The sequence below is a fragment of the Podarcis tiliguerta genome, assembly GCF_965153285.1.
Source record: "Podarcis tiliguerta genome assembly, chromosome: 7".
NCBI classification, from domain to species: domain Eukaryota; kingdom Metazoa; phylum Chordata; class Lepidosauria; order Squamata; family Lacertidae; genus Podarcis; species Podarcis tiliguerta.
Genome location: NC_139540.1, coordinates 27,600,473 through 27,703,262, shown reverse-complemented (window position 1 = coordinate 27,703,262; position 102,790 = coordinate 27,600,473). Strand labels below are relative to the sequence as shown.

Sequence of the window (102,790 nt, the reverse complement as noted above, 5' to 3'; positions counted from 1 at the left end):
CCCACCACCTGTAGAGATGCTTTGTTCCATTGTCCAACTGCTTGTACCTCCCAAGCGGTTTCTCTTAGTCTAGTCCACAATAACTTATATGATTAGCTCTACACTTGTGGTTAGGTAGTAAAGCACAAGCTTTTGCCATCTTCCATGTGAGATGGGTTCAGGTATTTCAAGAGTACTATTATGTGCTACACCACCCTCTCCAGGCTAAACACACATTCCCTTCAACTTCAAAGGACTTTTCCTCCATACTTTTTGTCCTTGCTGAAACCTGTGCCTATTTGTCTATAGCCTTCTTAAAATGTGGTGCCCAGAACTGAACATGTAAGACAAGGTCGGACTATTTTACTTCCTTGTTCAAATACATCCGGGAAGGGGAAACTGTGGCCTCTAGATGGCTTGATTCCAAATTTTGTCAGCCTCGGCGAGTATAGCAACAAGTAAGGGAGATGTTGTAGCTACTTACTTCAGGCACAACACTACTTAGGAAGATTTAGGGGGGTGGGGAAATTGTGATCAGGCCAAGCTTCCTTGTTACACATACAGCACTGATTTCTATGGCAGCAATCCTTGCCGTTTCCCTGCAACAATTAAAATAGGTAGAGCTGGCTTGACAGGTTTACAGAAAGGGTGAGCAGTTTACACTATCTCATGTGTCTTTTTGTAGATGAACGTGTTTCGATAATCTTAACACTGCAGGCAATGGAAGATCATACACTTGTAGAAAGGAAATTTCGCTAAAGTAATTACAGTGGTACCTCGGGTTAAGTACTTAATTCGTTCCGGAGGGCCGTACTTAGCCTGAAACAGTTCTTAACCTGAAGCACCACTTTAGCTAATGGGGCCTCCTGCTGCCCCCGTGCTGCTGGAGCACGATTTCTGTTCTCATCCTGAAGCAAAATTCTTAACCTGAAGCACTATTTCTGGCTTAGTGGAGTGTGTAACCTGAAGCGTATGTAACCAAGGTACCACTGTATACAAAGAGCTCTGGAGTCAGGGCAACCCTCAGCTATCCTCATGGTGGTTTACAATAGACGCACTGAAACCCAGAGACCTTAGTCCTTTGGCGCAGTGTTCCCAACCTATGAGTCAAAAGCATGGCCAGCAGCAGGGGGGGGGGGGCACCTTACCTGACAAGGGACCACATTGCCCTGGGATGGATAATGTGCTGGCACCAGCCCACCACCACTAACTGGTCACCCTCCTCCCCACACAGACATGAGCAGCAAGATAGAATCATAGAATCATAGAGTTGGAAGAGACCACAAGGGTCATCGAGTCCAACCCCCTGCCAAGCAGGAAACACCATCAGAGCACTCCTGACATATGGTTGTCAAGCCTCTGCTTAAAGACCTCCAAAGAAGGAGACTCCACCACACTCCTTGGCAGCAAATTCCACTGTCGAACAGCTCTTACTGTCAGGAAGTTCTTCCTAATGTTTAGGTGGAATCTTCTTTCTTGTAGTTTGTATCCATTGCTCCGTGTCCGCTTCTCTGGAGCAGCAGAAAACAACCTTTCTCCCTCCTCTATGTGACATCCTTTTATATATTTGAACATGGCTATCATATCACCCCTTAACCTCCTCTTCTCCAGGCTAAACATGCCCAGCTCCCTTAGCCGATCCTCATAAGGCATTGTTTCCAGGCCTTTGACCATTTTGGTTGCCCTCCTCTGTACACGTTCTAGTTTGTCAGTGTCCTTCTTGAACTGTGGTGCCCAGAACTGGACACAGTACTCCAGGTGAGGTCTGACCAGAGCAGAATACAGTGGCACTATAACTTCCCTTGATCTAGATGCTATACTCCTATTGATGCAGCCCAGAATTGCATTGGCTTTTTTAGCTGCCGCGTCACACTGTTGGCTCATGTTAAGTTTGTGGTCAACCAAGACTCCTAGATCCTTTTCACATGTACTGCTCTCAAGCCAGGTGTCACCCATCTTGTATTTGTGCCTCTCAATTTTTTTGCCCAAGTGCAATACTTTACATTTCTCTCTGTTAAAATTCATCTTGTTTGTTTTGGCCCAGTTCTCTAATCTGTCAAGGTCGTTTTGAAGTGTGATCCTGTCTTCTGGGGTGTTAGCCACCCCTCCCAGTTTGGTGTCATCTGCAAATTTGATCAGAATGCCCTTGAGTCCATCATCCAAGTCGTTGATAAAGATGTTGAATAAGACCGGGCCCAAGACAGAACCCTGTGGCACCCCACTAGTCACTCTTCTCCAGGATGAAGAGGAACCATTGATGAGCACCCTTTGGGTCCGGTCAGTCAGCCAGTTACAAATCCACTGAGTGGTAGCATAGTCAAGACCGCATTTTACCAGCTTCTTTACAAGAATATCATGGGGCACCTTGTCAAATGCCTTGCTGAAATCAAGGTAGACTACATCCACTGCGTTCCCTTCATCTACCAGGCTTGTAATTCTGTCAAAAAACGAGATCAGGTTAGTCTGACATGACTTATTTTTCAGAAATCCATGCTGACTATTGGTGATCACAGCATTCCTTTCTAGGTGCTCACAGATTGTTTGCTTAATGATCTGCTCCAGATGACGAAGGGAGAAGTGATGGAGCAACAGGGTGGGGCAAGAGAAGAGAGACAGGCCCCTACCTGCAGGTCTTGTCAGCCAGCTGCCCGCTGCTGGCAATGACTTGCTTTGTCCTGCAAAGGGCCTTTCCTGCTTCTCAGTAAAGGAAGTTACAGTACTCCAGTCTTTAGAGTTGTTTCCCACCAGACACATGGGTTTCTCCCAATTGTTTGGCAAGTGGAATGGGGAGTTTAGTAATCAGCTGCTATTGCTACAAACGTTGATCACATCCTCCTTTACCTGCTCCTCCCCTTTAGCTTGCAACTGTTGGGTTGGCCAGTTACAGGCTTTTCAAGGTCCAAAAGTTACAGTAAGGAGGGAGCTATGTTAGTTTCAATGTTTGCAGCCAGTATCTTGCTTTGGACAGCTGGAGTTTCATGCTTTCAAGTCTGCAAGAGAAATCTGTATACAGTGGTACCTCGGGTTAAGTACTCAATTTGTTCTGGAGGTCCGTACTTAACTTGAAACGATTCTTAACCCGAAGCACCACTTTAGCTAATGGGGCCTCCTGCTGCTGCTGCGCCGCCGGAGCACGATTTCTGTTCTCAACCTGAGGCAAAGTTCTTAACCTGAAGCACTATTTCTGGGTTACCGGAGTGTGTAACCTGAAGCGTATGTAATCCAAGTTACCACTGTATCCCAGGCAAATTTCAGCATTTAATCTGGATGTTTCAACTGTCAGCAGCCACCAGACAATTTTGTAAATAGGGATGAGTTGTAAAACAGGCTGGCTTGCTTTATTTGTGGTATTTCTACACCACCCCACTACCAGAGTTTTCTGGATGGCTAACTTGCCCATGGTGATTTCTGTCTTCAAGGGAGAGAAACAGACACCCCACAAAACTGAAAAGAGAAGGGACAATAAGGTGCCCCATACTGCGTTTAATGGCAAGTGTTCCTTAAGCATTTGCTGCATCTTTAGAGCCTGTTGAAAGGCTCTGAAAGGGGTAATGCAAGAGGTCTTTATTATATAGGAAACCACACCAGGAATACACAGATCACACTTTTAGGGAACCAGTTTATTTACTGCATTGATACAATGCCTTCCTGCCAAGGCACCCATGGTGTTTTACAATTTAATACTAAAATAGCTGATAAAAAGTGAAGTTGGTGAAGGGGAAAGGGGAAATCCAACTGGAGCGGGATCTGACGTTATCTCTGCCTGCTTCCCTCATTCTCTTGATTAAGTGACCTCCTCTTCTGACAACAAGGAAGCAGTAGCTCGTTCTGCCAAACACCAAAAGGTTCAACAAGTGTCCTGGAGTCTATAAAAATTAACCCCAGAGAGGGTATACTTACTCCCCAAGGGTAAGCAAATACCCTTAGAAATTGCCATGGGCATGTATTTCTCAACATACATCACTCCAGGAGTTCCTAGTGTTGGACCCATGGGTGCAGTTTCACCCTTGAGGTCTTCCCCAGCACTCATGAAGACTCTGTCCATCTTGCAGCCTCGGTGATGAGGGTGGTTTCCTTTTTTCCCCCCTTTAAGAAAGGAGCAGCAGGAGGAAGGTAGAAGCATGACATTCTTCTACACTTCCTCCTTCAGTTCTGTGTGTTATTAAAGGCTCAGGTCAATTTTACTGGATCTGACACCCACATCCATTGGAAATCATGCTTCCTGTCTCTTTCCAGGGTAGTGAGGGATAGAAGTGATGGGGGGGGGGGGCATCCATGCTACTCACTCAAAAGCCACAATATGTCCATGGGTCTTAAAAGATGGACAGGCCCAACATTATTACTTCTATTAGGATTTTTTAAAGTTGGTGTTGGGGCTCTGAAAAAGATAATGAAAATTAGGCTGTTCTTTCCCCAAGATAATAGCTAGTGAGAGTTCAGCTCCAGCAAGTGAAGAACGGATTTAGAAGCAAAAGATAAACAATGCCTGTAAGAAAATTTTACAACTGCTTTGCTTTGGAACAGCATATTTTATACATATCCCCTCCATCTCTCGCAATATATATTTCACACAATAGTCAAGACATTATAGAATTCCTCCAGTTAAAGATGTGGCCATTTCCATAGCACTAGGCCTGTTTTATGTGTTTGATTAGTAAATAATAATAATAATTTGTACCCCACCCATCTGACAGGGTTGCCCCAGCCCAGTAAGTAGATCATAGCAACACAAAAAATTTCAATGATCTTGTCACAGAGAATTTAGCAATTCCACAGCTTCTTTATGTACCTGAAATGAAAAAAGATGAAAAGTTCAATAGTGTCTTCCCACCAAGACGCAGCCATACCCACAATACTCTCTTGGTTAGAGATGGATTTCATCTGCCCTCTGGGAAGCAGCAAAGCAGGAAAAGGGAGTTGTGGGGCAAGTGTGTGATTGAATCACCTTTCTCAGTAAGGACATCAAAAGAGGGGGAAATGTCTCAGCAGAGGTATACTGAAAAGATTGCCAATGCATTTTCCAACTGCACTCATGCAATTCATAGGGTGCTGTTGCATTTTGAAGCTGGAGGCTTCGAAGGGGCATTTTGTCATTCAGCTGTGCACAGGCATTATTGCATTCTGCTGAAACAGGGATCTTTCTACCTTTTGTAAAGATAAACCCCCCCCCCCTGCTGCAGACATCTTTTTTCACAAAGTCTCTGGAGAAAATGAAAGATAACATCTAAGAGGGGTTACTAAGAATTAAATATATGCACCCCCTCTCTACGACAAATATTTTTTACATGTCTTTGATTGTGAAATCTGCCTGCCCAGCTTTCCACTGGTATAATGCAGGCCTCAGCTCGAAAAAGGGACTTCCATCCCTTCCTTTAGAGCCTAACGTTTGACATTAGTTGGAATTCTGCAGTTCTTGGCTCTGACTTTTATTTTTATCATTGAGCAAATGAATGCCAAATACATCTTGCTGAAGCCCTACAAGTGAAGACCTGCGTTTTGTGTGTATGTGGAAATTGAGTGCAAAAATACCAACAGCTACAATAGTGATCAGTGAGAGCTCCAGATGACACACTTGCCTTCGCTTAGCCTGTGAATCTGTCCCCTTTGCAATGCTATTGTTCTTTTCTTCTTGGGGAAGCTACCCATTTCGGCTTAGTAAGCATATGCAAAATACATTAGATCTCCCACTTTCCTCCAATCACTATTACTCATCAAGGGCACTGGATTGAAGAGCCAGAGTAGTCGAGCAACCGTTTGTCATCTTTATTTCTATGAACAGAAGATCCTGCCTTAATTCATAAGGGAACCACTGAGGTAAAGTAGACTGCACTGGCGGAGGAAGACCTGGGTTTAAATCTCCACTTCTCTATGAAACAGAGCAACCTAGATCAGTAAACATTTTAGTGTAACCTCGCAGAATTGGAAGAAATGAAAGAAATCTTAATCTGTTCTCTCCTGAGCTCCAGGGAGGAATGACTATATACCACTGTGATAAGAATTATAACTAGACTGCAAGATTTATGGCTTTCTAATCAATTCAAGCTCCTTCCCATGAAAAAGGAAATTTCATCCTCATAGTTTTAAATTCAGCTTCTTGGCAGGAACACTTGGAAATTTACTTAAAACTATATGAACATTAGGTCAGTTTAAAAACACTGCTAATACTCCCCATGTATACTCTGATGGATTGTTAGCACACTAGAAGGCAAACAATTTGATGACATGTTTATATAGCTTTTTCATTTTGAACACTTATTTCCAAGCACATTCTGAATATACTGCCCTTTGGGGATATATAATAGGAGGAGGTTCAGAGTATGCTGTAACTCACTCTGCAAAAATAGTTGAAAAATACAAGGAGTTTCTTTAGCCAATAGTGACAATGGCCACAATGCTTACCTGCTTATCCTCCTCTGTGTGTGACAGCCGTTCTTTTGCCTTTGATAACCACAGAAGGGCCATTTTTCTGTTGTTCAACTTCATGTATGTCTTTCCCAAGAAGAGTAAGTTCTTACTATAGAAATTTGGCTCAACTGCACAAAAGTGACAACAGAAAGATTTTTACTATATAATATTGTAGTCAATAACATATTCAGGCAACACTAACATGACCAGTAAGGTTTTTGCTTTGCTGCCTATTGCATATAAGCTGCACCAGATAACCAAAATGTACTAAGAAATTTTGCAGATGGTTGGACCAGATGATCCCCGGGGTCAACTTCCAACTCTAAAATTCTATGATTCTATTATTCTGGGAAAGGAAACATTTTCTTCCTGCTTTACGCCAGAAATAGTCCATTTCTACTTTCTCTCAAAACCAAAAGTAAAAATTATTGACTTGTATTCAATGCAGTACTAAGCAACAGCCCTGTGGGCACAAGGATTTATATTTGATCAATGGAGCTTCCCCCAAATCTGTTCTGGAGGGTTGGGGAAGACCCAGAACAGATTTAAGGTGTATGGGGGTGGGTCAAAGTTGAGAAAGGGACAGGGCCTCCTATCTGTCCATCACCTGACATCATAGTGACATCAGGCCATGTTTCCCAAAGTGGACTTTCAAGCAGCCCTTTGTAAACATCCATTCTTGAGGCTTTCGGACATCCCTCTCACATTTCCATACTCCCACTTACCGCAATGTGATGGGGGAGGGGAGTCATTTGGAAGACTTGAGTAAGGTATGATCCCACCACCCAACAGATGATGGGCGAATGGAAGTGTGCCTCACTCAAATCAAAGAAACAACCAGGACCTGAAAGCTCCCAGTGGTTCTTTTGACACCAGCTGTTCGGCAGATTGGAGTGGCTTTCTGAAACTGGCCTCTTAGGCCAAACAGGCAGGTCTGGAGGGTCCACAGATCCCTACCTCCTTCCATAAGGAATTAAAGATTGCTGTCAGAAAGTTATGTTTGTGTTTCTTCCCTGTACAAGTGGTGTATCTACTTACAGAAAAAGATATATGGCACTTTACAGAGATGTTTTCACACAGAGTTAAAGGCGAGGCCATAATATTTTTAGCAGGCTTTTTACAAATGAGTCTTGGATATGGGGCTGATCCAAGTAATTCATGTAGGATGTTTGCATGTTTATTGCTGTGAAATACTACATGCTATCTTGTTTCCTGCACCATTTGGCAATGGCTAGGAAAACCTACCCCAAGTTTTCCATTTGAGAACTAATTGGATCCTATGATGTGGGAAAAGGGAAGAGAACACGTATAACCTAGATCCTTGTTTCAGCTTCTAGAGAAGGCAAAATGAAGACCTCTATACAGGTTTAATGTCTCAAATATTTTATGAATAGTAGAGCTTTTCACACTTCTTCCTGACAAGGTTCTACTTGTGCTTTGGTTTTCAATTTTAACAGTCCATGCACAAAGACACCACGTATTCTACAGTGCTACGTAACTTACCATCTTCAGCCTTCTGGAAGTAACGTAAAGCCTGCAAAATATTGGTATTAAAGTTAGAGTATGGCTGGAAAATAACCAGAAATAATCAAAATCCCTCTAGCAGTGGGCTAAAATATTCCAGGGAATAGCCCACTGTGCAAGGTAATTGCTATGTTTACGAATCCATTCCGTGAAATGGGTGTGCGCTTCAAGTGTCCCCCCCCCCCCCATTATACATTTTTATAAGAACATATTTATTTACGAAGTACAGTTTTAACCAGATGTGGGGAACCTGTGGCCTCCGCGTGATGCTGGACTCTGGCTCTGACTGGCCCCAGCCAGCATAGCCAGTTGTCAGGGGTGAAGAGAACTGTAGTTCAACAACACATGAAGGACAGCAGATGCCCTCCCAATTTGTTTTGTTAAACAGTTGTCACGAATATAGCTACATTTATTTTTCAAAATCTCTGGTTCTGTCAGATCAGTATGCTCATGTTTACCGCATGACAACCTTACAGTTTAAGATGAGTTCAACCTTCCACGCCCTTTTCGTTCTATGCTTTAATTATTATACAGTAACCAAGAAAAATCCATGCATAGCCTGTTGGGGTACCATACCTCTTCGTAGGTGGAGCTGGGTGGCGTTGAGAATAAAGCTGCAGCTATTTTGCTCTGATACCATGGCATGTCAGCAAACGTATAACACCTACAAGAAATGCAAAAGGACGTTGTATACTTTACACCTTGACATTTTGTATGCATGTTTGGAGAATGTTTTCATTCACTTTTAGGTCAACAGAACTATACAACCAACAAAGAACATCACAACACATTGGTTGACTCAACCTCCTACAATAATAAAAGTTATAAATTATCTCAAATGTCTGTATTGGTTCACTTCAGTAAATCATTCCATAAGCTCAAATGACCAACAGTTCAAAATTTGACTACAACTCTGCCATGAAAATAAGACCCTTGAATAAGACATTATTAGTCATGCAGGACAATCTTAAAGGTGTGAGATACCCTCTATGAAGAAGCTTTAATGAGGTTCCCCTCATTTTAGACAACACCAATTTTAAAGGTAGTTTTCCATAGAGCAATACATTGCTCATTAGCACAAACAAGATGTTCAGTTTCTATCAGATTTATAGATTACTGAAACTATACTTTTATATGACAGGATAACACAAACAATAGTATTTTCAAAAGCGGTGAGAGTTCTACATGACTGAGCAATCACCTCTGGCTTCAGCACAAAGCCCATATTATTGTCTACCTGAAATCACATGAGGCCAAACACTCTACCAGGCTAACTCTCCAAGGTTGCAGCCCAAACAGATTAATTCAGTGTAGCACACCAAGTGCCGCAAACACAGAAAGAACGTAGCAGTCAGCTGCAACCAACTCAGACAAATGAATGCTACCCCACCTATTCTACAAGTGAAATTTTAAAGTCCAGTGTCTGTAAACAGCCTGACTTAAGCGAAAATTGTTTCTCAAACCCCCAAAATAAAAAGAAGGACACAGGCATCCCTCCTCACAGGGCTAACAACTGCTTCAGGGGGATATTTAGAGCAGGAAAACAGTGCAGGAAAACACCTCCAGATTAGAAAGTCAGATTTGGAGAGATGGAGTACTGTTCGGTTAGGAGATGGGAAGTTGGATAGATGTTTTGACTTTTGGGATCTGGTTTCGGGCCGGGGGGGTTTGGAGTTGTGGGGGCCCTTAACCTTGGAGGGACTTTGAAACATGCCCTCAAATATCTTTTGGATTTTAGTGCTGACTATGAAGAATGGGCTGACCTGCCGAGAAGGGTTAAAGATATTGTTAAGCTGGAGTCTCTTCGAGATCTACCCCTCAGTGAGAAAGGAAGGAAATTAAGAATAAGATCAGCAGAAGACAAAGTAAAGTGCAGGCATAAACACGAAGAAGACCTGCAGAAGGGACATGGAAAAGACTTAAGAGCCTCGGATATAAGGTCACCACGTTGATGGACTAGATGGAAAGGATAGAAAGGACTGACAAAACCCAAGACCAGGAAGAAGAGACGATGGATGAAGATTGGCAAAAGTTTAAAAATTTGTTTAGAGAATTACTGTAAAATTAAGGGGGGGGGATGCCTGTAATTCTCGGTCAGGCTGCTTCAAAATGTTTCTGGACACCCATGCCTTCTCAGCAAGCACCAGAAGAAAAAAGAATAAAGACAAAAGCTCCCAATCTTGCCCCCCTTTCAAGGATTTGATCAAAATGGCCTCTTGCCACATGCCCAGATTAATGTCTTTCAGAGCAGCAATAGGCAGAGCTTGTTGAGGACCTAACAGGGAAGTGTATGCTAATGAGTTTTCAATTTCTTATGATAATGAACAGAAATATTGAGCCACTTATGACCATTAAGGAGAGCAGGAAGGAGGTAATTCTCCTAAGAGGATGACCAGGAACTTGGGAAATCGCCAAAAGCAAATTAGGTCTCTCAACAGGATTAGGCAGCGTGTGGCAAAAAAAAAAAGTGAGTGGGGAAAAAGAGTTTTGTATGCAGTCTGACCAAAAAAATCAAAGCAATCAATGTAAGAAGCAGAACACAGCATGTTTCCTGAGACTCCAAAATGGGAATGTTGCTCTTTTGAAAGTGGAAACTGAGATGTGTTTGAAATGGTGCCCAAAACATCTTGGAAAATGTTTCGGTTGCTGTTAATTTTCCCATAGTATTTATCTGTGTATTATTTTGAATACATTATTAAGCATTCTATTTTCATTCTAAACTAGCTACAGAATTCCACAGGGGCCCAAATGGTAATGATGGGTGGAAACAGACTTTTGTTTCCATCTAGAATACTAATAATGCTTTGCAATGCCTTACTGCAAACTTGTCTATATCGGCACGGTTGCCAATACAAACTTGGTTCATTGTAAGAGGGCGTTTTATAATGCTGTTTATAAGCCAGTGCCAAGAGAATCAGGTGGAATTTGCAAAGTTTCTGTCCAAACATTTTGTATTTCATTAACAGCGGTGGCACAAGTATGATTTTGCTTAAAAATCTTACCAAATGCCCATAAGATGAAGTGATGTAGCATCCTTTGGATTCAGTTCTATCGCTTTCTGTCAAGGAAAAGCAACAAATGAAAGCCTATCAGGGGTTTTTTTAAACACTAACCCCACAGCCTCTATTGCTCCCACAATCACCCTTCCAACCTGCAGCAATGCCTAGATGATATTCCCGAACCTTTTGCCTGTCTGAAGAAAACACTGCATTTTACATTTAGGTTTCTGGTGAAAGGAAATATCCTATTTGTTGAATAATATTTAGCCCATTACACCTTTGCGGTAGATCAATTATTAAATACATAAATTATTAAGACTGCTTTGAGTTAGGCCTATTATTATTCCTCCACCAAACACTGCTCTTTAAAGGGGCACTATTCACATTTAAAGGTTAAATTTAAGTCCATTTACTGTAGTAATCCTGAGGAATCTATGGCCTCAAACACATTCACATCTTTCTCAAAAAGTATTCCAGATGCTCAGTCTCTTTCTCACACATTTATTTAAGCTTTAAAGGTCTTTGTTTATACTGAGACCACAAGAAAGTTTAAAATGGCTTGTATGCCTGGTCCTTAAATTCACTTTTGTAAAATGTGTCAAAGTAGTTCCCTGTGTTAGAACAAATAGCAATCTCTCCTTTGTGCTGTGTTTAAGTCTGGAAACATTTCTGATAAATAGTTGGAAGCTTGCGCTACTATCTATCTTTCTATCTATCTAGCTGCCAAACACTAAGCAAACAGACACAAGAGAGGAAACTTAATTTTATATACCTGGAAGTGTTCTTTGATAACAAAAGCATTGGTAATTTTTTTCTTTATTCCTTCATAATCTCCCACATCACTAAGGCAGATTGCATACCACTAAATATAAAGGAGAGGTACATAATTGAACTTAGGAGTACTGAGATTTTAGTGATTTTTAACAGAAAGTACGCAATTGCTATTATTCTGCAAGTTAGGAAATACAAATTCTCTATCAGTTTTTTAAATAATATTTGAAAAGATTTAGTTCAATAATTCTGCTATGATTTAAATCACCAGTCACAGTTATTTTCAAGAGGACGAGTTTTCCCACAGTTACTGCTTTTGGGTTTCTAGACATTTAATCCTAACAAAGGTCAAATTAACTGAAATAGACCCATTTCCATCACTTATAATTTTATTTATTTTGAAAAATCTACAGAAATTGTAATCATTCCCCTTTCTATTACTAAATGGCTGGGAGTAAATGCTTATTAAATTGTTCTGTCTAGTTTACTACCAAGGAAAAATTGGGAGGGATCTCATCTGGGGATGAGTGGGACCTTGGAGAAAACCTCAATATACCTGAAGAGCCATTAAGCAGCCAATTCACCCCACCACATAATTCTAGATCCAGACTTACACATCTACACCCACCCCCCCACCCCCAATGGGAGATACTGAACTGGCAAAGGAGCACTTGTCTGGATGAAAACAAACTTAAGAACCAGAGGTCCATTCAGGAAGAGGGGTCTACTAAAGAGGAAGAACCACTAGATGTATCCTGTAGCCCAGATGATGACCAGTAACAATCAAATTGTCTGTTTTAGCAAAAACAACAAGAAAAAACACACAACCCTCTTAGTCTCTGCCTGGCCTTTGTGAGAAAAACAACTGCCTCTCCAGAGCTGCCCTATTTCCAGTTCTTATCTATGTTTTCTTGGAGTCTATCTGTCTACAATAATAGCTATTGCATTTGATCCTGAGTGGATCCACCTCTGGTCAGGGGTTGCCTTTGCAGGATCTACACTGCCACACCCTCGCTTTAGTCTTGGAGCCCAGTAAATGGAGTGAGCCACACTTACCTTGTGCACGCTGAAACACGATTTCTCTTTCTCAAGTGCTTTTGTGGCATAAGCGAGGGCCTCATAGATCAGCTGCTTCTTCTTCTCTGCCGAAGTTTGACTAAGCTGAGCCACGTCCCGTGATGCTCGTGCCAGGCGCCACAACAGTTGTGCATTCTCGCTAGTTATAAGGAAACACAACAGGATGCACTGATCATTACCAGGCCAGAGTTAATAACCAATGAAGAAACATAACTATAGTTAGATCAGGGATGCTGTGGGCTCATAAGCTATTTCCCCCAGCCCTGAACCACCACTTTTACTTTCAGAGCTGGCCAAGGTGCAATTAATAATTTTCTCCACCAATAATGACACTAAGCACATTTAGTTCCATATGCAACCACAGTTAGACTCTGTTTGTAAACTGCCATTTGAGTGACCCATGGTTAGCAAACGCAGCACTAAGCCTAATGTTGGCTTAGAGAGGCTGAAAATCTACAAGTTCCTAGAAAGGAGCACCCAGCTGCTTTGCTCTTCCCTGGTCCTTTTTGCCATGCTGATGTAGTTTAGCTCTCACTAGGAGCAAGCTGCAGCCAAAAACAAACCTGGACTGCAGCTCATGGTTAGTGAGGAAAGGGCTGAACTACGAGCCTCACTTTGGATGACTTGCAAGGCCAAATCCTGGCTTAGCAAAAAGGATCAAGGACAAACGAAGTGGCTGCTAGATTCTCTCCAGGAGCCCACATGTGTGCATGGTCTTGTTAAGACAAGATTTGGCTTAGTGTGTCATGTGTACCAGGCCACTGATGCACTGCTGTACATCAATCAAACTGCTCATATAGTTTTGGACCATGAATAGCAGCAGTAAAAAAACCTATATGGGCAGTATTCTACTGACATGTCCCATCAGCATAAACATGTTTGCCTGTGCAATGTGGAGGGGAGGACAGGAGAGGGGAAGAATGTTCTGTTGCACTAGCAGAAATTCTTGCGCTGATGGAACAATTACCTTACCACTACATTGGACCCCACTCTATGATCCGAAATAAGGTTTTGATAACACGCCTTGAAGTAGAGTCTTTCAATTAAAACTAAAAGCTATTAAAACAAGCAGCTTCATAATAGCAAACTTCTCCCTGAAAAGAACTGCAATAGTTTCTCAAATGCTTTCATCTGCTGCAAAAGAGGCTTCCATATCTCTCCTTTTTTCTCACAGCACTTTAGAGTTTTGGTGGGGAATTTTTACCTTATTGTTACGAGGTTGCACTCGGTGGGTTTTTCCTTTCTCATGAAACATTTCTCAATTGATCTTCAACCTCTACAACTGCCTACACTTCCTGATATGAAAAAGCCCTGAGCTAAAATCAAAGCATGGGAAATTAGGGAGGCTGGCTACCAAGCACATAAAAACACTGTGAATTGCTGATTTTGTCTTTAAGTGAAGTTCTACCTTAAATAAATAAAAAATAAACACCCCATGCAGATTCTTTTAACAGTAAGAAAAGTCTTCAAAGTAAGCACAAAAAGCAACAGTAAGCACGCCCTCTATGTTTACAGGAAAGTTCAAATGAAGATGTGTGGTTTTCCCCCCAGGAAATGTGGACACCCAGGAAGACTGCAGAGCAGACAACTGAAAGATGATTTGAGAAAGAAAGGACCACCTTGGCTACATTGAAAGTAAGATAAATACAACAGAAACCTTGCATCCCACAATATTATTTTTCTAAAATCTCTTTTCGCAATTTTAATGCAATATATTTTCTCATTAATTGATAAAAGAATGGTTGATACAGCACTACTTTTCTCAGCCCAGTCCTAAATACCACCTGCCACAGGGATGTTCTTGCCCTCAATTACAGAGTTGTTGGAAGAATAACTAAGGATTCGTGCAGCATTTTGAATACTTTTGACATGCTGACTGTTAAGTCTTATCACAACAGCACTAGCTTGGTATTCTTGTCTTCATATAGGAGATGAGACTGCATGTGTTGGGGAGTGGAAATTTCATGTTACAGAGGGGAAGTGGGAGAATTGAATTTCCTCCCGCCAGATGCAGCGATGGTCATCAATTTGGATGGCTTAATGAGATTATTAAGACAAGTTCACAGAAGACAAGGCTATCAATGGCTACTAGCCATGACTGCTGTGTTCTACCTCCACTGTCAGAGGCAATATGCCTCTGAATACCAGTTGTTAGGAATTACAAGTGGAGAAAGTGCTGCTTGTAAACATCCACACACATCTGACTGGCTATTGTGAGAACAGGATGTTGGAGTATGATTAGATTCTTAAACAAAATTATACCCATGGCTGCTTTAAATTTGACCAGTCAAGTATATCCTTTAAGAATTATCTCCCCTGTCCCATTATGTTCTGCCCCACAGAAATGGCTGACCTCATAAAAAGTGGCAGGTGTGACCAGAGTACAGAGGGAGTCTGCTACAATCACTTACCTGTTTTTGTATTGTTCCAACAACTGATAGAGCTTTTCGGTTTCCCCACTCCCATACAGGTAGTCTGCTTGATCTAGGACTTCATTAACTTAAGGTTGGTTAAAAGAGAAAAAAAGTGTGACTATGCTATTCCATCTTGCATGTATAAATAGCTCTAAGAGAAGAACAATTCAGCTAAATAGCACTATGTCTGTTTCTTGCACAGTGAAGAACGATTACTAAGTGCCACACTAACTATGTTATGCAAATAATATTGGTTTCTTTCCAGTAACAAACTGACACGAACAAGATTTGCATATCAACAGGGAGTTGCCTGTTTTATTTACTTGGCTTTTTTGGAGGGGAGAGGGCATTTTGTCTATCTCTTTTTTGAATGGGTGTTCTTTTGGAATACTACCTAGTTTTTTGTATTGCTTGTTTTGTATTATTTGTGTGGGTTTTCTCTCTCTCTCGGTGTGTGTGTGTCTGTGTGCAAAGCGTGCCTACTTCTGTTACTAGTGTTTTGTTTGTTTTGGGTGTGTCTGTGGGTGTTTTGTCTGTTTGGGGCTTATTTCTAAGCAACACCAATTTTTCTTCTTCAAAATTGTCATTTTTAGGGTGCTCACAATAGTACAGGACTACTGCATACTGCTAATCATTATTTGCTGGCACAAAAGCCAGGGGAGTTGGAGAGAACAAAAGCAACTGAGATACTGTTATTATTTAGTCCATTTGTTTGTCACTTTTTATGAAAAAAATACAACAAATACACTTCGAGTGAACAAAGTGTACCAGAAAGGAAGTATGACAGATGTCTAAATATCAAGGTGTTTAATGAAATAAACTGTATTCATAAACGTACAATAATATGGAGCAAACTGTTTGTAAAGACAAAGTCAATTGCTGCCAGCAGCCTTCTGCAGGTCTCTCTCTGGATCATATTCATAGGTTTTTCATTTTTAAAAAATAAAGCATTGCAAGTTATATCACTATTATTACAGAACATCCTGTTATCTAAATATACAAAAAAGCAAGGACTACAGCAGTGGAGATAATTCTGCTAAACAAAACCTTCTGGCTGAGCTTACATATCATCATCATCATCTTGCTAACTAATGCTCCTTTTCCTGACTTCATTTAAGCCTGTTATTACCCGACTTCTTTGGACTGTTAAGTTTCTGAGAGCTTTCAAAGGGTCAAAAAGCACACTGCAACCATAGTGGCATAAATATTTGATAGCTTAATTTCCATTTTGCTAAAGCAACTGATCATAGTCTTCATTATATTTCACTTACAGCTTTGGAAAAAACAAATACAAGACAGGAGTTTAGAAAAAGGATCCTATGGTAACTAGTTTTACAACTGCCCATCACAATGCACAAGCAACGCTAAGCCAAACTATGGCTAAACATGAGCATGTAAGCATGTGTATACCCACAGTAAAAATTGGTACTTCACTCCACTGCTGGCCAGGCTGCTGCTGCACTACCCAGAGCTAACCCATGGTCTGGTATAGCATCATGTTTGAAGCCATGTGATTTGTCTTGCTCCATGAGCTGTAGGCATGGTTTTTTCTTGGCTTACCACTTGCAGTTTGGTGGGGGAGGGGATACAAGTCAGAAGCTCATGCTCAGACATAACATTAAGCCAAACAGGTCTTAGCTCTGGGTAGCATAGCAAACGCAGGACTAGGGAAGGAACACCTTCATATTTAGCAATGACTTGCTTTAGTGCTTTGTAAAAACCAGGCCTCTGAATTCCTCAGCTTACCTTTGACATCAGCATGAACCACACTAGAGTGAGAGATTAGTATGTATGCTTCATAACCCAAGTAGGACAGTGCTGAGAATGCAACTCCTCTTCTGAAAAATCTGGACTGTTCTAGCACCTAACAAGAGAGAGACAAAGGCTACAATCCTAACCATATTTAGTTGCAACTTGAAAAGAAACATTGCATCTACTCGAGTAAACACAAGTTAGACTGGGCTGTATGAATACAAACAAAGTCCTGTAAGTTAGGAAGGCACTCTCATTTTACAAAGCTTTCAGTTATGCTTATTACCCAGTACAGTACTAAAAGATGGCTGTGAAGCTACTTCTGTGAGCCCAAGGATATATGTGCAGTGCAATCTTAGGCATGCTTACTCAGAAGTAAGTACCACTGTGGCTCATTCCCAGGGAAGTGTGAACAGAATTTCATGTTTAGGCTTAGTCTTGATGTAACAAAAAACTAAGATTCTTTGTACGTCTGAATCCAACCAGGCATTAATCATAATCAGAAACATGATTTGAAGTTGGGTTTTGTATCTTGGATTATCCTACTACTTGGTGTCCTTGTTTACTCCTAGCTTGTTGCGTCCCCACTATCACAGCTTACCTGGTTATAGAGACACGAGGGCTGATGCCCCCAAAATTAAACCACTTGGGTGTCTAAGAGACTCTTGTTGGCCCTTTCTCAGACCTCTCCCAATTTTCTGTCTACCTGGCAAGAGGCTCCTTTTCCTGCCCACCTGTTGGCTAACAAGCCCTCCCTCTCTAGTTCAGCCAACTACCTTCACAACAGTATTGCAAGGAGGGAAAATTAAAAGCAGCATGGATACGTTAACTCAACATATAAATGAGTATGTTTAAAGCAAACCTGTGATCTTAGCAGCAACGTGCAATAGGTTTAACAGATTTAACTGGGCAATCTGCCATGCTGCGACCTGCCTGTTTCCTTTTCATATTCAAAAGAACTGTTTTAATGTGAACACATGTTCTTCAGCTTCTTCACCATTAAAGTGAACATTACGAACGCCATACGTCTCTAGTGCTCTTACCCGGAAGAACCCAAACTCAGCTTGCGCTGCCGCTGGAATCGGAGAATTGTAGAGTTGGAAGGGACCCAGAGGGTCAAGCTAATCCAACCCCCCGCAATGCAGGAATCTCAACTAAAACATATGACTTCCCTAGCCAAGGAGCGCTAAACTATAGTTGTCACAGCCCGCCCTCAAAGATATGGGGGGGGGGGAGTAGAAAGGGAGGAAATAAGGCGCGGGGGAGGGGGGTGTTAGAGAGTAAACCTTCACTCTAAAGCAGAGATTTCCACCGACAAGTTTGCGGTTTTTTTTTTGCAAGGCCGCCGTCCCAAAACACACTTTAAAGGAGGCATTGGTGGGAGGGGAGCAGGGAGAGAAAGCTAAGGATGAGCGCACGTCGGAGCGCAACCGCACCTCGCTTCCCCCTCCTCTTCGCCCCGAAGCGACTTGGCGCCGCCAGCTGAGTCTCGCCTTCGGAGCCCCCCAGAGGAGCGGCGTCCTCACCGCGCAGCCTCCTCGGCGCAAAAGCCGCGCTGCAGACGCCATAGCGGAAGCCTCTTCCCGTACTCCCCCCTCCCCCCACCAGACTTCCACCCGCGCCGGAAACGCTCTCTTTCCCAGGCCCCCGACACGCCGGAAGTTGCGCGTGGCCGCCTTCTAGAGCAGCCGGCTTTGCTCCAAAAACTGAGGTTTTCTTAGTTCCCCGCCCCACTCGTGGCGGACCTTCAGCGAGTCGTCTACGGTTTTGGATTTCCCGCGCGCGAGGGGCGTCCTACGTCCGCGCCGACGTCACGAGGTAGCGTCGGCGTCTTCTCACGTGACTCTCGTGGTGCTGGGGGAGGGGCGGGGGTTAGAAGGATTGGTTTTATTTACTATTTCCCCCCTGGGTACTCTGAGGTGGCCGACGCATGCGCACGGCCCGCTTCGCTCGCAGCTCGTTGGGTTACACAAGTTCTGAGGTGAGGCTGGCCGTTGGAGCCACCACCCCAGATTCAAGTATCTGGGAAGGGCTTCGTCGGTCCTATTATTATTATTATTATTATTATTATTATTATTATTATTACGGTCCTTCCCAGGCGCTGCGGAGAAGAGGAGCCGCTGCTCAGGGAGGGGCTGCTGCGCCCTTTCGGACGTTTGTGGGAAGCAGCTTCGGAAGGAAGCCTCTCTGAGGTGTGTGTGAAGGAGCGAGCGAGGGAGCAGCCTGTGCTTGTGGGAATTGCGCCTCGGAGAGGAATGGTGGAAATGGGAACCCAGGTGGGGGAGGGGGGGACTTGGGTCATGCCATTCATTTAAGATGTTTTCTAGCATTTGGATCCTGACCGTTTGCTCCCCATCCCACCCCACCCCCCGAAAAAAATGTCCTTTTTATCGGGCTCAAAAGGTAGGATAAAGGAGTGGGAGGGAGGCGGGCGAAGTTTAACTGAAGCACAAGTTCCTAAACCGAACAGGTAACAGTGAAGCCTGGAAATTTTCCAGAATATATAATGAAAGTCGAATCTCATCTCACTTAGGTTTGCATTTCTCAGGGATACTTCACACACACACGTGTTACTGTAGCCGAGACGATTTTCCAGTTTAAATTAGCAGGGATCCCTAGGCTGATGTTTGTTTTGACCAGTGTTTATTTTCTTGGGGGTTACTGAAGGGTATGCAGTACTAGCACCTTTACACAAACCCCCACCCAAGATGTTAAATGTGTGGCACTCACAGTAGCAACTTAATGGTGAGTGCCTGCACCTTTTTTAATATAAAAAGCACTGACTTTGTCTCTTCTTAAGAAGTCTGAGGAATATACTTGACTTACTTTTTAAAAAATATATATAGATGTGTAATATATATAGCTTGGTTAAAGTGTGAGGGTTTGTTTGAAGGTGGTATACCTGCCTTGAGTTCCGTATCTAGAATGAAAGTCCAAATTGAGGTCTGAAAGGTGTATCCTGTGGGGTAAACTTTGGCAGATGAATGTAGGTTCTGCACTGGGTGTGGCTCCTATGCTAGGATGGCAGTGGAGAACTGAAGGCTATGAGGTCTGTTTCATGTTTTCTTTGCAGAGATCACCAGGTCTCTTTAGGTATTGTTGCTGGTGCTGCACTAGTCTTTCCTGCTGTATCGTGTATATTTAAAAGAATAATATGAGTTATTCCCCATCCTGCACCCCTAGGTCCTAGAGTGGGTAACATTTAAAATACAGCATAAAAAACTTATTTTTAAAAAATTACAATCAAATATGCAAATTGTGAAGGACAGTTAAGTGTCAGACACGTTAGTTGTTGTTTAGTCGTGTCCGACTCTTCGTGACCCCATGGACCAGAGCATGCCAGGCACTCCTGTCTTCCACTGCTTCCCGCAGTTTGGTCAAACTCATGCTGGTAGCTTCAAGAACACTGTCCAATCATCTGTCCTCTGTTGTCCCCTTCTCCTTGTGCCTTCAATCTTTCCCAGCATCAGGGTCTTTTCCAGGTCAGACATGTTAAGCTGTGGCCAAATATCCTGTATTTTTATCTTGTGAACGACCCTGAGAGCTTCAGATGAAGGATGGTATTTACATTTAATTAATAATAATAATAAATAGAACTCCCTAAGTCTTTGGTAATATGTGCCTTCCCTTAATATGCTTTACATTTCAGCTATGAGAAACACATCAGTGTAGCTGTGGCAAACAATTGCCACACAAAGTGATAACTTTATATGATTATCATGTGTAATTCCCTACACATTTGGGGAGCATATGCCCAGGGAAGCCTGAGGATCAGTATAGCAAATCATTCACACCTTGAGCATATGATTGAGTTGAAATGGATGGGCGTGTAGTTATCGTGTGACAACTAGAGCATTGTGGGTGTGACAGTTGTCTATGAATTCAGACATAACAGCAAACCATAGCACAGGCTCTGTTTTCAGTGCCTAGTTTGTTGGCCCTCAAACAGTGGTTTGTAAGCTCTTTTCTCTTGCAGTTCCATTTTCTAGACAAAAGTGTGTGTGTTTACTGCATTTGTTTATTTAGGAAACAATTGCTTGTGCAGAAGTAATAATAGTATTGTTTGGAGTACACTGTACCTTAGCATACACCAGGTCCTGTTTTCTGAGCATTCTTGAGACATCTAGTTGGCTTCAAAGGAATTCTGGTTCAACTCAGCATGGTTGTGTTTATGTTTGTGTTGTAAATAAGGGTGCCATTAGCATCTGGAATGGACTGGAGTCCCAAGTTCTGATTCAGTTGTTCAGGTCTACTAGACTTCTTCTTGACTTTAGAAAATAAATTGTGTGGGTTTGCAGATAATATAACACATAAGTCTTCCAAGCTTTCCTAAAGTTCCATAAACTAGGATGTTGTTTTTTTCTCACCAGATTGCAGATTTACTAAAATGAAATATTACAGAGCCTTTAGCAGGAGCAGTACATGTGTTCTTTCTTATTTCATTATACAGGGAGAAAGAAGAGATCTGAGATAACAAGGTCCCTACTTAAAAACTTTTTAAAAAGCTCAACAAAAATTTAATTTTGAATGAAAGGCCATCTTTAATATGAAATGCAATTTTCTAAGACTTCAACCCCTCCCCTCTTTTACATTTAGCATAAACTGTACTATTTATGTCCTATTTTGCTGAAAGCACATGCTCAACTTTAAATCTGCAGTAAAGGTAAGGGGCACGTTGACATTTGCCAGCAAGTCAGTGGAAACATCAAAGAATCTTGAGCACCTTAAGGACAAATGACTTTATTGTGGCATAAACTTTCATGGGCTGGAGCCTCCACCATTGTGGTTGTTACTGGCACCAAGTCAATGCATATCTGTTTACCCAGGCATTTTAAATTGCTCTGACTACCTCCCTTGCTTTTATAGTTATTGTTGCCTCTCAGTTTTATGATTAGTAACAAAGTGTGATGTTTTATAACATTGTGTTGGTTGTTGTTGTGGATTGCCTTCAATCCATCAAGCTGAAGGGCTGTTTAAATTTTGTTTTTTAAAAAATCATTATCCTGGCAGTCAAAAAATGTTTGTCTCAACTTTAGTTCAGTCCTACCATGTCTAAAAGAGCTTGAATGCATGGTTTAGTGTGGCCCATTATAATGTCTGAGAATCCTTGGAATGACAAACTATTAAAAAAAGAGGCTTTTGGCCTACACCCAGAAGTGTGATTCATCACATCACTCTTCTACAGTGTTGCTGTAAAGTACCAGAGTTTAGGTAACTTTATGTGTCTACAGTATAAGATAAGTGTCTTAAATATATTGATGCTATTGTATATACACTTACCTGGAAATGTCACATTGAAGTCAGTGAGACATACTTCTGACCAGTGCAGACCTGCAGACTGCACTGCTGTGGCATCAACTTTTGTAAACTAGAGCTCATTTCACTGAATGCATGATGTCTTCTCCTTGGTTGGTAGGTGTCTATGCACATGTACAGCTGATTGGTAAACCTATTGAGCAAGTTTAGGTACCCATTTTTGCTGTGTGAGAGTGACTGCAATCCATCTTGCACATGAATGCTTTTTATGTTCATGGTAGTTTATCTGTGAATGATTAAGCTGCTGGTTAGGGATTTATGCTGCTTAGTTCTGCGATTGACTTGCCAGCAGAGAAACCTTTTTCTTTTCTGCTCTGGAAGGTGCATGTCTACCCAAGATACCCATAGTCATGATTTATTGAATGACTGTTGGGCCACAACCCTACTTCAGTGGGCTGTGCTTAAATCTTCGTTAGATTTGGACTGTGAGCTGTTAAAATGACCCCAATGTTAAGTATACTTGTTGCTTGCTTCCCATCCAGCGAGGCAGATGGCAGCGCAATGTGTAACAAAGGTGGAGCTAACCATCTCTTGCAGCAACCTCCTGGATAAAGATGTCGGCTCCAAGTCAGACCCATTGTGTGTGCTGCTTCAGCACACAAGTGGACAACAGTGGTATGAGGTACAGTATGTTGATACTTAATTAAATATTTCTAATAAAGTTTCTTTTCTGGCTATTAGCTCTTTGTTTTAATTTGGTCTTTAGAAACATCAAATTCTGGGATGTAAAAGTGAGCTTTATTTCTTTGAAACATCATGTGATGAACTCTCCCCACCACCATCCAATGTCTTATACGCAGGTTGATCGCACAGAAAGAATCAAGAACTGTTTGGACCCCAGGTTTTCCAAGAGATTCCTAATTGATTACTATTTTGAGCTGGTGCAGAAACTCAAATTTGGGATTTTTGACATTGACAATACAACTGTTGATCTGAGTGATGATGACTTCTTAGGAGAAATTGAATGCACACTGGGGCAGGTAGGTGTAAATAACTCCTGGATATTCTCTCACTTTCAGAGAGTTTTATAGGTTGCTTCATTTACTGTTCATTTGGTTCTGTCCTGAGAAATGTCATTTGACCTGAAACCTCATTCATGCTGGTATTGTTCCTTCACCTAGCAAAACCAAGAAAAGGTCAAAGTGGGAACAATAGCATGTTGCAGGTTCTCATTTTGTAAGTTCTGCTTTTCAATAAGAATTGAAATAGTAAATTGTCTTCCTTTTATAGGCAGTTTATCTAATGTTATGTCAAATGCTATCGTTACAAGAACTAATCTCTCTGGTTTATCATTCCTTGTTGCCTTATTCCTATGGATAAACTGATTCCCTGGACATAAAATCAGATTTGTGTAAACCAGTTTCCTATTGCAGGTAAATTGGGAAACCAGTCAGATTCTGGCTACTTAACCAAGATTAATCCTCCGTTTTCTAGTTACGATGTAACTGGTAACTGGTTTAAACAAACCATGATAGAAGTAACAAGAAGTAACAAAGGGGAGGGGTGACTGTGTGAGCAATTTGGGCTGAAAGTATCTTAAGAGTCCATATGTATAAAATTATTACATGCGCAAAAGCAGTAAACAATGTTTTGTTAAAAATAAACCCTGTTTCCTTATGCTCTGCCTTGATTGCTGAGATCTGTTGATGGAGCACCTTTGGTAGTTCCCTTCCATTCAGCTGGCATTTACCAAGGGCTAAACCTTTAGCTTGACATGCCCTGCCCTGTGAATTCCTTCTTAACCCTTTTTTAACCCTGAGACTCTTCACCAACCAGATCTTAATAATGTGTTTGGTGAATTTATTGAAACACTGTACTTTTAGTTTATACTATGTCTTTTGATATTTTACATGAACTTGTGGTTTATAAAAATTTGTAAAAATAAAAATTAATGCATGGGTTGATGCCAATTCTCAGTTAAATAAACGATAGCATATTACTCAAATAATATTTGGCCTGTTCTGTTACTGTTTTTTCTAGTCATCTGCTAACAGCTTTGACTAAGTCACCATTTATGGAATTCTGTAGACAAGGTAAATTCCTAATCTGTTGAGTTTCTGGATATTTCTGTATTTTTACAGATTGTTTCTAGCAAAACGCTCACCCGGCCACTACTCTTGAAAAATGGCAGACCTGCAGGAAAAGGAAAAATAACGGTATGAAAACACAAATGGTTTTTTCACCTTCTAGTATTTATCTGTGGACAAAGATTTTGATGACCCAGAGAAACATGAATTTAGTCAAAACAAAATTTAAGTGTGCTGAAATTCTGTGGAAATTAATGAGATGCAGGTTGGGATTCTATGTACTTTCTAGGAAATAAGTGAATTAATTAAGATCTGTTTTAATTGTTTTAGATTCCCCCCCCCTACATTTTTCACTTTAAATTTCATTGCCAGAAGGCAGGAGCTAGTTTTAATTTAAAAAGCAATTACATGCCTAGTTCTGCATCTTTCAGATTTTATATCTCAAACAGCAGCCTCAAATGCCAGCTGGAGAAATTGAAAACTGACTGAAATTTTTCAAAGCAGGTTGTTCATGGCATTATGAGTCTGTTGTGGCCAAGCCTTCAATGTTCTAAAATGAGAGGAAGGAGCATCTTCTTATTACTATAAAACTGTATTTTTTTTAATAGCTGTGAACATGTTCTTACTGCTTTTGAAAATAATAGAAATCAAAATTTTACTTCAAATTTTACTACACTCCGATTGTCATACGTTTCATTCTACTACCCATAAAAGAACTCTATGACATACTTTAGAATGCAGTATCTTATCATGGTGAATGTTGTCTTTGTGTGCTTACTTAGATTACTGCTGAAGAAGTAAAGGATAATCGGGTAGTCATGTTTGAAGTTGAAGCAAGGAAACTGGACAACAAGGTACTTCAAGGTTGCAATTCTATACACATTTATCTGGGGTTAAATCATATTGAGCAATGGGCAAAATCCAACTTTGTCCTCCTACCAAATGGAATTGACTTGTTTGTGCAACAGGATTTGCTGTTTCTCTCCTTTTTCCTGCAACCCCTGAGCATCCCCCAAAACCTTGCTCTGGATGGTTTCTTGACCCTGGAGAGTAGATTGGGGGGGGGGGGCTGCAGGGGAAAGGAAAGGGATGTTGGATGTTGCCCCGTGGGATTGAATTGTAAGCAGACAAACATAGGATTGTGCTCAAAGTGTGTGTTTCTTTAATTCACATCTAAGGAAGAACTTTTTAGTTTTATGCTGGAACACATGAGAAATGTATGGAAATATTACAAGATGACCTTTGGATTTCTATTGAGTTGGATACATATGAACAGGGCAATTTTGTAGTGACATGGAATAACTTAAAAAGTTTAATCTGTTGAACAAATGAACCCAGTGGTTCTCTTATGTGCTCTGCTTTGTGAAAACCACTGCACCTTAAATTGGCAAGCTATATGGATGCAACTGGCTTTGTAGGCTTGGTTTTAGTTGGCTTGTGGAAACTGTAACCTGCTGGTTCACAAGTCAGGGCAAACTATGGTTTCAATGCAAACAGAATTAAAATAGAGCGAGGAAGGGAAGAAGGAGCACACATACATGCTACATCATGATTCAGCTCTGCATGTGAACCAACCCAAGGAGGGGATTTCAGTTTGTGCTGTTGTGCTGTGTTATCTGGCTTGAACTTCATAAAAACTGAAATATACTTTCAGATTTGGGGATGAAGCACTTGCAGTTTACGTGGTTCCCTTTGATATTTAAATGAACAACTTTGCATTTTGTCCGTTTTGTCATAAATTGCTGAATTTTCTGATCTTTGGTAGTATGCTAGCAAGATGAAGCCACAAATTTCTAAACTGCGTGTTTCATAGTTTTTTTACATTGAACAAATAGTTTGCAGCACTCGACACCTGAAAAAATGTAACCAAAATATTTGTGCAGTTAATGTAGTTGTACAAACAGCTTTGCTATATGTGCTTCGTTTTGCTCTTCCACACTTATATTTCTTGACTTGCATTACTTAATGCTTTTACTTCTTCCCTTGTTGCCATTTCTGGTGATTATGGCTATTGTTGTTAGAGAAAGAGAGGGATATATATATATATAGAGAGAGAGAGAGAGAGAGAACTTCTACAGAAATACTTAACCACTACCATTGTTCTGACTAGAGTTGCAGAGACTTGCATTCACTGAATTTCCCAAGGAACGATTAATAATCTGAATGCAACCATACATGTATGTGCAGCGCTGGAGGAAAAGAGGAAGTGAACTTCATGTTTGTACTTGGCATATAGGTGGTGTCTGTTTTGAACAGGAAGTATTGTAGTGTAAAGTTCATTTAAAGGACTTTCACCCCATTATTTAGCTGAAAAAACTCCAAAGCAGCTTATGAATATCAGTAATAAAATAGTCCAAGCTCTCAGTTTTACAATCTAAAAGTCATGACACACGAGGAAAAAGGGAGAAAGAAAAAAGAAGTTGAGGCATGAGTTCTTAAAGTTACTGTTCTTATAATGACCAGCCAGGATGGCAGCAATTTAGTTAGCATAATGGAATGGTTTCTGTTAGGTGACAATTGAAGGCAGGGCCAGGGGCAGGTGCACTATCTATAAAACCAATTGAATTAGCCCTGCTTTTCTTCTTTCTGCTCTGCAGCCTGACGTTTGCAAAAAAAACAACAACAACCCCATCCTCTAAAGACAATTTTGAAGCAATAGCCTATATTTTAATTGCAGGATTTCTTTGGAAAATCTGATCCTTATTTGGAGTTCCACAAGCAGACTTCTGAAGGAAACTGGGTGATGGTGCACAGAACAGAAGTAAGGTGGTTCTCATTCTTTTATGAAGTGGGCTGATTTGACTCATTGCCTATTTGAATACTTTTAGTTCTGTTTTTGTGAGGTACTACTGGTTTCTATAACTATAGCAGAAAGAAATTTGAAAGCTACTGTATCAGGCAGCATCCTATCCTACTGTGATAGGATAGGATTAGTGATAGTTGTTGGAACAGCCAAAGTTATAAAAAGATAGTTAATGCAAAAAACCCACAACCTTAATAATATTTTAACCATTATTATTTTGTATTTATTTAGGTTATTAAAAATAACTTGAATCCCGTATGGAGGCCATTTAAAATCTCTCTCAACTCTTTGTGTTACGGAGATATGGATAAAACGATCAAGGTAATGTATAAAGGATGAGGAAGTAGAATGAGTATTTAAAACTAAACGTGAGCCTGGTTCACATGCCATACTAAGCCCAAACATTGTTTATTATTGGCTACAGTCCATGGTTAGTGAGGAGACTGCTTAAACTTAAGTCCTGGTTCAGATAACATGCCAAGTCTAAGCTTGCCTTAGCTCAGTCGCAGCAAAAAAGTTTGGAGAGGAGCAGAGCAGCTATGAGTATTCTTGCTAAGTCAGCATTTGACTTAGCATGTCATGTGAACAGACTCAAAAACTATTTTTTAAAAATCCATTCAGGGCAGGATTCATCTACCCAGTCCTTCTAGTGGAAGATAGCCCAAGGACTTCTGATAGAACAACAGGGCCTTTCCCACCCTCTCTTCTCTCCCTGTGCCCCTGGGCCTCTCCCAAATCTGCCCTGGAGGGTCAGGAAAAAACCCCAGAACAGGATGCAGGGAGAGGAGAGGGAAAACCATTCTGTCAGGCAAGGAGAAATACTTGCGCTGATAGAATGATTCCCTAAGTGCCATGTTGAATTTCACCCTCAATATTTACAATTACATTTGTGTGGGTTATATGGGCTACAAGTGAGCTGTCTGTATGATCCTTTTCTGAAAATGTAGACGTTTGTTGGCAGTAGCAGAAATAGCAGCTACTGGGTGTTTGAATACCGTGATGTGGAGAGAATATACCTGAGCTGTTAAATGGGACTTCCTTCTTTTTTGTTTAAACACATTGCATACACTTAACATGCTTCTCTAAAGATCAAATATCTTACCCGGACTACAGAATTCTATAGAATGGGTGTGGTGCTTGTAAAGTAAATTGTTTAACTAAGCTTTAAGAAGCATTCTTAAAGCTGTGTATTACCCAGCATTCATAGCTTCATTAAATCTAGTGTTAGCACTGTGTTTGTAACCCAAGAGTCGCCTAATAATACTTTAAGCTGTAGTTTGTCCTTGTTTGTTCCCTTTTGCCTTTATTATGATAATCTTTTCCTCTCTTTATCTTGCATTGATGAAGGGTGTTTTCTTCAGCTCATTAATGCTCATTTCATCATGACTTAGTAACTGGCCCCACAGCAATCCTGTAGAGTCACCAGATCTCAAGCCCTGCTGATCTTGTAAAAGGTGTGCATGTCTGGAGTGTAGCTGATGCACTTAGCCCCCTCCCCCACCCCCACCCTCCACTTGCCATCCTGGGTGCATATCAAGGACATAGGAAGACTTTGGATCCCAAGCCACCTACAGAACTCCCTTTTAATTCACCTTATCTGCTGCCATCAGTCTTCTCCACGTCAGCTTGCAAATTTAGGCTTTTGGTCTCTATGCCCATAGAGAGGGTGATCTGCAAAACAAACTGGCCTCCTGGACCTCACCCCCACCCCACCCCACCCCAGCCAAAGGATTGCCCCTTCATTGATATGTTCACCATCTATTCTCATAATGATAAAAACACTGCTAGTTTGTTTCTGTATGTTTCTATATGTAATGATTATGTTTTGTTTTGTATTCTAATTCTAATTCTGTAGCAAAGTAAATTTCAACCCCTGCTGGTTTATTTTTGCCCCTTCATGAGCTAAAATGCAGTTTTCTAATAAACTGTTTTAACTTTTTTGGTGCAAACGGAATACAGAAAAACCTCATATGCATGCGGGTCTGTGCCATTGTAATCAAAATCTGGCCTGCCATGTTACATCTTCCTGAGGAAATAGAAAAAGGTGAAATAGAGTCTTGCAACCTTATGGAAAACAGTTTAAAATGAAACTACTTTGCTGTAATGAATAAGGGAAAACATTTTATTCTATAATGACTGATCAAACAATGCTTTAATACTTTATGCACACAGTGTCTTATGTAACTGGCTATTTCATTATAGTAAGTAAAATCATTTTTCAAGCTCTACCCATCACAAGTGCCTTTCTCTGTGTTAAAACGGCTGTTTGTGTATTCAGTTATAATACACAAACAACTTGCTTTGATATCTCATTACATTTCCTACTGAAGTGTGTGTGTTGAAGTGAGTCATTGAAGGCTTCTCTTACTAGGAGAAGGCATGTAGTCATTCATTAGTTCTGTTGTGGGTGGGAAATGTGAATATCTCACCAAAAGAAGAGCAAGCTTGAGAAGGCTGTATCAACTGTTAGTATATTGGGTTAAACATCAACTTCTTAATAAGATGAAATATAGCTATAGTAATGCAAAATTTGGCAATGTTCTTAAGAGCCCATACTAAAAGATAAGTTTTTGGTCTTATTCCTTACCCTTGAATTCAGCTTTACTCTAATTCTGTGTGCTGTCATTACATGAAAATCTGTTTCACAGATTCTCCTTGGTCATAGCAGTGTCTGCATGCTGTTTGCACTGATGGAGAGTGCATGTGCATGTGTGTTAACCTAATACAGTGATGCTCTTGCCATACTTGAGTAGGAGTGGCAATGGGCCCAAGCAACATCAGTGTGAGGTATAATTAAAAGTAACTAGAATTGTTTAAAATAAATGTGAAATACACATTGTACACATAAGTGGCATTTGAAGTTGGAGCCATAAAACAATTATTACGCATGCTTCGTATTTTCAGTGAAACTACAGTTTTGGCTCTGTAGGTCACTGTTGCTGCGTTTTAGTCTTGCCTGCCTAATTATCTTGGGACTAATACTCAGAAGTGGCAAAAGCCTGAAGCACACAATTTCTTCTCTTTTGCTCTGTTAAATTACATGGTGCCAGTGCTGTAACCACAACATACTAGGTTAACAAATAATGCTTCTTTTTTAGGTTGAGTGCTATGATTATGACAGTGATGGGTCCCATGATCTCATAGGGACCTTTCAGACCACACTATCAAAACTGAAGGAAGCGTCGCGACATTCACCAGTAAGTTATTTTACTTCCCTCCCTACCTCACTGGTAGCCTTAGGCAATCCAGTTTCTCTTCTATACAGGCCCTTCCTTATTTATTAGAGTTTTTATGCATGGCCTTCCTTCAGATCGGAGTATTCGATGGATTACAGCACAACATACAGCTTTAATAATAATACTATAAAATAGAACACAGATTCATACAACTTGTAAAAACAACAACACTAGGTCTCAGCTCCAATCTGTACCATCAGGTTTCACGGTCCCACCTGCTGCACGAGGTGGTGGGACCATGAACAAGGACTCTCTTCAGCTGATCTTAAGGTTTAGGGTGGCAGGTATTGGGAAAGCTGTTCCATAAAGTTTCTGTGCTCCGGGTTTAGTGTTTGATTGTAGTGCCTTCAGAATCAAAGTAACATGATCCTATATGGTTGTATCTGATAACAGGCTGCAGTAGTTGCAGCTTCTGAACAATTTTTAAGGGAAACTGCAAATCCACTTTGCAGGAGTCTATATGGGAGACTAATAGTGTTCATAACCTGAGGTCAGGCTATCTTCTGCATTATTAATGAGAGCACATGAAGTGCTTTGAGGATTTGGCAGATAGCCCTGTACAAAATGAAGAATTAGCTAAGGTTTCTACTACTAATACATATGCGCTGTGTTTACATTTTTTTAAAACAAGTGTGATGCTAAACTGCAGTTACCATTGTTTCTTATGATGAGCAATCTCTCCCAGGGTGTGTTGTCTTCTAACTAACTTTTTTCTTGTGTTTCTGAAGAATTATAAGCCCGTAGATTTCTCTACGCTAACTTGTCTTGCTGACATACTGATTGGGTTTGGTATTTAGTAATATATGCACAGCTCCCTTCCCCTGTCTTTTAGCACAGCCTTAGGGAAGTAAACACAAGTTTTGGTTTGTTTTGAACTAACCACATAGTTGTTATTAATGTCTGAACCTGAACAAACTATAGATCAACTATGTTTTGAAGTTGACTTGTTTTCCTAAAGCATAAAAAAGGTAAAGGACCCCTGACAGTTAAGTCCAGTCACAGACAACTCTGGGGTTGCAGCGTTCATCTCGCTTTACAGGCTGAGGGAGCTGGCATTTGTCTGCAAACAGTTTTTCTGGCCAACATGACTAAGCTGCTTCTGGCGAAACCAGAGCAGCGCACAGAAATGCCGTTTACCTTCCTGCCAGAGCAGCACCTATTTATCTACTTGCACTTTTTGGCGTGCTTTTGAACTGCTAGGTTGGCAGGAGCTGGGACCAAGCCATGGGAGCTCACCCCATCATGTGTCGAACCGCCAACCTTCTGATCGGCAAGCCCAAGAGGCTCAGTGGTTTAGACCACAGCGCCACCCGTGTCCCACTCCTAAAGCATACTTAAGAATAAACATGCAGAGCATCAAACTCTGACTGGTAGACAAAAAACATCTGCTTACTTCCTTGCAGTTGTGCTGGAGAGAAAGTGGGGAGCTCACAAGCTGTTTTTTCATAAGCCATTCCTTGCTGCAAATAGACCAGATCTAGAAGTGGCAGAATGTAACATTGCTAAAAGGTCCCAGACTACCTCAAGTTCTGTAAACTTTGAACTAAGTATGCTTAGGATATCAGTCTTAATATGTGCAATTTTTGCCCTGCTGCTGTTTTGTAGGCTGAATTTGAATGCATCAATGAGAAGAAGAGGCAAAAGAAGAAAAGCTACAGAAATTCAGGCATTGTGAGCGTTAAACATTGTGAGGTCAGCATCAAACTTTTTCTCATTCAATTGTTAAGTTTACAGCAGTAATAATCACATTTGACATTGTGTCATCCCAGCATAAAGGCATTGGCTGCTGTATTGATAAAATGAGGCATCTGTAGATATCCACTGGGATTTAGACAGCTAACTGTACTTAAAATATGTCTCTGGATTGTTCCATTAGTCAGGGCAAGGGTGTTAAACTTCTAAATACTAAATACAATAAACTAGTACTCCTTGCCAATGCTCTTTTTATTTTTAACAAATCTACAATCAGTCAATGTAGAATTACTTTAAATAGCCAAATGTTGATGCATAGTACAGTGGACCCTCGGGTTACGTTACCTTCGGGTAACGTAATCTTTGGGTTGTGAACGCGGCAACCCTGGAAGTGGGTTTGTCGCTCGCACATGAGCAGAAGCAGTCCTCCGGTTATTAAATCTTCAGTATACAGCCAGGCCTCTGGAACGGATCCCGTTCGTAACCGGAGGTACCACTGTAGTACAAATAATAGGTCTTATTGATGCCTGCACAACATAGGAGCAAATACTTTTATTGCATTGTGGTTTGTATTGTGAACAACTGTGGTATCGTTTAGAGGAAGAGTTGTGTATATATTTTTTAAAATGAAACCACTTGAGAAGTGTTTCTCAGCATGCTCATGCAAAAGCACACAGCCACTTCCTTTAGTGTGCTCAGTACTGAGCCAGTATCATATGCCCACCTATTCCCTCCCTCTTCACTCTTTCAAGAAATACAAGCTCTGTGTGCACTGTATGTGTGAGTGTACACTCTCTGTAATGCTCTGTAATGCTAAACCAAGATTCTTTAAAAGCAAAACTAAGCTCTGCAGAACTGGTCTTGGCCGTGCAGTAGGAGAAGGTGAGAGTGGGGAGTTTGTTTTCTCAGTGCTTAATTCAGACTCATTGAAGCTCATCTGCATAGCACTGAATCATGATCTAGAAGTATATGGAAATACAACCTGAGTGTGGGCAGGTGGACAGACCATTATGTCCTGTGTTGTCACGATTTTTTCATACATGATGCTGCATCTGCAGTGGACTTCTATTGAACTGTGGTTTTCTGTCTCAATCTTCTTGCTTGTATATTGTCCATGTCTTCATTAACATTATTGGCACTTCTGCCATCATTGCAAATCTTTTCCTCTCTCTCTCTGCCCCCCTACTCCAAGTTGAAAACCCATGCTGATGGCTAAAGGGCTCAGCATTGACTGTGGGGGTGGCACTGTGTTTTGAAACCAAACCAATTAATTGCCATATCCTAATAGATCTATGTTCCTGAGTGTATCACTGAGCGCTTTGATGATTGATTTTTTTTTTTTTTTTTGCAGATTATAATGGAGTGTACTTTCCTTGACTACATCATGGGAGGGTGCCAGCTGAATTTTACTGTAAGTAAGCTGTAGCTCAGCTCTTTTAAGAGAAGAAAGGGGACCAAATCCACTTGAGAATAATCGTGTGGGGTTGTCACACCAGAACCAAAGACTGGACTATAATAAAGATCCTAACCAGAACTAGCTGGGATTTGAACCGTTGGCCTGAAAGCTACTAAGCACTGTGGGTGAGGAAGCATATAGAACGTGCATGGTGTGAAATATGTTGGTGCTTCCCTCCTAATGGGCGAGGGAAGTTGAGGTATAGGAGGCTTCCAGTCAAGGAGGATATGTACTTTAGAAAAGTAAAAAAAGAATACCTGATTTGTGTGAAAACTGTTGGTTAGGATCAGGAGTTGCTGTAAATCCCCACAGGAGCTAGAGCAGGAGTGGGCAACTCTAGATCCTTATTTAGTATTGCTTTTTAAATTCTGCCATCCTTTAAAAAGCTCAGGACACAGCATACACAGCTCTCATCCCCCCCATTCCGATTTTATCATTGCAACAATTTTGTGAGAAAGGTTAGCCTGATTTTCTAGGAAGGTGCTCCCAGTAATTTTTAGGTTTAGAAGAGTGGCTGGAGGGAAGACTTCTTCAGTCAAATGAGTAATTGGGATTTGTGCCACAATAATCATGTTTCACTCAGCTTGGTGCATTTTATGCTTGTTTTGTTAGTTCAACAGCAAAACTAAAACTAAGTAAATTGCATGCTTCCTCAGCCTTAATGTCTCTTAGGTTCCCCCTGCCCAACCCAGTTTTTAAAGTAGTTGTTGTTAAGATTATGAATATTATTCTGCCCTTCACCCTGAGGTCCCAGGGCAGGTTACAACAGTATAAAATACAGCATTAAATACAATTTAAAACAACTTAGCAGTGCTAGTACAATTCTGAGCAGAAAGTAATATTCACATCAGTGATGTTTGTACCTTTCGACAGGTTGGCATTGACTTTACTGGCTCGAATGGAGATCCTCGCTCTCCAGATTCCCTGCATTACATCAGCCCTAATGGCGTGAATGAATACCTGACTGCCATTTGGTCTGTTGGGATGGTCATTCAGGACTATGATACGTAAGTTTCTCTGCTAGTCTTGTTCTCAATATGCGTTTGTATATTAAAATTAAAGCACACACATTTAGAATTATGACATAACTCAGAACTTGTGAGATATAACAGGCCCCCCCCCAATATCTGCTCATTTTTCTCCCCAACTTGTCTAATCCAGAAAGGTGGAGTTCTGGTTTCTTTTTGTCCTGACTTTGTTGAGCAATGTACATGTGTTAGAACAGAATGTGTCTCACTGGTATATTCTATTGGTGAAGGAAAGTGCAAATTTTGTCTAGACTTAGCAGTTCAGTTCTAGCGTCTTATGAATTAGTATATCATTAGAGTAATTATGTTGACAATATATGCAGATTGTACAGTGGTACCTCGGGTTACATACGCTTCAGGTTACATACGCTTCAGGTTACAGACTCCTACAGAAATAGTACCTCAGGTTAAGAACTTTGCTTCAGAATGAGAACAGAAATCGTGCTCCAGCGGCGTGGCGGCAGCGGGAGGCCCCATTAGCTAAAGTGGTGCTTCAGGTTAAGAACAGTTTCAGGTTAAGAACGGACCTCCAGAATGAATTGAGTACTTAACCTGAGGTACCACTGTACTACAGATCCTGCTCTGAATGGATTGTGTTTTAGTTTGCAGATAGTTAATGTACTGTTTCGTCACGTTTTACAAATCACCAGTGTAGCTGGCTGATTTAATTGGTTTTGTCTTTCGACTCACCTAGAAAGCCTTTCCAGAGGGTCAGGGGATCCCTCCTGGAAAAAGGGGGTCTGCTGGGGAGAGATGGGGATGGGAAATTTTCCCTCAGGGAACTTTGTGTTCATGAAAGTGACTCCAGCATTTAATAGCAGTGCAAGCAAAATATTTATGCTTTTATTTTGTGAAAGAATGTAGAACAGTGACTTATTTATAATGGTTTGCTCTAAATTGCTTTTATAGAGATAAGATGTTCCCAGCTTTTGGGTTTGGAGCTCAGATTCCTCCCTCTTACCAGGTAAGGTGAAACAATTTTGTAAAAGGACAAACAAACAAACCTGTCTGGTTAGAAATGGACCTATAAAATAATTGGAACATCTTCCATATATTTACAGGTGTCACATGAGTTTCCATTAAACTTTAATCCATCAAACCCATTCTGCAGTGGTAAGTTTGAAAAATGTTAAGTTACGGATGTTAAAGAAAGTCCTGGCATTTCTAGGTTTATTGTAGGTCATAGCAAGGTGACAATAGCTCAGTTTGTAGGTTTTTGAACTAGCACCATTATTTTTTAAATTTGCTATATTTATATAAGGCTGTCAGGGGGCACACAATCATTAAATGCTAAAATACAATATTATAAAATGACAATATCCCAAGTAACAACTTGTGGCCTAAAAATTCCCAGCAGAGAGAATAAAATCAGGTAACTAAAAAGTTACACAGTGCATAAACAGTGGTTCTTTAACATTGTATAACTGAAAGAAATGTCAACTGGAAGAAATAAATCTGATCAAAGCTGTCAGGTCTTAACCCAAAATGAAGATAGGGGAAGATATTATTTATTTAAATTGTCACATAAATGAGAGGCCTGGATAGGATACAATTTCTTCCCAAGTTTCTTTCTGTCTAATTAGTACTTGTGGAAGAAAGAATTGAAATGAGAGTGTGTTTACTACCCACTGCAAGAACTTGAAGTTAATAGTAATTCTATTCTCTCTGTGCTGCTATGTTTGAGGCCATACCTGCTAATCTGAAAGGAACCTCCTCTAAGAGAGGTACTGTCAGTTTAGCCTCAAAGACCCCCAAGTCTTAATTAATTACTTAATTAAACCTCAGCATCCCCCACCCCCTGCCCCATCACCACACTATTGGAATCTTAAGTTTTATACGCTGTTCTGCTAGCTAGGCCAATTACCCTTATATGCCTGAGATAAGCAGCAGTATGGGGCTGTGAATCTGACAAATCCTTCCATAAGGATACCCTTTTATTTATGTATCTATATATGCTTACTGAAACTTCAGTGCACTAGAGTGTCATTAAAGCTGTGGAATAGATGCTAATATTGAAATGTAGTGAAGAATGTTTACTTAACTTCCCCAGGAATCCAAGGCATTGTGGATACATACCGGGCCTGCCTTCCTCAAGTAAGATTGTATGGGCCCACCAACTTTTCCCCAATAATAAATCACGTGGCTAGGTTTGCTGCTGCAGCTACACAGCAAAAAACAGCTTCCGTAAGTCCTTTGTAATTTTTAAATGAGCATGCTCTTACTCATCATTTATTGGAGGGCAATCCAGCCCCGCTCCCCGGACATTGATGGTGGGAGAGATACCATGTAGGTGTCTATCTGCTCAGAGAGAGGAGCACTACTGATGTGGAGGTGGGGAGGGCAGCAAGCAGCAAGCCCAGAAAAGGGGTGTTTGGGAGTGGTGCACCAGTGGCTTTGGAGCTAGTGGGTCCAAGCCCTGAGGATTCCCTGAGGGGCCAGACCCTTCATGCAGGGAGGGGAGGCTGTATTGCTGAGCCTGATGCCAAGTGTAGTGTTGGCAGCAAGAATCCACTTTTGCACTCCTGGATGAGAAGTAGGGTTGGTGACAAGCACAAAACGTGAGCATTTAACATGTGTGGACCCCTATGGAGGAAACTTAATTAAATGTTTTGTTGTGGAATCGAAGCTTCAACTTTAAGAGAGCTTCAGTTGTAGGCACTGGTGGGGTCAGATAATTATCTCCTGAGAGCTGATACACCCATAGAATTGGCCTGGGATTGTGTAAGAATTGTTCCCCTGATGAAGACTTTGAGCCTTGAATGAATCTCATTCTGTACCAACCTTTTCCTTTGACAAAAGGGTTCCTCTATATCAGTGCCACCTGCTACTGTATTTCAGGAGTTTATTTCTGTTCTCAGTTTTAACAAGGTGTCCAATTGTTCAACAGCAATATTTTGTGCTCCTGATCATCACTGATGGGGTGATAACAGACCTTGATGAGACCAGATCTGCCATTGTTAACGCAGCCAAGCTTCCCATGTCCATTATAATTGTTGGTGTCGGAGGAGCTGATTTCAGTGCCATGGAATTCCTTGACAGTGACAGTGGGGCTCTGAGGTCTCTTTCAGGAGAGGCTGCTATTAGAGACATCGTTCAATTTGTGCCATTTCGACAGTTCCAGAATGTAAGTACTGTTTCTAATGACACCCTTAATGCTTGTTAGATTATAGCAGAATGATTCAGCCAAAATTTTGAAGTTCTAATGTGAGATCCAATAGCCTTGGCATTTTTGGCTTACAAAGTTAACAAAAGAGCTGTGTGACTGCGGTTCAAGAAGATCTATGGAAATCTCCCAGAAAGTCAGTTGCTGCTGGTCTAAATACATGTGAATTATTTTATATACACACACAAACAAGTATGGTCTGAAGCTTTGTGCATAATGAGATATAATGAGGAACGGGAAAGTAGAGGCTTTTTTAATGACAGTGCTCCAGTAAAAATTGTCTACCACTTATAAACCAGTATAAAGTGCTCTGCTTGAGCATCTTGGACTGTGAGTTGGTTGAGAGGAAAAGAAGATGCTTCATGAACCAGTGTGATGGCAGCTTTAGATGTTCCTTCTTAGGTGGGACTACTGAGAAATTTATCAATGACCATTTCCTCTGGCAGTGTGAAAATGAAGAAACCTGAGGCCAGAGAGCCTCCTGGGATGTGCTGTGACCTTCAGCTGATGATTTGATTGAAATGTTTAGGAGACATCCAACTGCTGTATGTAGCCTGCATATAAACCAGATTGTTGCAGGACTGGCTGTGCAGCCTAACAAGCTTTGCATAAAGACTTGGAACTTTATGTATCTGTTGCCCCTCCTGTGAGCAAAATAATTGAAAAACAAAAACAGGATGAAAGATTGTAATTCTGGTCTCAGTGAATAATTGTTTGGTCTAAACATGATACTCTTAGTAACGGTGGCTGAGAATCTACCCTATTACAGAAGAATTGAGTCATTTGGCTAGTGCATTTCATGGATAAAAGAATATTGTGTCCCAAAAGGAAGGGTATTTTCCTTTTTTAAAATGTAAGAAAGACTCCTATTACAGTCAAATGATATGGAAAGCAAAGCTCATCAGTTACCCCAGAGTGAAATAAAAGGCAGACATTTCCTCTTCCTATTCAGACACACAGTCTATTGTGTAAATATCATTTCACTTATAGCCATTTTATTTGTAGAATAAAATGGGAAAGCAAAAATGCCTTTGCTTTCCAGAGAGCCCTTTTCTGAAGACCTGTTTGTGTGTGAAATCTCATAATAGGTTTTCTGCACATTTTATGCTCCATTTCCACTCCCTGCTGAAAAGCTGAAATTGGGGCATCAATGTTCCTTACTTTTCATTATTTGTTTAGGCAAACTGCCGTAGGGCAAGGGGGGGGGGAATCCCTTACATTCTAATGCGCTGCCACTGTAGGTTGTACTTTAACTTAATAGTTTGCCTTTATCACTCTGCATGGAACAGGATTCACTTACTATAACCAGGCTCTGTTTTTCCTAGTATCTCATGCTTGGAACTTGAAATGCCCTTGGAGGAGAAGTTCAGGTTAAGTAATGCTTCAGGGAAAGGTTAGGGCTATATAGACTGGAAGAAATTACAGTCATTAACCAACCTCAGCAGCTTAATTTTTATGGCATGTTAACTGCCCTGGCTAGTGGCAAGTTTTTATGGGCATTACATAACGGTTATTCTCTCTGGATATTCTAATCTTAAATTGATCTGGTTACCATCTTGTAGATTATCTAAATTACATTAAGCCAGCCAGCCTTTATAGGTACGAACTAGTCAAGTGGCTTAGGGGTTTCATAGTAAATGTTAATGAAATAATAAAATCCAGTGTGTCGCCCCATACAGATTAATGGTGGGACCAAATGGGCAAGTAAACTTTCGGCTGACATTGTGTGGTGTGTGTTCAAGGAAATGGCTTTAAGTTGATCTTTGCAAATCAGCAGGGACTAGATCGTGTGCTTTCTTTGCTTGACTTCCGATATTCACTCTGTTTCTCCTTTGAATAAGGCTCCCAAAGAAGCGCTTGCTCAGAGTGTCCTGGCAGAGGTGCCTCAGCAAGTGGTGAACTACTTCAGCACATTCAAGCTCCAGCCTCCAAACAACCCTGCAGCAAAGCAAGATGGGAGCTGAGCAGCTGACCCTGAGTATCCAGTTCCTTATGTGGGGAATGTCTTGACCACCTTCCTCTGCAGTGTCAACAGGCCAGGGTGGATGACAGAACCTTTTGATACAGCACATAAAATGCATAAACTGTTTCAAATACTCCTTTCTTTCTTTTTTTGTTCTGGGTCGCCAAAGATGCCATTTTGCTTTAACAGTCAATTGCAAGTGAGACTGAAAACTTTATTTAGACTTAACAAAACTCTCAAACTATGTACATCTTCAGGAAGAACATGCAAGTTTGCTTTTTTGCCATGCCACCACCCCTTTGGCTGCTTATAGTGCCCAGGACAGTGTGCCTCCAGCTGCGGTCAGGTACAGGGCTTTAGTGTGCCTTTGAAAGCAGTGCGCTGTACCCATCTTGACTTCCTCCTTTAAGAGAGCCTTGGCAGCTCAAAGCTTGCATAAGCTTAATATAAAATGTTCAACCATTTGCAGAGAAGCATCAAGACCAGGGCAGAGTGTAAAGGTCTGTCTTCATTCTCCCCCCACCCCCAAATGACTAGTATGTCTTGGCCATTTATGAACATTTGTATCATTATGAAACAGTGAAAAGTGAGTATAGAGTGGTACCTTGAAATGAGCTATAGTAAGACTTTCAGATGTAAATCATGTTGGTTGTTTTTCAAATCAAGCATCTCATGTTTATGCAATGTTGCCAACAGTTGCAACGCAGAAGATATAAATTTAACAAGGATTTCTTTGACTGTATATCATACAGTCATATCTTGGGTTACAGACGCTTCAGGTTGCGGTTTTTTTTATTATTATTATTATGGACCGCCAAAACCCGGAAGTACCAGAATGGGTTACTTCCGGGTTTTGGCAGCTGTGCATGTGTAGAAGCGCCAAATTGCAACTCATGCGCTTGCAGATGTGCCGCTGCGGGTTGCGAATGTGCATCCCGCACGGATCACGTTCGCAACCCGAGCATCCACTGGATTACGAAGCTAGTTGACTTTTAGAGAATCTGACTAGAAAGTAATAGCATGTATGTGCCCAGTATGTGCCAATGAGGAAGGACCCTTCCTTGATAGAGCATTTTCCCCAATTTTATAACTGTCTATAGAGAGAGGTGTATATGCTACTGAACCTGTATTCTTTTTCACTTTAATTTTTTACGCTGTCTTGGTTTAGCTAGTTCTAGGATGCCTCTCATTTGTGCTAGAGCACAGTTGGCCCAGAATGATTGAATTTGTGTTGTTGTTTTTCCCTTTTGCACAAGAACCAATTAGATTATTTTGTTCATTCTTCACTGTTGCCTTTGGGGAATCACTTACTTTTTTTATTAACTGCTAGAGGGACATGGATTGTACTGAGGTGTCTGAAAGTGATTGTGAATTGTGTAGTAAGAAAAAGTGTGGGTCAGATCCACATCCTGTAAATGATTGTTCAGGGTCTAGGTGCACATTATTCCTCTGAGGCTGGAACCATATGCCTTCAGTCTCCATGCTTTGCCTTGTGGTCATGTTAAAACTCAAGGGTGTCAGATTGATGTTTATTATGCTCAATCAAATGTATCTACTCTGTGGATAATCAAAAGTAGTGTATTTGGAATTATCAGCTGTTGCTCTGATTGAATGTTTTATTCCTATAGTGGATAGACTACATTGAACTGTTTCTTGTTCTCAGACCATTGATAACTTTTATTTTTTGTTATGTCGCCTTTTGCAAGTTTTTATATACATCATGGTTTCTCATTTACTGGATAGCAAAGCAAAACTGGATTCAGGGTTGTTTTGAATATACTATTTAGTGGATTATAGCCAACCTTGTATTTGCCGTTTTTAAAGTCCAGAAGTTTTGAGGATCACAGAATTAAAATAGTTATTCTTCTTTCTCTGTGTGAATTAAATGCCCACATAACTGCAGCAGTATTCTGTAGCAAAGTCTGAAAAAAAACCATCCCTGTCTGCTTTTGTTAATGGTTCACACATCTCATTTCAAAGTGAATGAGAAAACAGCATCTTATATGGATGCCATTTCCCACATGCATTCCAGCCCATTCAGTGTCTGTTCTGTACTGTGTATTTCTCATCTCATAACAGGCCTTTAATAGCTACAGTGTGGCTTGAATCTGCCAAGTTTATACTGTAATTGACTTCTGGACCTACTGAATTGTTCCTCTTTTAAACAATAAATTGGGGTGGGCCAGAACTCAGTATATATATTAAAAAAAATATTCCAAAAGCAGCATCCCCAGAAATATTAACAGTATTTCCTTAATGTCAAAGCTTATTTTTATCTCCTCCATTTGTCTCTTCAGCATGAGTTATGCATTAGCACCACCTTGTGGTGGAAGTTGATCATTAGCTGCTTTTGTAACAAAAGGAATCTACTTTTCCTGTATATTTTCAAAGCAAAATATAGCTTTATGAAGAAAGTATCTTATGGTGTACGGTATTTCTATGCACAACACTATTCCTTGTGTAATACAGTTTCTTGTATTTGAAGTTAGCTTCAGGTGTAACATTATCTTAATGCCATATAACACAGTATATTAAACTCCACTTATGTCCCTCAGTAGTTCTAATGTCTTTTGTCATCTTTTAAAGCTTTTAATGTGCATTTGCTGATTATTGTGGCTTTCACAGAAAATAGAAATAATGTCCCTGCTTTGTACTTGTATTCTAACTTTCCTTCTGAAACAGAACAAGAGCCTTCCCTCATTCCCTTTCTCTCTGAAGCCTCCTGCCACCCCTTGAAAATCTGCTCCTGGGTGTTGGGGGACCCTTGCAATGGGGCAGAATATGACTCAAGAAGCTTTTGGGGCAGGATTGGGGAACTGGTTAAAAATCTACCATTCTTGAAAGAGGAGCGTCTTGGAATCCAAGCCTTTCAGGGATTTTTAAATAAATAATTACAAATGTTTGTCTGTGAAATAACAAATTACAAATCGGTGGTAGAGAAAACTGGAATGAAGAGAGGGAAACAAGCAGACAAATATGAAGTTTAGCAACATCATTTCATAATGAACAGTCCTATGTTCCTGTAGATCAGTGATTTTCAAACTTGTGGTCTGGCAGTAACGGACAACAACTTTTTTCCCCCGACAAAGATTTTGGGGTCTTTATGCTAACTTTGGTTTCTTCAGAATGAAAGAAGAGGGGTTGACATAGAAGCCCAGTAGGGGGTGGGGCTGTCAGGGTGCGGCCAGCTGGGGCAGGACGCTCCGTGGGGCCTCCAAGGAGTCTGCCTGCATCCTCCCCTCAGCCGCCCTACAGCTGAAGGGGAGGCGGAGCCTGCAGGCGCCCAAGCCACTGCGTCACTCCAAGTCACAAATTTCTTGTGCTAAGAGCAGGGCAAAAATGCCTTAAACAAATAAATCTGCAAGGGGGGGGGGGACTTTGGTCCTGGAGAGCCAGCTTCAGTCAGAACAGATAGAAGACATCTACTTTAATTTAAATCAGGATGAACATATGGAGTGGGTACCCAGATTTCTTTGTCTGGTTAATAGTCCAGTGGGAAGCCTACTCTATGGCTGTTCTCCAACCATGTTTTACTTTCTTCATGCAAAAATTTCATTAGGAGTACAGTAGTACCTCGGGTTACATACGCTTCAGGTTACAGACTCTGCTAACCCAGAAATAGTACCTCGGGTTAAGAACTTTGCTTCAGGATGAGAACAGAAATCACATGCTGGCGGCACAGCAGCAGCAGGAGGCCCCATTAGCTAAAGTGGTGCTTCAGGTTAAGAACAGTTTCAGGTTAAGAACGGATCTCCGGAACGAATTAAGTACTTAACCCGAGGTACCACTGTAGCTGCAAGTTCAGTCGTCCTAAAAATGTTCTTCTTAGCCTAGTTCCAGAAATAATTACCCCCAAAAGGCATGGGTTACTTCTCTCTGGAGAACAGAACCACAGGGTCCCAATGATAAGAGGAGAGAAATCAAAATTTGCTAATATGCTAATATCTCTGCAGCAACCTTTTCTGAATTTTTGATCTGCCACAGATGTTTTAATACTCTGGTGCAAATGTGAAGCACAAGGGTTAACTGATGTCCTCTTGCTGGGCTCCTTTCCCTAATCTGATGACATTAGAACAGAAAAAGGCTCATAAAGCAGCAGATTGGGTTTAAAACAGCTCAGTTAGGTAGGAGCTGACCTTTCTGCCAACAGTGGTTTATTAGCCGAGGAGAGGAAGAAATGGGGCTGTTACTCTGGAGGCTTGCTGCTCTAAATGAAATAGTGAAACAGGATGGAGGGCCATAAGGAAAGAACTCTACTGGGGAGAACCTATTATGAGCTCTCATACCCATCTTGTTGCTCTCCAAGGGCTGTGTATTACTCCACAAAGCAGAGCTGCTTCTTAGGATGTAGGAGACGATTTCAGTAGCAGCAAACCAGCCAGAGAGCTTTTTCCTCTACTGTCAAGCAAACCTGTTCCCCATCAAACTTGTCTCAGCCGGGGTGGGGAGGGGGGTTAATTTGGCCCAAGATGGCAGTCCCAATGAAGAAAGGCCTTCCAAAAGGCCATTTTCTCCAGCTGAGGTGCAGAAGGGAGAGGCCCTATGTTTTTTATACTAAGATAGGTGTGAGGAACCCGTATAGATGCAAACTTGGGGGGGGGGGGCTGACTAATTTCAGTAGAAACATGTATCTAAAAATAAGCAGATTTGGTCCTGTAAAATTGAATTGCGCACCCAGAACTGGGTACAATGCACAGCAAGAGGATCCACCAGTTATACTTGATCCCTCACTTTGACTTCAACAGTAAGAATATCTCCTTCTCCCGGGGTGCTGGAAGGAGTCATGCTAATGATAAGGGACTGGTTAGTGGTTCCTCTGAGCAAACTTGGTTTAGGAGGAGCCGGTGGTGTTGGCTGGCTGCTGGGAGCTGGTTCTTCCTTATGGGCAGGCGGTTCCGCTTGCATCTGTGGCTCTTTGGCCTCTGCAGACTGTGTTGGGTTTATTTCTGTAGGTTTGCTTTCAAGCTTGGCTTTTTCTTTTTTGTCTCTTTCTGCCTTTTGTTCCTTTTCTTTCTTTGCTTGTTCTTCCTTTTCTTTCTTTGCTTGTTCTTCCTTTTCTTTCTTTGCTTGTTCTTCCTTTTCTTTCTTTGCTTGTTCTTCCTTTTCTTTCTTTGCTTGTCCCTCCTTTTCTTTCTTTGCTTGTCCCTCCTTTTCTTTCCTTGCTTGTTCCTCCTTTTCTTTCCTTGCTTGTTCTTCCTTTTCTTTTTCCTCCTGAAACAAAAACAGTTAAATATTAACTTCTCTTTTCCTTTTCCGCCTTTTCTCGTTCTTCTTTTTCTTTCTTTGCTTGTTCTTCCTTTTCTTTTTCCTCCTGTAACAAAAACAATTAAATGTTGTTAAAGAAGGATGCTTGACAGGAAATTAAGATCACACCTAACAGCTCTCTGCATAGTAGGTGAGTACAATCCATCAAGCACAGCTAAAGGGAAACCCACATTGATTTCAGAGCGGCTTGACATTGTCTTTGAAGGTCTATAAATGTTCTACTGAGATTAGTGGAGTCTGCATCAGTCACATGATGCAGCGATGCAAGACAGGGCCTTCTTTGTGATGGCACCTCAACCGTTGAGCTCCCTCCCTTCTGAAATGCAACATGTGCCTACCCTTTTTTCATTTAGATACCAGCTTAGAACCTTGCACTTTTCACCTAGGCATTAGGAAGTGGTTAATGTTCAGCTGGAATTTGTAGTTTTGCTTTTTCAGTGGACTTTTATTTTTTAAACTTTTTTTTTTTACTGTTACTGCCTTGAGAGATTTTTTGATACTATACTGATATTTGAAATAAACTGAAATATTTTAAATAAACAAGCACGCTCAGAACTCCCCGGAGGTAAATTTCCTCCAAAAAATGCCTCCCATGTGAAAAAAGCAGGCATGATCATATGCTGAAAAATATTTCCGAGTGCAATTGGAGGAGAAAGGTCACCAAATGGTAACTTGCCCAGCAAAAAATAGCCACGTGCCTTGGCTCACTGTGAGAATGCAGGCTTTTGTGTGTGTGAGTGATATTATGCTTACATGTCTATATTTTAACTGATGTTATTTTTAATGGTTATCGCTTTACTTGTGGCTGGGCATTTTATTATTGTTTTGTTACAAGCTGTCTTAGGAAAAACTATCTTAAAGTTGGGTTATAAGTGATTAAACTAAACAAACTCTGGTTGAAGTCCTGTTGGGCAGGCTCAGCTCAGACAATAAATCCACATTTCATGGTTTATGAAGCTAGAAATGAAAGCCAGCACCAAGCGCCTCTGCTTTGCTCCCCACCCCTTTATTTTCCTGTTTATGATATAACAGGTAACTCTGGCTTAGCCTTTGTGATGGGAGGGGAGGTTGTTGCCTCCACCAGCGCCTCCTCAATAAGGGTATCCTTTTAAAAGGATCTGGAGTTGTGGATCCTGTCCAAAGGCTGGTCGTGGGCTAAGGCCATGCCATGACCCATCTGGGACACTGCCCCCCCCCATTTGACATATGTTGTAGAGCTCCCCCTACTGGTGATTTACCCTTAGAGTGACTCCCTGCAGACAGGCAGGAGTCGGGATATACTCTGGTTTCACCCAGTGCCTAAACCAAACCGCTCACATCTGTAATCACAATAAAGTTGTGACCTATTTTAGCCCATTAACCTAAAATATCCCTGTCTGTGTGTGTTTATTATATAAGGGAACTACGGGGGTTTGTATAATGTATAAAGAACAGCTTTCTTCTGTCTGCCCCAAATCTGCTGACAATAAACTTTTCCTTCCGCCATAATCTCAAGGATCTTCCCGATTAGCTGCATTTAAACAAATAAATAATTTCATAAGATTCTTCGCAGTATGAAGAAAGTGAATTAGAGACAAACTGTTTCTTCCTCATAATTACTGGCATTTGGAACAACACAATGAAGGAAAAGGGATCTCTCCATCTGTGCTGATCACTGCTATCTGCTTCAGAAAGAAAATCGCTACATTAATGGGGATGAACTGAAACACACCGTCTTTGTTGTCTTCACCAGGATGGGTTTATAAAACTTGCATCCCCTTTTGAAGACGCTGCTCAGCACATTTCCCACTGCTTATAAATCTGGTGGGAGGGTATGTGCCTTCTCAGACATTTCCGAGTGCGATGGCATGGTAATGCTTGCCATCTCCTTGTGCTTGGATGTTTAATGAAGGTTAGATTCCTTGCTCCTGGTAGTTCCTCTAACTAACCTGACCTCCACCCCACCCTGAGTTGGTATTCTCCCTGTTTATCTCTGCCACATTCCAGGCTCCCCATTGAACGTGCAGCATTTGTGAGTACCTGTTCCTCCATCTGTCTCTTCAGCTGGATAACAGCCGCCATGCCACCACCTTTTCCACCCAGCAGCGCTTGGAACATCTTGGGTGGTTCTACTTTCTGTGTTAACAGGGTCAAGCCTTTGGCAGGTGCTGTTGGTCCTCCCACAGGCTTGCCTGCCTTCTTTATGAGCACTCTAGATCATAGGAAAAGGGGGGGGGGGGAGAGAGACAGAGAGAGAGCATGTGAAATAGTATTTGAACAGCCACCTCTCTATTTAGTAGTTTTGCAGTCCCTGTAATATTCCTGATCCTGGATTCCCAGCCAGGCAGCAAAAGACATACAGTTCGTCCATCAGCTTTTATTGGAGAGGGAAGCCTTGTGCGACGCCTAACCTCCAGCTTCCAGTTCCATTATTTGTATTTCATTTGTTTCCTTCAAAGCACTCGGGGCTTTGAATACAGTTCCCTCCTCCCATGTTCCATTAGGAATTCAATAATTCTGCCTTGTTTGTGTACCGATTTGCCTTCCCACCCAAGGCAATCGAGCTGCAACATATAAAAGCACAGACCCGTGCACCAGGGGGACTTTCTTTTAAGTTTCAGTTCTAAGCAACAGCCATCTCACGCCAATCTACATACTGGTGGCTGCTTAAAAATTCAAGGAAATCCAGCAATTCCTTGCAGAAACGGATTAGCCCACTCTGGAAATAATATGGAAAAGCTGAACTGATTTATTTTATATCGGCAAGATACATGAAAAAAATTAATGCAGACTCCTAATTAGGTCTGATCTGTAATTGCCTCCTGGGCAAGGGCAAAAAATAGATAAGAGTGAGCCAGTGTGGTGTAGTGGTTAAGAGCGGTAGTCTTGTAATCTGGTGAACCGGCTTCGATTCCCCGCTCCTCCACATGCAGCTGCTGGGTGACCTTGGGCCAGTCACACTTCCTTGAAGTCTCTCAGCCCCACTCACCTCACAGAGTGTTTGTTGTGGGGGAGGAAGGGAAAGGAGAATGTTAGCCGCTTTGAGATTCCTTAAAGGGAGTGAAAGGCGGGATATCAAATCCAAACTCTTCTTCTTCTTCTTGTCCTAGCCACCCGTAGGCATATGAACATTAAAAGCCCTGCTGGATCTATTTAATCTAGCATCCCATTTCTCATAGTAGCGAAACAAATGTTTCTAGGTAGCCAACAAGCAAGTGCATGAAGGCAACAGTTGTCTCTTCTTGTTGCTCCTCATGAGCTGGTACTCAAAGCATACAACTTTAAAACTTAGTGGTTGTATACAACCATTATGATGAATAGTCACTGGCTGGCTACCCATGATCTCCAATGAAACTACATGGGCAAATATTCTTTTGAGAATATGTATGCATTTCTTACTGAAGGCTAGAACTCAAAAGAGTTACATTAACTTTTGAAAGATAAACACTTAAGGTATTCTCAAGAGGTCAATAGCAGAAAAATCTTACAACAGTAGTGTAATCTCTCTTGATTGTAAAGCTGCATTTTAAAAGAACACATTCCTTTATACATCAGAAACATGGTCATCTAAGTAATGGAATTACATGGAATTAAAAAAAATCACAATAGACTATTGACACACAATAACAACTCTGTTGGCTTTCGCTTGTTTGGGTCTGTAGCTTCTGCAGATGCATTGTTAAAAGATGACCCGGAGATCTCCTGCCATTCACCCCTTCTATTATTTTTAACATATTTGGTTTTTTCTTGCACATAATGCAGAGTACATTATTAGTGATACCTAAACCTCAGAGACTAGGGCTTGCTCATCAGAAGGTCAGCGGTTCGAATCCCCACGATGGTGAGCTCCCATTGCTTTGTCCCTGCTCCTGCCAACCTAGCAGTTCTAAAGCACGTCAAAGTTCAAGTAGATAACTAGGTAAATGGCATTTCCGTGCGCTGCTCTGGTTCACCAGAAGTGGCTTAGTCATGCTGGCCACATGACCTGGAAGCTGTACGCCGGCTCCCTTGGCCAGTAAAGCGAGATGAGCGCCGCAACCCCAGCATTATTCATGACTGGACCGAACAGTCGGGGGTTCCTTTACCTTTAAACACCTACTGCATTTAATTTGTCCATGTGCTACATATGTTAGTGGAAATTTGTGTTGTGGGCCTGTCTGCTGGGTCTTTTAAATAACTTGCAATGTCCCTGATCTTCTGGCATTATTAGCCCCAAGTTATCCTTCCTCCAACATTTGCAGCCATGTCCAGCAAGGACCATATGTCTAAGAAGCAAATGCTCTTCTACACAAACAAAGGGAAAGAGATGCCAGTTCTGCATTTTAAGGCAAATGGTCTATAGATTTGTGTAAAGACTTACTTTCCCTTCTTCCTCAGGAGCTTTTCAGAGTCAGGGTAGTGCACCAAGATTTCATTGAGGGTCTTCTTGTCGAGAATGAAGAGGTTGGCAAATCCATGGGCCACCACATTTGCAGTCCGCCGATTTCCCCCGCTTGCAGCTAATAGGCTGAAATGACAGAGAACATTTATAAAAAATATTTACCACTATATCGTTAATAATATCAAAGCAGCTTACTGTTTTATATATATCATAAGAGACCATCAGCTAACTGTTATGGAAAATATTTTCTTCATTGCCTGCATAATGCTAATGGCATAGAAAAGTTTTCAGCAAGCATTTAAATGTTGAAACAGAAGGTACCTGCTGAGTATTGACAGAACATTCCACCAGACTGTGCTGCTCACACAAAAGACTCTGTTTCGTGCTTCTGTCAAATGAGCCTTGCCTCGCTAACTCCTGGAGATGATCTTGGTGATTGAGCTAGGATAGGAAGGATTTTGGTGGTCCCTAAGGTACCCTTGGGACGTGGGTGGCGCTGTGGGTTAAACCACCGAGCCTAGAACTTGCTGATCAGAAGGTCGGCAGTTCGAATCCCCGTGACGAGGTGAGCTTCCGTTGCTCGGTCCCTGCTCCTGCCAACCTAGCAGTTCAAAAGCACGTCAAAGTGCAAGTAGATAAATAGGTACTGCTCTGGCGGGAAGGTAAATGGCATTTCCGTGCGCTGCTCTGGTTCACCAGAAGCGGCTTAGTCATGCTGGCCACATGACCTGGAAGCTGTGTGCTGGCTCCCTCAGCCAGTAAAGCGAGATGAGCGCCGCAACCCCAGAGTCGGTCACGACTGGACCTAATGGTCAGGGGTCCCTTTACCTTTACCTTTAAGGTACCCTTGGACCTACATTGTTCAGGGCTTTGCAGATGCATACAAGAACCTTGAAGTGGGGAGCCAGTGCAGATATTTCAACAATGCCGTCACATGCTCTCAGCCTGATGCCCCCACCAGCAGTCTGGCCATTGCAATATGAAACTACCTGGAGCTTCCAAGACAAGCCCAAGGGCAGCCCCAAATAGAGCACATTGCAGTAGCCTAGCTTTGAGTTTACTGATGCATAGACTACAGTGGGCAGGCTATCCCTGTCCAGGAATGGCTATAGCTATTGTAGCAGACAAACATAGAAGCAGAACACCTGTATAGGGTTTATCTCCATATGTAAGTACGATATTTTCAGGTGTTTTCAGGTGGCTGAAATCAATGCCACTGCATGCGATAAAAGTGGAGTCTAGTTCTGTTTCAGCTGCCATCCTGCTATTGTTAATTTTCTGCAGACAGCTCTAAACTGCTTTTGGAAAACAGCACCGGGCCAGCTTTAAATTTATCCACTGCTTACAGCACCCCTCGTGGCAGTGAAAATGTGCCAATTGCAATTTAACAAAACGAAAATGGCTCCTGCTAAATCTGCAAAGAGGCAGCTCACAGGCACCTGATTTAAACTTTTCCAGAGACAGAGGGTTCAAATCTCTCAGCCAACCTTTTTGGACTAGTGGGCATGTTTTGAATGAGTGGTGACAGTGTCCATCGCAAAATGACCACCATGGAGGTGGCATGACATAACCTCAATTAGAGAGATAACCACCCCGGCAACCTTCTTGCTTACCATGGGAAGTCAGCTATGACCTGCCGGTCCTGATTATGGAGACACTTTCTCAAACACACATTGGTGCTCCTTCTGCCTAATAACAATTTGTGAGGACACATGGGTATCTCATTATTTTATTTACTTATTGCATTCACACCCCACCTTTCCTCCACAGTGCTCACGGTGCACACACATGGTTTCTCTTCCTCCCCATTTTATCCTCACTACAACCCTGTGAGGTAGGTTGGGCTGAGAGCAAGTGACTGGCTTGAGGTCACCCAGTGAGGTTCAGGACTGAGTGGGGATTTGAATCCTGGTCTCGGAGGTCTTGGTCCAACACTGACTACTAGACCACACTGGCTCTACAGAGTAGTTTAATAGAAGAGACATTATTAGGATAATTTATTGTGGTGATATACATTTGGTCAACCCTATGGAACAGCATATGGAGCTCCCGTTGCTCGGTCCCTGCTCCTGCCAACCTAGCAGTTTGAAACCACGTCAAAGTGCAAGTAGATAAATAGGTACCGTTCCGGCGGGAAGGTAAACGGCGTTTCCGTGTGTTGCTCTGGTACGCCAGAAGCGGCTTAGTCATGCTGGCCACATGACCCAGAAGCTGTACGCCGGCTCCCTCGGCCAATAAAGTAAGATGAGCGCCACAACCCCAGAGTCGGCCACGACTGGACCTAATGGTCAGGGGTCCCTTTACCTTTACCTTTACGGAACAGCAAAAATGTTCCTCTTCAACCAGGCCTTTCAGATATGCTTGGAGGAGGGGAGTTTATTCGTTTGTGGTGTTTTCTTTTTTGTACTTGTTTTTATTATTATTTTGTTTTTCTCTTTTTTTATATGTGGTGAACTGCTCTGAAATCTACAGATGAAGGGTGATATACAAATTTAATAAAAAAACATTACCTGATCTCTCCAAATACAGCTCCTGCTCTCAAGGTGACCAGGACCTTGGTGCCATCAGGACCTCCCAGCACTTGAACCTCTCCTTGTTTGATGATGTACATTTCTCTACCAATTTCTCCCTAGGTATAAAACACGCAGAAGAAAATATTCTCAGTCCATGGTAGCTCAGTGGTGATAATGACACACAACTGCAGAAGGAATATTCTTTAAAGAGTCATGACTTATTTCTGCAGCTGGTGAACTTGCCACAAACTGAATCTCCCTTTGTAACACTGGCATGATGAAGCAGCTTCTTCAACTGTGCAGTAAAATCACTAGGCCCTGTTTTGAAAGGTTTTCCCATTGTAGATACAGTAATGATGAATAATTCGGTATCTCCTCCTTCCTCCAAGGAGGTCAGGGTGGCCAAGATGGGGGTTGCTTCATTTTATCCTCCCAGTGACTTTGCCAGGATCAGTTAGGCTGAGAGAGAGAGATACTGTTCTAGGTAGGCTTTCACTCCTCATGAAGGAACAAGTTCACTGTTTGGGCTCCTATGTGTCACCAGAATCTCATGTAGCTTTGGTGGCTAGGCGTGCTTATGCCCAGCTTAGGCTGATTCACCAGCTATGGGTATTTATGGACCAGGGTAGCCTCGCCTCGGTTGCCCATGCTCTTGTGGCCTCCTACAATGGAGTGAAATGACCTAGAAGACGGCTTGGAGGTTACAGCTAGTGTAGAAGGCAGCTGCTAGGCTGATAAGTGGGGCAACCCAATGAGACCAGGAGTCCTGAAAGCACTGCACTGGCTGCCAATTAAGGTTAGTACTATCATACAAAGCCCTAAGTGCCTAAAAGAATGAATTCCCCAGTATCAGCCACTTCAGACCCTGTGATTGGCTGGTGGCGACACGGTGCTGCCACAGGGGGCTGCCTGGTTGATTCTGACCTGTTACAGGGCCTTCTCAGTGGTGTTCCCTCTTTGTGGAAGGCCCTCCCTAGTGACGCATGCCTGTTTCCCTTGTGACTGACATATCGTCTGGACATGGAACCGAGAGGGGGAAATTCCTCCTCGTCCTTTGACTCAGGTAGCAAAATGCCTTGGGCCAGTCCATGGATATGGAATGATTTTAACCTTCACAGAGTTGAAAAAACTATCCATAGATGTGACTCTAGTTAAAAGTATCTCTCTCTATCTCACCTTGCCTCTCCCATTCTCCAAGACAAGCATAGCAACAGCAGCCCAAACAAATGAAACACTGCACATTCCAAAGCAAATCAGCATTTTAATTATTTTTCCTAATGATCATTTGCATAATTTCAAAGAGGAAATCAAGAATAATCAACCAACCAAAGCATCTGCTGTTTCTTGCATATTTACCAGCTCATTTGTGAGCTGATTAGCATCCAAATGAAGCCAATTATACCTGGACAAACAGGACTGAAATGTCTGCGCTTATGATATATGTACTCCAATCAATGTAATCTAGTATACTATAAAAGAAAAGGTAGCATAAAACTGGGGTGTATCCATCATTCATATAGTCAGTGCGGTCCAGTGTTTTGAGCATTATTTTTGTAAATAATAGATCTGGATTTGAACAAGACCTCAGCCATACATAGGTAAAGATTTAAATCGCTTGTCAACTTCAGGGCCAAAGTAGATGTGACATTAAATGCATGTAAGAATTTAACGTGCTTGATTTATTTCCTTTAAATAGTAGCTACTGTATGTGTGTGAGAGAGAGATCAGGGAGGCAATCAAGACTGAGAATGCAGTATGGGGGGGGGCCTTTAACCCTTTCCCACCATGCTGTGATCTTGAAAAAAAGTTATTCTCGCAAAACTTACTATATGTTCCAGGATGGAAGCTCCTGTAAGTACCAATGGAAGCTTCATTTAAATGCCAGACAACATCTTCCAGATGTGGCAGGGGAGTGGAATTTTCATCAGCACCTTCGTGCAGGAGGAAAAGGCTAAACTGAAGTCTTAGGCTTATGCTGAAGTCCTAATCCTGATTTCTGGGTTCTCCCCAAAAGACACAGCATTAGTTTGGCCCACACTTAGAAAACTGCTGTACTTTATCGTCTAGTCATTACAGCAAGCATTGCTATATCAAAACTGATCATTATTGGCAAAGCGCAGAACATTTAAATGTATGTGTCTCAGATTCTTTTTTCAGATGGCAAATCACAGAATTTTACAGCTCAGTCTCAGGCATCTCTCTTTACACTTATATCTAGTTTTGTGTCTGCAACATTTCAGTTAAATAATGAAGTCTAATAATGTATGCCAATAGATAACTCATATTTAAATTCCAGTTGCTCTTACTTTATTTTAAAAAAACAAACTCGCACACATATATATAAGTAATAAAATCCATATTGTCTGGGCCAAGTTTGAAATTTGAGAGTACATTATTATTATTGCAAATTGCACTCTAATTAGTTTTCTTGCAATGTAATTTGCCCAAGATTAATTTTGTTCAAATTTTATTCTTGACCCATAGCTGAACTCCCTTTTCTAATGCTCTCATTATTCTTGCATTTGTAATATAAATTGTCAAGATCACCTTTTTGCAGACAAAGTCACCAGGTAAATACACAATGGATTTCAGTCTCAGCAGCATGTCACAGATCATTTGGTTATCACATCCCTGTTAAAAAAAAGAGGGGGGGGTGAGAATAATCAGAATCAGAATTGTATGAATCAGTATGTATGAAATGCATACAGGTAATGTTACACAGAACTGGCAGAAGGTCAAAATACAAAAGAAGAAAAAGAAGATCAAATCTAATCTTTACTTGTGGATCATAGAAGTTCATTCTAAGATTAGCTAGGTTGCAGGCAGCATGCATATGCTCACCCGTTTAATGATTTGTTCCAACAAAGAATTCTTGTGCAATTAAAAGTTTGGGGATTGTGGCCCCAAGGTTTGTTACACCAACCATTCATGACTCCATGTGATAAATATTTTTTAATTATTTTCCCCCTACATTTTTAGTGATTCTTGTTTTTATCTGTAAGCTGCCTTGAATCCTATCGGGGGAAAGACAGGGTATAAATAAAAATATAATAATGCAATGCAATGCAATACAATACAATACAATGACCCTTGCTCCAACCATTTAGGTTTAGAATCTGAAGCCATCCTTGTGAATCTGTAAGTGACTGTAAGTGCAACCCCAGTAATCACACAGCAACAGCAGTCTGGCTGTGCCACTGTTGGGAACAAAGACTGGGATGGCTAGGATGCAGCAATGACCCAGAATTCTTGCTGTAAAATTGGAAGCATTGGGTAATTGTCTCCTTTAAGCCAGCAACTTGTATAAGCATCCTTCATGGGTTTGTCAAAGCTTATGAACCTGTGTGGCTCCTGGTGGCTGGTTCAGTCCCACTGTGAGCCACTAGTAACTACATGAACCTCTTTCCCGTGTGCTTTTGCCTTCACAGGGCCACCATGTTGAAGATTCATTTCCTATGCTTGCAGTCATGGGATTGTTGTCTATCACATGACGGTATATGTTTTCATTCCACAGAGTGGGAAGTGACGGAGACAGGATGTTTGTGTTACTGTGTTCCGTGAAGTGGGACTATTGTCCTTTGTTCTTTCTCTTTGCTGTCTGATGAGAAAGAGTCAGAATGCTCCGAGTGTTTTATATGTACTGTAAATAAACGTAGATTAGCCAAATGTTGACCTACTGAGTTCTGTTACACAAACTGTGCAGACTCTGTGGATCCCTGAGTGTGCCGATGTCTGTTGGCATTGGTGGCTGTGATGTTTGGGCAGAAGAAAGCTTCTGCAGCTCCCAAATGAACGTCCAGGAGGGAGAGAACATGCCAGTTGGGCATGTGTCTCTGCCAGGGTCCTACTCGAGAGTAGGATGGCTCCTGACATACCATACTTGGTCCTAGTTGGGGATCATCGGCATTAAAGCAACTGGGTAGCTTTGTTTTTATCTGTTGCACTTAAATTAAAAATTGCTTACTACTGGGATTGTAAGGTAATTAAAATTTTTTGGGAAATGATATACAACGAATTGAAGAAAATGTTCCATTTAACATTTGTTTAAAAACCTGAAGTATTTTTATTAGGGATTGTAGGGAAAGATCTGCCAAAAAAGCTGAAAAACATCTTCATGTATGCGACAATGGCTGTGAGAGTTTTAATAGCACAAGGATGGAAGACTGAAGAAACCCCAACTAAAGAATAATGGCAAGAAAAATTGATGGATTATGCAGAACTGGCAAAACTGACATACAAGCTACGGGACAAGGATAACTGTGACTTTAAAGATGAATGGGAACCCTTTACAAAGTATTTGAAGACACAACAAAGTGAACTGGACTCCTTGGCTGGTTTTGAATAAATATTCACAAACTTTTTATTGAACATAATCAGCTAAATAGTTTGAGGATCTATACAACTGTGTAACATGCAGAAAACAGCATTTCTAGAGAAATCAAAGACTGGAACAGAGGGAAGTCGGGGGTGGGAGAGGAAGGGGAGGGAGGAAAAATGGGGGGGAAATAAGGATGATATGTTTCTGGATAATATGTTTTGTTTTAATTTTGAATACAAAGTTATTTTTTTAAAAAATTGCTTACTGGAATAGTTTTGCTTGTTTGTTTGTCAATCCGGATTACTGCAAGCAAGCAAACATCTTTCCAATCCCGGATGTTAGATTACATGAAAAGCCACTTACTTTGAACAAGTCAACTTTACTGACAATGGCAAAGTTCACATCGATTGCAATGGCTAGCTGCATCTTTCCTGGCATCTGCTCCAGTAATTCAGATTCATCTGCAAGGCAGGATTACAGAACAGGTGAGGGGGAGAAACTTTTTTTTTTAAAAAAAACAAAATTTGTGCTACATTGGATCTCTACCGACCAAAAACAACTACAAAACTAAAATGATTAGAAGGGAAGGGCTGTCAGGAATACTTGATAAAAGCTTGCAAAAGTATTATCCAATTTAGGCAGCCTTTCGGATCAGTTTCAATTTAGGATATGGATTTATTAAAAGAATATATTTTTATAAAGCACAAAATTATTTGATGAAATCAAGTACAGTAGTTAATAACCACTGTTGATTCCCAGTCCATTGTCAAAGAAACTAAATTATATTGATATTCCCAAGGAAAGTGAGTGGGGAGGGTGGGCTGTAAGTGTCTTTTGAATTATTCTGAATTTTACCCAGCATTCCTTGCGAATCCCACGTATACTCATACCAAGTTCGAACACGATTCTGAACAATTCTTGGAATTGTGTTGACGTTCATGTAAGATACAGTGTTATCCATACAGGCACGGTAATAGTTCTGCCCTGCTGTCGCTGCGCCAATGACATCTCGCATCTGCAAATATCAATCAGTATCGTTAGAAGGCTATTATAACAGTCTTTTGACGTTTTAGTCACTTTTAGATGACATCTCCTGCATTTATATTGTTTTGTTTTTATTTGTTGGCTGAGGTTGGCCGTTAATGTTATTGACCTTTCAATATGTCATGAGCTGCTTTGTTGATGTGATAGTGGTAAGGAAGGGTGCACAATTTTATATACTTATGCTATACTATGCAGTTGTTCATCGCTTTTCTTACCCCAAAAGCCCACTTTTGTAAAGAAGTGTTTGATTTGTTGCCCAAGGAGCATCTCCACCCTCATCGTTCGGCCCGGACACTGAGATCCAGCGCCGAGGGCCTTCTGGCGGTTCCCTCATTGTGAGGTTACAGGGAATCAGGCAGAGGGCCTTCTCAGTAGTGGCGCCGCCCTGTGGAACGCCCTCCCATCAGATGTCAAGGAAATAAGCAGCTATCTTCTTTTTAAAAGACATCTGAAGGCAGCCCTGTTTAGGGAAGTTTTTAATATTTAATGCTGTATTGTTTTTAACACTCGATTGGGATCCACCAAGAGTGGCTGGGGAAACTCAGCCAGATGGGTGGGGTAGAAATAAATTATTATTATTATTATTATTATTATTTAGTCATTATTTTAAAAAAATGCAGTCTTCCTCTGTGGTGAATTATCAGTGTGCGCTCTGTTGTGAAAAGGGCATATGCCAACATCTAAACTAAATATTTTTATGAGAAAAAGTATAGCAGACTAGAAGCACCCTGATGTCAAGGACTGGCTGGATGAGGAGGAGTGGTGGGCGCAGCCAGCCCAAGAGCCCCTCAGAGACAGCACAGAGGAAGAAGACTTAGACCCAGAACAGTGGTGGTGGGACACAGGGGTTCAGTCTGTGGAAGGGACGAGCTGGGAGGTGCTAGAAGTGGGAGGTTTGAGTGAATATGGGGGGACAGAAGAAGGAAGCCATTCCAGGACAGGACCGGGTACCGAGAATCTCAGTGTGAGCGCAGACTCCGACAGAGAAGAGGCAGAAGCTGCTTCTACTACTCAGCATCCAGATTTTCCTGTTCCTACTGGCTCTCTTCCTCCACTGACACCCAGAACATGAAGAGTCCTGCACATTGCTGAGCAACAGGCCAGACAGGCCCAGAGAGGAAACTCTCCCTGTTGCTGTGGTCTACAGATGTTTGGGAGGAGTCAAGACGAAGGGGACTAGAGAGGGAAGGAAGGGTCAGACGCCACTTTCCAGCAATGTCTTCAACTAGGGGATACTAGCCCAGATGTGTTTTCACTTTTGTGAATAAAAGCTAACGGCATTTCATGTCTCATGTCCTTTTCCTGACCTGTGGATGACCTGCATTCTCCTGTCAGCCCCCGGACACCTAAGAATCATTGACTTTATTCTGGAATGATACTACTATAAAGAAGCACAGGAGGATTGGGCTGAAATTGTATTTGCCTGATTACACAAGACCAGTTAGTAAGCTCTCCAAATAAACAAGAGCCTCCAGAATCATACCTGTGTGTTTGCAGTCCGTCGTGAAACATAAGACTAGCTGCCAAGCACAGAGTGAAATTGGCAGTGATATTAACAGAGTCTAAAACTATAAGCCCATTTCCACTTACCTGAATTCTATGGGATTTACTTCAGAGTAGACATATATAGGATTACATCGCAAATGGAGTTTGTGCACTGTTCGAAATGCTGACAAGCTGTTTCCTGATTCCCAATAGCAATCAACTCAGCAACTAAGCTAATTTGTAGAAAGATCCATTTGATAAGGAACAAATTAGCCTTTGTAGAGGACAAACCAGGCCTGACTGGTTTTTTTTTATTACTCCAGGTTAATATTTACTTCCCCTTTTCCCAATAAAGAGACTGGGAGCTGGATGGGAGTGATTTTCTAAAATGTTGATTTTAAAATAACATGATTCAAAAAAGCCAAGACAATTTTGGCCCCCAACAAGATAATAAGTAGTAAAGGTGAGGACAATGAGGAAATCAAGAGTTTTATAAATTTGTTATGGGTCATCTAAGTCAGTAACAGCATCAAAACCATCTTCAACAATACATTTTCATTTCTTTTGGCAACATGAAACTCATATCAGATATTACTATGAGAAGAATGGTGTCAACCCTTTCTAAATGTTTTGGTCACATTACAGAGCATCAGTGTTTTCTGGAAGTTAAACAGGATTTTCTCCCTGGTATACCTATATGGAAGACCACCATAGAATGTGTGTTGGATGGTGAATGAATGAATCTTTATTTGTCTCAGCCATCGGTCATAGCAATAAAACAACAATATGATATACAAAAAATAAAAATAAAAAGTGAATTGTATAAAATACATTTTATGTTTTGAATCAATAGTCAAATAGTGGATCTTATTCTAATTGCCCCAGCTAAAAGCCTTGCAACCTTTGCTGTCTCCTGCTCATCTTGATCTGCCAAGAGAAAGGACACTGTGGCAGGGGCTGGGTGACCCAGAATGGACAATAAAAGAGGGGTGATAACCTCATTCCTCAAGTCTTTATAAAGAGTGCAAGCCAAAAGGGCATGTTGGATGGTGTGTTCTGAGATGATCTTGGAGCTTCCGGTGCACATACTTTCCACCTTTGCTTCAGCAATGTCAGAAGTTCCAGGTTATGCAGAGGAGCCAGTGATGCAATATCTTCCCATGCCAGGGAGTGTGTACATGGTTCTCTTCCTTCACATTTCATCCTCACAACAACAGTGAGGTAGGTTTGACTAACAGACCATGACTAGCCCAAGGCCAGTCAGGGAGTTTCATGGCTGAGCCAGGTCCTAGTCCAACACATATGCCAGTGCGCCATACCAGCTGTTGGGTACAAGGGCTGGGAGGGACCTCTGCTTGAGGCCATGGAGAGCAATTTCTAGTGGGCATCAGTCCTGGGCTAGATGGATCAGTGGTCCCATTTGACTCTATATATGGGAGCCTCATAACAATTCCTAAGGAGCCCTGAGTGATTCCCTCAGAAATACAAGGGCATATAAATACTGCTTCCATGAGTATCTTATTTTATTATATTTGAACATCAACATTCAGAGCAGACCATAGAATTTTGCCATTTGTGGTTCTAGAAGTTTATCTATTCAACAGACATCACTGAGGGGGAGATCTATACAGGTGAATATCTAGACAGCTTTGTACCTGTCTCTCTCTAGTAAAAACTCATGTTTTGATGTGAAGACTAAATGTTAATTACACAGATCGCTGGAAACATCTTAAACTTAAGGGTCAGTTTAACCATTAATGCCTTTGCTTACCTGACCAATCAAGCTGGAAAATACGAAGACCCCTGAGAAGAAATTCAGAAGTTGAAAGATGATTTCAAACATGGTTACTGGTTCTGGAAGCCCACCGATAGTGATTAAAGTGCGAACTGCCCAGTAGTAACATCTTAGATACCTGTAGATAGAATACAATTTTTGATATCATTATTCTTCTACATAGGTTTCCAATGCAGAAATACTATTCTGTATTATTCTGAATTTCAGAATCAGGAAAAATGTCTTCCCTCCACCTCCTCACTGCAACTAGTCCTGATAATTAATGAACTAAAAAAAAAGTATTACTTTATGGTTTTATGTAGAACAAGGATGGGAATCCTGTGGTCTTCCAGATGGCCTTGGTCCAGTATGACTGAAGGAATGTCTCCACGCACATCGTTCAGCCTGGACACTGAGGTCCAGAGGCAAGGGCCTTCTGGTGGTTCCCTCGTTGCAAGAAGCGAAGTTACAGGGAACCAGGCAGAGTGCCTTCTCAGTAGTGGCACCCGCTCTGTGGAACGCCCTCCCTGACTTTTAGAAGACAGCTGAAGGCAGCCCTGTTTAGGGAAGCTTTTAATATTTGACGGACTATTGTATTTTAATATTTTGTTGGAAGCTGCCCAGAGTGGCTGGGGAAACCCAGCCAGATGGGCGGGGTATAAATAATAAATTATTTATCATCATCATTATCATCATCATCATCATGTTGCTGAATCCCAACTCCTATTCATTGCAACTAGCATGGACAATGATAAGGAATGATGGGAGTTGTAGTTCAACAACTTCTAGAGGGCCACAGGTTCCCCACAAGGGGTGTGTGTGTGTGTGTGTGTGTGTGCCACTAAACGTGTCATTATTAAGTACAGGTGGTGTCTGTAGAGACACAGTCTTCATAGTTGTGTTGGCTTCATTTAAGTCAGGGGTCAGCAAACTTTTCCAATGGGGGGTGGGCAACAGGCCCTCAGACCTTGTGGAGGGCTGGACTATATTTTGGAGAGAAAAAAAATGAATGAATTCCTATGCCCCACAAATAACCCAGAGATGCATTTTATATAAAATTTAGATTTAGAAGGCGATTGGGCTGGATCCGGCCCCCGGGGGCAGTGAGTCATGTAAAATCAGTGCTTGTTTTACCCCCCCCCCCCAAATTGTAGTGTCTTTTGAAATCAGGCCATGCAGCACACCTGCAAGGTTATTTCTGTACAAGCCGAGTGAGCGCATTGCCTGTCATTTCATGACTCTATAATAATGGAAAGTATGTTGGACCCTCTGGCGGTCATATCTTCAGATTTCCTCACTTGAAATGTGTCAGACATATAAAGCTGTTCCTGAACACATCAGGGGAGATTATTGATCACTCTATTGAATTCCAAAGGAAATAATTCTCGTTCTAAAAAGTTCATTCTCGAGACAGCAGCAGATTGGCTACGTGGCTCTCATTTTAACAGTAGGAAATGTGTGGTGTTTGGTCTGTCTGCTCAGTGACACTTCAATCTGGCAACACCAGGTGTTTCAATGCATTGTTGCTAGGGTGACAACCACAAGGCTGTTGTCTGCTAGTAGGGATGGGAGAAATTTTTTATTCAGTTCACATTTAAATGCAAACCTACCTATTTCACACATTCCAAAACAATACAAGAACCAAAGCACAGCCATCTGTCAAAAGCTATACTTCTCCGATTTTTTTCAGTACAGTTACTCCAAAAAGGTAACGTATACAAAAATGCATAGGATAAAATGTAGATACAAATGCATGTATTAGTGAAAATAACATTCAAAAATGCATTTTGTTACGGGAAATTGCTTTGCAAAAATGTCAATAGTAGGAAAATTACACGTAAAAATGTCTGTATGAGGAGAAATTGGTGGTAAAATGCTGATGAATTTTCATGCATACCTTGCTATTGCTTTGTTTTTAAATCACAAATTGATGTGGAAATGTGGACAACTGATATGCAGAGAACTGCAACAATGAGAAACTGATGTAAACCAAAATTGACGGAGTCACCTGTCCCTATACTAGGCTCCTGGGCAGGCTGCTTCAGGTCAAGCAAACCCTCTAGTATAATCAATTAATCTTTGTTGTTATAACCCTACTAAGTTACAGTCAGACAAATACGATTTGCAATTTGCAATTTACAGGCCAGTAGAATACTACTGACAGCACACCAAAGGCCTAGGATATATGTGTGAGTTCTTGCACATTTACAACCATTCTTAGAATGGATTGCTGAGTGCTAGTATGGTTGGTAAGGATTTTTAATCAGCCAGTCCCCAGCAATAACACACTGATGTAATTTTCCAGTATAAACAACAAAGCATTTCAGCCCTTGGTGGAAGACTTGGCAAGTTGTAACCCAGGGACAGACACTATACCTTTAAAGCTCAATTGTGTGGAATATCCAAGAGCCATGGATTCTCCTGTTTGTCTCCCTGGTCCCTTTGGCCACCACTCCTTGCTTGCTGTGCGAGACACTTGAACAACGTATCAGGTGATCTACCCTTTATAGCAAGTGGCAGGCAAGTGAGGAACCCAATAGCTGCAAATAGTGAGCCTCCTGTTTCATTGGGAAATTTAAATGAGCCTCTCCATGGTTGGCATCCCATGCTAACAGGAGTGATGACTTTCAGTTAATCTAACACAAAGCATAATATAGAACCAGATATGTCTGAGGGACAAATGTGTTCTGTATCAGATTATTTTAACGCTCAGGTACTTTGAACACAATAGAGTGCTGTGTCCTGCTCCATCCTCCGCCTGCCCTGGCTTCTGCCTTGTAGGTGGCACCAAACCCCATAAATCCCTGACCCCTCTCCTGGGTCACTCTCCTCACCCCTGCCTCCACCACAAACTCTAACAAACCCTGCCAGTCCCTGACATGCCAGAGACTGAGTTTAGCCCCACGTTTTAAATCTAGATACTCAGCCGATTCTTTTGCCATTTAGCCCCCTCCACCTGGATCACCTGGATTCATATTTTCCTCCTACATTAACTGCATTGCCATCATGTCTGCAAAAGCTGCACTCAGTACATTTCTGCACGCATTACATGTCTTATAATATATACTGCCTGCTGTTGCCTCCCCATATTTTGCTTTTGTTGAATTAATAGCTATTGACTCGGCAGCTCTTCCCCCAGCTGCATTGCGCAGTGTCAGCTCCCACTGGAGAGTTTCTCTCTTTGCAACATGTTTACATGTATCCTTTGCCATATGAAAGGAAATGACAGAACATGACCCTGTGAAGACTCTTAAGGGAGCAAAATGTTCTGTTGCAATCGCATGTGTTTTAATTGTACTCCATTGAACTTTTCAAGTAGTTGTTTTCTTACGTATGTAATGCTTCTTCTTCTCACACCTAATCGGTAAGTTTAATTTACGACCCTTGTGCTTCCTAAATGTTTAATTAAGTTAGTGATTAGAGCTGACGCATAAACCCGTAAAAACCCCAAACGGTAAACTAATCACTCACTACACCTGCCGTCCATATAATTAGCATTGTTCATTATTTCCAATCAGCAGCAATGCTGCTAAAAAGTTAGCAGGGCACGCAAGTTCTGAAGGTTTTGCTTGCAAGCAAGATGGGAAGGTGGGCAGGCTGGGGAAACGCCATGCAATGCAAAGGAACTTACATGTTTCCTTTGCCATCATATACCCATTTAGTGCTGCCGAGTCCTTCGTAGGTTGAAGCCCAGTAATACAGGCATGCATTAAGATGCAAGATAAACAACAGGTACCCAGTAGTTCGAACGACCCTGTAAAAAACATAAACAACAGTTGATGTCATTCCTGTGGGACACACATTCCTGTGCCTGTTTTCCCTTTGGAGACCTGGGTTTTGATCAATAGCAATACTAACACCTGCTGTGACTTACAACTATGGCCAGTATTGACAGAGTGGAAAAATCAGCTGGTGCTCAACTCTCTTCCCCTTCTGCAATTGCCAAATGAATCACTGCCACTACCAGGGGCACTGGTAAAGTATGCTCCCCATAGGACCCTGCGGCTTGCTAATTCAATAAGCTAGAAATATTTATAGAAAGGTACAACTGTGTTCATGAAAGAGTGTTTGCTAGTTGTTGCTCACAAATGCAGGCACCATTGCATCACGCCAGGAACCTGTGCCTTGGACATTAACATTTTCTGTTCATTTAGATACTAGCCTTCCTCTAAGGCTTCAAGCAGTTAACAACACAGGCCTGCCCTCAGCACCCTCACAGGAATCTGGCGAGTTATATGCCTATGGAATACCCCCATTTTATGTCCCCATTTTACAGACAGTATCTGAGGCTGTACCAAAAAGCTGTGCCATCCAATGGCAGAGACTGGAAATGCTGAAATATGTCAACACTCTACAAATATGCCAACACTGATACTGGAGCATATCTAGCACATACCTGTAAATGTATGCTTTTTCCATGATCGCCTCCAGTCGGTCATTGAATTCAAAGAACGTGAGATGCTGAATGCAAATCAAGAGAGGAAACGCAACTGTATATGGTAACAATATAATCTCACATGGATTTTGCGACATACAACTGCCTGCTTCTGGCAATCTTAAAATTTTGGTTTAAAAATGATCATACTGCTAAACTAGCAAAAAGCAGAAACAACTTGACATTTTAAATATCACTTTTTCCAGGAGCTTGGCTATGGAGGATACTTTTCCATTTAGCAGATCAGTGGTCATGATGAATTATGATGACAGTGATATTTTACCTAGTCAACCGAGGTTTCTTGCTCATAGAGTACATTCTTTTGGGGCTCTCCATTTATTATTTCCTTTCTTCTATATGGCTGGCTTTTTGAAAGAGAGGTGGCAGTCTGGATAATTACCTTTCTAGATTTTACAAATGAAGTGGGCTTGTTTAGATCATTAATTTGAAATTAATTTAGATAAACTGACACGGGAGCCAGAAAAAAGAGAGAAGGATGTGTTTCTAGAAATGGTACCCATTGAAAGGAAACAGTAATTGCCCTTCATCCAAGTTTTTCACATGCTCAAAGGTTGGGCTTTTTAAAAACAGCATTTTGTAACAATTTAGTGACTCTGCATTTTACAGATGTACAGGGCAATCTTATGCATGCTTGCTCAGAAGTTTGTCCTACTCTTCTCAGTGTGACTTACTCCCACACAAGGATTGCATCCTCAGTGTGTGAACTACTAACTCCACCCAGTTATGCTCAGAGGAAATCCAGGTTCAAAGCCCATTAGCTGTGAAGCTCAGTGGTTGACCTTGAGCTGCTCACTATCTCCCAGCCTAATCAATGGTGCTGGGTTGCTGCAAGAAGAAAATATCTGGTGGTGGTGAGATGGGACGTATATGCTACTGCCTTGAGCTCCTTGGAAGAAAAGCAGGACAAAATGTGATTAATTCATGGAGTAACTGGATGGAGGAGTCCACAAATACACCTGGAATTGTATGAAGAACTATGCATGCAAACAGATGTTGTGAGCCCACAGTTCCTGTAGCTCTGCCTTCCCCAACCTGATACCTTCCAGATATTTGGGACTACAACTCCCATCATTCCTGACCATTAGGCACCTTGGGTCAGAGCTGATGGGAGTTGTAGTCCAAAATATCACGAGGTTGGGGAGGGCTGCTTTAACTAAAAAACTGAAATCAGGTGCGACTGTGTATATGTCGCCTTCATCAGATAACGATGGTGATGGCTTTCTATGTTCATACTAGAAAAGCTATAGAAAATAGTAAAATAACACTACACAGACTAACAATCAATATTCTAAACAATATCAGGGAGAGTTGTGTTCCCCGTCTTTATTTCCCAAGCAAAAGACTGGCACCATCACCAACAATCTGAAGGAGGGATGGATTCACCATTAGCCTCATATAAACCAACAGTACAAGGATCCATTTTGCAGTGTTTATAGCTGAACTGAGTAGGTAGGCATCCACACCAGTCCCTCACATGAATCTTTCTTGCTATGTTAAATGAAAACGCCTTAAATTACTCATCTGGTGGTAAATTAATATGGAAAGGCAAGTTCTGTTATCAGTGTTTGTTCATATAATGCCTTCTGGGAACCTGGCTGACATATGGAACCACATGTTTTTCAGCTCAAAAACCACTTATTTAAAATTGGAATGACCCAATAAACTTCAAAACAACCAATTTGTGTTGTGCAGCTGGAAGAAGTTTGATACCATCCTGTGCCGTGTATATTCGGAAATCTCCCCTGACCACTGTGGATGAGCAACAGTATGTATTTACAAGTAGGATTTCTGTCCCTGGACTGAGGGTAACAGTAGATAATCTCATCTTACCTTCACCACCTTGTTTGCTCTAAATATTGCATTAAATCCAAACACAACGTATAAGACGTCAAACGGTATTACGGAAAACACATCAAGCTGTTGAAGAAAAAAGTTCAGTTACAATGTTAAATTAATTCTCATGTAGTTAAAAACTGTAATGGAATGCTCAGGTTCTATCTTTCTAGTACGTGGAACACATTTTCTATATGCAGAAAATTGTTGTTACCTTCTTCTTTTCTCTGAACCACTTTGAGCACTCCAAAAAATGCATGCAGTATATAAATAAACTGAGCCCAGATGATGGTATTGTAAGGCTGGATTTAGCCAATGGATCCCTAGTTTCTGACTGGATTCATCATCTAGGTTATTGGCAAGAGATTGAACAAGGTGCTAAAATGAAATGTCCATCTTTGGGAGATTTCAAGAAAAGCTCAGAACTGCATATGTAGTCAAAAGCCGAATAAGTGGTATTAAAATATTGACAAAGATCAAGCAAAATGTTTTCTGTGAAGTCAGTATATCCCCTTTCAGGGCAAGTGTAGCAGACCATATTGTGTTCTTGTCCACCTCACATTTCTTTGGTCCTTAGCAGACAAATTTTGCCTTGAAATATTGTGAGTTTCAAATATCTAATCCAGATTTCAAGATGAGCATGGCTCATCTGAGCTAAGAAAGGATTCCTTCTCAACACCAAATCTCTCGAGGCATCTTTCCACATTATAGTTTTCATTCACAAGAGCAGTCCCTTGTAATGAATGCAGTAACGTAGGAAGGGCTTCAAGTGCTGCTCAAATACGATACATCACCAACAGGTCCATCAGAAAGTAGGCAAACAATTAAGCAAATATGCCTTTCCAAGGGTGGCTGCAATAGGAGAATCAGGAGCTGAATCTTTGATGCTCCATCAAAGGCAAACCTCTTATTTCTTTCATGCAAGGGTGAGGGGCCTCGGACTACAGTTCCCACCAGTCCTGGCTATTGGTCATGATCATTGGGGCTGGTGGGTGTTTCAGTTCAGCAGTGTCCCAAGGGCCAAAGGTTCACCACCCTTTGGGATAGGACCATAGGTTGTGATGGAATCCATTATCTAATGGGATGGGACCGTAAGTTTTTGATCAGGTATCAATTTCAATTTCAGTTCCAACATCTGAAATGTACATCACTACTGATTTTCTGCCTGATTTCCACCTCGAAGACTACCTTGGTGGGGAGAGGGAAGCTGTAGGACAGTCATGTCCAAGTGGATATATAGTTCGAATAACTGTTTTGTTCCCTTAGCAAGCGTGCCTTATTTACTTACCCGAAATTTTAACGTGCTCCGGTAGTATTTCTTCATTTCTACTTTATCTGACTATAATTAGAAACAGGAAAAACATGCAGTTAGGTAAAGCTCAGTACAAAACAAAGAACCATTTCAGGATAGCATATGACTAAATTAGACATGATTAGCTGAAGTCCATTAGCACTTGTGGACTGAGGTCTCAAAGCACAAACCTTTGTTTCAGGCAAGTTTTCATGCATACATCCAAATTCTTATCCTTGGTCACCCAGCTAATGTGAGTTGTCACTAAGCTTTACTGAAAGCAATGAGACTTCAGTTAGGCACAGCCAACTCATTCAATTGATTTTGGATTTAGTTACAGCTAACTTTTAAAATTTAATGTATAGCCTCTGGAACTCAAGGCAGCATATATCGGAGTCTCAAGCAATCTCTGACACAATCTTGTTTTGCTGAGCTTGAGCAAGGGGTCATATGCACTGACACCAAACCCTGGGATATTAAGTTGGATTGGGATTTGTATGTTTGTAGGGCGATAACCTTTTTCCAAGGCACAGTTTTCTTTTTAGCAACTTTATTTGGGAATGGGCAAATGGCTTAGAAAATCTGGAAATCTAAGCAAACATGTAGATTAACACTTGGTTATTTCTTTCAAATAAACAGTATGCATTAGGAAACAAGACTGAGAAGAAGCCTGTGCAGTTAGGTGGACACCCTTTGTGGAATATTTAGGGGTGATTAAAATTTCATGATTCTGCATGGGGAAAATCTCCAGCCTCTCTTTAAATATCATTTTTGAAAATATTTAAAGGTATAGAGGGAGGATGGAGGGAGATATTGTTAGAATAAAAATCTCAGAACAGTTGGATTATGGGTTTGGGTTCATAGGCTGTAAAATACACACACACAAAGCTGGATGAATGTGCTCTCATTAGCATTAGAACTGTCAACAGTGCATATATTAAGAAAGATTAGATGTTTATTTTTAAGTTACTGTCTGTGGGTAGGTGGACCTTGTTTGTACTTAGGAAATTGCCCTACATTGTGTCACACTATTGGCCTATCTAACCCACTATGGTCTACATTGATTGGCAGCAGCACTCCTGGGTTTCAGACAGGCTTTCTTCCCAACCCTACCTTGAGATTATTATTTATTATTTATTGACTTTATATACCGCCCTAAGTCTCAGTGTGTTTCACATAAAATTAAAATAAAAACAATTACCCAATAATGCCCCCCCCCAAAGAGCCACATTTTAAAAGGGTATGGGATGTTGATCAGAACTGTACACCTGAACATTCTTCTGTACTTCATGTGAAGGAGGTTTCTTTATCATTATTAGTGATGACAAAAACTTTGTGCTGGCCATGATTTTCCCCCTACCTGCCTTGCTCCACCTTCCATTCCTATAGGCATTATGTTTATGTGCTGTTTAAGGAACTGAATAGAGTGGAAGGTTATGAGTCATGGGGGTGAAGTGTGTGTGTGTGTGTGTGTGAATTCTTCAGTGCTTAGTTTGTTTTTTAAATATTGGTGTATAGATTATGAATGCTGTAGTACTTTGTGAAACCTATAATATGCCTTTTGTTGAAATTGTGCTGTTTAGCTTATTTTTCTAGTTGCTTTGTTAATAGTGTTTTATTGATTGTATTTTGTTCATTGTTCATTAAGATTTATGTCGTATATGTGATGTTCTATTATGTTATTTAGGGATGTGGGTGGTGCTGTGGGTTAAACCACAGAGCCTAGGGCTTGCTGATTGGAAGGTCGGCGGTTCGAATCCCCATGACAGGGTGAGCTCCCGTTGCTCGGTCCCAGCTCCTGCCAACCTAGCAGTTCGAAAGCACGTCAAAGTGCAAGTAGATAAATAGGTACTGCTCCAGTGGGAAGGTAAATGGCATTTCCGTGCACTGCTCTGGTTCACCAGAAGCAGCTTAGTTATGCTGGCCCCATGACCCGGAAGCTGTACGCTGGCTCCCTCGGCCAATAAAGCGAGATGGTCGCCGCAACTCCAGAGTCGATCACGACTGGACCTAATGGTCAGGGGTCCCTTTACCTTTACCTATTATCTTATTTATTGTTTGCAAGCCGCTTGGCGATTCAGTTGAATGAAAAGTGGCATAGAAATGTAATAAATCAAATCAAAGGAAAAAATGTCCTCGGCATACAAAATGGATAAAAGTTAATCCCTCTATTTTCCTTAATTCTTATCATACATACCTTTATGGTAACTAGATATCTCCCTATTCAGCTAGCTGAACTACTTTTCCATACTAAAAACTGGAAAAGAATGATGCATCAAGAAAGCAGGAAAATTTGCATTTTAAAAAGTAGCTCTTAAACTCTGTATCATATAGATTTTAAAATCACCTGCTGCAACATATATATTTTTTTTATGTAAAAAAATGCACACTATTAAAGACTCATGTGTTCTACTGCACAGATGGGGAACTCATGGGCCTCCAGACATTGTTGCTAACTCACCTGTCATATCTAGTATGACATATGGCCAGGTATTATAGGAATAGTCACATTAATTTAGACTAGAGAGGCCCATGCTCATGGCTGACTGGGGACTTGAACATAGGTCCCTCTGGTCAAAATCCAACATTACCTGCTACACTACGGGGTCTACTTATTGTGTGATTCTTCTGTGTCTTACCTCCCTGCCCACCTTTACTTACTATTATATCTCCACCTCTCACGAATTGTACTCGGGGTTGAAATATCAGCAGATCACAGACATAGCAGATATCACATAAGATGTCTATCACAATCCAGTATATCATGTTGCTTGGTGTCTGAAACGGGAATACCAATCGCAGTGGGATGAACCAGCAGTTCCAGTTATAAGCAACGGTAACCAAAAACAGCCATCCTATATAGCGACGATCTAGAAAAAACAAAACATCCTTAAAATTACTCTTCCTGTTTTTGGAAGAGTATATATGAGAATACATTGCCTTCAATATATAAATAAATGCCCAAGGATATATCAAGTTTAATTACAACTCAAAAACCCAACCACATCTTACGTGTTGGCTAAGCTGTGTACCAAACATTGACTGAGCAGGCCAGTTTCTTGTAGCCGGTCCTCAAATTAGTAGAGGGTCACAAGTTTCAGGTTAGCTAAAGGTGAGTCCAAGGCTGAAAAAAATGAGATGAACTGGGCTGGGCTTTTGGATTGTATTGGCAAGGCAGAGTCTTAATTTCACCAGGTAATACAATAAGTGACTAGTGCCAACCCACCTACTTGTCTGTGTAACAGAACAGTAGTACTTATGCAGGGTTGCCATACATCTGGAATTTGCCGGACACGCACAGGATTGAAGTGGAGAAAATTGCGGGCTGGGGTCAATTTTGAAAAACTGGGAAAATGTCCAGGTTTTTGCCAGCAGAACCCGGAAGTGTGTGTTTCAGTGTCACTTTTTGCCCATGCTTTTAGGTGATTTCCCTCAAAAAAGCTCAACAACTTCTGTGTCAGGATTTTTTACTTCTTGAAATATGGAAACCCTAACTTATGTCAACAGAGGCCTTTATAATTAGTATGAGCTACCAGTAATTTTATCGTATTTACAGCTGCCAGCACCTCTTTCCTGTAAGAAGGCATTCAGCTTACCTGTGTATGCATCTATACTTTCAGGTAGCTTCATTTTCCTCAAGTATTCTTTCATGGGAGGCCTCTTGAATTTGCAGCACAGCATATCACAATAATGCTCCTCTGGTTTTGCTTCTTCTGGTTTCTTCTCCTCTTCTTTTTTCTCCTCTTTTTTCTCCTCCTTTTTCTCTTCTTTTGGCGGAGGGGGTGGCGCCGTCTTTTTGGGTGCTAGAGAAGTTTCCAAAGATGCAGCATTGCACACAAGTTTCTCAAATGCACAAAGATATCTGAAGCTACAGAGAGTTATACACTAGAATACCCTCCAAATAGGGACATCCCATTCCATGATGATAATTTTACTGCTTATACACCACACATCTTATTACGTTTCCCCCGTCACTCTGGGCAGCTTCCAATATATATAAAAACATAATAAAACATTAAACGTTATAAAAAAACCTTTCCTATGCAGTCATACCTTGTGTTGCGTCTGCTTCATGTTGCATCTTTTCATGTTACATCCCGTGGCAACCCGGAAGTACCGGAATGGGTTACTTCCAGGTTTTGCCACTTGCGCATGCACAGAAACGCTAAATCACGCTTTGCACATGCACAGAAGCGCCAAATCATGCCATGCACCTGCGCAGACACAGCGCTTCGAGTTGTGGGCATTTCACATTACTGACGGGCCTCTGGAACAGATCCTATCTGTAACACGAGGTACCACTGTACAGAACTTCCCTTCAGATGGCTCGGGGGCTCGGGAGTTGGATAACTCCACACCCTCCAATATTTCACCAATGAAAATAGGGACATCCTAAGGAAAAGTGGGACATTCTGGGATCAAATCAGAAACTGGAACAGCTTCTCTAAATCAGGGACACCCCTGGAAAATAGGGACACTTGGAGGGTCTGCACTCTGTGAACAGCTGTCAACAAAATCCACTCTGCCTCAGGAACATGTTTGGCAGGGTGATGATTAAAACTAATATTATTATTAGTGTTAATATTTCCCTATACATCTCCCTACACCATGATGAAATGTGTCCTAGGTATGAAAGATGAAATGCATTTAAATGTATTTTTTAAAATCATTTCCTTTCAGCAAGATGCATGATAACCATACATTAAGTCAGGGCTTCTTTTCAGCCAGAACTCACCAGAACTCAGTTCCGGCACCTCTCAGATGGGCGCCATTGGCATTATAAGAGAACAAGGGAAGTGTTCATGGTGAGTTCCGGCACCTCTTTTCCTAGAAAAAAAACTAGCACTGCATTCTGTACAGGGTTGCCAGTTTGAATAAGACATGAGGCTAGGAAGTAGGATCCCTTCTGGAATTCATTCTTCAAATCAACAGCTTTGTGTTCGTTTATGGTAAAACCAGCTCTGGATATAAAAAGTTACAAAACTTTCGGCATCTGATTGTTAATCGGCATGTGAAGAGTATGCCAGACCTAATCACATGATTGGCTATTGTGTGCTGATTCAAAACATGTTGATGAAAATAAGCCAGCTCCCCCCGCCCCCGAACTGCCTTCCTGCCCAGGAAAAGCATCAAATGAATTGGGCATTAAACTCATCATGTGAATTGTAGGTGTCTAGGGTCCCCCTTGCGGGATGCGGGTGGCGCTGTGGGTTAAAGCCTCAGTGCCTAGGGCTTGCCGATCGAAAGGTCGGCGGTTCGAATCCCCGCGGCGGTGTGCGCTCCCGCTGTTCGGTCCCAGTGCCTGCCAACCTAGCAGTTCGAAAGCACCCCTGGGTGCAAGTAGATAAATAGGGACCGCTTACTAGCGGGAAGGTAAACGGCGTTTCTGTGTGTGGCTCTGGCTCGCCAGAGCAGCGATGTCACGCTGGCCACGTGACCCGGAAGTGTCTTCGGACAGCGCTGGCCCCTGGCCTCTTGAGTGAGATGGGCGCACAACCCTAGAGTCTGTCAAGACTGGCCTGTACGGGCAGGGGTACCTTTAGGGTCCCCCTTAAGACTTTTGTCAAATGTGCAGAGGTCCAAGAGATGGAGTTGGTGGGGATGTTCATATTGGGGGTGGGGCCAGGCCAGCAAGGTGGACACCCTCCTGCTCTATTAACTTAATAAACACAAGGTATCTTAATTTCTGCTGCAGGTGTGCCTGAATGCAACAGAGACAGAAATCCAGTGAGGCAGCATGATGCATGGCTGCTGCTTACTAGGAGGTAGAGGGGGAGGAGAAAGACAACAGGGAGGTTCAAACAATGCAAGTGCACCAGTAGTACTACCTAGTGCACCTGCTGGTGCATTTGCACTGCGCTAACCTTGCTGCTGCCTACCCCTCTACTGACTGGAGGTTAGGTAAGTGCTGGTACCACACAGTCTGCTACTGGCAAAATCTAGGAAAGAAAAGCATGTGTAAGGGTATTGTTGCAGGACCAAAAAGCTGAAATATTGATATTTCATCTCTCTGATTTCTACTTTTCTTGGCAAGCATAAGGAAATAAATAAGCTGCTCTTATCTCAATCACCCCACTGCATTTGTCCAGTTTATTGCATTCAGCTTAAGAGCGGACAGCAATCTCAGTGAACTGCAGAATGTGCCAACTATACACTTCTTTCTGTCTATTGTGCATAGTAAGAAATACAGATTTCTTCTGACAGTTGTTAAATACAGTGGTTAATTGATTTCAGGTGAGATGCATATCCTGCCGTGGCTTAGTATATTACAGTCAATGTCAGTATCTCTTAAAAATAAAATTGCAAGATAATGTTTATGCCCCAAATGTTGTGTAATTTACCCACTCAGCAATCTCCAGTTTTTGATTTCTTCCTGGACTTGCAAAAACAGAGCAAGTGTCAAGCACTGGGTAGTCTTCAAAATATGGGTTTCTGGACTTAATGTTTGGTTTCCTGGTTCACACACTGTCTAGGGCTGACCCATACAGCTTAGGAAGCATAAGCCAGTGTAACGATTTGAATGACAGTGCCAGTTTATTACATTCAAGACTAATTCAAGCACATGTAGGTGTGGTACAGGGCTTATCCACCTTTCATTTTGCCCCATTGCTTTCCCACGGGGAAACACAATCTTTAACACTGAATCGGAACAAATGGCAATTGAGTTTTCTGCGGATTGCTGTTTGTTCCATTTTAGCGCTAAAGAGCAGGTTTTCCAGGGGAAAGTGACGGGCAAAACCATTCAAACCTGTTCCTTCCAGGCAAAGGACAGGTGGAAGTGTTGGCGAGGCTGCAATTTGTTTCCATGAACTTAGAGAGATAAAATCTATATTTGCATCAGCCACAAGCCATAGCAAAGGAACCAAGTACAATCAAATACAGATATAGGTAGATGGTTGACTATACAAAATACGTTCTGAGAGTTTACAACTATACAAATGAACTTACTTGCTGTTGGACTGGGCTCAGGAGAGGAGATGACCGGGTCACTCAGTTTTTCTTTATACGTGGCTGTCCTTTCTCGCATTTGCTTGATGATTTCTTGCAGCTGAGTTTGAGCATATTCATTTATGGGGGTTCCTGGTCGCTTATTCTCTGTCCTGTTTATGTGGGAAGAGAGAGAAGGAGAACAGTGCTTTGAAAAGTAAAAACATCAAAGGCAAGTAATAATAAGACAGATGAACTTCACCCCAACTCAGCTTTGAGTAGTGGAGCCATTGTCTTGACCCACCAGTGGTCTGGTGGGTCAGGCATGCACAACATCCACATATTGTGGCCTACCAGATGCTGGAAAATTCCAATCTCTGCAAATTTGGGGCCAACATTAGATGTGGTGGTGGGGGGTACCATTTGCATGTTCATCCTGTTCACATGTAAGGCACAAATTGTGTGTTAACACTCGATTAGAAGCCGCTGAGAGTGGCGGGGTGGGGGTGGGTGCTCAGCCAGATGGGCGGGGTATAAATAAATTTTATTCTTATTCTTATTCTTATTCTTATTCTTATTCTTATTCTTATTCTTTCTCTGTGTGCCTTGCTTTTACAGTGGTACCTTGGGTTACGAACTTAATACATTCCGGAGGTCTGTTCTTAACCACTTAATCACTTTAGCTAATGGGGCCTCCTGCTGCCGTCGCACCACTGGTGCACGATTTCTGTTCTCATCCTGGGGCAAAGTTCACAACCCGAGGTACTACTTCCGGATTAGTGGAGTTTGTAACCTGAAGTGTTTATAACCCGAAGTGTTTGTAACCTGAGGTACCACTGTAATAATAAAAGGAGCCCCTTCTAGCTATGATCAGACAGCCCCTCTCCTAAATTTTCACAGCTTTTCTCCCTTCCTGACTCTGTAACTAAACATTCAACAAGTGTACAAGTGTCTACATTGATATTCTGGAAAAACTCGCCTACCACTTGAAATCATTAAGTGGAAACACAGAACACTGAGGATTTTGCAGCTGTTTGGTGGACTCTTTATGACATATATGAACAACTGTTCCCATTTGAGCATTGTCTCTGCCAAATATGACTTTATATGGAACTATTCATGACATCTACATATGCTTTTAATGTACACATAGCTTGCAAAGGCCAACCTGGCTTTGGGTCTTCAAGCCAATCATATGGTGACCTCTTTCCACCCCTGTCCAGCTGCCCCATTTTCTCCCCCCTGCTTATTTATTCTTCTTACACCTTCTTCATGTGTCAGTGGAAAAGCTGGTAGTGTGCCATTAATGTTTTCATGTTGAGTGTTAATGTTCATTTTGATTAATTTTTTTAAGCCAAACAAACAAGCACACCATCTTGCGTATCTGTGTGCACAATAAATTAACTGTATAAAGCTACATGTGTAATCTATTTCTACCTGTGTAGAGACAGCTTGTACATGTGTACAGTGTAATGTGTGAACGAGCGTTAAGTGAGATGGAAATGGAGGCAATTACCTGGAGCAACTGAGAGGAGGCAAGGTAAAGGGATGAATTTGAATCCATGAACGTGCAGCACAGAATTAAGATTGATGTAATGCAGGGTGAGCTCCTGTTGTTCGGTCCCAGCTCCTGCCCACCTAGCAGTTCGAAAGCACCCTTAAGTACAAGTAGATAAATAGGTACCGCTTTACAGTGGGAAGGTAAACGGCGTTCCATGTGCTGCTCTGGTGCCGGTTCGCCAGAGCAGCTTCGCCACGCTGGCCACGTGACCCGGAAGTGTCTGCGGACAGCGCTGGCTCCCGGCCTTTAGAGTGAGATGAGCGCACAACCCTAGAGTCTGTCAAGACTGGCCCATCTGGGCAGGGGTACCTTTACCTTTAATGCACAACTTTAACCTGCAAAGATAGCCAACAACTTGTACAACAGTCTTAGGACTCAGGAAACAATACTATGGAGTGGAGAGTTGATGTTTAGAGAGGGCCTCTCAGGGCAGAGTTAGAAGAACCCCGGTGGTCTTTGCAGTTAGAGAATCGGGACCTCTATTGTATTTATTCCCGATTTATAGCATATGACCAAAAATCTTGCCTCCCAACCTACCCCACAATTCACTTTGACCTTTCTGTGTCCCCCACAACTGGCCTGATGCATAAAAGAGACAGGTTGGAGAGGAGGAAATGTGTGTGCTTGCGCGCGTACACACACACACACACACACCTCTTTCACAAATAAACACATATGCTTAGTTTTTCCGACAGTTGAGAGCTGCTGGTTTGATAGTCAAGTTCTGACACTGCCATGATTGTTAGGGGTGTGTCTTGGATGAGGAGAAACACAACCCTTCTGTAAAAACAACAACAACCCAATCCTTTCTCTGTGAAACTGACTTCATAGTCATAGGGAATATTCAGATTGACTGGATATATTAGATTGTGCTCAGCCTGCACTGAAGCTGCACCTCTTCCTAACCCCCATTCTCTAATGATGTGAGAGGAATTCCACTGGGGCAACTGCAAAACAGGGCTGAGACTCAGCTGTGAAAGGCAGCCTGTGTTTAATTTAAATATTTGTAAAGCATGTTAATGTATTTTTAAGAGAAGACAGAAAATACACTTAATATGAAAATGGGTGGATCATAAACACATGATAGATTGGCTTAGATAGATAGTTTGGATGAGTAACCAAATATTTAGAATAGAAAATCTCTAGGGTCCACAGAACTAAACTCAAAAGCAGGGGAAGAGTTTGAGTGATCAGCTGGGGGAAAAAAGTTATTCTGCAGTTTGAAATTCTTATGAAAATATATACTTCCCTACCATAAATGTTGAAATAATGGTGACTGTGTTCATTATTACATGAAAGCTATGGAAGGGCACTAAGCTTAGTCTTCTCTACCAGGTTGTCCTTCCCAGAGCTTATGTTCACCTGGCTATTTCTCTATTTGCTTTTATGGGTCTTGTCTGAAGGGGAAAGATGCCCATAATCAGTGTTTTTTTTTTCTGAGGGTATGCAGGGGTAAGCATTCCCCTAAACATTTTGTGAATCCTTGTACTTTTGTCAATTTATTGTATTTATTTTCCCCGATTTGAACTATAAAATGGTGATTTTCAGGAGTCAAAATGAGAGCACTCCTAAACATTTTAAAAGAAAAAAAGCACTGCCCATAACGCCTACAGAATGCACATCTTCCCACATACAAATTTCCTGAAGGGGAAAACATCCAACCTCCTTCCCTCTCTCCTACATCTTCAGAAGATGCAGACTAGATCTTGACCTCCTGCCACATTAACCACGTAATCCAAACCCAAGATCTGCCTGGATGAGAGAGTTTGGATTTGGTGGATCTTGGGCTTCTATGTCTGGTTACGCTTGCCCTCCCCCAGCTAAGCGGGTGCTCAGTCCAAAAAAGGGGCATTCTGGGGAGTAGCTGGGTAAGGTGGGATCTACAGGTATTACAAACCCCTTTCAGCTTGTTCACGTGACCCAGCAGAACCCAAATGCCAAAAAGGGTGGTATATAAGTCAAATTCCTGCCGAACAGAGTTTGGAACAGGAGTAACTTCTGCTGGCTGTCCTGTTAGGTTTTTCAGTAGTCAGTGGGAAGCGGAATCAAAAAAGCGCAATATTGCACTCTAGCAATGCCCCTTCCCTATGCCAGGTTTCTTCTGTAATGTTTACTCACAAGCAAGTTCTTCCCATCACAGGTCCTTGCAACATTACTTAAAAGCATCCTTACAGCTTTTGTCTCTTTTACTGGTTCCTGTACTGTGTGATTGGGGGATTATTGATGAGTTTCCCCTTAATTTCCCCTTAACTAATCAGCTTGAAAGAAAAGAGTTTAATTACTGTTTTCTTTTCTCATTATTTCCCTTGTCTTTCTTTTATATTGAAATAGCAGAACAAGCTGGCTTCTCTGCCCTTTGTGCCTTGGATGAGTCTGTGTGTACGGTCTTACCGATGGCCAAGTCATGCGATTTGTCTGAAGCTCCTGCTCCTAAAAGATGCACTTATTAATTATATGGTTTAATTAAACAATTATATAAGACTAATGACTTAATTAACAAAGTTTAAATGGGAAACATTAACCTTTTGTGCACAATTCTAGCCTGATCCAAAGGCACTGAAGTTGGCAGCCTGAAAATTGCCATTTTTAGTTGGATATGAACCCTATTAACATCTAATAGGACTTCCTTTAGGACTGCCAGCTGGGATGGTCCTGTCTGTTTGCTTTCAGGCCTGCTGCTGAGAAAACAAGGAGAAAAGTCATCCCTGCCTCTAAACGGGATCCTCATAACAGAGGGTCCTGGTTGTGTGCGGGACCCAAGAGCTCACTTGATAGGGTTAAAATGGGGGGGGGGGGGCTAGGAGTAAGAAGTCCTAGCCATTCCCCTGGGATCACACCAGGCAATTTTAGCCAATAGCCAGTGGGTGGCGTGATCCCAGGGGCTTTAAAAACAGCAGTGTGATGCAAGGAGGGGCACTTGCTTCGCACTGTTGAACACCTGCCCACCCTCCCTAGTTTAGTTAGAGTTGCTTGGCCTTGCTTTGGTTTGGGTCGCCTGTTTTGGAACAGGGGCTGGGTAGGAATTTTTTTCCATTTGGCAGATTGGCTTTTAGCCATTTGGTTTTTACCTACCCCTTAGCAAATCGTCACAACTTGTAAGGTCATGGTTAGGCATTGGCTCAGTTGGATTGTGGGGAGGGGAGGTGCGGCCATCACCTGCCCCTCCAGGAATTGGGTATTCTGTTAAAGGAATCGGGGGGGGGGTCCTGGATCTCGTCCGAAGTCCGCTTGAGGGGCTAGGGCCATGGCAGGACCACAGGAACCCTGGGGTGAGCTTAGGTTGGTCCTCATCGACCTAGCTCCCTCGTTTGGTTTACCCCATTTGACAATCACCCTGAGAGGTGGAGCCAGTTATAGTGGGGAGTCAATGCCTAAGCCAATACCGCTCATGTGATTGTATTTCAATAAAGTTGTGGCCAAAAAGTTTGCCTAAAAACTTAAACTAAGTGTCCGTGTGTATTTATTTGGGGGGTGGCTCTTGGGGCCTTGAGGCGCAAACTATTTCTTCCCTTCAGCATTTCCCAAGTATTCTGTACATTATAGGAGAAGTAACACCTAAAATGGTAAGCTCTCCCTTTTGAATCCACTCATTCCTAGACTTGCTCTGGAGACCAAATACCTGACCTCAGCCATGTACCAGAATTTTTTATTTCAAGAGCTGGCAATGCTGATTTTACTTCCAAATAAATGTGTGCCTTGCAATATGACATTCGGCAAATTTAAATTTTGTTTTGAATTCGCACGTTTCTAAGCACCTTCATTTATTTGAATAATTACTCTCTTGGTCCCTCGAATCACACTAATGGGCTCCGAAAACACAGTTGGGGACCAGCAGGCTTAGTAAGAGCAGCCCCTCCTGACTCACATTTTGAGAACTGCGAGTCTAAAATGGTGGGTCCACTTCCCCCTGCCTTTTCTCAAAGTGAAGGAATCGTATTCTTGTTTAGGCAGTATATCATGATGGATTTTCTGGCTGTTGTTCAAGTGTAAACAAACATAATATTTTCTGTTGTGATTGCTGATTTGTAATAAATTGAGGCTATCCAATATTGAATGCCAAAGGGCCTTCTTAATAAGTCATAGATCAGGATGAGTGTATCCCAATAACATACATTTGTGTAATATTTTTTCTCTAATCCATAATCCTTCCAAAAGAAATGTGAGATTTCTGGGCTCAACCAGTTTTAGCTCGGGCGTGCAGTTCATAACATAAACTCTGTCACTATTTGGCAGAAAAGGTTTCTCAGTCTCGGCCAGGCCGGGGAAGGGTGAGGATAATGTTATTCTATACATGTGTATAGTTACATCATCCCATGCTTATTGGGTTACTGACCTCTATTCTCGCACTTCTGTGTCTTTCCATTGCCTATCCCTCCCTTCTTTTGTCATCTCCTAATCAGATGCATGTGTTAGCATCTTCTGGCACTAAGCAAAATGATGTGCACCTTGCGTGGGGAGCAGCTTGTGAACAAAACTTGGAAATGCATGTTTACATTGCTGGGCCAGTTTCCAATGTTCTTGTATTAATTTACAAGGCTTTTGATGACTTAGGTCCAGGAACAGCTTAAGCACAGCCTGATCCCTTATATCTCTGCTTGATTACGGAGGTCTTTGGGGAAGTCCCTGTTAGTGATTATAAAGGAGGCTAAGCATTGTGCATCTTTCCTACACATGTCAGGCACCATGTCTTACTATATCCACTGAAGTAGACAATCCAAAAGCAGAAGTATTAGAAGTTTCTTTTAATTATGTAGTGGTGAATCCAGGTTTCTGCTACAAGACTTCAACTTTGAACAGTCTGAGTTTGCAGGTTGAACCAGAGTGTGAACAAACTTTTCAAAGTGGGAAGAGGGGAGTACTTTGGAGAACAAATTAAAGGGTGCTAAATGGAGACACAGGATATAGAAACTGTATCAAATATGGCTGTGGGCAGTGCCTGCATGTAATACTATCTGGGGACACTGTGAATGCCACTTTGAGCTACATCATAGAACCAATGTGAGTACTCTCTGCATGCTTGTGGAATAAGACCAGAAATATTTGCACTGGGATGGATCCAGATGGTAGTGAGACAAAAGGTGTGTTCAGGAATTTGCCTGAATGCTCAAAGTGTGGGTGATGAACAGGGCACACATGCAAGCCCCAGCCCCAAGTTCTTCTTGTGTAGAGTCTCTGATCTTCCCTACATTACAAGGGAAAGCTATTCAGGGGGCTTCTACTTATGTTCACTGAAACATGGGTAGACTTCTCTGCACAACCAGGGACCCCACTTTATCAGGTTCGTTGGTTGCACAGAGGGATGTGGTGTGCCGCCTGTGGGGGCATGGTGCCCAGCACGGGTGGGGGGAACCCACGATGGCACCCCACTGGGATTGCGCTGCCGGGGGCAGTGCACTCCCCTCACACTCCTCTTCCTCTGCCACTGCCCCCATCCACACTTAGAGCATGTGTGTGACCATGCCTATAGTTTGTTTGAATACAGGCCCAGAAAGTGGTGGTAGCATGTTCATTTTTCCTTTCTCTCTCTCTCTTTTTGAAGCATCACAAAATTAATACGGTATCTTGAAACTTGTTTCATGCTCCAGCAGGTAGGCTGAATTTAGATGGATGTGACTTTCATTTTACCAGGCAATTCCTCTGAGCTATAATTAATGTAAGCACAGTGATTAATAGCATAATTAATTGCTGGTTTAGTAGCTCCGATTATGAGCCTAAACAACATCATAGATACTCTTGAGCGTAAGTAGATTGCAGGCATGCTAAAGCAGACTATACATCACCATTTAGGTCTTCACATTATTTCCAAGCCATTGTCTAAATCAATAGGAGTCTGCTAATAGAGGTCCGTACAACTCGTGACCACCAAGATGAATGCAGCGAATCAGCAATGTATTATGGTTGTCTTGCTCCCCTCTTTTTGGCAAACAGGTTGGTGGGAAACCCAGAAGGTTTATGAAGTTGCTGGTGGGCTACATCCTTCAAGCTCTGATCACAGATCGTCCATTAACTCAAAGAGGTTAGAGACTGGGCTGGTGGTTGGATGAGTAAAGGTGCCAGACCAAGTCAGCAGTTTCATAGAACCAGGTGGAAGCCTATCAGCCCCTTGTGTCAGCTGATCCCTGCTATGCTAACAGTAGCATTGCCACCTCTCATTCCTCTGTGGTGGTGATGCCACAGAACAGCAGAGATGAGGTTAGACGGTCCCTCCACTAGCAAGCTGAACAAGTAGAACAAGATGACTGGGTTCCACAGCTAGAGTTCCAGGTCTGAGCACCTGGTGCCTTGTGAAGAGAAGTACAGGCAGGATACGAGCATTATCCAAATATAGTATCAGGGAGTCACACATTCCTGAGACTTGGTCAGTTGCCCCAAACAGCGGTGCTTTAAATCTGAACAAACTGATTGTGGTATAAGGCAGCATCACAGCCCCTTTCATCAGATGCATATACCATTAATATCTACAGAGAAGCAAACCCTTTCTTCCACACTGTTTTCTTGATCAAAACTGTCATTAAGCCAACACTGCTATTTACTACATAGCACATAAGAAGTAATAGAACTGGACACGGGTGGCCATGAAACCAAGACACAGCTGATCAGGCATGGGAGCTTAATGTGACAACCCCCCCCCCCCGGAAGCCTCTCTGGAGTAAAGTGAAGGATGTATATGATTTGATTTAATCTTGTAGTAATTGCACAGAAATGCAGCACATCTGCTACCAGTTCCATTATTTAGCTCTTTGACCTGCTTTTTGGAGGGCAGGGGGAAGAACCTATCTGTCTGCTTGCCTTTTGCAATTTATACCTACCTACTATCCACCCCCATTGTTCTGCCCAGACGCTGAGGTCCAGCTCCGAGGGCCTTCTGGCAGTTCCCTCATTGTGAGAAGTGAGGTTACAGGGAACCAGATAGAGGGCCTTCTCGGTGGTGGTGCCCACCATGTGGAACACCCTCCCACCAGATGTCAAGCAAATAAACAACTATCTGACTTTTAGAAGACATCTGAAAGCAGCCTTGTTTAGGGAAGTTTTTAATGTTTGAACTTTTATCGTGTTTTTAATATTCTGTTGGGAGCTGCCCAGAGTGGCTTGGGAAACCCAGCCAGATGGGCAGGGTATAAAATTATTATTATTATTGTTATTATTATTATTATTATTTAGGTGATCAATTGCTTCACACACCAGACAAAGTGGACTTTAGACTATGAAAGCATATGCCACAAATAAATTAAGTGTGATAGTCTTTAAGGTGCTACAAGACTATTGAATGGACTCTGTCAGCTTTTAGCCATAGTTCAAGTCCACTGAATACATGTATTCAGCCAGATATTTTGTTCTGCTACAGCTAAAGGTTTGTCATGGAAATTTCCTTCCTAGTTGTCTTAGTTAGGCTGTCACAACAGGTTGAGAATCCTTTAATCTTCATTATAGAGCTAAGGAATGAAAACAACTCCATGGCTATGCAATGCATACAGTTCTCCAACTCAGGTATCCAATTAAACTCTGAATAATATTTTATTTTAATTACTAGTTTTGTGACATGAACAAGGTATGAGAAAGTGTGAAGAACATATACCCAATCAATTAAACTTTTATTTAACAGAAATTCAGAGGAGCTATGTCACATGGTTTTTCTATTAATGGATGATTAACCTTGTTCAGTCTGAAACACCTTTAATGAGCCTTTCAGGAATAATTAGTAGAGCCAGCTTATTGCTTCACATGCTTGGAAGGTCCTAATAATTCAAAGAGAGATAACGGCAGCTTCCAGACAGAAAATCTTAAACCAAATTGTAGGGTTCTGGGCTGAAAAGAGTTGGTTGTTATTATAACTTCATCTGTGCCCTATGTATTTAAAAAATGTGATGACCTGATTTATTTATTTTTGAAAAAGGGAAGTAAAAAAGCATCCAACAACCGTGCTTCCTGTACTATGAAAAACTGTGCAATACTGAAGGTTTAAAATTTTCAAGGCTGCCCCCAAATCCTCTCACCTCTTCATTTGGAAATTAGGCTTCCGTGGGTGGTATTCATTTTGGCTCAGATATACAGAAAATCTGTGTGGGGTGCAGAATCTGAAATCCTCTATCTCGTTAAGGGTGTAACTCTGTAAAGACAATTATTGTTTTTTCCCCTGAAGAAATGAACATTACCAAAAAAAGAAAAATGTCCACCGATTGTGGAATTTAAAAGCTCTCGGGCCAAAGGCTGTGTTAATAAGAGACAGTACACAGCTGAAAAAGAGAAATAATGAGGCATGTAAAGTTTTTATGCGTGTTCCATTTATGCTATATAATTCCTCTGTGATTGAATAAGTCAGGACATATGGTCAGCCTGTGTAGGCTGTTCAACCCCTTCCTTGCTGAGGTAATAGCTGGCTATGCCATCGCTCTAGCTAATCCCGCAGGTGGATTTTTAAATTACCTCACTGATGTGGTGACTTTCTCCCTCTCCCATGCTTTGTATACTTTGAAACAGATTCAAAAGCTATCTCCTCCTTCTACTCTGATTTCAGCATATTTCGATAGTGGACAGCAAAGGACTAATGGCTCCCACCCCAAAATAACTGCCATTGTTCTTTATCTATGATGTATTTGCCTTCAGCGTTGTTCGCTAAAGTAGTTAGACCACCAACTGGGCATGGTCTTCAATGACACAAGGGGCATCTATATAACAACAACAACAACAACAACACCCCACCCATCTGACTGGGTTGCCCCAGCCACTTTGGGCAGCTACCAACATATATAAAAGCAGGATAAAACTTTTTTTAAAAGTCCCTATGCAGGGTGACCTTCAGATGTCTTCTAAAGGTTGTATAGTTACTTATCTCCTTGGCTCAGGGTTGCATAACTCCATACCCTCCAATGAAAACAGGAACTTCCTAGCATACCCTCCAACATATTTCCAATGGAAATAGGGATGTCCTAAGGAAAAGTAGGGCATTCTGGGATCAAATCAGAAACCGGGACGGCTTCTGTAAATCTGGAACTGTCCCTGGAAAAGGAGGACCCTTGGAGGGTGTGAGCTGGGTGCTGCTCACCAACAGGTCATGTATTATGGTCTGCAGGTTGCCTATGAGCTTCACGGTCCTCACTTCTCACACATATATACACCATAGCTGTCAACTTACAGATTTGAAAATAAGGGACCAGCAGCCTCAAAAATAAGGGCTCAGCAGCCAAAATAAGGGATTTTCTGAACACAGGTATGTTCAACTTCTGAGTCCCTCTGAGCCAAAGGCAGAAAACCCAGCCAGCAGCCAAACGAAGCCTCAAGTGGTGGTTCCCACAGTGCAGCAACCTGGCAAAGGGGATGCAGCAAGGAAAACCACTGTCACCTCTTCGCTGGGAAGCGCTGAGCAAAGGCGAGTCCCCAAGCAACGCGGCCGATTTGATCGACACAAGGCATGCAAGCTCCACCCCCCAGTCGTTCTTAGACTCCTTATCTAAGCAGCCAAGCAACACAGTTGGAGCCTCCCTCCTCCCTGGCTGGCAGGGAGGGAGGGAGAGGAGCTGCTTGCTTTGAAACCCGGGAAATTTAAGGGACATCATCAATAAGGGACAGCAGCAGGACACAGCCCTAGGATAAGGGACTTTCCCGCCAAATAAGGGACAGTTGACAGCTATGATATGCACACAGGCAGCTCCTAGGGCTATGTATCATTGCTTCTCTGCCGTAAACTGCAAGTGGAGTTGCCTATAAAGGGTGCTCCCAGATAGGGGTTAAGCGAGTCATTCAGATAGCACAAATAGGTTGCTGCCAACAGGTTTTAGTTGCTCTGACTTAAAGGGAATAATCCTGAAGTAGGTAAATCTGGATTCAGTATGTTTGTGCGCAAGGGGCGGGGGGAGGCTGGCATTTTACATTTGCTGAAAAAAGTGTGCCGAACTGCCCATGAAATCCTGACATTTTAGAAAGAAGGAAGAGCAGCAGCATGGCTGTCAACACAGGCAGAGATTGTAGCAACCCTCTGTTCTTCTAAAAAAAGAGAGGGAAAAGGTCAGACTTTCTGCAGCCTGAGAAAAGAGAGAAGAAACACAGGGGAAATACAGGAGGACAATGGTTAGATGACAGCGACATATGGATGCCCCACAGAAAGGGAATGAAGGAGGCACAGTAATTCCACACAAAATGCCTGATGTGGAAGCGTCAAGAAACAAAGGCCAGACTGAGCCTCACAGGTTTCTGTCTGACTTTTTTTTCTATATTCACTGTGCAAAATCTACATGTGTAGCAAAGACAAGGAGCTTATTTTAATAGGCTATTTATTTGCTTCATTGCTGGGGCGGGGAGGGTTTTTCGCTCAGTAGTGAGGACTCTGCTTTGCATGCAAATGGTCCCAAGTTCAACCCCTGACATCTCCAGGTAGGGATAGGAATAGCCCCTGTCTGAAACCTTGAGAGCAGCTGCCAGTCAGTGTAGACAGCAGTGGGCTAAATGGGCCAATAGTCCGTCTCAATACAATGCAGCTTCCCGTGTTTCCATGTTCCTACCATCCACTTACATAGCTGATCAATTCTGAGTTTCCTGTATGCATCTATACATTTTCTGGGTGACCTCAAGACCCAGCCTCTCTCAGCCTAACCTGCCTCACAGGGTTATTGGGAGGGTAAAATGGGTTCTGGAGGGCTCTGTGTGCCACCCTGAACTTCTTTGAGGAAGAACAGGATATAAAACAATAACAATAATAAGGTGTTGTTGTTTAGTCGTTTAGTCATGTCCGACTCTTCGTGACCCCATGGACCAGAGCACGCCAGGCCCTCCTGTCTTCCACAGCCTCCCGCAGTTTGGTCAAACTCATGCTGGTAGCTTCAAGAACACTATCCAACCATCTCGTCCTCTGTCGTCCCCTTCTCCTTGTGCCCTCAATCTTTCCCAACATCAGGGTCTTTCCCAGGGAGTCTTCTCTTCTCATGAGGTGGCCAAAGTACTGGAGCCTCAGCTTCATGATCTGTCCTTCCAGTGAGCACTCAGGGCTAATTTCCTTAAGAATGGATGCGTTTGATCTTCTTGGAGTCCATGGGACTCTCAAGAGTCTCCTCCAGCACCATAATTCAAAAGCATCAATTCGGCGATCAGCCTTCTTTATGGTATAAAAATACTATAAAGGGGACGTTCCAAATAAATATATGCAAACATCTTCCTCTATTTTCCCAACAAGGCGATTTGGGTTTACAATATTATTTATTTACAATAAAGAACCAACCACATTTCTGTTTCACAACACTTCTGTGGTCTACTTTCTGCATGCATTAAAGAGAAAACAATACTCTGAGTTGTAAATCTGAGTTCTCTTGCCGTTTCCTTTCAGATATTTACAACATACCGATAAAGTAGCAGAAGACCCATTGCACAGATGGCCACAATCAATAAGTCTACACCAATTGTCGTTAAATGAGAATGTCAGCTCTGAGTTTTGTAGCTTAACATTGGAATCTATTGATGTTTGCTTGTGTGTATTGTATTTTTCTATTCCTTATGTGCTAGTATGAATTAATCTCAGGAAAAGTGAATGAATCATCAAATTAAATTATTAATAAGTGAAGGGTTTTTCCCCCTGAAGCCAGGAAACAAGCAAAATGACAGGGGTTTCCTTGCCCACCAATCATGTAATTCTACACCATGTTTACGTGAATTTCACTTATTTATTTATTTTCCAAAAGCTTATACATTTGTCAGTGAATGCGCCCAATATAGGATTGTAATTCAGTCTACAGTTCAAGTTTATTTGTGTAACCTCAGAGTAATCTTGAAAACCGTTACAATAGAGATGGTTATATTTTTCTTGATCCCTTGCTATTAAGGATTCACATTCCTGTATATGTAGATATGCTGATCTTACTGTTCCTACTCTGAAGAGATTCCATATATGACACCCTCATCTCATCACACACAGGATGCCAAGGACAAAATTATTACTGTCCTGCAAAGCTATTAATCGGAATAGCCATTGCACTGTTATTAAAGGAAGAAGCAGAGATGAGGAACAACATACTAATAGACAGGCGAGTCTCAAAGTGAATCCTGATTCAAATCATTAGGAAGCTGGCATTAAAGGATTTCTGCTGCTCAATCATCATTCAGTTATTCAGCATCATCAGCCATTCATATATGCCCACTGCTTTTAGACATGACAGTTAGATGTGGCCAGACAAACGGGGGCTATGCCTGTCTACCATTGCTAATATCAATCACAATGTATTTTGTATATTTAAACATGAGAAAGTACTGAGATGGAAAGCCCCCCAAAATGGGTAATTTCTCTTGCTAATGGACTGTGAGGAATATTCTGGGGTGAGCACCCTGTCTGTCAGAAGCTAAGTGAGTCATTTGACAGGATAACAAATTGGCTTCTCCATCCAGAGGTGATACACTAGAAAACGAAAAAAGAGCAAATCTCTCCATAATGGACCTTCTGGAAAGTGATGCATTATGAATGGCGAGCAGGGAACCAAAACACATTTGGGTAGCTGTTGGATTTGTGGCAGCAGGAGCAGCAGCAACAGCATCTGAGGCTTGGAGAGCGGACTTTTCAAATCACCCACCCATCCGCTCTCAAACTTCCATTCGTTTGCCAGTGACTTAAAAAAAACAACAACATTGTGTATTCTTGTTTACTGACAGTCACCTTGGAGTGCTGCTATCATGTCAGGCAAAGAGGTGGGATATAAATGAAGCAACTCCCTGGTCCAAACCCATCTTTTATAACTAAGCCTAGGTACATATAACTGGCATAGAGTACAACCAGGGCTCCCCCCCCAGCCAGAATTCATAGAATCATAGAGTTGGAAGGGACCCAAGGGTCATCTAGTCCAACCCCCTGCAATGCAGGCATCTCAGCTGAAGCAGACATGACAGATGGCCATCCAACCTCTGTTTAAAAACCTCCAAGGAAGGAGAGTCCACCACTTCTTGTGGGAGTTTGTGTCAGAAGCTTGTCCTACACTTGAGTAGGACCCTGGCAGAGACACATGTCCAACTGGCAACTTCCCTCCCTCCTGGTCAATCGTTCGGGAGCTTCAAAAGCTTTCTTCAGCCCAAACATCCCAGCGACCGATGCCAACAGACATCGGCACACTTAGGGATCTGCAGAGTTTGCACAGTTCGCGTGACAGACCTCAGCAACTAATCTACTTTATTTACATATAAACACACACGGAGCACTGTAACATGGCTCCCTCTCTCTCGAGCATCAGACAGCAAAGAGAAAAAGGACAAAGGACAATAGTCCCACTTCACGGAACACAGTAACACAAACATCCTGTCTCTGTCACTTCCCACTCTGTGGAGTCAAAACATATACTGTCATGTGAAGGAAACAATCCCATGACTGCAATCATGGAGCAGGAATTCTAACAGTCTGTTTCATGGCTGAACAGCTCTTACTGTCAGAAAGTTTCCCCCCCAAATGTTTAGTCGGAATCTCCTTTCTCATAACTTGATGCCACTAGTTTGAGTCCTACCCTCCAAAGCAGGAGAAAACAAGCATGCTCCTTCTTCCATGTGACAGTCTTTAAGATATTTGAAGGTGGCTATCATGTCTCCTCTTTTCCAGGCTAAACATGCCCAGCTCCTTCAAGCACTCCTTGTAAGGCTTAGTTTCCAGACCCTTGATCATCTTGGTCACCCTTCTCTGCACACATTCCAGCTGCACACATTTGGTGCCCAGAATTGGACACAGTATTCCAGAACTCAGTTCCAGCTCCTCTCAGGTGGACACCATTATAAGAGAATAAGGGAGAACCCTGCTAGATCAGACTAAACATTGATCTATTCCATCATTCTGTTTTCACAGTGGCCACTCAGATGCCTAGGGGAAACCCACAGAATAGCATTCTGAGCAGAATAGCATTCTTTCCCCCCCTTCCTCTCTTGGTTTCCCTTTTGTCTGTCTTTAAGAGTACCTGCCCTCTACATTCTTTGTAAAAGCTGGATAAAGGGACCCCTGACCATTAGGTCCAGTCGTGGCTGACTCTGGGGTTGCGGCGCTCATCTCACTTTATTGGCCAAGGGAGCCAGCGTACAGCTTCTGGGTCATGTGGCCAGCGTGACTAAGCCGCTTCTGGCAAACCAGAGCAGTGCACGGAAACCTATTTATCTACTTGACGTGCTTTCAAACTGCTAGGTTGGCAGGAGCAGGGACCAAGCAATGAGAGCTCACCCCGTCATGGGGATTCGAACCACCGACCTTCTGATCGGCAAGTCCTAGGCTCTGTGGTTTAACCCACAGCGCCACCCGCGTCCCTTATAAAAGCTGGATACAACCCCATAAATATTACAGAAAGGCACGTTTACTGGACAAAGAAATCTGTTGTAGGTCAGGGATGGGGAACCTGTGGCTCACTGGATGTTGTTGGACTTTCAACTCCCATCATTCTCACCATGACCAATGGGCAGGGATGATGGGAATTGTTGTCCCAAAACATCTGGAGGGCCACAGGTTCCCCATCCCTGCTGTAGATGGAAAAGATTGTGCTTATTGCTTATGACATCTTCATTGCACTGCCCAAGATGAACCAATGAATCTGGTGAAAAACTAGTTGTGGGTTGTGTATTTTGTCTCTGTCTCTGTTTCTGTGACTGTACAGATATATTATAAACTTCTCAGTGCAGAATGCCCACCGTGTGGCATAGGTTGATCCTATGGCCAGACGAAGACCTACTGGTATTGCTGGCCTTGTAAAGGACCCAACCAGTCCCCTAATTTTTGCAAAGCAGAACGGGTCTCACTGCAGTCTGGCTCCGGCAATGCATTCAGTGGGAAACAAGAGGAGCAAAAGCAGCAAGACCCTCATTTCTACAAGAATTAATGACATAGTTCATGGACAACCTCTTTCTCAAATGTCTAAACCAACAGTGTTCTTGTGACACTTTCTTTTTTTTAATGGCACTCCCCCACAAAAATAAGTATAGGGTTAAAATATATCCATTATCTCCAGAACGTTTAGCACCTGTTGTCATTTCTTTTGGGAATCAATTCTAGTGAATCCTTGTTTGTGGAGCCGCTTGACCTGATCCTCACATCTTTGCATATCGTTAGTGCCAGTGATTTATTATGAATGACAAGTACCAGTTTCTTAGGACTGTTACTCACGTGGCTGTCTCTTCTTTCTCCTTGACCAGCTGTGCCTCTTCCTGTTGTGTTGCCTCAGCAGGCTTTTCAGCTGGAGGGGGATCGGGTTCTTTTTCTGGAGGCCCTGCTGCATCTAAAACCAGATGGTTGATAATAACCATTAAGGCATTTATTACAGAAAGCTGATGTCAGAAAAGCTTATGATGGTTGTTGGCACACAGGTTGAAGCAAGGCCAGAAATCGAGTACCAGGTAGCTGAAACAAAGTAGGCACTCCAAGAAGGGAGTGATAGGAAAGTGATAGAAAATATCATAGCTGGGACTGTACAGGTACTGAGGAATCAAAGGAGGTATATCAGAGAGGAGCTGGATGCTAGCAGAACTGTTCCAGGTCAGGCCCTTGGAGCAAGACTGTCAGATTGGAAAGTGGCAGAGATCCAGTATGAAAAGGGGGAAGTAGCATTCCATTACTGATCGTGGTACACCTGATTCTATCTGTTTTCCAGAAAGACAATTTATAGATGTAGTGAAGTACCTGCAATTTGCTCGTTGTGAAAGCACAGTGAGTGTAGAGGTTTAGAGCTTAGATCATGGCCACTGGTCCCATCACCTCCTGGCAAATAGAAGGGGAAGAATTGGAGGCAGTGAGAGATTTTACTTTCTTGGGCTCCATGATCACTGCAGATGGTGACAGCAGTCACAAAATTAAAAGACGCCTGCTTCTTGGGAAAAAAGCAATGACAAAGCTAGATAGCATCTAAAAAAGCAGAGACATCACCTTGCCAACAAAGGTCCGTATAGTCAAAGCTATGGTTTTCTCAGTAGTGATGTATGGAAGTGAGAGCTGGACCATCAAGAAGGCTGATCGCCGAAAAATTGATGCTTTTGAATTATGGTGCTGGAGGAGACTCTTGAGAGTCCCAAGGACTGCAAGAAGATCAAACCTATCCATTCTGAAGGAAATCAGCCCTGAGTGCTCACTGGAAGGACAGATCGTGAAGCTGAGACTCTAATACTCTGGCCACCTCATGAGAAGAGAAGACTCCCTGGAAAAGACCCTAATGTTGGGAAAGATGGAGGGCACAAGGAGAAGGGGACAGCAGAGGACGAGATGGTTGGATAGTGTTCTCGAAGCTACCAGCATGAGTTTGACCAAACTGCGGGAGGCAGTGGAAGACAGGAGGGCCTGGCGTGCTCTGGTCCATGGGGTCACGAAGAGTCGGACATGACTAAATGACTAAACAACAACAACAAAAGAATGCTAATACAGTGGTATCTCTGGTTGCGGACGGGATCCGTTCTGGAGGTCTGGTTGGATCCCGAAGTTTCCGCAACCTGAGGACCTCTTCTGCGCATGTGCGTGTGGCGAAACCCAGTAAAATACTTCAAGGTTTGCCGTGCGCGCATCCCGAAGTTTACGTAACCAAAGGGTTACGCAAATGGAGGTTCAACTGTAGAGGGCAGTGCTCTGTTGGAAGGAACCCTCTATTTGAAAGACAACCAAATCCCAAGCCAGGTTTAAAGATAATGAGTGACCAGAAGGTGGAGAGCAAGCAAGATAGTGAGCAGGGGCCTAAAAGTTGGCTTCAGATTGAGAAGGCCACCTAATCACAATCTGTTAAGGGTGCTGAGAATGGCAGCTCTGGGGGATAACTTCAGTTCCTAGGATTCTTCAGAAGAAGTCATGTACTTTAAATGTGTGTTGCATAAGCAGCTATGGTCACTCAGTGAAGCTGATGACTGACTAGGAATTTGACCTTGGCTATATTTGGTCCTAATTAAATATTCTAGCTACTTCGATTACAGGCATAACTGGAAAACCAATAGGATGTGGCCTGTCAACTGCATCAACTCTTATTTTTATTAAAAACTTGGACTCATTCTGATGTATTTATTATTCACTTTATTTTAAATGAAATGGCATTTCTCTAAGAAACCTGGTGTTGGGCTAGTTCTGGAACTTTTGAATTTATAAATAGTTTTAGTTTAAAAGATTGGAGAGATAAGATTGGAAATCGTGTGCTCAAAGAGCCTGGAGACGTCTCCCCTTCCCCGCTTTTCAAATGAATGTTCATAGGAGATGGTGAAATTGAGAATATCACCCACAGGTATATCATGACTTAGTCATACTGACAGAGTGACGTTTATAAGATATGATTATTGTCACACTAATAATTGCTGTTGCATTTCATTGCTTTTCTTGGATTTGTGTTTCCACAAAAAGCATGTAGAGCAGCCTTAAACAAAACAGTTGTTAATATAGGTATGAAATGCAAATTTGAGGGTGTGTGTAAATGAGTCACAGAGAAAGTGTCCTTTAAGATGACATTTAGCTATCTTGAGATGATTAATTTCTATAATTAATTTTCATTCGTATTTTAACTTTAATCTTAAAAATATATAGGTACCATCGTCATTGTGATATCATTGTGATACTTTGCCTAAAGCAGACATAGTCTTAATAAGTGCCATGAGTTTGTCACTGTTAGTCAAAAAGCCTTGATGACCATTACTATTATTCACACCTAAAGAGTTTGCTTGCCAAGTCAAAATAGTTGTTTGAAACAAAAAACACTTGGGGGAAAAAACTTGGTCCATGCTGCATGCCCATAAGTAACAAGTCAATATTGGTTTACAACCTTGAATTCCAGTGATTGAATGATATCTAAAGAAGTATATGACAGGCTTCTCAGCACTTCCCACAATTATTCGCAATGCAGCCTGAGAAACCCCTCCTAAAACTCAAGGAAACTGTGAGAACCACATAATCCAATGCACCCTTTGCTTGGAAGGAAGTCCCATTAAGTTCTTAATCATTTCTGGAAAAGTGGGTGGAGGATTACAGCTTAAGAGGCACATGGATGTTAGTCAAGGTCACTATGGGTGTGCCAGTTTGGGTACAATATGCTTTGTTTGTGGCAAAGTTCTTAGAATAATTCCTGCGGGCTCCTATGAAGGGGATGTGGTACAGTGAGTAGAGAGCCAGATTTCAACATGGCAGATGGTCCATGTATGAAGCTCCTCTTTGCCAAGTCTATTATGTCACAGCCTAGCCTGCTTCATAGGTGGGTTGTGAACCAAAAAATGTTCCTCTGGGTCCCTTGGAAAAAACACAGGATTTAAAAAATAAATCTAGAAGGTATAGTAATTTGTTCATATATCTCAAAATTACACATACTTCTGTTTAGGAATTCAAGCAATCTGAAACTATCAAATGTCTACATTTTACTAATCAGTTCTAATGTTAATTGCTGACATTAACGCTGATGAAATGTATTAAGGAATATTTTATTGTGTTCTTTCCTCTCACAGCAAATGATGAAAATGGTGATTAAATCAGATTGAATTGTCTTTAGAAGAATCTTGAGTATTATGGAAACAATGGAGCGAATCAGCTAAGTGTATACAGTGCAAAGTATCAATATATTAAGTATGCACCTAGTGTTATTTGAAGCAGGGAGCATACCCTCCAACATTTCTCCGATGAAAATAAGGACATCCCATTCCATAATGATAAGTTTATACCCCACGTATCCTACTGGGTTGCCCAGTAAACATTTTTTAAAACTTCCCTATACAGGATGGCTCACTGCTCGGATAACTCCATACCCTCCAACATTTCTCCAATGAGAAAAGGGACATCCTAAGGAAAAGTGGAACATTCCAGGATCAAATCAGAAACCGGGACGGCTTCTCTAAATCAGGGATGTCCCTGGAAAATAGGGACACTTGGAGGGCCTGAAGGATCTGTCATCCTTGAAAAATCACACACATATTTCCAGTTGCTGCTTGTTAACTATAGTAATTGAATCCACTCAATTTGTAAATGCTTCTATGCACTGCAATGTCTTTGAAGTTGATTGGTTGGTAACTGAATTATAGAGAGTGCTCTAGTAGTGCTCATGTGATTGGCTAACATTGGTCACCAGAGATGTATCTAGTGAAGGAGAGACTCCATTTTATGTGAAGCAAGATGACTGTGTTTTAGAATCCACTGTGAACACTGCTAAGTTGAATAGAGAGTTGGAGTGCTTCTTCTCTGCTTGAAAGAAATAGAGCAAAGCTGCAGGAGAAGGTAAAAGTGGAAATCTCTCATTGGAGCTGTAAGGCATGGCCTGACTGAGATACAGAAGGCTGAGCTCTGGAAAGAGAGGAAAATACAGTTGTTTGGAAGCTAGAAGAAAAGACTGTGAACCTGTGCTTGGAGAAGCATGTGACTGCAAATATTATGTTCCTCATTTCTGGTTTATTAAGTCTGACTTCACAGCCATTGCTCTTATGGGAGAAGGAGGAGACAAGGAGCTACCTATTACTATGAGAATGATGTCTTCTACGCTTTCTGCTTTCCTTCGGTCTCTTTGGCTGTGTGTGGAGAATGATAGAATACAAATGCAGCTCTCATAGGTGCTGGAAGCAGGAGAGGATGCAGGATCCATCCTTTTCTCCTTCCATCTGCCGCTGTTTGGATTGTAATCTAATATTCCCTTTCATGGGTTAGAAAGACCAAAGATGATTTATGGACAGCAGGGGAAATCACAAATACATATAGAGCAGAATTTCCATGTCAACAATTAGAAATGAGGATTAGCTTCCCACATTTTAGCCTTTCGAAGCTAAAGAAGATTTATCAAGAAGCAAGTTTATCAAATCAAGCCGAGCTCTGACTAATCTTTAATGACAACGTATATGTTTCTCTGAGACCAGAAGTCTGCATAGTGGCTGGTTGAAAGAATGGAGAGTAAGTGACGAGTGTCCAGGACAAGGTGGTGAGGAATTAAAGTTGATACTCAAAGGACTCTTTTCATTGACTGACGTTGCTCTCTGAGCTGTAACGCTGAAATACTCGCTCTGCTGAGCATTCATTAGACTATCTGCCATCTCTAAAATCCTTCAACTTCCATATTTTTTGAGACTTCTTTGCTTCAGTCATCTCTCTCTCTCTCTCTCCCCCCCCCCAAACCAAGCTGGGTGGAAACCACTTTGCCACAGTCAAAGTCACAGTAGTATCTTTGAATTTTACAACCACGTGGTAGCAATGTAAATTATGTTGACTTTTCTCTTGGTACCCTGAGAAGCAGATTTCACAGTGGATTTTTTCCCCTTTTCTTCCAGGAATATGTTGCAGGCTTTGTCTTGTTCTAGATGCTTACAGGTCTCTAAGTGACCCTGTGCACATAGGGTTGCCATATGTCTTCTTTTTCCAGGACATGTCCTCATTTTTTCATGGGTAGAGTCATCATAGAGACCCATAGTTAAAAGTAAAGGTAAAGGGACCCCTGACCATTAGGTCCAGTCGTGGCCAACTCTGGGGTTGCGGCGCTCATCTCGCTTTATTGGCCGAGGGAGCCGGCATACAGCTTCCGGGTCATGTGGCCAGCATGACTAAGCCACTTCTGGCGAACCAGAGCAGTGCACAGAAACACCGTTTACCTTCCCACCAGAGCGGTACCTATTTATCTACTTGCACTTTGATGTGCTTTCAAACTGCTAGGTTGGCAGGAGCAGGGACCGAGCAACAGGAGCTCACCCCGTTGCGGGGATTCGAACCGCCGACCTTCTGATGGGCAAGTCCTTGGCTCTGTGGTTTAACCCACAGTGCCACCGTGTCCCATATAGTTAAAAGTAGAAGTCGGCAAATGTGTCCTCTTTTTTGCTCTTTAAAATATGGCAACCCTAATATCGCAGGGGCTTGGAACAGATGACCCTTGGTGTCCCTTCCAACTCTACAATTCTATAGTTCTATGACATTTTGGTACATACTTGCACCTATAGGCTTCTGTGCAGACTGTGGTCTGGGCTCTCTTGTCTCCCTTAACCACCCAATCCGCACTGACGGCTTTTATGCTTGTTTGGTGTGTTCATGGTTATGGTGGTGGAACAAAAATGTCTGCCTGATAGTGGTCCATATTGACTATTTACAGTCTGGATCCAATATAGATGTATATAAGCTGCATCCAATTTATGTATATAGGTATGTACAGCTGGACCAGATCAACTGTGAATTGCTACAAATAATTGTGAGCCAATTTTGAGGCATTTGTTTGGGGTGCCAAATATAACACACAGTGCATCTGAAAGGTAAGTAAAACCACATACTGTATATATTTTTCTTTTGTAAGCTCTTTGGAGCAGGGTCCTGCTTTTTAATAATAATTAATAGCTCAAATGCACAAATCACCAGTGAAAATTAAAACAAACTGGTGAATTTGACCCTGACAAACACTTTAAAGACCTAAATGTAGGAGAACACAAGGAGAAAACTACAGCAATACAGGATTGGACCAGGTGTTCCTGAAGTAGGTGCCAGCAGCCAGGTAATAATTTGCACTTGCCTTTAGATTCCCATCTGTTCCTATAAGCATTTCCCAATATGCCTTGAATCACAAACCAGGGGAGGCGGTAGTAGTGGGTAGTTGCAGCATATGCTTCTCATAGATCTCTGCCGCATTTTTAGAACACATGCAGATTGGTGAGTTTAAAATATTGGAACTCTACCACATAGGGATTGTTGCCAGCAATTCTCTTATTCTGGTTATCCCAATTCTTGATCGTTTGCTTTCTGCTTAACTCTGAATTTCTATTTTCTCTTGAGCTGAGTAGGCTAGGTTCCTGCCATGAGGCTCATAACTCTCTGACAAGTAATTACGTAATTGGTAGAAACATAGGCTAAGTGCATCTAAATAATCAGTACAGACAAGTGCTAAGCGCCAGATTTCTATTCTCTTTACTGTTCGTTCCCCAAATTTCTCAACTGTCTTCTTTCCTGACAGCTGTCCTGGACTGAAATAAATGCTGGAATCAACAAGAGTTTTCAACTGACTGCACCAGTACGACTGCACACTCTATAAAACATTTACTGCTGTGTCTCAGACTTTATAAAATTATAATCTTCTGCTTAACTTATTAGCTCTTCTATGTTACCCACTTCCAACCTAGAACACACACAGGTATATTTACTTCATGGCTATTGTCTTGACCCATGGTTACATTCACCACCAAGGGGAGATGATTACCCAATAGGGTGGAAATCAGCAGGCCTAGGGTCCCATAACAGCAGGTAAGGCAAGGCAGGGAGAGGTCAGGGCCTTGGACAGGGACTAAGGAACTTGTCTGGGATCACAGCATCCCTCCAGTTGAGGCAGAAAATTATTTCATCAGTATGTCTGAGCAACTGGCAGAACTTCATGGTCTGGTCTAGGTGGTCAAGTTAGTGGCTTCACCCACAAAGCACTTCATCTGGTGGGTCAATGGGCCAGTGTCTGCTCCCGCGCTCTTTCCAAGCAGTGGTGTTTTGAGCTGTTGGAACTGCCTTGGAGGAAAACTCCTCAGGACCCTCTTGATTCCCCAAGGTGTCGGTGGTCCAGTTACAGGAATGTGGTGGCAGAGGTATCTTCAGGGGGTTCAGCAGATGAGATGTAGGTGCCAGCAGACTAGAGTATGGCTCTGTCTCTTCCTTGGGGCTGCTATTGTAGGATGACTCTTCATGTGAGGATTCCTGGTCTAGGACTATGACAGCTGCTGCTGCTGCTGCTAATAATAATAGTAGTAGTAGTAATAATAATAATCTTTATTGTGGGCCAACAACCCATAACATGGATTCAGAATAAAATACAGATTCGTACAGACAACCTCCCCAGGGAAGGGAGACCAAAGCATTATTTGTTTAGTCATGGGTATGTTGATTTTTGATTCGTATGACTACTGAAAGAAACTTTGCCACATTCACTGTGATATCATTGGACTTGTCATCCAGAAGATATTTGGTATAGTAGGCTTCAGACTGACCCAGCCAATTTGCCAGTAGTGGTTTAATCAATTAGCTTGATCATATTGTCCGTAATGCAATAAAATATGCCTCATGCAGTCAACGTCCTGAGAGCATACACAGATCCTATTTTGATAAGGGATACCTCTCAGTCTGCTATTTAATACTTCTGATGGGAATACATTTAATCTGGCTTTGGTGAAAAGATGCCAATATGTTGGTACAGACAAATTTCTAAGATATGCAGGTGTCTGAAAATCGAACCCATAGTGAATTCCTACTGCTAATGGGCCACAGATAACATGAGATTGAGATCGGAGATCGCTATGTGATATGTCCCAGAGTCTTTGCCTCAGAGATTCAAGGGTGGTATCATAGCCCAGATGGTTCAGGATAGAAGGTGGTATACCAATCAAAGTGGCTTTTCTAATCATAGTTTTCCTCCATGAGCTGGTAAACTCCTCATTGTTGCAGGACTGCAATACCTCAAGAATCACCTCTCTCCATATGAACCAATCTAGACCCTGTGATCGTAATCAGAGGCCCTTCCTTGTGTGCCTCTCCACAAGAGGCCAAGAGGGTGGCAACACAGGCCTTTACTTGCCTGGTAAAGGTACCAGGTGAAAACATTTCTCTGTAACCAGGTGTCTGGCAGATTAACATTCTATGGGCTTTTAAATTGTGTTTGTGGGAGGGGGTTACTGGTTTATTTTTGTTTTATTATGTATTTTGGGTTCTAATTTGTACTTCTATATTGTGAACCACCCTGTGATCTTCAGATGAAGGACAGTATACAAATTTTATTTACTACTTTTATTTACTACTACTACCGCTTTTCAGCACCAGACTGAATCCCCTAAGACACTGATGATGAGATTTCATTTGTTTCAAGTACTCAAGTCATGTATTTAATGGAAAAAATGAGATTGCTCATTAGTCCCTTTTGTGTACAAAATTGTGCTCTGTATATCAAATTGCCTATGCATCCCCCACTGATTGTAAAGTGATAAGAAAACATATCAGAGAAAACATGCATTGCATAAGAACACTTTTCATAACTATTTCCTCCTCCTTTTTATAAAAGACACCTAAAAAAATTAAATCAGCTTTCAAAAAAGCAAAGGAAGCTTGCTTTTGGATATTTATCATTTTATTGGCAAGGTGTGATGCAGTGCTTCTGAAGAGGGACACAGCATCCAGGATACATTATGCAATTGATCATCCATTGCCACAGTTAGTTAATTTCAGATTTTGTCTCATAATTGATTACTCATACAAGGAATAATTGATTGCTTATACAAGCATTTTATTTACAAGAGAACTGTAGCAAAATGAATGGCTCAAATAGTTTTACGAAAGTTTCCTGGGGGGAAAGGGACTAATACAATGCGTCTAGTGTCACATGTCACTAAAGCAATGAGCAACCATGCAGAGTTTCTTTTAAGTCATGGTACTGCTGGGAATTCCAGTCCCGGACACTTTTGACTGCAGGTAGACAGCAAACATAAAATCATATAATAGCTTCAAGGCTGGCCTGCGTGTAATAAAAAGAAATGTTTGTTTGGAGTGCGGCTGCTTCCCAAAGCTCATATGCACTGTGTAAGGAGTCCAACATTTAAATGAATACCATTCAGTAATATTAAGATCTATTGGAATTCAGCTTTGGGTCTACTCCAGTTTTTTAAAAACCTATATTGGAGTGCACTGCTGCACTATTGGTTTCATAGGACCCCAGAGGGAATGAAACTTCTGCCACTAAAGAATTGTTAAGGTCAAGTGTGAACTGAAATGTAATGGGCGTAATTATAAAGTGTCCTTAGCAGGCAGTTAAATTGGATGAGGCTGTGCCTTGGGCCCCTGAAATTGGCCCAGTAATTAGGCATTTTTGTAAGTCATCACTGGGCAGACTTCAAACTTTTAGAATCTATTGCTACTACTATTGCTATTACTAGAACCCCGAATTTCATCAGCTGGAGCCTGGTGCTGAAAACTCACACTTAGAATTAGAGAATTTGTTTTGAATACCAGTACTGAATGGAGCTCACAGTCCTTCCACACTAAAATCCACTTCTGGTTACCCCCGAACTTCCTTCATTTCAGCAGCATAATCTAGGGTGGCAGGGGGCTGCCATTTTGCTATTGTTAAACAAGTGGGAGTCAAAATTCCTTGGTGACATCCTGCAGATCACTCAGAAGTCTACCAGTAGATCTACCTCCTCTGTGTTCCTGGTATAAGGTATGTTGAAGCTTGAAGCAAGGACCTTAGTCTCAAGTGTGCTGTTTCATGTGGACTACCACAGAGATGCCATAGCACCACTTGCCCAAAGGGAGCTTACTTGCATCTTCAGAGTTACAGGGAAGCTGCCTGTCCAAAGTTAATGGGGGGGGGGGTTATGAGCCTAGGTAAAGGTAAAGGTACCCCTGACCATTAGGTTCAGTTGTGGACGACTCTGGGGTTGTGTGCTCATCTCACTCTATAAGCCGAAGGAGCCGGCATTTGTCCACAGACAGCTTCCAGGTCATGTGGCCAGCATGACTAAGCCAATTCTGGCGAACTAGAGCAGCGCATGGAAACGCTGTTTACCTTCCCGGTGGAGCGGTACCTATTTATCTACTTGCACTTGACGTGCTTTCGAACTGCTAGGTGGGCAGGAGCTGGGACCGAACAATGGGCGCTCACCCTGGCGGGGGGATTTGAACCGCCAACCTTCTGATCGGCAAGCCCTAGGCACTGTGGTTTAGACCACAGCGCAACCCACCCATGAGCCTAGAAAGCTGCAAATTTGGACTTCCTCTCATCCAATGGTTAATGATTCCGCTTGATGGCTGGTTACTCTCTGATCCTTCCCTTGGGTTAACCACCTGTTCTTAGGCTGCCAACAAACCAGAATAATAATAATAATAAAGTCCAGTCTGTTCCTATAGCCTTAAAAGCAATGCTCTACACTTGAGCCAAAAGGCGACTCTATCAATGACTGCTCGCCATGATGGCTGAGTTCTGCCTCCACTGTTAGAAGTTGCTTGGAAGTGCAGGTGTCCCGAGTGCTGTTGTGCTCAGGTTCTGCTTTCAGCCATCTCATAGGTATCCATTTGGCCACCATGGGAACATGATGCAGGACTAGATGGACCACTGGTCTGATCCAGCAGGGTTCTGAAGCTTTTCAAGGTATGGAGATAAGCATCAGCACAGACAATAAACTGCATGTAAAGCTGCTTAAAGGCACAAGCTAGTAAATCAAAGTTGGCAGCCATACTGACTTGACCCCATTTTCTCCTGAATATTCTGCTTTCCACCAGTGCCTGGCCTTTTCATGAACCCCATTGCAGGAAAGGGAGCAACTGTGTCCATGGTTCACTCTAGGACCCTGAACCATGGTGGGGGAATCCATCAAAAACTGCAGATTTTTGGATTTAGGGCAGCACGACCAGTTCTGCCACACTGGGCACCAAGCCCAGGGGGTGTCACTGGTCGTTGCAGCTGTGATGTAGTGTGCTGAGCAGAATGGAAGGTGAGAGGT

The 102,790-nt window shown here is 42.0% G+C and overlaps 3 protein-coding genes across 6 annotated transcripts; 1 reads left to right on the top strand and 2 right to left on the bottom strand.

Annotated features, from left to right (window-relative positions):
- Positions 1-3,581: 3,581 nt before the first annotated feature.
- Positions 3,582-18,489, bottom strand: RMDN1 (regulator of microtubule dynamics 1; the record flags this gene model as incomplete). Its single annotated transcript, XM_083451345.1, has 10 exons — positions 3,582-4,768; positions 6,379-6,512; positions 7,888-7,918; positions 8,485-8,572; positions 10,911-10,966; positions 11,680-11,769; positions 12,735-12,894; positions 15,167-15,254; positions 16,916-17,033; positions 18,358-18,489. 10 exons carry the CDS (start codon positions 18,487-18,489, stop codon positions 4,730-4,732), a joined length of 936 nt encoding a protein of 311 aa, XP_083307471.1. The 3' UTR covers positions 3,582-4,729.
- A 94-nt stretch (positions 18,490-18,583) lies between these two features.
- Positions 18,584-42,160, top strand: CPNE3 (copine 3). 4 transcript variants are annotated; one of them, XM_083451158.1, is made up of 17 exons: positions 18,584-18,739; positions 19,020-19,113; positions 22,720-22,859; positions 23,038-23,217; positions 24,319-24,393; positions 25,047-25,118; positions 26,942-27,025; positions 27,299-27,388; positions 30,166-30,264; positions 31,909-31,995; positions 33,347-33,406; positions 34,325-34,458; positions 35,389-35,443; positions 35,541-35,592; positions 36,530-36,663; positions 37,367-37,603; positions 39,484-42,160. In XM_083451158.1, exons 3-17 carry the CDS (start codon positions 22,728-22,730, stop codon positions 39,604-39,606), a joined length of 1,614 nt encoding a protein of 537 aa, XP_083307284.1. In that variant the 5' UTR covers positions 18,584-18,739; positions 19,020-19,113; positions 22,720-22,727; the 3' UTR covers positions 39,607-42,160. The 4 variants fall into 4 exon arrangements, with proteins under 4 accessions (XP_083307284.1, XP_083307286.1, XP_083307283.1 ...); XM_083451157.1 differs by lacking the exon at positions 18,584-18,739 and adding an exon at positions 18,748-18,902; XM_083451160.1 differs by lacking the exon at positions 19,020-19,113 and having other exon boundaries at positions 18,586-18,739.
- A 1,240-nt stretch (positions 42,161-43,400) lies between these two features.
- On the bottom strand, positions 43,401-91,669 carry CNGB3 (cyclic nucleotide gated channel subunit beta 3; the record flags this gene model as incomplete). Its single annotated transcript, XM_083450308.1, has 16 exons — positions 43,401-44,816; positions 46,890-47,061; positions 49,210-49,356; positions 51,741-51,859; positions 54,291-54,374; positions 56,425-56,522; positions 56,917-57,076; positions 60,362-60,503; positions 63,996-64,118; positions 64,761-64,825; positions 66,651-66,737; positions 67,942-67,992; positions 70,606-70,814; positions 71,541-71,747; positions 74,893-75,044; positions 91,530-91,669. The coding sequence occupies 16 exons, from the start codon at positions 91,667-91,669 to the stop codon at positions 44,319-44,321; spliced, it is 2,454 nt and encodes an 817-aa protein (XP_083306434.1). The 3' UTR covers positions 43,401-44,318.
- Positions 91,670-102,790: the final 11,121 nt, after the last annotated feature.

Excerpts from the sequence above, each read along its gene's own strand:
- CPNE3 (XM_083451158.1), top strand. The coding sequence starts at position 22,728 with ATGGCAGCGCAATGTGTAACAAAGGTGGAGCTAACCATCTCTTGCAGC. Across the intron at positions 27,389-30,165 it reads ATATGGATAAAACGATCAAG|GTTGAGTGCTATGATTATGA; the intron begins GTAATGTATAAA and ends CTTCTTTTTTAG. Across the intron at positions 35,593-36,529 it reads ATCAAACCCATTCTGCAGTG|GAATCCAAGGCATTGTGGAT; the intron begins GTAAGTTTGAAA and ends TAACTTCCCCAG.